We start from the raw sequence: 127,003 nt of genomic DNA, 5'->3' as shown, positions 1-127,003 counted from the left end.
CATTAGTACAATTCGGTCCCTAAGGATTCGACCTTACTTCCCATTTATTGTTATTTTTACTATTTTACAGGGAATAAGATATTTTTGGTGCTTTCAACGACGCATCAGTTGTGATGTATAAAGTAAAAAATACTTAATCAAAATTGTACCTTTTTGATTCGTCTAGAATGAGCATTTCGACCGAGTAGTCTTCTCTGCTATCCTCAAGCTCACGTCTGCTGAGTGTGGGCTCACTTTGAATCAAAGAAATTTTCACAAAAATTACAAGTGAGGTAATTTGCAACTTCTCTAAACTTTTTGGTCAAGTTGTAAATCAAAAAAATATCTTTGGAAATTTTCTGGAATAATCTCTTTAGAGAATTTTCTCTCTATAACTTTCTCTTCAACTCAAGTGTATGTAAATAATGACTCAATGCTCTCTTTATAGGGGGAGAGTTTAGAGAGTTCAACTATGATTGAACTTAATCACTTTAATATTAAATTATTATAATATTTATCTTGATAAATATTATATTAATTTAATATTATCTCTTATTAAAACAATATAATATTTATCTACAAGATAAACATTAAGTTAAATTTAATATTAGATAATCACTTTAATATTAAATTTATTAATTTAATATTAAACTATTAAAATAATATTATATTTGGAATAGTTAACCTGAAATCAAATTCTCTAGTAGAGTCTCAATAAGAGTGTAACTCTTCAACCACCGACAACCAACCGCCACCGGCCATTAGGGTGCTGCCGTTACAGCCACTGGCACTGTCATGTCCAGTGATGTAGGTACGACACCTTTATGGAACCCAGAACCATTTCGACAGCTGTCAGTTCGGTCCGGGTTAATGACGACCTAACTGGTCCGGTCTAGCCACCAGTTGGAACATGGCTTGGTTTCACATACTAGGCCCAGTTCGATCAGTTTTTGGGTCTTGGTCTCAATTTTGGGCTTCCAGGGCTAATTTACAATCTCAGGTCCAATTTTCAAGTTCAATTACCCATTGGGCCAATTGTCTGATTTGAAAATTAACTTCCAAAAATATCATATTAATTTTAATTGATTTGATTAATTTAATTTTACTTGATCAAAATTAATTTTTCTAAAAATTACTTAGATTTTCTAAATTAAATTTTCAAGAAAATTCATTAATCAAATTCTCTAGTTGAACAATTATTACGACCACCTAATTTAATTCCACATCAAATAAATCAACTCAATTAAATTATTCTCAAAGTCGTAAAATTTTCTTCTGATTCAAGTGCAGTTTAATCAAGCTTTTGTTGAACTAGTGGAGGGACCAATCGGACATATAAAATTAGGCTATAGTGATTGCAATTATGTCCAGAAGCATCGTTCTGATAATTCGCAATTACTTAATCATGGAGTTAGTCCATAATGAGTATCATGATTGAAAACTCTTTATTGTATACTCTTTACGAAAGCATTTCATCCAACTGCTTTGTCCAATGACCTCGTCATGTGTGTGTTACCCTCATATGATTCCTTGATTCCTTTGAGTTAAATCCGTTCACTTAATACAATCCTATTTTATCTCATTGTCACCATTATGTCTTTTTAATGATTAATATGATCACTATCAACAAATGACTGTGATATATTACTAGTTCGAGAACTAACAATTCGTGGTCACGTTCTATATTTATCAATCCACACAATGTCAATGAGAGGATATCATTAACTCTTTAATTGAGCTATGAATTCCACTATTGCTAGTAAAGCCATGTCATACACAAGTCATGTACCTAACATGAGTTGCATAAACATGATTAGTGACTAACTCAGGATTTAGGTAAACCACGCCATGAACGTAACAAGTGAATTGATTCACAAACGAATTCAAAATTAATTCATCTTGGGTCCAGTTTAATATATCATTCTACCAATGAATACATCTAAGTCTCTACTCATAGAGTCAACTGCTCCGATAGCCAAGAATAGTCATCTCCCTAATTGGAATTATAGACGATATAATAATCCTTCTCAGTATTTGAAGCAAATGCTTACTTTGATTGTTTTACAAGATTACAGACTTATTTAGATTATCTACTAAAGTAAGTTGTCTTTCTCGTAATGTAAACATCCTCACAATGCCACTTATCTTTAGTTTGAACTTAGAAAATCAATGAGCTAATATTTGCTTATCACAATTTTGCTATGCATACAAAATACAAAAGACAGAAAATACAAAAGACATAATAGTGAAATGTGAAATTAAATTTATTTATTTATTTATCCATCGTTCAAATAAATAGAAAACAGTTACATGTTTACTACAATATAGGCACATTTCCCAATACAATTACCCAATCATGTTTCGAGAGACGATCAAGTTGATAAAATCAAAAATACCCCCAATAAAGAATATCAAGGAGAAAGTGAGAAAGGGCTTGTAAAATCTAACCATGAAATGGAATCTTCTACAGATATTTGATGGACATTGTTAAAATTGACGATCTACTAGCAAACCCTTTTCATCTTGAACATGAGCCAATGCTTCTTGATCTTATTAAATCACTCATTCAGGTCGCCATTCAACAAGGTAACCTTGATTTATCTTTTTCTCTTGATATTTTTTCTAATCCTTCAATTAATGAGTTAGAAACTAGCCCTTCATCTCTGTTTAGTGATTATGTGACCAACATTGCCAATCTTATTGCTAATCCTATTGTTGATGAAAACCTTGCTACTAAGGAAACATTTAAGGGTGTTGAAGAGAAGTCGTTCTAACAAGATTGACCACTGGTCCTAAAAATGATGCTGGTCCAGTCGGTTATAGAAAAACACGATCACTGCTCAACAAAAAGATTAAACAACTTCACTAAAGAGCTAAAGGAAAAGTTGTTATTGACAAAGGGAAAGCACTATTGTTCCCTTTTGCTCCCAAAAGAAGATGATCCAGTCTAGTCTCAAATTCTTCTTCTGAGATAGGATCTAATGATGATTTACCTGTAAAAAAGTTATATCTTAAAGGTGTGGCCCGTACCAAAAAGCCTAACATACCCTTTCTAACAACTTGTTTTCAATGGTTTTGGAACCTCGTTTTCTGACGATCTAGTCAATATTATTTATTAATATTTACAAGTCTAATTAACGTTATATTAAATTTTGGTTTGGTAATTTGGTTGATTAGGGTACAAGGACTAAATCGTAAAAATTATAAAATTTAATCACTATAGATTTTTATTAGTTAAAAGGCTTAAAAAGTGATTGTACAAGGGTTTAAGTGGAAGTTAACTACAATTGAAGTATGGTGGATGGATAATGCATGATTTATTAGTGAATATATGTTAAAACAATGTTAATATTATTATTTTAATTAAAATAAAATATATAAAAGTGAAACAAAAAGAATAATGGTTATTTTTCATTATCTTTTCACCCTCCTCCATCGTTAATCCACTGAAGAGAAAGACAAATCTTTTGGCCAAGCTTTTCTTCAAAATTGGTAAGTCATTTTTAATCTATTTCTTGTAATTTTTATGTTTTTAGAATCCCGAGAGCTTGATTTAGCTAACCCAGGGGCTATTTCGTAAATTTTTTTATTTTTTTTAATATTACCATTGATGATTTGTGGAATTTCTTGGTGGTATATTGTTGCATGTTAAGTTTAGATGTAAGTAGGACTAATTTGTAAAGTGATATTTGTTAGTTTTGAGTTTAGGGACTAAGATGAAATGAATTTTTTTATGAATATAGGTACTTGATAGTTGTTTAAGGATAAGATTGAAATTAGATTGAAAATCAGGGTTTAAATGTGTAAGTTATAATTGTTTCGATTTTAGGAACTAAATTAAATAAAATGCAAAATTTTAATGAAATTATGAAAAATGGAATTAAGTTTTCATATGCATAGTAATAGGGATTTTAATGTATTTGGAGCTGAAATTTTGAAATGAATTATTATATAAATCAAAAATTAAAAGAACCGGAAGATAAATGTAGAAAATGAAAACTTGCAGAATAGTCCTTGGCTTCATATTTGTTGTCATTTTTGGTTAGGTAAGTTCTTATAACATTTATTTTGATTTTTAGTTTTCATCTTGGTATGGTATGTATATTTTTGTAATTGAATTGTTATGTAATAATGATTTTGAGTATTGGAGAGACTAAATTGTAAAATAAGGTATAATTGATGACTGTGAATGAATATGAGAATGATATGATGATGTTCGAAGTACTAAAATGGCATGAATATGAATTGATGCCCATACGAGCTTAGTGAAAAACTAGGATACAAATGACATATCATTAGGGTGTATAAGGTATTCGGTGTTGGTCTTAGATGTTTTACCGATGACTAAGGTCTAGTATGTGTTGTGGATCCTTCACAGCTCGTGTGAGTAGCATCGAGTAAAGTTATCATCCCGACCGATAGCTCGTGTGAGTAGGCCCATATTCATAGCTCATGTGAGGACTTATATTCACAGCTCGTGTGAGCAACTCTATCTAGAGTATCCGTGGTTATTTCGCTATAGTTCTTCGAGCGATTGGAAATGGTAAAATGGTTTAATTATGAAAATATTTGTTACATGAATCAAATATGATTAGTATGTATATGATATAAAGGTATGGATTATATTCTATGTTTAAATTGTTATGGAACTAACCTTGTTGGATGGTGGATTTGCATAGGGTATCAAGGAATACCATGTTTCATACTTATATGTTTGTGTGTGTTCAATTCTTGAGTTATCTTAATGTCGGGTAAGTTGTGTTAATTTTTGTATGAACTTACTAAGCATTAAGTATGCTTACCTTTGTCATGTTTTCTTTCTTGTGGATTGTCAGAAACTGTACAACCGACTGGATCAAGTCGGAGCTCACACTATCCACCTAGCGACTCGATAGACTTTTAATCATTTTAGCTCGATTATAAGTGGAATGTCAATAGGTGTAAATGGATAGATGTACATGTGTGAGACTTAATGCTTTTAAGCTAGTTCTCTTGTTATGAATTTAGGCTAGTTAAGCCATGTAAACGTATGCGTTATGTAGCACTTTGAGTAGGTTCTAAATGATATGTTTTGATACTTTGAAGTGGTAAAAGTATGGTATATGAGCATGCTTTGGTGTGGTAGTACGAATAAGGTTTTCATTGTTTAAAATAAAATGAAGTTTGAATTGTATATGCTTGGTATGTTTGGTAAGTATTGAGAGGTTTGAATGATTCATTTTGGGATGTTGAATTGAAGTATTTTAATGCTACGCTTTGGTACCAAAATCATGTGTGATAGTTTGAAAAGTTTTGTTGTGAACTAGTGTCATTGAGGCATATTGGTTAGTTTATTAAGGCTATGGTTTAGAGTGTGTTTTGGCATGTTTTGAATAGGTGTAATATTGGTTAGTAGTGTTGGTGTAAGTTTTGGAGTGTTTGAATTGATAAGTTACATTTAAAGGAACATTTTTGTTGTACATGGTCTAGCACATAGTTCTGTATCTCCACACGGGCTGGTGACATGATCGTATGACCAGGTAAGTTATTTTATGGTCCACACAATTCTCAAATTTCACTCGGGTTGGCCACACATCCGTGTGAGTACTTTAGATATGATCACTTAGTTTTGCACACAACCTGTAACACCTTATACCCGACCTGATCCACAGGTTCGAGTACCGAATGTAAGAATCAAATCGAATAACTTAATAAGACTTTTAGACTGACTTGTTTGAATATTTTGAATCTGATGAATTATAAGATTTTACTTCAGTAAAAATAATCCTTCTCAATCTAACTTCACATTTCTTACAATTACATTACAGTAACAGAAATGGTAGTACATATATATAATTCAGGCTTCATCTTATATCACGAATATATCTTATTTAATCCTTGAGACGTAGCCTCTAGGAATTTTCCCCTTTATACACATGAATGACATCTACGTTCACCCTTTAAACTAGTGGTATCTGGTTTGGTCCTTCCCCTCGATTCCCAGGTTAAACCTTTTTTCTTACAAATAAGTAGCAATTTCTTAAGTTCAATTGAACTCAGTGAGATTCTATGAAAATAGTGCACATCACTCTTTCATAAACTTTTAGGAAATATTTTTTTTAATCAAAAATTTCCAACTCCTTGTCTATTCTTGGCCTTCAACAGATCTCATCGGCATGGTCATCGTCCAGTCACTTCTCATAGTTCGCTGTTGATGAACTTATTCCCTAACTTAGACAGAGACGCCCCTTTTCTTGACACGATTTCTTTATAGACTTGGCTTGGTTTAGCCTCATCCCAGATTCTTTTACACCTTAACCAAGCTACCTCACACTCTTGAAAACAGGTTCATTGCCTACCACTGGCTATATTTTACTAATATTCAACTAAATTTAAGAACCTTACCCTTACAGACTAGTCTAAGTCTTTTGGATGATCTCATTCCAATTTTAGGATAATTGGAATTAACATCTAGTTTCTATAAAACTGTATCCTACCACTTATTCTTAGTGGATTACCCGTCCCAAGTAGTCTTTGGCGGATTCCTTCTCTTGTTAGCTTTGTATGGTTTAACCAGTGTTAACTAGTTCTAGTCAACATTTTTCTTCTCTAGAGATTCCTAATTGACTCTAATAGTTAGACCATTCGAGTAATAACTACTTCTATATGGACCTCGCAGACTTATCTGTCTCTTGCTACATTTTTTCCACAGACCTCTTTAGATTATGTTTCGCTTGATCATCTATTATAACCCCTAATTTGGGTTTATTTGCGCAAGTCCTACGGCCTCATATCTACAGGTTCTCATATAACTTAACATAGTTAATCCTTGTTAAGAGGCTTACCTACAACTTCATGCTTTTCTATCCGTTTTTCATTATCTTTACATGTTTTAGAATCTTTGATTTGTCTCGTTTATGCATATTCTTTCATGTGAGTCGTACCTCGATCTCCATTAATGTGTCCTATCAACTTTCATGTACATCTTTTTGGCAGACTTTACCTGACGCCATAGTTGAGATATGGTTTTACTCAGTATAGACCCATGTTTAATTTCTTGGCGGACTATCCCATGTTTTATGTCTCCACAAACTCTATTAGTTGTCATAGCCGCGCTATGTTCTTACACCTTAAATCTCATATAAGGTGTTGTAACACCCGGATTTCTAATAACTTGAAAATTTAAAATGACTATGAGACTAAATTGAAAGACATCGCAAGCTAGCAGCCTATATTTGGAGAAATGGGAAAGCTAGAAACTGGATTGGACATGGTTAAAAATCAAATCTAGTTTGGTTAGAATGGAATCGGGCAATTCCTTAGTGGGAGACATAAAAATTAGCAATGGACTATTCTCATAAGGTTGGTGATAGCGTGGGAAGGGATATAAATAGCTGGAAAATTGCTCCCAAAGATGATTTTCTTCCTGACATTATTCCAATTTCTCCTGTTCTTTATCTTCTTCGGTAGCTCAAAGAAGGAGCAGTTATGGAAGGTTTTACATGGACCAAACTTCATGCGGATAGAGTAGGAAAAGTAGGGAAACCAGCAAGTGAGTAAGGTTCTTAACTTTTCTGTGTACGCAAGATAAAGTTATGGACATCAAAACCATTTTAAAAGTTTTACATGTTTCTGGAAAAATGAGTTTAGATTAAGATATCGAGTATAACCCGTGATTTTTTGTTGTAAGCTACTAACTAAAGAATGGAAGCTCTAGTGTTTGAAAGAAAGAATAAGCTATGGAAACGATAAGGATTCAGGCGAGTTCTAGACTCCAAACCTATCGTTAGGTTCTGTATGCCATGTTTGTATGAGCATGCATTGCATGTCTGTGGGATAAATCTTAAGGGGATAGATGAAGTTAGGATAGAAAAATGGGAGTGAATCAATCAATTACTGCCTCAGCCAAGCTCCGAGCCTTACGGAGAGAACACTACAGTGTTTGACCATCAAAGTTAAGTGGAATAAATGAGGTAATAGAAGCAGGATTCACGAAATGAAACAATAAAATGGTATTTATCGTGACGGTAGTATCGAATTATCCCTCGAAACAACATCGTGATAACGATATATGGTGTAAGACCATAGATAAAAGAGGCTATGAAAGTCTGGTATGAAGTACGTAGTGTAAAACCATGGATAAAAGATGCCATGGCAGTAGGGTATAAGGTATAAGATATATGATGTAAGACCATAGATGAAAGATGTTTTGGAAACCAAGGATGATGAGTAAGACTATGGATGAAAAACTCTATGGCATCCATAAAGATAAAGTCCACCAGGACAGTAAACACAAAATAGAGTAAGTTCGCTGGAATAGAAAACACAAAACAGAGTAAGTCCATCGAGATAGTAAACACGAGGTAAGTCTGCCAAGACAATAAATACAAGGTAAGTCTGAGAGAATGCAAAAAGCAACAAAGAAAGGTATAAGACTATAGTTCGGCTACGACAACCCTAGGTTTCACCATGGAATAGATGTAGAAGGTACACTAGGACCTTAAGTGGGGAGTATAAGCCTATGTACCAATCATGGGGATCCATGTAGGTGGAAGAAAAGTTGAAAGAAAACATAAGTAAGACAAGCGAATTATAAGGTATCTGCCAAAATGTTGAATGCGATAAGGGTAACGTGAAAGTCAACAAGGCACAAGTGAAAACCAGATAGGAATTAAAGAAAGATAAGCAGTGTAGGAGTTAGCCTAAGTATGAATGGTAAGCTTGTATACATGTATAGATGCCAACCTACTAGTCTAACAAGTAAGATCAACCCTCGAGTATGAAACGAGTGAAAACCTAAGTAAGGGCTGGTGTAAAAGGTGGATTACCAGAAGTAATCCCTACTGTAAACAATAAGGTAGGACGAAGATAGGTTCGCTAGAATGGTGAGTCATATTGTAGGTCAACACAATACAAAAACGTCAATGAGTCGATAGAAAGAGTCTGACAATGACTGATATAATCAAGTTTTCCAATTAAGGTATGCTCTAAGAATCCTTGGGTGGATAGTTGAAAAACTTTCATAAGGGCTCATGGTAGGAAGCTAGCAAATAGCCAGGTCAGACATAGGTTAATAAATACCCCATTTAAGAGGAAATAGGTAAGTAATGATAGATAAGAGATGAGGATAGGTGTCACTAATATGGCGAGGTACCTGGATTATGGTCACGTAGAGAGTTCGACTAGATGTGGTCTTATGGTGAACTAGGTAGCTCGAAGGATCGGGTGGAGTCCGCTACCCTGACAAGGTAGCTTAACATGATCGAACAAAGAGTATTTAGGTATATTTTATTTTACTCATGTTTCTCTTATGTGATAGGGTTAAAATTATAATACGGTGAAGGAACCCACTAAATTCAAAGAAAATCGAGGAAAAAAATTATCCGAATAGTTATTGAGCTACAGCAAATTTTACAAACTAGTCGAGGTAAGTTCGTATGGTTAAATTTTTAATATTATTTGTTAAATTGATGAATGGTATTATATATATTTATTCATATCTATTATTGAAAATAAAATATTATTGAAATTATGAAAATTGAATTGAAACGTTTAAAAAGGATGGAACGCCGGATTGAGTACAATCGTTTGGCAAAAGAGGAATTGACGGCAAATTACCTAAGTAAATCGAATTTTAGCATTTATTGCGGACTTCTATGATTGCTTTTCATTTAGCTCACATGAGCTTCAGTTAACTCATATGAGTTTCAGATTAACGCTTTTGGGTTTCAGTTTAGTTCTTTTGAGCTTCAGTTTAACCCTAATGGGTTTCAGTTCAACTCTTACGAGTTTCAGTTTAACCCACCTGGGTTTTTGTTCAACTCCTATAAGCTTCTGTTCAACTCTTATGGGCTTTCGTTAGGACTTATGTACTTTTGTTCAGCCCTCGAGCTTCCGTTTACGATGTACTCATATCCATAAGATGTTCATTAGTCTAACAAAGGTTGATAATTCGGTAAGTGATTTTTGATACTAATGGTTGATGATTCAATGATAGTGTTGATTCTGGTATGAAATAAGTGAATTCATAAACTGAAGTTGAGATTGGCAGGAAATGTATAGTGAATGTTTTATTTAAATGAGTTGTTTTTGTATGTTCGGTAAGATTTATGTTTAAAGCCAACGAACTTACCAAGCTTCACTAAGCTTACTTTAGTTGTTCAATGTTCTTTGTAGATTTTCAAGAAGTTTGGAGGATCGGATCAACACATCGGTTCACACTATCCAGATAACTCTGGTAGATTTTGTTATGCATCTTAAGGTTTATATAGCATGTAGATTTTGGTTTGTATTGGTTGTTTGATTGGCTTATATTGATATATGAGAATACTGTATGCAGGTTGATTGTGAAAAGGGTGAGAAAAGTGGCCTTTAAATAGTCTATTTTTGTCCACACGGGCAGAGACACTGATGTGTGTCTCAGCCGTGTATGACACACGGCCATGCACATGGGCATGTAGTCTAGTCGTGTGTCCCCTGCATCTTAAAATTTAGAAACAAAATGCTCAGAATTGAGCACACAGTCAGAGACACGGGCAGGTGTCTCAACCGTGTGAAGCACACGACCTAGCACACGTGTAACACCCCAAACCCAGCCTAGACGTTATGGCCAAATCTGGTGCGTCACATCAAACCATTTTTCAAATTTGATCTTCCCGGTGAAAATCTATTACTGAATCTAAATTTATTATTAAACCACAGTTCCCATCAAAACGTTTACCAATTTGTTTGCCTTTGGTATATTACCTTATTTAAAATCGCGGAAGCATTTTGAAAAATTTGATGTTGGAAGCTCGTATTCCTTAGAAAAATCATGCCATTTTGAAATCTCGAGTTTTCCTAGACTAGCAGTTTAGTATAAGAAATCACAATCCAAATTAAAACTTAAAACCCACCAATGGCCTTATTACATAAAAAAACCCAAAACGAAATCTAGTTACAATTAAAAGAAACAGAAATAGTAGTGTGGCCATCTCCGAGCCCCTCGCAGCTCCGATTCGTCTAAGGCTGAAAATTACCTGAAAGGTTAATAAACGGGGTGAGTTTACAAAAACTCAGTGTGCAATCCCAATAATAAACAAATAGTGAATAACACGGTATCAGTACAAACTGGGCCAAAGCCCTATTCAGTCTTGACATATACTGGGCCGAAGCCTTTCGTTTAACGGTTACTGGGCTAGAGCCTTTTCATAAATCATATCACTCGGCCGAAGCTTTTACTGTAAACGGTATGGCCCATAGGCCCATTTCAATATCACATGTAATACCAATGGATGTATGCAAGCCCATTTAGGGAGACTACTCAACCCACCATCTGCTACTATCCACCCGTACTAACCAAGCTCTCCATGTGGGGAATAACTCAACCCACTCAACCAAACTCTCCACTGGAAGCATAGCTGTTTTATCATATAACTGGAGGCCTAGCCTCTTTTAATAACTGGGGCAAAGCCCTTTTTGCACTTCCTCTATTTATATAAAACCCAACCCATGCATATAATGTGTATATCATAGCATATCATGTGCATATCATAACATATCATGTGCATATCATGTCCTATCATGTATAACAATATCTCATACATCATATTCATAATCACATCCGTCAACCACACAGTCCAAGTTAATCACTTGCCCACAAGGGCAAAACAATCATTTAACACCCTAGGGGCAAAATGGTAATTTTACCCCACAAGGTTATCTCGGTAATTCTACCCTACAGGGGTATTTCGATATTTCTACCCTACAGGGGTATTTCAGTAATTCTACCCTACAGAGGTATTTCAGTAACTTTACCCTACAAGGATATTTCAGTAATTCTACCCTACAAGGGTATTTTAGTAACTCTACCTTACAAGGGTATTTCAGTAATTCTACCCTACAGGGGTATTTTGGTAATTTTACAAACCAGGGGTATTTTAGTAATTTTGTAAACCAAAGGTATTTTGGTAATTTTACAAGTTGAGGGTATTTTGGTAATTTTACAAGTTGAGGGTATTTTAGTAATTTCACAAATTAGGGGTATTTTGGTATTTTCACAAACTAGGGGTATTTTGGTATTTTTACAAACTAGGGGTATTTTGGTAATTTTACTAATTAAGGGTAAAACGATAATTCTGTAAACCAGGGGTACTTTGGTAACTTGGTAAACTAAAATATTCTAAACAGGGATAACAATACGAATGGGCCTAAAGCCCATTCTTGGCCCAAATGGGCCCACACGCTCGTGTGGCCCTTTTAGCCCAAATCTAGCCACAGATATGAAATTCACCTAGCCTAGTCTAATATTTACTACACAATCAAACAACTTATCCAATTGGGCTCAGTAGGCCCATTGGGCCCATATGGCCCTTTCTACCAAGTAGCCATCCTACAATTTGGAGTAGTGAGAAATACACACCGATAGGAGACTGGAGTTAATCCGCTCCGAGCACTCTTAGCCGACGCCCAACCCAAACGAGCACGCCATAAAGCGAAAAGGATCGACCAAGAAAGGTACATTTACTCTCCTCATGGTTCTCTCTATTTAAAGCCACCATCCACTCTTATGTTAGCTTCCGATGTGGGATCCTCCATCATCGAGTTTAAATTCAACACCAACTCTTACCACCCCCTGTTAGCAAAATCAATGCTCTTTGATTGCCATGAGTTTCGAACCCTGGACCTCCTTGCCAACTCTATGACGCCACCTTCCTGCCTCTTATGTGGCGCTACTTTGCCACTAAACCACAAGGCTTTTGTGGCACAATTTCTCAACAATATTCTTAAGGCCTACCTACTACACCTGTGGTTTGATTCACCTTAAACCAAAATTTTTGCTAGAGTCTAGGTTTGAACCCAGGACTTCTCCAACACTTCTCAGCACACTTAACCACTAAAACAAGCCTTCATTAACGAAATTTACATGCGCAACAAAATATTATAAGCTGCCTTCAATAGCTCCCATGCTCAAGGCCCAAAACTTCTAGGCCCAAATTCAGGGTGTTACAACACGGGTGTATGGCTTTTCCGTGTGAAAACTGTACCTAATTTTAGGAAAATGAAATTGGCCACACGGTCTAGCACACGGGCGTGTGGTTAGCCGTATGACCCAAGTCAGGGAGTTACACGAGGAAAGACACGGCCTGGAGTATGGGCATGTCATGGGACCACACGGGCGTGTGACCCTTGTACCTAGAAAAAATTTTGAACTTTTAAGAAAAAAATTTAAGTTCCTAATTTAGTCCCGATTCGATTCTAATACTCATATTGGGCCTTAATGGTCCATTTAAGGGACGTTATAAATAATTTTGGTAAATATATAGTATTTGACATTAATTATCTATAAATGATTTGAAAATTCCAGTAAGGCTCTGTAATCCTGTTCCAGTGACGGATTCGGTTTAGGGTTATTACAGTTATCCTTAAGAAGAATGATCTTCTCCTATTTTTAAGTTTTATACAACCTTATGTAAAAAAAGGTTGTTCATGAATTCTATGGAAATCTTCTAAATTATGTTAGCAAGCCTAGTAGAAAACTATATCACAAGGCCTATGTTAGAGGGAAATGACATAATGTTGGTACATCTCAAATTAAAAAGCTCTTACTTCATTATTGCTCCTCTAATTTTAAGTTTAATAAGTCTTTTGACCCCATGGCCAAGACTATCACTAATGGCGTTCATCTCACTTGGCCACAGGCAACTAAACTTCAAGCATCCACCTTGGATTCTACCTATACTAGCCTCTTTTCCATTGCAACCATGAACCGGATTCTTAACAAACAAAGGAATATAACTACCAAAAAGATGGCAACATTTCTGAGAAAAATATGTGATATAATTCAGTTCAATTTGGGGGAGTTTATATTCTAATAAATCAAGCATACTGAGAGAATTTACCCCAAGAAATGTCTTCTTTCCTCTTCTCTAATTTTTTAGATTATTTATAAACAAAGCTCTAAGCTTGTCAATGCCACTGAAAAATTTGAGAAGATGCCCAAAAAATTGAAGTTCTTATACAAATGGATAGAAGGGAGCATACTAAGGCAAATCTAAGATTTGTGCTTGCAAATGAAGTTGGTCTTGGAACAATAGTGCTTGTGACAGTTGGCACTGAGACTAGCATTTCTGGGCATCTTTCAGCCTTTGAGCAAAGAATGCTATAAAACCCTGATGCTAAGATCACTTCTCAAGAAATAGCTATTCAACAACTTCAAGAAAATATGCGTCGAGTTAAAGCCTTGAAGAATAATTTGCTGGTCAAACAACTACAGTAGATCTTTGGCAAAGTTATTGATCAAAAAGGGGTGGAGCTTAGAGATCGGAGCTATTTTTGTTTTATTGTTTTCTACTATTGTTTTGGTTGTTTTTCTACAAACTTTATTACTATTATTATTTGGGGTTGCTTTTGATGGATTATAATTAATTTGGTGGTTATTTTGTGAACTATTGCTCAAATTAACTTACTATAATATAATTCTAAGTGTAACAACTCATTTTTCAGTGGTGTCAGAAACGATGGTTTGAGAACCCCATTTTTTATATTCAAGTTCATAAATATTAAATATTTATAATGTTAGTAAAAAGTTTAATTAAAGTTTGGTCTACTAATTTTGTTAATCGAATAGTTAATTAAGGTACAAGGACTAAATTATAAAAGTGGTAAAAATTAATCGCTATGGATTTGTAATTAATTGAAGACCAACTGAGCAATTGGACATTCATTATTATATCACACAGTGGTGGTGGACAACTATTATCCACCAAAATTAGTTAAGTGAGATGAGTGTTAGTTAATTAAATGTTAACTAGGTTAATTATAATAAATTATATTTTAATCTTAGTATAAATAATAAAACAAAAACATATACTTCATCCTCATCATCACAAATCAAAAAGAAGGAAATAGGTTTTGGAGCATTTCAACTTTCGATCAAAAATAGAATAGGTAATTTGAGTTTGTTTTTTGTAATATTTATGTTTTTGTGGTCCAGGGAGCTTGATTTAGCTAACTCATGTACCGATGTATAAAACTGTTGAAGTTTTCAAAAGTTTTTATTGATGAATACTTGATGAAGTTGGTGTTAATTTGTTAGATTTTAAGCTTCGAAATGAAAAAGGACTAGTTTATAAAGGTTAATTGTTAATTTTTAAGCATATAGACTAAATGCATAAATTTAAATATTGATGCTAAATTTCTATAATTATAGATAATAAAAGACTGTAGAAGGATGAAATTGAGATCGGTTTCGAAATAGAGGCTCAAATTTGAAAGATATTGCAATTTAAGTTTTAAGGAATAAAATGAAAAAGTTTAGGGAACATTTGAAAAATGAATTTGAATTGACATATGCATATAATAGGATGTTATAAGGTAATTAGGATTTATAAATTGAAATGAACTATCGTATAGATTGGGATTTGAATCAATCAGAGGATAATTAAAAAAAGGTAAAATTGTGAATTAGTCTCGATGTTTTGTTTGTTATTGTTTTTGTCAAGTAAATTTATATGAAACTTAACTTATTGTTTTTGTCAAGTAAATTTATATGAAACTTACTATGTTATTTGTGTTATGTTTGAATTATATTATAATGTCTATTAGGTTAGGGTAATTGTAATTTGATAATATTGGCATCTAAAGGATTAAATCGTAAAGTAAAAAAAAATATAGTTATTCTGAATATATACAGATACAATGTATTGAATGAATGTGAAATGGTTATAGTATTGAATGATATGTATATTATGATATTACAATATTTGAAATGGTACGAAAATAGCAACAGCGCCTATGTGAACTTAATAAACAATTAGGATACGAATGTTATACCATCAAGGTCCAACTGGAAAAAGTAAATGGTTCAATCTAAAAGAATGAAAAAGGGTGTTTGATCAAGGATTAATAAGATGGCTTGAGATCTAGCATATGTTACGGATTCTCTGAAACTAGTGTTAGCAGCATTGAACTAAGCTCGTATGAGCAACACTGGTCTGAAGCTAGTGTTAACAGCCCAATTATGACAACTCGTGTGTGCAAATTATTCTTATGTATCCAAGTTCATTTGCTACAGTTTTTTGGGTGAAACAAAAATGAAAACAGTAATTAAAAGCGAAAATGCAATGATTGATCGTGGATTGGAAATTTTGATATTTATAAATTGAGCATAGTTTAATAGTATATGTTATGATATGAAATGGATATATATATGATTTTGATATTATGGTTTGATATGCAAATGAACCAACATAGTGATTGTGTGATTGAATTGTACATGAAATTATAAGGTTTCCAAAAGATGTCATGTTGGTACCAATGTGTTTCAATTGCTAAATTATTATAAATGTCAAGGTAAGTTAAGTAAATTTCATATGGACTTACTAAGCATTCGTTATGCTTACCCATTACTTTTCCTTTTCCTTGCAGATCATCAATTTTGGTAGTTTTTGGACCGTTTTAGACTCAGTTTTGTGGCATGTACATAGGTGTTGCTTTATTAACTTAAAAATGTTAGTTTGGCTTGAAATTTTGGTTAATGCTTGATTTGAGAAAACTAATGTCAAGTTTTGTATATGTTTAATTTTGTAATTGTATGATTTTGTGTATGACATTTTGAATAACATAATTAAGCTTAATATGGTATGATTAAATGTTGTTTTGAATGGTTTAAAAACATGATTGTATAAGTAATGTTTGAATAAGTTGAATTGGTATTAAATGGTGCCAAATTGAGGCGTATTGGATTTATTGATTTTGGAAATGGTTAAATGATTGTTATTGAATGTATTTTGGTTGATTTCGTGTAAAAACAAAGGTGCAATTAGGCACCAAATGAGTTAATGTTGTTGATGGCTTGAATTAGGTATCAAAAGGCCTATTTTATGCCAAAAACATAATTCAAGTCGCGATGTCAAGCAATGTTCATCGCAACGAGACCTGGACTCTAGGCCACAACGTTACGAAGAACCCCATCGTCACAACAAGGCAAGTCAGTATGTCACATCGTGACGTGTCACGATGAGGAAACCCCTTACGGTGCAACATTGTTTTAAAATATTAAAATTGTTGTAAATTGGTCCTTGTTCAATTCTAGGCTAATTCTAGAGCATACATAGACTCATATAAGACCCAAGAAAGGTTGAATATGGTGATTATGAACTGAAATTGTTATTATGTTTAATTTGAGTTTTATTTGTTCGTAGTTGCTCCAGAAACGACTATAGCATCTTGTAACTCAAATCTAGCAATTGGATCGGGGAAGGGTGTTACACTAAGTACCTTGATTATTAATGCAATTATTTTTTCAAAAGCATTAATTGTTTATTTACTTGATTATATTAGTCTTTGAGACTGTTTGGTTAGGAGAGTTTCTTAGGGGGGACACATGTTTCATTTGTTGTATATGTTCTCCTATTATGGTTTTGTTTAAATGGGGAGATTGTTATGGTTGTTTTTGAGAAGTGCCCACTGGTGTCTGGCACTGCTCAGCTCAAAAACTTGTCATATTTTTTTGTGTTGGAAAAATTTGGTAACAAAATCCTCGAGCATTGATCTTTATTGATAATCTGAACGTGTGCAAGCCCATCTATGATATCCAAATATTTTATAGCAATATATCCTAAAAATTGGTTTAGATCGAACTAAGGAAATCGACTTCCCTACTTTGAAGAGATTGGTCGAATAGGGTAAACTTGAAAGCATATCTTGAAGATTTGAAGCCTTGTCCTAGACTCATTGAAGAAATTCTAGTGCTGATTATCTTGTTGTTTTTATTAGGAAAATTGATTATAATTGATATAGTATGTTACTAAGTCTCGATTCCTTATATATTGAGGAGACTTGTATAGGTGATATACAAATTAGAGAGCACTTATTCTTGTTCATTGAGGAAAATTTATTGTGGGTGCATTGAGTGCAAAATCAAGTGTACTACTTCATTTTTGTCTAAGTTTTTAGGGGAAAAACATAGAGGAGAGTTTGTCTAGCTCTTAGGTACAAAAAAGAGGTTCTAATCTAGTGCGTGTTAATAAAGGTAATCACTTCTTGTACAAGATGCCAAGATAGTGATTTATCACTTTGGACAAGGCCTGGTAGACGTAGGGAAACTAAACTGCGTAAACATTTTGAGTGTTCATTGTTTTCCTACTTTGCTCAAGGGGTGTTCAATCGGTTAACCGACCCGAACTACTATTAACCGAATTAATTGACCCTTTTAAACCCTTAACCGTTAACCAAACCAAAATTTTTGCAAAAAAAAATTAATCAAACTGAACTTTTTCGGTTAATTCGGTCAGTTAACCGAATTACCAAAATTTATATTTTTTTTTTGGTTAAAACAAGTATAAAATATATAAAAAAAATTAACCGAATTTAATATATGCTAAATGTATATAAAAAATATAAATTTTGGATTAATTTGGTTAATTAACTATTTTCAAATCGAATTAACCGTTAACCGAACTTCTAAAAAATTATTAGCCGACCCCAACAAAATTAATTTGGTTAATCGACCGATTAACCGAATTCGGTCGTTTAACCGAATTAATTCAGTTTTACTTGAAATTTGCACACCATGCTCTTAACAAGTGCCAATTCATCACCAACGCGTAAAGTAGTTGACAATGCTCTTAAGCATTGCTTGGTTTTGCTTGCAAATATCATTTCAGATCTATCAATTTTAAATTGGATCTGCCTCATATTCGAAATTTTTGAGGGCCTGCCAGCTCTATTTTTTTTATTTATAATCTTGGTAAATCTTATTATCAAAATAAATTCATTTTTATCTTTGCAATATTAAAGACAAAGTTTGAACTTTGTATCGTAAGTACCAAACAAAAAGTTTTAACTAATTTAACAATAAAGTCATTTAAGCAAAATCTTTTAATAGAATAAAATATTTAAAATGACAGTTTATAATACAATGAATAAAACTTGTAATTAGAAAAACAAAGAACATACTTGATATGTGTTTTTATTTTTCTTTGATAATTGAGGATTCCTCGCAACATAATGTTGTTGCCGCTAAACTTTATAATTCAATTTTCACCGTAAAGTTACCCATATATTGACGATAATGGAGTCTCGATTCGAGGAAGTGCTGACCAGATTGTAATCCAAACAATTCAATGATATTCCCAAATGCATTCTTTTAGTTAATCTTCTTAATTAACACTAGAAACAAGTATGGGGATTAGTTCTTGTTAAGAAAAACTCATGATATATTACATAATAAACTTTTCAAAAGAGGCCTGTTTTAAGGACTTAAGATTTTTCCCAATCAGTCAATTGCATACAACATCTGAATAAAAAGCTATGGTTCTCCTTTGACAGTTCTGTATGCTGAGTAACTCTATATCGAATACTTCGAATTGTTTCGAGCTGAAAAACGTTGAAGGTCCCACCTGCACAGGGAAGCATACTTTCCTATGAATCAAGATTAATCCAAATTGATTCAACCCAAAGCATAAAAGGGGATTTAAACACTGAAACACATTAATTATTACAGTTTTCTCAACAGAGTTTTTCGGTCAGTCTTTGTTCTTCCCACTTATAAAAGGGAATTTAAACTCTCAACAAGGACCTCACTTTATTCAGCTTAATGAACATATGATCCTAACATAATACAATAACCTATGTAGCTGACCCTGCATGCTAAGAAACGACTTCGTAGTTTTTTTCGTAAGCAATTGCTGTTTAATGTTCAGAAGCATAATACAGTAGGCAGAAGCATATTGAAGGAGTAATATCAGTACCCATCATGCTAAAATAAGCAGAAATAAGAAACAGGAATCACTAACCGGAGGTCCAAGCTCCGGAGGAATGATTATCCTTCTCTTCCCCCCTGGCCTCATGGCCCGAATTCCTTCCTCAAATCCTGCATGTATCATCTATTTCAATCATTTCTACGTGCACATTTGGTTGCACAATTTATTGTTTATATTTTGCAGGGGCAAACTGCCACTATCAGATAGTCATGAAGGTCAGATTTATAATCTATTCACCTGGAACCACTGCATTAGTTCCCATGCGGATTCTGGCAGGAGCACCTTGTAAATAGGTGCTATCAATGCGCCGACCGGACTCATTATAACCAATATAGTGAAAGGTGACCTGAAAACCATTTTATAGATGGCAGGCATAAATGGATATAGCAGTAATAAACGAGGTAGCCGCAATAGTAAAATGTGCTTGATTAAAGTAGCCTAGGTGCTACAGCCAGAAAAGATTTTAGAGAGAAGCCACTGTGGACTTGATCATGTTTTGCAGAAAGAAGAATGTTGAGACCAAAAGTATTCTATTTCTCTTAATGAAATGAGCCAAGATACGTGCCAAGATAACAAGGTACAGGTCGATAACAATCCCATCGTATGATGAAAATTTATTAAGGTATCCTAACACAAATAATGGAGAGGAAGAGATTGTTGAAAGACAATGAAAGAAAAAACCTGTTGACCAGCCTTTGGGCAATCACCTTTACCAACTTCATAATCCCGGTATATAAGCCCTGAATCACTCTTTCTGTAATCTTCTGAAGTTACAACCTTAACCTCAAAGCCTGAATCAAATGTTTAAAAACTAGAGGTGGTTAGAAATGATTTGCAAAACAAAAAAGAGAGAATAACAGATGCGGAAAGAATCTCAAACACCAGAAATGGATGAATATTTGAAGATGGAGTTCATCCTGCTAGATATTAAAAGTCAGTTTGACTTCCTATCGTTGCAACACAAACCTTCTCTGATGAAATTTGGGAAGTCTTTGGGAGCGTTGTTCTCTTTCTGTCTCTGTTTATTCTGTTCTAGCAAGCGTTTTTCATCATACGGGTTCTTACTCTTGGTCTTTCCAGAAGAAGGCAAGGTCGGAGACAAGCCTGATGAGACTAAAACGAAAAGAAGAAACCTACGGCTCAAGTTTTCCTTCCTATGCAATACGCATCCACTCTGCAGACTGGCTCTAAACAAAATGCTGAGGATAAGGACCTAAGCAATATTTAAAACATAGCAAAGAAAGAGATTATAAAGCTGCCTCACCCATTGTCTTTTAAGCTGTGACTCGAGCAGAAAATTGCAGTTTTCTTCCTTTGAGTGGAAACAATTCCTACCCTGGCATATGCTGAAATGTAATATGTCAAGAAGTACGAACAAGATATGCTAATATAAAAACAGTAAAGCATAGAAAACATCAGAGTTCATTGCTTGATTGAGAAAAGAAATTCTTGAAATATACAAGCATCTTTAGGCAAGAGTTGTCAAGATCCATTGTAGATAACAGTTCAAAGATCAAAATAAACTGAAAGGCACCACCATTCAATTAGCTATCAAGAAGATCACCCAATTATGCTCAAGTTTCTTCCAGATTGGAAAAGAGGGTTTCTGTGAAAGTGACTAGAGTCTGTTGGCAGTGTATCTGTCATCTCATCGCATGTCTGAATGGAGATTGGCTATCAAGGATTAATCTGCATGGAACGAAGCTTGCATATTGAGGAGCCTTTGGGCAGTTTACACACAAGGTGTCTACTTGGGTGGCACGGATACATTCTTATGTTTTAAAGGATAGAAGTATTCCACAGGTTTCGCCAACACAAAATGCTAGCTGGGGGGATAGCTATCATATCCCTTCTCATTAAGCATCAGAATGGAGAAATAGTTTGCAGGGGCTATTGGTAACACCTAATCGGTTGCTTTTACCTGGCAGGAGACCAGGCACAAACTAGACAAGGCTGCTTGTCACAAGTTAATTTGATTTCAGTTTCATATCCCCAGGCATGCCTTAGTTGCCATAATGGCTTTATTGGACTGTTTGCCATTCTAGCACTAATGCTTCTAAAGTTGTTAGATTCAGGCTTTATGGAATTAAGGAAAATTACTGGGGGGCCTTGATTAACAAGGTCACTAGTATCACTAGTAAATGAATAAATTCAATTATCGGAATCACTGCAGCACATAGTAAGCATATTCTAAATAAGTAAGAAATTCCTTCGAATAAACACAGTAATAATATGGACTGAGCAGTCATCTTTAAATTAGGAAAAGACTGACAAAGATTAATCAAATACAGTGTTGTTTCCAGGCACGTTGAGTGGTTAAGTTATTATTATCAACATAAATACATATATATATATATATATATATATACGTGCGTGTTCTTTCCAGAATCACCTCAAAGGTCAACTACTTTCCACTTAACTCGTCAACCCAAGTTCTTCTGAGTCCATTTGAAGGGGAGAAAGAACTAAGAAATTATTTAAAAGGTCAAATTAGAAAAACCCAGAAAAATGGAAAGCAAAAATCTTTTTCAAGAACAACATGAACAATTCCATCTTTCTCAGACATGTTTCTGTAGAGATAATGTAAATGTAAATGGATGTTAGGTACTTACAGAGAAACGATGGTTCAGACAGAAGAGGAGTTGAGAGAATCATGGGCATGGCTTGTTTTCCGGGCTAGACTCGAGTAGCCGTTTTGCCCATAGCAGTCATGTTATCCTCAGTTGTGACTAAAATGCCAAATTATCAAATCAACCCCTGCATTTTCTTAATATTTCTCTTATCACCCCAAAAGGTTTATTATATGTTCGATTTAGTGTGTTTTCTTGTTTTCATCCTTTTTCCACCATGAAATCGTTTTAACTTTTCAATCAACTGAATTTCCATCGTCATACCCACAAATTCTAATAATAAAAGGGTCTAAAATGGCTATTATAAAATATCTTATATATAATTAATAAAAAAAGCACAAAAGGGAGTTGTAAAAGATTAATAGCAGGAGAGCAAAAGAATCAACACAGATGCTAATAGCATAACATTAAATCTCAAGGAGCAACTCACATGATATAATAGTGTTGGGACCAATGTCTCGTACGTTTCAATAAGTCACAATTAACAAGCAAGTGAAATTCCATCCTGTCTGAGGTCTAGCAAACCAAATTTGGGTTTAATTTTATCGTTGGTCCCTTTAAATTGCTTTCCAGCATTGAATTGTGTATGCTATTTATAATTCTATTAGCAGGTACGCACTCATCAAGAAAAGATCACTATGTGACCACTGAAGCCTATCACATACTACTTCAATAAAGGAAATGTTAGAGTCGTACTACATTTGATGACAACCGGTGCATTAATGGCCTCGCCACTTGGTTGACTATATGTTTTCTATACTCTGAGATTATCGGTTACATAACATAACTAGATAAGAAACTCCCCACTTATAAATACCCCAAGACACAACAATAAAGAGATCCTCTCCTTCTTTAGCAACCCTAGCAACACACCTTAACATACAGTCGCCTCTTCCTCTCCTTATCTCCCTTTCTTTTCCCCTCCCCCTACTTCCTTACTCCAACTCTCCACCTATCACAGGTGAACCAACCTCCTTGTCACCACTACCATCTCCTCTTTGTTTTACCCTTGCTGATACTCAGTGTCAACAATTCTAAAATCATTGATGTAAGATTTGGAGAAAGACCTTGGAAAGTAATTCACACGAAAATGTCAAGAGTTGCTATTAGGAGACCAAAAAGAACCAGTTCACATGGAAGTGTTGAGAACTACTATTATGAGTTCTAAAGGAGCTAGGATAATCTAGAGATATTTAGGCAGAGTCTCAGTTGAATTTAGATTGTAAATAAGAGTTAAATACCGACATTTGATTCAAAGTATTTTTCCTAAAAACTTTTATGTTTTGAGTTCAGAAACACTTGTTTAGCAACCCTTTAAAAAAGCAATGTTAAATTCAAAAGCAATTTATTGGATTGCGAACTTCTGAGGTGAGCTAAAAAAAAAAAAAAAAACTTACGAAATTTTTTTATCGGATTTACCAATAATTCCAATATTTCTAAAACATTATCTATTTCTAAAATATTACCAACTTTGATCTTTTACCAAAATATCTAGGATATATCAATATTTCTAAGTACTAGAAATATTGATATATCCTAAAAATATTAGTACATCCTTGTATATTTTGTTAAAAGGAAATTTCTAAGCTGAAGCTGAAAAAACTTTTACTACTGCAGCTCCTGATAAAGTGCTCCAATTTGTTATTAACACTTTAAAAAAAGCAAAGAGACAACTTGTGACGGAGCGTTTTGCTCTGGCAGTTGATGAGGCATGTCCGAGACGTGGCAACAGTTTGATCTTTTGAAAACGTAATTTTCATTTGCTCTTTTCTGGATGCGGCTTGAAAAGAGACTTTTTTTGTTATTGTCCGTGAAAGGAAGAATTTAAAGGCTTTTCACAGCACACTGATGGCTTGAGACTATGAGGTGGCCGTGAATCCAATGGATCTAAGGGTTCTTTGGGTCTATCGGCAGCATGACTAATTTACAGCAGCAGCCTCCAAACAGTTGCAAGAGATAGCAATGGAATGAACCACTAAAAAGAATAATTATACTAAACACTTCACACAAAGGCTCGTACCTATATGTATATATATTATATGAATCCAAAACTATTGTGTTCAAAAGGAAGAGGGAATAGATAAATTTTGAAGCAAAAATATTGACAACCAAAGCAGTTATGATGAACCATTCCGACTTTCTAATCATGTTATGTCAATTTCGATGTTATGATCTTTCAACCTTCATCCACCACCGCTTCTAGTTTCAATAATTAGTAGAATACAAGCCTGCTCTATATGTGAAAAACAGCAAATTACAATCTGGCAAATCACTTGTTCATCCATGGAGAAACAAAAGCCACCCAATATTTAATGACTTTGCAATCTTAGCTACAAGGTCAGAAGGTGAAACAACATTGAGACAATACTAGCCTTCAACTGTTAATGATCCCAAAGATATTCAGTTGCACCTTCATTACATCTGCAAACTGAGAGATATATGTGTTAGCTTAGCGAAGAACCAGAAAACCTTTGGATATGTATCTAAACAAGCAGACACAAATTGCACAATCTTTAAAACTTTTACATCATAAGATTTTGTCATCAAAGGAACATCTAATAGTCAAACATAACGACGAATAAGATAATGTATCGATAGTACAGATAGTAAAGACCATAGATTATACCTATAATGAACATGATACCATGATAAGCAACTTCCTCAAATACAGACTCTACTTAAACACATGTTGAGATGAAATACTTGGTGTTTAATGGATTATCAGGCAATATTGTACCACTTTGGTGCTAAAAGCCTAAAACTCAGTTTTGAGCACTAATGTGCTCATTATACATGCCCAAGTTTCATAAGTGTGCATGGATACAGTAAACTAAATCTGTAAACAATGACATATAGAAACAGAGTTTTAATGATTATCATGTAAGAGTGTTTCTTTGTGTTAATTGTTAAATATATTCCCAACCAAATGACAAGATGGAAAGACAAATATAGTAGGAAAAATTACCCTGGTGGCTGAGTACCAGCTTGTTGAATCATCTGAGAATATATGCATTCATCAACCCTCTGCTTTGCTAAGGCAACCTAAGGGACATCCATAATTAAAACAAGATGAGAAACATGACAAACAAATCCAGCTGAGCAGAGCTTTTATTCTGGTTTTAACATGCAATCTTAGTATGTCAACAACCTCCGCATATCTCAACAAATCTTTGGGGTAAAAAATGCCAAATCTTCCAGCCTTTATAAAAAAAATTACCTGCTGAGAACTACCACTGAACTGAATATGCCTCACATTTTGCTCTCCTTTCCCGCCATAAACCTGCAACAGTAGAACTAATGTATTTAGAACTCAAGAAAGTCACTCCTAATTCGTAAACATGGATACTTGACCAAGAATAACTAAAGATTGAATCCACAGAGAAAGTTAGAACAAGCCATCTACCTACCTTTATGGTTGCTCCAGACTCGATTCTGATCCTTGAAATATTGGAGCCACATCTTCCAATCAATCCACCAATATATGTCTCCGAAACCACCATCTCGAAAGTTACATAATCAGCTGCAAGAGTGGTTGTCCTAAAGATGATGTGGTTATAAGAAAATATTAAAACTTGATAGCCACATAATGTAGCGGTTGAAAGCTAAAAATAAGTAACGTAAAATATTGAATAACCTGAAGTTGGGTCCACAAATGGCTGTGGAAGGGTTGGGCGAAGCAAGTTAAAATTATATGCTGGACTAATGGAAATCACTTGACGTGGTGGGTTTTCCCTGAACAAGGATCCAACAAAAGTTTTGAATATTTCATCTTCAAGCATGATAACTAGTTCATCGTATTTAGGAACTAAACTCAAGCAGAACTCAACTTATACCTGAGTTGATAACCAATCTCAGCCAGAGCCTTCAATACAGCAGGAACATCGCCTGATATCTGTTGCCAATAAGAATTCAATCATAAACCAGCCATCAGAACAAACAAACAGTATAGCAATATAAAGATAGGATTCAAATATTTTAAAAAATAAAATTTGCAAGCTTATCTCATTAAGCTTCAACCATGTAAAATCTAACCTGAACAACTCGATCAGATTCATGAGCCGATGCACACAATGGCAGCTGGTTTGGAGCAAGAATTGTGATTGAGGCTCCTGAGGAAGTCCTCAGTTTCTCAATGTTTTGACCGGACATCCCAATTAAGCCGCCTGCTTGCGACCCAGCAATCAAAAGTCTTATTGTATTTGCAGCAACATGTCCCGCACTGACAGCACCTACCTTTGCTGCCTCCGCACTACCATCATCTTCCTATTAAGAAATACAATCCAAGCAAAACATCCACAGTTCAAAAAACAACAATAAACCCGATGAAGAATTAACAATAAAACAAAAATTTGCGTGTAATTGTGTCTTGAAATTCATCATCTTTGTTTATCAGTTATCACCAAAGTTAAACTGGCAATAAAATAAATGACTGAGAGATTATAGAGAAAAAAAGGGTTACCTTTAGGATTAAGGTAGCTATTTGTTGAAGTGCATTTTCCGCATCAGAAACCATGTTCTCACAATCTTTAGAGCTTATAATGATGACACGTTCTTCATGTCGCTGACATTAACAAATACAAAAGTATGGGTAAAGGAATAATTAAATGAGAAAAGGAAATACAACAAAATTCATGATATTCCTAAACTTACGACGATTGCATCGGCAATCTTGATGGTGGCCTTGGTGTCTTCACGAATCTTTTGGATTCTATGACCTCCTTTGCCGATGACTTTACCGATCTGCCTCGAAGGAACAACGATTCGGAAAATGACGTCCTGGGCTTTGGCCTGTCGTTTGGGAGCCGATTCGCCTGTATCGTAGGCGGCCGTGGGGTCATCTTCGTCGCGACGGCGCTTGGCAGTGGATAAAAGGTCTTTTGGGGGAATAGGCTGGGATTGGACAGCGGTGAGAGGTTGAACATCGATTTGGGAGGCGGGTCGCATTGGGGGGTTTACAGGGAATTCACCAGGCTGAGCCATCGCCGTTGGTTCGGCAAAACCAGAGCAAGAAAATGGAAAAAGAGAAAAGAACGAATCCGTAAGAAGCTTGGAAGTCAAGGGCTTTAATCGTTTCAGAGTGTGGATTTACATATATACCCCGCTAAAAGGGCATTTGGAACTTCAGACTCGGATCACAACAAGTCACGAGCACCGAGCCACAACCCGCAACACAAATCTTTCACCTAATTTCACTCTCTTTCTTCTTCTTCTTCTTAAATAAAAATAAAAATAATGCATATATGACTTCTTTTTTGAAATCTAATATGTCTCATTCGTGTATATTATAGCTAGATTTTTACTTACATTTTGAAATTTTTGGCTTGTTGTCATAATTGGCTTTACGCCACGTGTCAATGGTTTAATATTGTTCATTTTTTTTTAATATTCTTGCTATTACTATTTAATAAAAGTGTTTGACGGCTAAATTAGCAAAAAAAAAAAATGTAAGATTAAAATGATTTATATATTTAATGGAATAGATCGATTTTGAAAAAAGAGTTGGACGTATTTTCACCCAACAATAATCTTTTCAATAGTCGAATTTTTATCTGTCATAAAAAAGCAGCTAGTTTTATTTTTATATAAACCCAAATCTTTTCCTCATTTTTTTCATTCAAATCTAATTTTTTCAAAATTTTTAAGTCTCTAAATATTTTAATTATAAAATTTAAATTTAAATTCTCTCAAGTTCGTCTTGATTTGATTCTGTTTTTCGATTTTTATTTGTGTTAACTTAATTTTGGGAATGATAAATACTCTTTTTCATTTCGATGACAACCACATCTTCGCATTCCAGTTGCAAAAGGTAAGAAAATATTTCTAACTTTTATAATTTTATTTAAGTTTATTATTAAGTTGTTAAAAAGATTTTTTTTTTATAATCAGGCCGAAGCTCGGATTTTAGAGACATATACACAATCTATTTTCGAGGCCATCACATATGATTGAACCCTATTTGGAAGATGTAAGATTCTTACACGTGCCTTGTATGTTCAAGGGTGTAAATTGGACCCCACACTTATCAAAGTATTGGTGGAAAGATAGAGACTCGAGTCACTCACTTTTCATTTTACATACGATGGGTGTACAATCACACTCGAGGATGTACAATTACAGCTTGATTTATCGGTGGATAGGCTAGTCGTTACGAGATTAGTGTTTGTTGACGATTGGAGTGGCATTTGAGAGCAACTGTTAGGTAAGGTGTCAAACAAGTTTTTCGGCAGTCGGTAAAGATGAAATGGTTGGAAGAAAATTTCCAAAATCTCCATGAGAGTTCGAGTCCCCTTGAAAGAGAACGACACACCCAAGCTTAAATCCTGAGGTTAATTGGAGGTGTTCTAATGCCTAATAAATCTCGAACTCTTGTACATTTAAGGTGTCTGCTACAACTCATCGACTTAAAAGAAGTGGATCTACTTAGTTTGGGGTCAGTTGTGTTAGCAACATTGTACCGAGAGATGTGTCTGGCGGCACAACCATAAAAAATTAAAATTGGTGGTTGTTTACTCTTTTTGCAGTCATGGGCATGGTTTAGACTACCATTTTTACGTCCCCAAGCTGACTATCATTATACTTTCTCACTCATAATAGAGTAAAATTAATTCTATAATATAATTATCATAATATTATTTAATTAGGCCGATTTTTGAAAAAAAAAATATTATTTGAATAGGGGGAACCATAGCCCGAGTTATGTGGGACTACTAGAAGAGCTCAAAGATATCCAGTTACTGTTAGGCCAACGATCGGAAGCCTAGATTAGTTTTTTAAAATTTTTAATTATATAATATTTATGTAAGGATTTCAAAATTAATATTAACTAAATAATAAACTTTATTATTTCATACTATAACTTGAACAAACACCATATTCTGATCTGAGAATTCAACAATGTATCTCATCCGAATTATTAGTCAATCTCGATATCAAGCATGTGAATGTGTCATTGATAGTTTACACCACGATGGTGTTGGAAAAAATATGGTTTGAAAACGGTTTTCTTGCACAATGAAAAAAAAACTTTTGAAACCGACTTGATTTGTGATATTTATAGCAATAAACTCTAGACCGAAATTGTAATTGTGTTTCGAATAAACGGATCATTGTCATTCTCTGTTAATAAACACTTTTGACTTTGACCGACTATTGACCAGTGTTGACATGATGTTGACCGGCATTGACTAATAATTGATCAGCATTGATCAATCATTGGTCGAGCATTAGTTCATGTTGACTGATTATTGAGTGCCTTGATCGACCATTGACCAACATTGACTGGCGACACGGCATTATTAGAACATGTTACATGTTTTTTTTTTAAATATTATATATACTATATTGGTTAAAAATATAAATAATCATATATTATATGTATAACTTTTAAAAAAGTTTAAAATAATTTTTTTATAGAATTCTAAAATATATAATTATTAATTTTAAAAATTCAAAATAATGCCAATTGAGTCTTAATTCAATTGGCATCGACATTGTTGCCAGTGCAGGAGAGTATGGGTTTAAGTGCGTTGAAACGTAATATCCTTTATTTAAGAGTTGAGGAGGGCTATAAGTAATTTTAAACATTGTATCAAAAAATAAAAATTAGGAATCAATAATATATATATATATATATATATATATAATTTTACAAAAGACACGTACAGTGTTCTAATAGTGCCACGTGGTCTGTCAATGATCAGTTAAGACTCGGTCAATGCCAGTCTACAGGTAATCAACAATCAGTCAAAGTTAAAATTATTTTTTAATATTTAAATATTTAATATTATATTTTTATATTTTTTTAAGTTTAAATTTAATGTTATTGTTTTAAATTAACCTAATTGTCACGTGACATTTTTCATTGGACAAAACATGCCACGTGGCTCTTTTCCATTGACCAAAGTTGCCTAATTTTTTAATAGTCGTTACAAAATGGACAAAAATAGAAGAAATTGATACTTTAGGTATCAAATTAGGACAAAAAAAATTTAAGTACCAAAGTAGAAAAATGAGTATACTTTAGGGACCAATTTGTGGATTAAGCCTATACTAAAAAAATAAAGGGATAAATCTCAAAATTGTACATGAACTTTGATTTAATGTGCAATTGTATACATGAACTTTAATTTGGTACAATTATACACTTGAAACTCTAATTGTTGTTCAAATATATATTTGAAACTTTAATTTTGATTTAATCATACACATTTAAAGAAATAAATACATCAATTTATTTTTATATTGGATAATATAATTATTTACGTATGCAATATATAATCATAAAATAATGTTATATCAATAATTGTGTTAATAATTTACAAGAATTAGATCAAATAAAAATTTATGTATAAAATTGCACAAAATCAAAGTTTATGCATACATTTGTACATTAAACTATAGTTCATGTATAGTTTTAGTATTTATCTCAAAAATAAAAAACATATTATAAAAATGTGAAATCAATGAGGCTCTGACCACGAATGAAGGCCAAGCTCAAGATATATTTGAGTGGACTTAATATTTTTCTCCAAACACAATTTTTTTTTTAAATTTTTTTCCGAATCTTTTATTTCGAACAAGCATTTTAACTTTAACAAATAACTTGCCAATTACCATATATGTTTTTATATATTAAAATTAATATATTTCCATATATTTTTTTGAGAAATGATTCCATATATATTTTTGAAGCCAAAATATATTATCATATACATGGAAAAGTATATGTAGAATATATTAAATTTGCAATAAATATTACCATATATATTTGACCCCATGTATTTAGTGCAAATTAAAGTTAATATGTTTCTATATATATTTTATGAAATCAAAATTTATATTACCGTATAAATTGATATGTTACCGTATATATCTATATTTTACCATACAAAATAATATTTTACCTTATATATCAATTGATTTGTTACCATATATTGATACGTATATATTAGGGTGCTTAATTGAATTTTAGGTAAATTATACTCAATTTTATTAAATTATTATTAAGTTTATATTTTGGTCATTTAATTTTAGAAAATTACAAAATGGTCATTGAGATATTCAAAAGTTTTCATTTAAGTCATTAAATTGTTAAAATAATTGTTGTATAGCCTTTTTTTATTCGCATCACCTGCACCAATCGAAAACTTTCATTCGGTAACTTTAGGTGTAGTTTACCATTGATTTTTTCAAAATATATTAAGAACTTATGATACCATTAAGCCTTTACTATATTATATTAATTTAATATAATATAATTTTTATTTTATAATTATCATTAATTAATCTAAATAATTAATTCATTTGAATATTCTATTCAAATGTTGACACAAAATTTTTTAAAACATACTTTTAACATTAAAAATATCATTTCAACGTAATGAGCATAGAGAGATTTAAAAAATCACTTCAACATTTTAAAATCAAATGGTTAACTTTATTACCTATTTAAACTAATTAATAATAAAATAAAAATAAAATGATTAATTTATGTCAAAATAAAATATAAATTTTAAAAATTTTAAATTTAAGTATAACAAAAAGAATTAATATACTATTTGGTACTTAAATTTGGCTTCAATATTCAATTTGATATCTTAAGAGGGATTAACTCCTCCGATAAAGGTCTTTAAAGTGTTATCCGTCAGGTAGCCAATGTAGCCCTCAACAATCAATTGTTTGTTATTGTGCCGAAGTTTTGTCCACAACCTTTGTGGAGATCCGTTGTATGATTCATAGAAGGGGGCGCCTGGATTGGTAGAGATACGGCCTGCAAGAGCTCCAAATAAAAGTGTTAGTAATGGAGAACGTGCGTGCGAAGATTCAAACCATCAATCAAGGCATATGTAGTATTTACCTTGCAACCATGGTACCACTTGGGATTTTGTCCTCAATCTCTGTGGAGAGTCGTGAACAGTTCATGGAGGAGGACGCCTCATTTAGTGGAAATATGATCAACAATAGCCCAATAGAGAAACTTTAGTGTTGTGCACAATTACAATCATGGTGAATGTGCGTGCTAGGATTCAAACCACCAACTAAGGCATATATAGCTTTTATGATGCGACATAGGGATAATACCTTTAGTTGTTGAGGACAACGTCGATTATTTAACTAACGACGCTTCGAAAACTTCTTTCAAAATTCGAAGGAGTCAATCCGCCTCAACAACTTTGAATTTAAAAAAAAAATCAATACATTTTAGGATAGAGGTCCACCATCGATTATAAATTTAAAATTAAATTATTATTTTTATTATAATAAACATTTTAGCTTATATTTAATTTTGAAATAAATAAATAAAATTTCAAACTACAAATATTAAAAGATGTTAATTAATCATGTTTCTTTTTAAATATGCTGATTAATCATTTTAAATTGATGAAGAAAGAGCAACATACCAAGATGTCATGTGGAGTTTTTTTAGGGTAAATTATTTAATTATAAAACAATTCATTCCAAGCACCCAAAAAAAAAGCATTCATATTACATAATTTGACTATTTTAGTTATTCTTGTTAAAATTACAAACGGCAAGTGACGTGTCAATTAAAAATTAAGATAATAATAAATTTAGCCCTCAATTTGTATATATTATATCAATTTAGTCAAAATTTAAAAAAATTAAAATTTATAAATAATCTCAATTTGATCCTAATTTTAAAAATTCAAGGCATAAATATGTTCAAAAAATATAATAATAAAATTAAATTTTATATTAATATTAATATCAAATTGTATTTGTGTTTGTTTTAAAATTTAAAGATTTAATTTCAATAGTAAAATTAAGGTGTCAAGAATTTTGAAATTATCAATGTGTGTAGATCTGTAACCAACTATGATTAGTTGGATTGTTAAGTTAATTATTTGTATTATTTTGAGGAACAAATTTATTTGATTATCAGACAAAATCTAAAAACATTGCTTAAAATAATACTGGTGGAATTTACAAAAATAAACTGAAATTTTCCTTTTTTTACATTTTAAAATAAGAATTAAAATGTTATATTTGCTGATTTTCGGAAAAGATTGTGGGTTGTGTCAAAATCTGTTCAAAGAATCTTAAAAGAGGACACGTGTGCTTCATGCAAAACATTATTATGCAAATATTGAGTAGGTACACCCGGGATTTTCTATGGTTTAGCTTCTATTTAAAAGCCCCTTTGGGTTTTTTTTTCTTCACCACCAACACCTTTTTCTTTTTTCTTTGGAAAATCTTTCAATTTTTGACGATTTTAAAAATAAAATATAAAGTATGGCAAGCAAATTAAAATTTACATTATTATTATTCAATATCTGGAATATTTATTGTTATTCACATGAGTGGTAAAGTTGAGTTATCTGACATTGAAAATTATATTTATGAATGCTGAGTAGGATGCTAAAAATAATAGTCCAAATAAAGCTAAAATTTAAAGCCAGATTCTCAATAAATAATCACAATAATTATCATTTGTGTAAACATGCCAAATATATTTATGATACCATCGAAGTTTGTAACCTTTTCTAACCATTTTGTTTTTTCTAAAATTTTCCAGATCTATTTTTATTATATTTTACATTCATTTCTCCTCATTTTAATTATATTAAATAATTTAAATATTATAATAATATTTTTTAAATAATATTTAAAGTGTTTTTAGCAAATTCAACATAAAATATAGTTTTACTTTAGGTATCAATGTAGAGGACTTTTTTTTAAGGTAAAATTTTTTTAAGATAAATTATAATTATAATTGTCACAACTTTTTATTCAAGTAATAACTCTTTTTAAAATTAATATATAATTATCTCAACTTCTATTTTATTATATTAATAATTTTAAATTAAATATTATAATTATTTTTAAATGTAGATTTAATAATTTAGTGAAAAATAAAAAAAAATTCTCCTCAGTTTTATATATAGAAATAAGGAGCTAATTATTTATATTCATACTCAGATATAATTTGTTGATTTAATAAAAATATAAATTCAGTTATTTATATTTGTGCCCGAATTTAACTTAATTTTTAAATTTTAATTAAAAAACTTTAATAAGCTGTCAATTTATTTAATATAAGCATCGAAATATTAGAATAACTTGATTTTACATTAACATAATTTAATTAAAATTCTTTTAATCAAATTTAAATAACTAGAAAATATAATTTTTTAAATCAAATTTAAATAACTAGAAAATATTGATTGTTGGAGTACTAGTTAATTTGATTACTAGAGAACGTGAATTGAGCGAAATTTTCATTTGAATTTTGAAAATATATCGTGTTTTTATTTTTATTTTTAAAATCGAGAAACATATGTGATGTGTGGGTAAGTTTAGTTTGGTTTAATTTGTTTGTATTAATTCTATTCGATTTAATTTAATTTGTGTCATTTTTATATTTATTTAGGGTCTTTAATTTTGGATTTATTTTATTAAAATAGACTTTATTTTATAACTTTTAGATATTATTTGATAAAATTTTAAAATATTTTAATTAAAAACCTAAGTAAATAAAAAATAATAAATGTAATTTTAAATAATAATTAAAATATGATACTGAGCATGATATAAAAATAAAATAGTAAATGGTATTTTAAGTTTAAATTTCATTATGTATATTTATTTTTATTTATATGTAAACGGTATAAATATATAATCAAAATAATATAATTTACTTTGTGAACAATAATATACTCACCCGATGGATCGGAAGAGATAATTTAAAGATTTAAAATGAAATATAATTAAAAATACAAATGTTAAGACACATTACATTTTTAACAGATATAAATGTTAAAAAAAAGCTCAAACAAATTAAAAAATATTAGCGTCTAAATTGTGGGCCAACGACAGAACAGACCACACTCGACTCAACCGGTTTCACACATAAAAGGTAATAAGAAAAACACTAAAGGATAAAACCGGAAAACCAAAAGAAAATAAATCTTTGTTTTCTTCCATTGTTTTGTTTGTAGTTGGAGAGTATCGTAACTGCCCTTTTTCTTCTTCCTTCTTCCTTCTCCTTTCTTCACAATAAAAGCCTCAAACAACACTCTTTCACTTTGTCCTCCATTTCTCTATTTCTCTCTCTTCTCTCAAATTTCCCTTTTTTCTTTTTGTAGCGTTTCATTTCTTCTCAGTCCGATAAAGGACGGAGAATTCCTTTTTTCTCTGTTTTATCAATCAATGGTCTTTCATTCAATCTCAGAAACGAGAAATAACTCGAACGAAACCGTAACCGAAACCGAAGGTGTGGTGATGGCTTCTTCTTCGACCTTGAAATCTCAGCCTCTTCATAACTTTCAATTACATGACCTCAAATGGGCCATGAACCACAGTAACAATCAACGCCTTCGAAAGCTCGCTGATTCCTCTCAGAAATCTCCTCAGCGCAGCGATACCGATACCGACTCCGACAATAACCGGAAGGGGAATACAGTGCGGGAACCTCCTTTCAATAACGGAGCTTCTTCTGGTTCTTCTCTTGATCATAAGACTGGAAAATCGGAGAAGAAAGTTATCAACGGTCCTGATTCTCTGGTTGATAGTGACAGCTTGGGGAAGAAAGTTGCTCCACCGGAAGGTAGATCGAAGATCTACATACGTTTGCGAACGAAGAATCAGAAACCTGTTGAGGAGGTCGTAGACGTAGGAGATCAGAACTTGAATGTGGAAGACGTTGAGGAGTTTGTTCCCAAGACGTGGAATCTGAGGCCTAGGAAGCCGATATCAAAGCCTCGGAATCAAAATGGAGGTGCGCCGAAGATGGTGACTTCGGCTCACGACAACAAAACTCAGAGGCCAGAGTCGAGTCGGTCTAGGAATGTAACCGAGTCCAAACCAGCTGAGAAGAAGGCAAAAAAACAGAAGTTCTCAATTTCGCTTACTAGGGAAGAAATTGATGAGGATATCTTTGCTATGACCGGTTCAAAGGCTTCTAGAAGGCCAAAAAAGCGAGCCAAGAATGTTCAGAAACAACTTGATGTAAGCTTTTGATTTGCTTCATTATCTTATCTTCTGAATTATGGATTTTCTTTTTCTTTTCTAAATTCGTATTCTTTTCTTTTCTATTTTTTGAATCCTGTACAGTGCGTGTTTCCTGGATTGTGGTTATCTTCCATAACGCCTGATAGCTACAGAGTCCCCGAGCCTCCTCTAAAGGTCTGATGGTTTGGCTATTCAAAATGTTTAATCTTTTTAATTACGTGCTTAACTGATTCCGGGTTAAGGTTTGATTTTTGTGATTGCAGGGTTAGATGGAGTGCTGCTAAAACCAGTGCTTCTGGAGGGTGGGGATAAGAGTGACTGCTAAACACCTTTTTTTGCAGTTGTAGATTGAGCTTGTAGAGATGAAAGGGTAACAAATGTATCTTGTTCTTTTGCCTCTTTGTCTAATCCAAGAAGAGGTTACTGGGATGGCTGGAGACAGTATATTATGAATCTTGTTATGAATAGCTACAGATTGTAAATATGACTTATCAGACTCATAATAGGGTTTTAACCTTTTGTCAGATTATGTAAAAGGAAACCGTTTTTTCCGGTAGATCGTTTAGATCCTTAGACTATCAGTACTTGTTAGCTGTTTATGGAACTGGTTAAATGTTAAAGCATTATAAGTGTTTACAGATCCAGAAAGTTCGGGATGAATACTTGTTTTTGATGTGCATGTGTTTCTTTCTCATTTTGTTCTTTCCAATATGCACCGCTCAGATTACTAGTTATCTGACAGTTGATTGATTGGAGAGACGTGTTAGTAATTATTGGATAGTAGTTATGAGCTTTGTTAGTCATTGATCGATTAAGTAGATATGACCACGTGTTGGTAATCAACCGATTAAGTAGATATGAACACGTGCTTGTAATCAACTGATTGTGTAGCTCCGAGCGCATGTTATTAAGTAACGGATTGAGTAGTTCCAAGCGCCTTTTAGAAATTAACGGTTAAGTACTGAGCACGTGTTAGCAATTAACATCACGTGGTAGTAATTGACGGATTAAGTAGTTATGAGCATGTGACCATGCTTGAGCTACTATCCTTGGACTATCAGTAGTTGTTATAGTTGCTCATGGAACTGGTTAAATGTTAAAGCATAATGACTGTTTACCGATCCGGAAAGTTCGGGATGCATGCTTTTGTTTGTCGTGCATGTGTCTCTTTCTCATTTTGTTCTTTCCATATGCACTGCTCAGATAAACTGTACTAGTTCACTGACAGTTGATTGATTGGTGAAACTTGTTAGTAATTATTGGAACTGGTTAAATGTTAAAGCATTATAAGTGTTTACAGATCCAGAAAGCTCGGGATGAATACTTGTTTTTGATGTGCACGTGTTTCTTTCTTATTTTGTTCTTTCCAATATGCACCGCTCAAAGTACTAGTTATCTGACAGTTGATTGATTGGAGAAACGTGTTAGTAATTATTGGATAGTAGTTATGAGCTTTGTTAGTCATTGATCGATTAAGTAGATATGACCACGTGTTGGTAATCAACCGATTAAGTAGATATGAACACGTGCTTGTAATCAACTGATTGTGTAGCTCTGAGCGCTGTTATTAAGTAACGGATTGAGTAGTTCCAAGCGCCTTTTAGAAATTAACGGTTAAGTACTGAGCATGTGTTAGCAATTAACATCACGTGGTAGTAATTGATGGATTAAGTAGTTATGAGCACGTGACCATGCTTGAGCTACCATCTTTGGACTATCAGTACTTGTTATAGTTGCTCATGGAACTGGTTAAACGTTAAAGCATAATAACTGTTTACTGATCCGGAAAGTTCGGGATGCATGCTTTTGGTTGTCGTGCATTTGTTTCTTTCTCATTTTGTTCTTTCCATATGCACTGCTCAGATAAACTGTACTAGTTCACTGACAGTTGATTGATTGGTGAAACTTGTTAGTAATTATTGGAACTGGTTAAACGTTAAAGCATTATAAGTGTTTACAGATCCAGAAAGCTCGGGATGAATACTTGTTTTTGATGTGCACGTGTTTCTTTCTCATTTTGTTCTTTCCAATATGCACCGCTCAGAGTACTAGTTATCTGACAGTTGATTGATTGGAGAAACGTGTTAGTAATTATTGGATAGTAGTTATGAGCTTTGTTAGTCATTGATCGATTAAGTAGATATGACCACGTGTTGGTAATCAACCGATTAAGTAGATATGAACATGTGCTTGTAATCAACTGATTGTGTAGCTCTGAGTGCTGTTATTAAGTAATGGATTGAGTAGTTCCAAGCGCCTTTTAGAAATTAATGGTTAAGTACAGAGCACGTGTTAGCAATTAACATCACGTGGTAGTAATTGATGGATTAAGTAGTTATGAGCAAGTGACAACGCTTGAGCTACTATCCTTGGACTATCACTACTTGTTATAGTTGCTCATGGAACTGGTTAAATGTTAAAGCATAATAACTGTTTACTGATCCGGAAAGTTCGGGATGCATGCTTTTGTTTGTCGTGCATGTGTTTCTTTCTCATTTTGTTCTTTCCATATGCACTGCTCAGATAAACTGTACTAGTTCACTGACAGTTGATTGATTGGTGAAACTTGTTAGTAATTATTGGAACTGGTTAAATGTTAAAGCATTATAAATGTTTACAGATCCTGAAAGCTCGGGATGAATAATTGTTTTTCATGTGCACGTGTTTTTTTCTCATTTTGTTCTTTCCAATATGCACCGCTCAGAGTACTAGTTATCTGACTGTTGATTGATTGGAGAAACGTGTTAGTAATTATTGGATAGTAGTTATGAGCTTTGTTAGTCATTGATCGATTAAGTAGATATGACCACGTGTTGGTAATCAAACGATTAAGTAGGTATGAACACGTGCTTGTAGTCAACTGATTATGTAGCTCTGAGCGCTGTTATTAAGTAACGGATTGAGTAGTTCCAAGCGCCTTTTAGAAATTAACGGTTAAGTACTGAGCACGTGTTAGCAATTAACATCACGTGGTAGTAATTGACGGATTAAGTAGTTATGAGCATGTGACCATGCTTGAGCTACTATCCTTGGACTATCAGTAGTTGTTATAGTTGCTCATGGAACTGGTTAAATGTTAAAGCATAATGACTGTTTACCGATCCGGAAAGTTCGGGATGCATGCTTTTGTTTGTCGTGCATGTGTCTCTTTCTCATTTTGTTCTTTCCATATGCACTGCTCAGATAAACTGTACTAGTTCACTGACAGTTGATTGATTGGTGAAACTTGTTAGTAATTATTGGAACTGGTTAAATGTTAAAGCATTATAAGTGTTTACAGATCCAGAAAGCTCGGGATGAATACTTGTTTTTGATGTGCACGTGTTTCTTTCTCATTTTGTTCTTTCCAATATGCACCGCTCAGAGTACTAGTTATCTGACAGTTGATTGATTGGAGAAACGTGTTAGTAACTATTGGATAGTAGTTATGAGCTTTGTTAGTCATTGATCGATTAAGTAGATATGACCACGTGTTGGTAATCAACCGATTAAGTAGATATGAGCATGTGCTTGTAATCAACTGATTGTGCAGCTCTGAGCGTTGTTATTAAGTAACGGATTGAGTAGTTCCAAGTGCCTTTTAGAAATTAACTGTTAAGTACTGAGCATGTGTTAGCAATTAACATCACGTGGTAGTAATTGATGGATTAAGTAGTTATGAGCACGTGACCACGCTTGAGCTACTATCCTTGGACTATCAGTACTTGTTATAGTTTCTCATGGAACTGGTTAAATGTTAAAGCATAATAACTGTTTACTGATCCGGAAAGTTCGGGATGCATGCTTTTGTTTGTCGTGCATGTGTTTCTTTCTCATTTTGTTCTTTCCATATGCACTGCTCAGATAAACTTTACTAGTTCACTGACAGTTGATTGATTGGTGAAACTTGTTAGTAATTATTGGAACTGGTTAAATGTTAAAGCATTATAAGTGTTTACAGATCCAGACAGCTCGGGATGAATACTTGTTTTTGATGTGCACGTGTTTCTTTCTCATTTTGTTTCTTTCCAATTTGCACCGCTCAGAGTACTAGTTATCTGACTGTTGATTGATTGGAGAAACGTGTTAGTAATTATTGGATAGTAGTTATGAGCTTTGTTAGTCATTGATCGATTAAGTAGATATGACCACATGTTGGTAATCAAACGATTAAGTAGGTATGAACACGTGCTTGTAGTCAACTGATTATGTAGCTCTGAGCGCTGTTATTAAGTAACGGATTGAGTAGTTCCAAGCACCTTTTAGAAATTAATGGTCAAGTACTGATCACGTGTTAGCAATTAACAGTTTGAGTAGTTCAGATCACGTGGTAGTAATTGATGGATTAAGTAGTTATGAGCACATGACCATGCTTGAGCTACTATCCTTGAACTATCAGTACTTGTTAGTTGCTCATGGAACTGGTTAAATGTTAGAGCATAATAACTGTTTACTGATCCAGAAAGTTCGGGATGCATACTCTTGTTTGTCGTGCATGTGTTTCTTTCTCATTTTGTTCTTTCCATATGCACCGCTCAGATAAACTGTACTAGTTCACTGACGATTGATTGGTGAAACGTGTTAGTAATTATTGGAGGGTAGTTTTGAGCTTCGTTAGTTATTGACCGATTAAGTAGATATGAACACGTGCTTCTAATCAACTGATTGTGTAGCTCTGAGCACATGTTAGTAATTAATGGATTGAGTAGTTCTGAGCAGTTTTTTGAAATTAATGATCGAGTATTGAGCACGTGTTAGCAATTAACAGTTTGAGTAGTTCCGATCATGTGATAGTAATTGATGGACTAAGTACTTATGAGCACGTGACCATGCTCAAGCTACTGTCTGTTATGTTAAGAATACAGATTGCTTGATGAGAGTATATGGAATCATATATGGTAGGAATCTATGGTTATGATTCATTTGCAACATTGGAATCTCCATTTCCTTCTTTCTTCTTAAATGTACTTTTGTTGAAGCAAAAACAGTTAGTTTACTGGCTTCAATTTATTGAGGAAACTGTGGTTATCTAGTAAAAGTAAGTAGTTCTGTTTGTTCTCTGGTTTTATCTCTAGATAGCGCTAGTGTTAAACACATGCTAGTGGCCATTGAAGGCAAGATGCGTGCCTGTGAAAAGTGAAAGTAGTTTTGCTTGTTCTTTCTGTTTTATCTTTAGTGCGAGTGAACACGTGTCAGTGGCCGTTTGTGCCAATGGATAGGCTGAAACGTTGACTATAATGCCCTTCTATCGGCTTGCATGCATTGTATCTTTATATTCTTACATGCTGTTGAAAGCAAACTTACATGATGGAAAAAGGTTAATTCACTGGCTTATGATTGGCTTGAGATGAAGTTCAATTGTTAAATGAACTATAAAAGAAAAAGTTCTTTTTCTTGTGCACCATTTTTGTTGAAGAGATTGTGAGCTAGATGTCTCACCCTTATTTCTTGATACAATTGATCGATCAGCATGACTTGCTTGTCATTGAAGCTTTGCATTGCGTGACTTAAAATATTTTATCACTGAGTTTAGCTCTTGCTTTGAAATTGCATTTCTGAAAAGTAAAAGTGATCCTATTATCACTATTGACCAGATCTTAGAAACATGTCAAGCTCAATTAGTTTACTTGTTTACCTCCCCTACTTGGAAGTTTTACTGTTTTTTCTCAGATGTGTGTTTCTGATCAGCTCAAGAAGGCACACCTTCTTGTCTGTATGGTAGCCCACAAGCCAAATAATCGGCCTGATGCTCTTGTGAAAATATTGGCATTCTTTAATTGCCTATTTGAGATGTGGGAAATTTGTTTGTGTGTAATTGCAAGATGTGAATGACTGCTTAGGCTTGGAATTTCATGGAAAATATTAGTGTCCGAGACTAAAGAGTTTGGTTAGACTTCTGTGATTGACCTCAATGCCTTACATGTGTATCTGGTGTTTATGTTTCCATCTAAAGAAAAAACTGCTTTTGGTCACCTCATGACAAGCTTCACTTTGGAAACTCTATGAATGCTAATCCTACTATAGCACACATATTAATTGGGCATATAATGAGGTTTTATTTTTATTATTTAAATTTATCTGATTTGCTGTGTGGTTGCCAGCTGTACCTGCTGTTAGTTCCTTCTCAAGCCAGCAAAACTTGCACGAGCACACGCGCGCATGCACACATATTCTAGCAGAGCATGGGCCTTAAATTTGTTAGGATGTGTTTTTTCTCAGATAAATGATGGTTTGGTTTGATCTGTTATTTTGATATTTCTACTGGAAATCTCTGGTGAACCATGACTTATACATGCATCTGGCTGGGAACATTGAATGCAAAGCTGTTTCAGGTTAGATGCTCAGCTCATATGAAAGGAAGATCATTAAGTGCTGTAGAATTCATGTTTTTTCTACTGTGTTTTAATTTCTTCAGTGTTCCATTGAAAAATGCTGAGTTGTGCTGTTTAAAGCTTGAGCCTAACTGAATGGCATTACCTCCATTGTTCTCACCTTCTTGAAAATTTTTCACGAGCACATGCGTTTTGATGACAACATGGCAGGTATCATGCTCGGTTCTGGTTCCTGCTTTCTATTTTGGTGGGTAAGATTTATATTGTGTTTATTCCACTTAGTGTCAAATTTTCAGTTTCCAGCAGATTATGTGTTGGCAGACTAACAGAAAGGGGTAATTGTTAGCATTGTAGATGTGGATCAAACACCAAACTGCTCCCTGCTGTTTGGTAGCATCCTGGCTGGTTCCCAGCAAAGGACCGACTATCTTGGACTACCTGGCATGCTTACTATATGTAGATGCGATCTGATGCAACTAACAGTGCTACATTCTGGTATATATCTGGTCTCTGTAGTGCAGTGAATACTTGGATGCCGCTGCTGCGGCTGCTTTTCTTTTAGGCAATGATGGGAAGAAGAGTGGGTAGTAAAATATGAAGCTTAGGTCATGTATTTCCCACTTGAAAAAGTGGTCCAGGTTTCAACTTTTTACTGCTGTATGTTGGTTGTAAATGAAAGAAATTTGTGGTGGGGAAAGTTGCCATTCCAAACGATGTTTGTAGTAAATGGTGGTCGGCACGGCAAGTATTGTTATCAATTATCATATATATAATATAATATATATTGTTTGTAATAGCTCGATTTTTAGTGGTGTTAGAAATAGTGATTCGAGGGGATTAAATTCGGCGAATAAACTCGTAAATTTTATTATTTAATATTTACTAGTCAAATATGGTTTAAATTTTTTTTTGAATTAATAATTTATGTCTTATAATGAATTATTAGGTTCGAGTGATAAAATCTTAATTCAAGTGATTTTAAAAATGAGGTATCGTGACATCATTTCTATAAACTGAGTTGTAAATATTTTTATAAATATTTATGGAGTGTCATTAAGGTAGTATTAAAGTTTTGTTGAAAATTTTAACGTTTAGACCGTTAATTAATTAAAAAGAATTAAATTGAAAAAGGTGTAAAACTTGTTAATTATAATAATAATATGACTAAATGGTTTGATTAATAAATAAGGAGAGACTTAAATGATAAATATGCCTAAATTAATGGATGAGGCGGCATATGAATAAAAATAATAAAATAAAAGAAATAATGGCAATATTGTAATTATATTGAAATTAAATAAGACAAATTGAAATTTAAAAGGTTCTAGGTTTTTCTTCTCCAATTTTCTGTTAAAAACACAAGGAGAGAGCTCAAGCATGTTTTTAATATTTTTGCCTTATATGAGTTCAATTTTGCTTTTTTTTATAATTTTTATGTTTTTGAGATTGTTGTAATTAACTCTAATTTAATCTTACTTTAGTTTTTGATTTTGTTAAAGATTTTGGATGTTTCTATTGATGAATCTATATGATTTTTTATGCTAAATGATAAATTTGAGATATTAGTTGTTATTTAAAAGTATTTTGTTAAGTGATTTTGATGAATTTTTGATTAAGAATTAATTTGTTAAGTTAGTAAAAATACAAGGATTTGTCATGAAATTATTGGCAAACGGGCTATAATGAATGCCATGAATATTCAGCTAGCATGGATTTGCAATAAAAATGGTTAATTTGCATGTTTTGGGCTCATGGATTAAATTGAATAAAAGTAAAATTTTAGGAGTAATTTTGTAAAAATATCAAAAGACTAAAATTGCATTAAATGAATTGTTTTATTGTCTAAATTAATATATTGAATGAAATTATTAATTTATATCAAGGTCGAGTGGAAAATCGAGGAAAATGAAAAAATTTTAAAATGTCCCTAAATCTTGGTATTTCTACAATTTATCCAGGTAAGTTCGTATGAACTGTATTCTGTATAATTTTGATTAAAGTGAATGTTAATTGGTGATTGGTAATATATATATGTGTGTGTTCTATTATTGGAATTGAATTATTGTTGGAAAAATATTATCGAATTTAATACTCAGTTTGGATTGAACGCGGGATTTGAGTACAATCGTGATTTGACGCATTGACGGCATTGGAGGAAGATATTGACAAATTACCCAAGTAAACCAGGGTTCAGCATTTATTGCAAACTCTCGTGTTTTACTTTCTATTTAGCTCTTATGAGCTTTTGTTTAACTCATACGAATTTTTGTTCAACACTTACGAGCTTCTGTTCAACTCTTATGAGTTTCTGTTTAGCTCTTACGAGCTTCTATTCAACTCTTATGAGTTTCTGTTAGGCTCTTACGAGCTTCTGTTCAACTCTTATGAGTTTCTGTTTAGCTCTTATGAGTTTCTGTTCAGCTTTCGAGTCGATGAACTCAAATCCTTAAGTTGTTCTTCGAATGGTAAAATATTGGTAGTTTTCTTGGATGATATATGTATATGAAGAAATGGTAAGAGAATGATATGTATCATGATATGTGTATATATATATATATATCAATATTTTGATATGTTGATACATGAAAATTATGTAAGTTGAGACGAGTAATAAACTCAAGTGTGACATATTGAGATTATAAGGTTAACGATGTTGAAATTATATGAAATATGTTCAAGTACGCTAACAAGTGTTGTTGTTTGATGCTTAGGCAAGTGCCAAGCTGTTGGTTGAATGACAATATGTTTAATTATAAGATGCATTGAAATGGTAAGTGCTCAAATGAAAATATACTTATACTCATGAAAGAGTGGTAAGTTTTAAGTTATACAATTTCTTATGAAATGACTTATCATGTGATTAATTTAAAAGGGCTGTGTTTGCATGCACTAGCTTGTTGCTATGGTGGTATGATATGCTTATGACTTGTGTGTTATGCATATGGAATAGGCGTGATAAGTAAAGAAATACAAATGAGAATAGAGAAATTTGGAAGAATATAAAATTGTTTAAAACTCCACTATACTTGGGATAATATATATAAGTGATGCTATGGATTTACTCATTTTGTGAGTTGTTGAATATGGTTTCTTGAATCGTGTGGTATCAGTAAATGTTTATTCTTGGTAAGTGTAAATTTCATAATGAATTTGATTGATATGATTAAAGTTTATACGAGTTTACTAAGCATTCATTGTTTACGTAGTTGTTTTCCTTTACTTTTTAGATTATTAGAAACTCGATTGGGTTGGAAGCTTGTAGGAGTTATATCACACTATCCATCGGTTCTATCGGTGCTTTCAAATGTTTTGATTTTGGTTATAATGGAATGTATAGGTATTTTGTTTAATGTGGTCTATATGTAATTTGTTCAGTTTAGCCACTTATTTTGGCTTGTTTTGGATGCCTAAGTTTGGCTTGTTGATATGTATAATGTTGATTGTAGGTTGACACAAAATTGGGTGAAAAATTTAGCTTGTAAAATGGCATATTTTCGTCCACATGGGTAGAGACACGGGCGTGTGTCTCAACCGTGTGTGACACACGACTAGATGACATGGCCGTGTGTCCCATGTCTCCTGAATTTGCACAAAACAGAATGCTCACATAGCCTAGCACACGGGCGTGTGGCTTGGCCGTGTGACTCAAGTCAGTATGCTCAAATTGTTCAGACGACTTAACACATGGGCGTGTGGCTTGGCCGTGTGACCCAAGTCAGAGAGCTCACAAGTTTGGACACAAGTTGGGACACGGTTGTGTGCCCCTATTTCGTAAGCCCACACGGCCTGAGACACGGGCTTGCGTCCCCTGCACCTCAGAAAAATTTTGATGTTTTCTGAAAAATTTTTTGAGTACCCGATCAAGTCCCGACTTGTTTCTAATGTATATTTTGAGCTTCGAGGGCTTTTATAAGGGACAATATAATTGATTTTGATTGGTTTCTGATATGAATGCTAGAAGACATGAAATGTCTGTTATTTGATTTGTAAATTTCGGAAATGCTCTGTAACTCTATTTCGGCAACAGATACGGGTTAGGGCGTTACATTATTGGCTTTGTTTCTAAGCATTGTTAGTTTTATCTTGTAGACATGTACCTAGTAGCAAATATCATCAATAACTGTGATTTAATTTTCATGTCAAACATAAACTTTGGATAAAAATAAGTGATAGTGGGCGGAGCAGATATGATCATATCATTTATAGAAGTGGCATGTTCCTTCCAAGCTCCAACCCAATTGAGGAAGCAGTAGTCTGGGTGTGGGAAAAGTTGCAGGAGGAGGAAGACAAGTGATAAAATGGCATCTATTTCATTATTCGTATTAATTGCTAAACTTTTTTAACTTTATTTTCAATCATATTCTAGTTGTTACGTTCAGTGCTCCATACTTCCGGCTTCCTCTTTTCACTAATGCATATATAAAAATGAAGCTTCAAATGAATCCGTTTTTGTATAAATAATTGAATTGAATTATTTACCGTCTTTTATCGTAACTTTGCCCTTTAGTGTATGCGACTCATTTTCAATAACTAAATTATTAGGAGAGTTGGACAGATTTTTGAAGAAAAAATCAATGGGAATTGTTTCTTATGGCAGTTGACTTCATCTAACATGTTCCACAGAGAATATACCAGAAACATAAGCTTCAAGTTGTAATGACTGGTATTGCCATTTTCTGACAGTAAATGTTTAGCCCGGTACAGCAAATTACGAGGCTGTGAATCTGGTAAGAATAAGACAAATCCATCAAATAATATCCGAAACATGGGGAGGGGCTGCACTGCTGGTATATTATTCACTGTAACTTGTATAGAATCAATCCATGCCATGCATCCACCATCACCAAGGGGTAAAGTTAAAATGAATAACAAAAACCTAACTCCATTCACAATTAGAAGGAGAATGGACAAACAATTCTCAATCAAATCTATAAAATCCCCAAACACTTTTTTTTTTTACCTCATTCCAGTAGAGGGCAACTAGAGGTGACTATGATTAAATGAGGGACACAAAAACAAAGCTCAACATCCAGAAAATTGTTCAATCCCATGTTAGTTTGTGGAAGACCTCATCTCAGCTGCCGGTAAATAAGACTCCAGCATTAGTTCTGCCCGTGAAGGGGAATTGATCTGAACTATCAAGTACGTATACTTCCATTTGTTGTCTGTTTTGTCTTTGAACATTTCTGCAAATACTTTCCCGGCTCCATGGGGTCCACGAATATAGAAATTAACCTGCTTTTTGTTTTTTATTTTTTTTATTTTATAATGGGATGCAATCACCAGATCAAAATTTGCATACGAGTGATCTAGGACGCTAAAAAATTGCAGTAATACAAAGTTGCTTATAAGCAGCTAACAAATACGAAAGACTCTTTTTTCGATAAACTACTAAAGATTAGAGAATGACCTCCACATGCTCTACACCATTTTCGTCCGTGTATATCCTGTTTGGAATACGTTGGCGGGCAGCACGATTTCTAGTTTCTTGACCATAGCCGGTAATAGGATGTCCAATTCTCACCCTAACCTGACAGAAACAAATGTAATCCCATGTGACATAGAATTACAATGACCACCCCTAATTGGTACTTCAAAATGCTTAGAGTCATATAAAACATGGCTGTCTGTTGAACCGTCTCAAGCCTCAGGGCACGAATTGATGCATCTAAGAAAAACAGAAACATGCACTATTGCTGCATCTAAGAAAAACAGAAACATACTTATAGTTTATGAAGCTAATATATGTCAAATTCATCCAAAATAGGGCCCCTAACATCTCATTTTGATGCTCATGCTTCAGAACAACTATTTTTCACAAACCTGGCTTTCGTTCTGAATTCTTTCTAGAGCTTGGTTGAATATCTTATACCTATAAAACCATAGTTTTGAATTAGGGTGCAAATAACAGAGGGAGAAACTTAGTAACCCAATCACCAACTAGGCATTTGACACTTACTCTTTTGGTTGAAATATCAACTCCTTGAAGACAGCATATCCTGCAGCAGCTGCAATCCCAAGCCCGACAAGGATGATCAGACTGTAGCTAGCTCCCTCCGTAAACGTCACAGGTTTGTCTGGGATATTATATGTAGGAGCATCAAATGGATCCTCAACATTAGATAATTCTTTTCTAGTCTGCCGAAGGGATAAAGACAACAACTCAGCCCAACAGATGTGAAGTATGAAGTAACCATAAAGGCCAGAGAACAAAAGATGCAGCAATTATATATTGATCAGCATAACATTTGATGAGTACAACTCAGATAATGGATTTACTTAATATAAAATAAACTTCAATATTTTGTTTAACCTTTATTGCTATGCAATAACCGAAGTATGATGAAGTAATGCAAGTCATTTCATGCTCAATTAGGAAAGAAGGATGATGATAAATCCTGCACACTTTTCAAAACATTCCCTTTAGCATCCTTTCAGCATTAAGGTATTGATAGCCTCACCATAGAAGTGGATAAAACATGCGTTTATTCACATATCAGAATAACAAACTAAGCAAGCAATATGAAAACTATATTTATCAATCATTTAAACTAATAGAGATGAGAACACAAAAGGCCAAAAATTGAAGTTAAGATCTAAACCTCAGATGTTTCTTTTGATTGCTTTGAGGTTCTTGATGCAAAGGATCTAGCAAAGCAAGTAGAGATGATCTTCGATCCATGATTTTCTATGTGAGGGACTGATGCTTGAAAGCGAACTATACAATCTCTACCACAGTGTCCTCTAAATGGAAGAGGAATGCCTGTTGGACATTATTGTCAAATAAAACATATGAGAAAAAAGAAGGTAATAGTTAATCTTATGCTAATCCAACTTGACATAAACCTTTTATGCACTCCACAAAGTAGGTCACTTATGCATGATGCACTATTCTATGCAACGAAATAATGAAAAGAAGGTTAGGCCAACATGGAATTTCAGCATTATGGATACCCAAATGGACAGTGATAATAACTGTAAAGTTCTGCTTTATCAGCATCACTAATACAAGAATCCCATAGGCCATAACTTTCAGAAAAATTAGATGAAACTGAGAAAGGGGGGGGGGGTTCCCTTCCAAAAAGAGTCCAAAATATCATTATAAAGGTATGACAAATTGGCTAAAACAGTAATAAATTAAACATAAATGTTGAAAGATAAACATATATGAGAAATAACTAACCAGTAGCTCCAAGTACACCCTGAAAAATGAAAGAAAAAGGCATTTAGTTTGCACTTTGCAGCTAATGTAGAGAGGAACACACACACACACACACAAACACATAAAGCACTTACTCTGCACCCAACAGAAATTTAGAGAAAAAAATGTTAATAGAATAAGAACTACTGCCTCACCTTTGACATATTATTGGCACCTGTCACATACTGTCTTGTAAAATTAGAATTCCCCACCGCTGAAAACTGCAGTAATCAGCAAGTCATCAGCAAATGGTTTAGCAACTGATACAGATTCATCATATCTAAGAAATACTCTTAAAAGATTATCAAAAAAATATAATGCAATCATATTAACCAAGTCATAAAAGCAGAAGAAGTTCCAATAAAGTTGATTGGGTCATAGACCCTTTTGTTTTACTAATAAGTACTCGCTACTATAGAACTTATGTTACTATATCCCTACATTTCATATAAAAACTCACCATAGCAAACGACTTTGTCAGCTAATATCACACATAAAAAGAGTCAATATATTCAGTAGGCAAGCAAAAAAGAAAGACCTCAAAAAAGCAAAATGAAAGAACAGTAACGTCCGTAAAGAAAAACTACCCATACAAAGCAAGGAATAGTGGGAATACACCATCGTACCCTTTTAGCAGCTGATGCAAAATCATCCAAATAAAGCTTAGATTCCACAAATGATCTGAAGGAACCACTCCATCTGCTCCTACTAGATATTATAGACCGCCTAATGTTCTGCATCTTCAACTATACAAGCTTAAACCTTTTCTTCTACAACTCTATGAAAAAACACTTTCTTTTTGAATTACCAATGAACAATAAATCAAAACAAGAAAAAACCCAAACCCCAACAAAACAAAATCAATTTAAAACGTATGAGCCAGTAAGGACAATACAGCGGGATGCAATTCGGGGAAAGGAGAAAACCCCAGCCGTTGAGGTTTTATTCTAGGAAAATGCCACCCAAGGCCGCCTGTGTTTTTACGAGCCCAATAGTCGCCACAAATAGATAAAAAAAACCTCCCTCAAGGCCCAGTATCAAGAAGGATATATGAACAAACATTGATAACATAGAGGGGTCGAAGAGTAATTATGAGAGATAAAAAGGGTTTTCTCTACTGCAAAATATAAAATATTAATCACGGCGCATAATAGGCATTTCATTCTCCTCCCTCTCTCCTTGCGTCTGTAGTCTGATTAAGAAGGACAGAGAGGAAACAAAGGGGCTTGTTTTAGCTGCCTTTGTCAGGTAACCATCCCTTGCCTTAATTTCTGTGCATATAATTATGTATCTACCATATTCCTATATAAAGCTTAACAGTATCTAAAAATATGGTTTGTCATGTTATTGTACTTTCAGTTGAGCAAAGTGACCTGCAAAAGCTGGAGCTTTTTAAGGTTTCTTTGGTTTCCTGGGAGTAATGATAGAGGTGGAATGAATTAATGGAAAGCTTTTGAGTGTTGGGGCATTAAAAATTTAAAACCTTTGCTCTTGAAGAGGCTAATTGAATGGCTTTTCTATTTTGATAGTAGAGAACCTCGGAGGATACTTATCGATATCGATACCTTTTCTGTGTGTGTGTATTTTATTCTATTGTGCCTCAAGTTCACTGAAATTTGGTTGAAGCCGCCTGAGTTAAGTCTTATTCTTGCTCCAGGTTTCTGTTTTCTTGTTTGCATTTTGGCTGTGACCTATGAATACGAACAACTTATATAAATAAGATGTGGTATTTTTGATGTTTTCTATTATTTGAATGGCTTTCTCGTGGGCGTTGGGGAAAAGGGGTTGTGGCAACTTGGGTTTATTATTTGATAAGTGGGGTTTTGCCCTAGTTTGCAAAACCTTTGCTGATAAGTAGTGTAATCAGTGGTTCTTCTAATGTAGATGGCTAGATGGGATGAGATTCTGTCTCTTCCGGTACAAAACCCACCAACCTTGGAGTTCTCTGCTCATGATATTGTATGGTCAAAGGTGGAAGGTTGGCGTGACAATATAGATAGAGTTGCTTTGATCCCTTTTGCTAGAGTGGATGACTTTGTTAGGGGTGAATCCTCTAACAAAGATTGTCCAACTAGATTTCATGTTGAAGCAAGAAGGCGGAGGTCGCCAAAGGCACCTTACAAGCCAAAGGTTGATGGTATTCTTGAATATATTCTGTAGGTTCTGCTTCTTTTCTTCCATGTTTTCCTTTTAGTTTTTTTTTTTTAATCTTTTGATAGCTTGTGCTCAATGGTCTTGCACCATGATCTGTTTGTTTAAATTTATACTGTTCTTGTAGGTATTGGTGTTCATTTGGTCCTGATGACCATAGGAAAGGGGGTCTTGTTCGTCCCAGCCGGAACACATACATTCCTAAGAAGACAAATGCTGGTCGACCTAATACAAAAAGAGGCTGCACCTGTCACTTTATTGTAAAACGCTTAATTGCTGAACCGTCAGTAGCACTGATAATATATAACCAGGATAAGCATGTAGATAAGAAAGGGTTGCCATGCCATGGACCACAGGACAAAAAGGCAGCAGGCACACGTGCTATGTTTGCACCGTACATCTCAGAGGATTTGCGCCTCCGTGTTTTATCTTTATTGCATGTTGGTGTGTCTGTGGAGACCATAATGCAGCGGCACAATGAATCTGTAGAGAAACAGGGTGGTCCATACAACCGTGATGACCTTTTGACCCACAGGTATGTTCGAAGACAGGAGAGGAGCATTAGACGTTCTACATACGAGTTGGATGCAGATGATGCAGTCAGTGTAAGCATGTGGGTTGAAAGCCACCAGAATTGTGTATTTTTTTACAAGGATTTCACTGATTCAGACCCTTTTATCTTGGGCATTCAAACTGAGTGGCAGTTGCAACAAATGATTCGATTTGGAAATCACAGTCTCATTGTCTCTGATTCAAGGTTTGCAACAAATAAACTTAAGGTTTGTCTCTTTTCCCTTTCTTTGCCTTTTCCCAACCACTTACCTCTTAAGTTGTATGACTCAATCCTCTAATTGTCACTGTCATTATCAGTCCATGACTTCTTCTAATGTCTTTGAATCTAACTGTTCTCTCTATGATTTATTTTCAGTATCCTATACATAGTGTCATTGTCTTCAATTCAGACAAGAAAGCAATCCCGGTAGCTTGGATAATAACCCCAAGATTTGCTAGTGTAGATGCTCATAGATGGATGAGGGCTCTATACAACAGGGTTCGCACTAAAGATCCTACTTGGAAGTTGGCTGGGTTTATTGTGGACGATCCTTCTATTGATGTTCATACAGTCAGGTTTGCTTTGAAGTCCTTTGTCTGAGCTGATTTTACATTACTATATTTAGAAGAATATTGTTCCATTGTCTATTGTGTTAGGTGAGGACTGACGAGCTTGAGCTCATATGATTTCTTCAATAGTCCTCTTTTAGTTATTAGATTTAGGACTTAGGACCCACTGATTTCTAGCACTAGAATAGCTACTCCCTTGCTAAATCCAGGCATCTGATGAGATGCCTTTTAATTCAAGATTGTATATTTTGTTCATCAGCTCCTTGCTTGGTTTTTTCTCCTATGTCTTCTCTAGCCTTGGAGTTCCTGTGCTGAATTCTAACAAATGTGGAACAAGCTGAGGGGTTTGATTTTTTCCATTTTCTTTTGATTTAAACTAGGAGGAACCTAGTTTAGCTTGATTAGGTGAGCTTCTTTAGTGGCATATTATAATGGTTATGCCATTCAAGCATGGAGAAGGGTACGATTTTTGCTCTATTTTATAGATAGATGGAATGTGCTCCATGTCACACTATCTTTCTTTGCATTGTATTCAGGGATGTTTTTGAGTGTACTGTATTGATATCCTTTTGGAGGGTCCGCCATGCATGGCATAAAAACTTAGTGAAGAGATGTTCAGAGACAGAGATGCGCGTTGAGATGTCAAGACAACTTGGGCAGACAGTTGATGATATTTGCAGAGGATGTGGAAATGTTGATTTGTTTGAGAAATTCATGGAAGATTTTGTTGATTGCTTGGATTTTATGGATTACTTCAAAGCAGTCTGGTATCCTAGAATAGGTTCGTTGCTGCATTTATCTTTTCTTTCTTATCTGGTTTACACCTGTTCCCGAATTCTTGTTTTAAATTATCAGTAGGGAGCCACCTCGTTGAACTATTTCTTCTGAATATAATGTTGCACTTTCAAATTTGTTTCCATTTTTTTTAGCCCATATCATCTCTCTATATTTTCCAGTCCATAAAACACAGATGCAGAGTATATAATTGTAATTGAAAACAGATTGTCAGATGGTTATTGTATTGAGTGAACAGAGATTTATATTTCACTAACAGATGAAGGCACTTTTTCCCGTTGTGAAAGCCTTTTAACTTGTGGGGAAAGAAATTATAACTTTCTCATTGTTTCAGGGACTTGGGTCTCTGCCCTTAAAACGCTTCCACTTGCAAGCCTGGAGACTTGTGCGGCAATGGAATTTTACCATAATCAACTGAAGCTCCGATTGTTGAATGAGAAGGATCCTGCTGTCTACCAACGTACTGATTGGCTGGTTGATAAGTTGGGTACAAAAGTGCATTCGTACTTTTGGCTGGATGAATATTCGGGGAAAGACGATTTTGCACGATATTGGAAGGATGAGTGGGTAAGTGGTTTAACATCTTGGAGGAAGGCATTGAAGATTCCTGATTCTGATGTGGCCAGTGAGAGGAGATTTGCAAAAGTGACCGATCAGCTTGATCGAGATACAGTTTATGTTGTTTGGAACCCTGGGTCTCAGTTTGGGATCTGTGATTGTTCCTGGGCAGAGATGGGCTACCTTTGTGAGCATGTCCTCAAGGTTATAAAGGTCTATCGTGAAAAAGGGTCTATTTCACCTTCTGTCAGCATATTTCAGTACAACAAGGCATTGATTGATATGCTACATTGCCCACCTCATGATTCTTTGATCCGTGATCATGCTGTTTCTTTAGCAATTTTTGTGCAGAAACAGTTAAATTCACTAGTTGGTCATGTTCAGGAACAAACTAAGGATGCTATTGAGCAAGAAAGTGCACCAGTATCTTCTGCTAAACAAAATAGAGGATTAGCTGATGAGGATCACTGTGTGAACAGGAACATATTGCCTAATCATAAATATGGTTACGTAGATTGCTCTGAGTCTCTGGCTGGTATTGCAAGTGATTTGGGCAGTGAATCGGTTGATCAGGGAGTTGGTATAAACGGTGAGACTGCTGGAGAAGGAATATTTGGTTCTGAGATGGATGTTGACCCACCCTCCAGTATTTGTCGACCTGAATTACCATCTCTTAATCGGGAAATTCTAACTGGTAATGCCTTTCCAGGGCATGGAGACAGTGCTTTTATTAACAAGGTCCCTAATATGGATGGTTATTCACTTCCCAAAGACGATGCTTTAAGAGATAACGAATGTGAAGAAGAAATATTTAACATAAATTGTCACAAAAGTGCAATGGCTGTTGAGCCACAACCAGATGAAGTTCCCCAAACAGAACAGCTTTCAAAGCCATGCACAGTGACAAATCAAGATCATTTGGGCAGAAAGTATATTGAACCTTCAGTGTCATCCCCATCCTTGTGCTGTACTTTGAAGCCACAAGTGCTTGATACTGCTGAACCCTCAGGTGTTCTGAATCTGGATATATCGGTGGTGTTAGAAAGTGAGAATGAGAACACAAGCAAGAATTGTTCTACTGATACATCAGAGGATCATGTTAATTTGGAAATTGTTGCTGATCTTGGTCATGAAGCAAAGGTAGTCGATAGCAGTATGGCTGAACTCTTGGAAACATCCCAAAATCATTTAACAACAACACCTAATGGTGATGGTCAACCATCTACTGAAGTTGCAGCTCGTGAAACAGATGATTCTGGTGACAAGGAACTTCTTAGCAACAAGGAACCTTCTACAACTAATTCTGAAAGTGTTGAAGATGGAAGATGTGATAGTAAGGAAATTCATGAATCGGTGACTAATGATCAAAATGGTGCTGTTGATATGGAAATTGTTTCATAAGAGGCTGCCATTGACTTTACAATCAGTGCTGGTTCTCACAAACAATAGAAAGATAGCTCATCAATTCCTTATTTCTTTCTTTGTACATGCTCAATAAATTTAATTGTAATTTTGTGATTCAGCCAGTTGCTTTAAATTATAGCATCAATCAGAATTTTTTTTTCATGGTACACAGTTTTCTTATGGCATGATAAAGTTAATCTTTTCTGTCAAATTGTTAGGCTCCAAAGTCCGGTTCATCAATGGAGGAATGAGTGTCAGTCTGGCTCACCATCCTACATTGAGAACCTGGAGACTATTAAAATGGAGTAAGTTCCAGATCTTCTGAATATGAAGTAGTGTGATATTATGCTGAGGCTCTACCACAAATTACTTTTTCCCTCAGATCCCACAACCCCAATTGTACCTCACCTTAATCTTAGAAAGCCAAGATCCTTCGGCTAATTTTGAGGATCCTTGCTTTTTCATTAGTGTTTGCACCAATGGGTGGTCTTGACAAGGGAGAATGTGTGGGGCAACTATCCTTGAACCAGCGAGAAGTAAGATGATTTGGTCTAAGAGTTGATTGCCCTGGAGACAAAGGAAAGAAGAAAAAAGAAATACTAGAAGGACAACTCAGGTTTTGATTCTCCTAAAATCAACAGGGAAACGGAATTTTTTTTTTCTCTTTGCAAGCATTGTGGAAAGAAAGGTCATCCACCATTCAAATGTTGGCAAAAGCCAGATCAATAGTGTGAGAAATGTCAAAAGATAAGACATCATCAAAAGATTTGCAAAAACAACTTTCAGCAAAAAGAAGTTTTATTGGTAGTTAATCAAGAAGAGGATGAGCAACTTTTTTGTTGCAACTTGTTTTGCAACTAGTAAATCTAGTGACAAATGACTTATTGACAGTGGTTACACAAACCATATAACATTTGATCGTGATTTTTTCGGGGAGTTAGATACTTCGATAATTTCCAAAGAACAAATTTATAATGGAGATTATGTTGCTGTTAAGGCGAAACACTGTGGCAATTAGATGCCCTTTAGGTACAAAGCTAATCAATAATGTGTTATTTCTACCTAATATAAATCAAAATTTGTAAAGTGTTGGTTAGTTGCTTGAAAAGGGCTTTAAAGTTATTTTTGGCATCGATCATTGCCAAATCAAGTATGCAGAAGGTAAGGATGTATTCAAAATAATGATGAAGGGAAAGAGATTTACTTTGGATTATTTAGAGCAGAAGCAAAAAGCCTGTGTTGTAGCTAAGATCAATGCAGAAGTGTAGCACAAAAGGTTTAGGCTTTTCAATCATGTTGCTGTAATAAACCTATGAAAGAAGGATTTGGTTCAGAGTCTGCCTTACCTTGAAGCTAATATACCAAATTGGAAAACTTGTCAATTTGGTAAGCTAGCAAGACTTCCATTCAAAAAAGCAACCTAGAAAGCTACCGAAAAACTAAAATTAATACACACAGACCAAGCCGGATCTCACATCACTCAAAGGGAGTAAGTATTACATAGTTTTTATTGACGACTATACTAGGATGTGCTTGATTTATTTCCTTAAATTTAAGTTAGATGTTGCTGGTATGTTCTGGAAATTTAAGCAATGGGTTGAAACTTGAAGTGGCTTTAAGATTCAAGCTTTAAAGTCTAATAATGACAAGAGGTACACATTTGATCAATTCAATTTGTTTTGGGAAGAAGTTGGGATTGAACACCAACTCACTTTTTCATATACTCCACAACAGAATAGAGTTAGTGAGAGGAAGAATCGTACCATAAAAAAGATGATTAGATGTTTATTATTTGAGAAGTGTAAAGAGTACTGGGCAGAAGTTGCACATCCTGCCGTCTTTCTACTCAACAGGCTTCCAACAAAAGTAGTGGAAAGAAAGGCACTATTTGAAGTCCGATATGTTTATAAACCTTCTTTAAAAAATCTCAAGGTGTTTGGATGTTTGTATGCCATAAATCAAAAGAGATAAGCTGGACAAAAAGATAGAAGTCAAAATCTTTGTGGGTTACAACACAGGTGCAAATAGGCCATCTTTGAGCCAACAAATTTTTGGGAAGCAGAAAAGGATCCTAAATAGATAGCTGCAATGAAGGAAGAAATCATCATGCTTGAGAAGAATCAAACTTGGAAACTTGTGAAAAGACCAGAAGATAGAAAATTCATTGAAGTGACGTGGATTTTTAAAACCAAGTTGAATGTGAATGACTTTACCAAACAAACACAAATCTCTGTTGTCAATTTTTTTGATACTTTTGCATCTGTTGCTAGATTAGAAACCTTGAGATTATTATTGGCTATAACTGCACAAAAGGTTTGGAAAGTGTTTTACATAGACGCTAAATCTGCATTCTTGAATGAATTTCTTGAGAAGAAGAACTATGTTGAGCAACTTGAAGGAATTTCAGTCTAAGGTTGTGAAGATGAAGTGTATTAACTCAAGAAATCTTTGTACGGACTAAAGCAGGTGCTTAGAGCCTAGTACATCAGGATTGATGGCATAAAAGAGATATGCAACATACTTTTGAGATGACAGACCTGGGAGTAATGGTTTATTTTCTTGGAATAGAAATCAAGCAAAAGCAAAATGAAATTTTCATCTGTCAAAAGAAATACGCAAGTGAGATTTTGAAAGAGTTCAGAATGGAAAACTGTAAAAAAACTACTCTAGCATGTCAGAAGGAAAAGTTGAGCAAGAATGATGAAGCTGAAAGAGTGGACGAGACTTTTTACAGAATGGTTGGCTCTCTCATGTATCTTATAACTACTAGACCTAACATTTTACATACTGTAAGTCTTTTATCTAGATTCACAAATTGTAAAACTAACACCCATTTTAGAGCAACTAAAAGGGTGATGAGATATGTTAAGGAACGCTGAATTTCAGAATCAAGGTCTATGCAAGTCAAAAAGTACATGCTGCAAGCATATTTTGACAGTGATTGGGCTGGTTCATCAAATGATATGAAGAACACTTTTGGTTATTATTTTAATCTTGGTTCAGGGGTATTTTCTTGGTGTTCCAAAAAGCAAGAAAGTGTGGTACAATTTACAACTGAAGTTGAGTTTATTGCAGCAACAACTGCCGCAAATCAAGCCTTATGACTTAGAAAAGTGTTACTTGATTTGAATTTATAGTAGGAAAGTGCACAAAAGTATTTCATTGGAAAACCTAGCATTTCAATATTAAATTATTCTTTCTTAGAGATGTGTAAAAGGAAGGTTCAATTGCATTAAAGTACTGAAGGAATGAGGAGTGTTGAAGACTTGCCTAAGCTATTGCAGTAAAAATAATTTAGCTATTTTTAGTCTTTTTCAGTTTGTTGTTAATTTTTAGAGATTTATTGATTATGAATTTTTTAGTTGCTTATTTTTAGCATTAGTTGTTGAATTTTTCTCTCTATATAAGCATTATTTTTTCAGTTCAATGAAACATACACTTTCCATAAAAAAAAAAATATTTCTACTTTATTCTTGCTTTTATTTTTTTTACAACAAGTTTTCTCAAAGACTCCAACAAGTAGGAATCATTCTACTGATACCAGTTTACCATCAGATGTAGATAATGTCAATATGAGAATTATTGCTAGTCTTGGTTATAAAGCAAAGGCGGTTAATGCTGTATGGCTAAACACTTAGAAACATTCCAAAGTCATTCAACAAAGATGCAGTACTCCAGAAGTATATGATCCTAGCGAGAATACAATTAAATCCGAGCTTAAAAAGTATTGAAGATGGAACATTTGGTAATAAGAAATTTACAAACAGGTGATTAATAATTAGAATGGAGATGTTGATATGGAAATTGTTTTGGAAGAGGAGACCATCTACTCTATAACCAGTGCTGGCTCTAGAAAACAATAGACACACATTTTCATCTTTCATGGATTCCTTATTTCTTTCTTTGTACATAATAAATTTAATTGTAATACTGTGATCCAACCAATTGCTTAAAATTATATAGAATCAATTAAAGTTTTCTTGATAAACTTAAATCTTTTTTTTTGTCAATTTTTAGGCTCTAGAGTTTAGTTCATCAATAGAGGAATGAGAGTCAGCCTTGCTCACCATCATGCATTGAAAATTTCTGTTTTTTAGTGTAATATTATGTTAAGGCTCAATCGAAATTTCTCCCTTAAAACTCCACAACCCTAATTATACCCACCTTCTCTTTAGAAAGCCAAGACGGTTAAATGAAAAAGTAAAAGGATGAAAAGAGAAAATGGAAGCGTAGAAAGATAAATAAAATTAAGAAAGAAAATAGAAAAGATGATTGTGTATGTAGGTTCAAAATTATGCATTTTCTTTCAAAAGTTTAATTTTTTTCCTCTCATTTTTCAACTCTACTAAGTAAAGAAAATTGTTTCTTTCTTTAATTTTTTCATTTTTCCTACTTTTCTTTCAATCTTTTCAATTTTATTTCTAATCTTCTTCCCACTCTACCAAACAAACCCTTTGACTGGGTTTGAGGATCCTTACATTTTCACTAGTGTTTTGCACCAGTGGATGACGGTTAACAAGAGAGTGAAAAATAGATGATTTGGTTCATGAAACTGACAACCCCATTGCTCCACATCTTTTGCTTGTTGACTTCAGTAAATCAAACACAATGAAGTTTTTGTCTTAAACCAGAAAGCAAATTTTTGTCCCTTGTATTTCGAATAAAAATCCTCAGTCTCTATTTGGCGTCACCTTGCCCACCAATAATTATATGCCACATAGCATAACTAAGTTAAAAAAAATAATCTCCTTTTTTTTTTTTGTTCTTTCTCCTCGTAGTTTCATTATGTTTCCATCTATCTATTTTTTTTTCCCTTCATATCTTTATTTTCTCTTCAAGTAGGAGCATTTTATTGAGCCTTTACAACAAATCCAATTGTGAAATCTATTGCATTTGATCTTGCCTTTTGTGCTTGAAATTTACCGATCTTAACGGGGAAGTTAATTCTTCTGTTGGGTTCGTTTTCTTGCCTTTAAAGCCTTGTAATAAGAGGAGGATAATGGAATCAAATTGGACTGTGTAAAATTGCTTTTTCTTTTGTGGATTTTGAAGCCTTTAGAGATGATGGAACTAAATCTTCGAAGCTTTGCTCCTTTGCTCCTTTGGGATTTTGATTTTGTTTTTTCTCCCTCTTTCTACTGTAATGATTAACTCTTACATTCTTCATTTTTCATTGCTATTTTTGTTTATAGCTCCATTTTCTTATCTTAGTGCATATCTCTGTTTTCATTGTCATAAGTTTCTCTTAAGCAAGATTTATGTTTTTTGGCATTGAATTTCGGTTTTCTTCAATTTGTTTATAGATTTCAGGGGTTATGTGAATTAGGGATTTATTTTATGAAATATGTAATTATGTTCAGAATTAATTTTGAGGCAAATATTTTATCAAATTAAACCAATTACAACTCTTTGAAAATAAAATAAAGATATGAGTGAGATACCAAGTAGAGCCACAGGAATTTGTTCATTGTATATCATTGTTATTTCTAAGTGTTTGAGGCTTACCTCTTCTTATTACCCTAATTATAAACACTTTTTGAGCAACAACATGCTAATTTGCGGGGCAGATTAAAGTACATATTCAAATTGAGACACCAACTTTAGCAAAATTGAATCAATATCATCATCCAAAGAAAAGAAAGGCATCGGTTCATTGTCATGCAAGGGAAGTAAAAAGACAAGATTTTATGAAAGAAGAATTGATTATTTGTTGAAACATTCTTTAATCAAAATAAGTAATCCCACTCCGGCCGCTTTTTGTAAGCACCAAAAAGTTTCCAGCAGTTGTTGACCCATTTTTGCATGTCATTATTCTTTTTAACTCTGCATAACCACAATATTCTACTTCAACCACTGTTGTGTGCTCCAAGAACCCAGATATCGAAACTCCAACTCCTTCGCCTACCATATGACACAAACAACAAATAGGACTCAAACATTTAGAAGCAATGAAATCACTATAATTATGTTTGGTATATAGAGGATGAAGCTTACCATGTGTGACTAATAGCAAGTTCTCAGAGGGGTATTTATCAGCCAATGCCTTAATAATTTGTTTATATCTACTTCTAGATTCATCCACCGTTTCTTCCCATTGTGGCATCTGTGAATTTTTTAGACAAAAGATGTTGAATTAGACATATCAAGTTGCATCCAACTATGCTGGAAAGACTAAAAAATGCATGAACATGAAACAAAAGCAATGCAATTGAAGAAGACCATAGACTAGAGAAAATATAACAAAAAAAAAAAAAAAAACTTTTTAGAGAGATAGAACAACCATCAGTCTTATTTTTTACTAGTATCAACACACGTATTTATACTCTAAGTACAATATACAACTAATTAATAACCTACTAGCAACTAATTATTCACTTCCTCCTTTTAAGTACTGGATAACTCTTCCAAAGAAAACACTCACAACTTTTTCTTTTGCCCAAAAAAGGTGGATGATACTAATGGCTTAGTTAAAATATTTGTAACCTGAAAACCTGCTAGCACATAATTCACTTGTAAAGTCTTACTATTCACTCTCTTTCACACAAAATGTATGTCTAGAACCACATGTTTGTTGCAAGCATGGTACACCAACTTAACACTCATTGCAATGGTGTTAGGGTTACCACAGCAGATAGTTAGAATACCTATAACTGAAACCCTGAGATCTTTAAGAACTGTGTGCACTTAAAGAACCTCAAAAGTAGTGTCAGCAATACTATGATACTCTGCTTCCATAGTAGACTAGAATATAGTCTTATGCTTTTTTGAACTCCAAGAAATAAAATTAGAACCTAAGAAAACATAGTATCTAGATGTTGAACCTCAATAATCAATGTTACTACTCCAATCAACATCAGAAAAGGCTAAAAGATGAGATACCTCCCCTGGTGCAATAAGCAAGCTATGACCAATGGTGCTCTTCAAAGACCTCAAAATACATTTTACTGCAACCAAATGTGTATCCAACGGTTAATGTGTAAACTGCACCGCATTATTCACATTAAAGGCAATATGTTGGTTTAGCAAAGAACTAATTGAAGTATAGAACAAAATATGAATAAAGGGATCATATAATTGATTAACAAAGCAACCTTTATATACAAGTCCCAAGTAACAACCTTAATAAGAAATAAATTCAAATTGCTACTAACAAGCTAACAACTCCTCCTCCTACTAACAAGCTAACAAATCCCCCTAAGACTTAGTCTTATTATTTTAAAAATAGCTGCAGCCTTGAGATACTAACATTCTCCTCTTAACTCAAGTGTTGCAGACACCAAATTTATTCTTAAGAAACTCAAAATGACTAACATGAAAAATATAGTAAAATATCCGTCATCTGATCTCTGAAAACCAGTTTCTTCAATATTCGCCTTCTATGAATTCCTTCTCGACTAGTGTAGCTCCAAGAGTTGCCTCTAATTGTTTCCTAGCATGCAATGCCATCTAAATCAAAATTCCATAATTCAAAATCATCACAAGTTGCTCTAGAAAAGTCATAATAGTGGCTAGAGTGCTTTCCCTTCTTACAAGATCTTATGTTGTGACTATACTTGCGATTGATACGATTTATAGTTTGATTAACCAATCTTCTCGCAACTAATAATTCCTTTTTCAATTTTGTATTTTGCATTGAAAGCTTAATCACCTCACCAACTAAATTCTTAAACTCAACAACATCTACAAATGTCAATTCTTTCACATATGAAGCTTCTTCAGTCGGCTTTTGATTTTGGAAACAGAACCCACTATTCTCTTCTAAGAGTTGCACATTACTCTTGATCTCCTGAGATAGATTCTTTTTCCGTGGCTCCTCAGCATGTTCTTCAGATATTTCATGTGCAAAAGATGATAGTTATCAGAGAGATATGTCACCTGATGCTCCAAGAGAGTTACTTTTGCATGCAAGTACTCCTCATTCTCAAAACACTTGATTTGCAGTTGTTCTTGCATGATAGGATTATCTTCCTGATACTTGGATGCCACTTGCTCCTCTTCAAATGGATTCAATGAGAATCTCTTCTTCTGCATCTTGATCCTAAACAATTCATTGCCACTAGAGTCAAGGATCAGACACATTCCCTCTTCGAACATCACATTGAATCTCTTGTCTACCAATTGACCCACACTCAACAAGTTTTGATCAATCTCAGGTACAAACAGAACATCTGAAATCAACTTAGTTCCAGCACAGCTCTCTATTGCTACTGTGCCTCTTCCCTTCACTTCTAGGTATTCTCCATTTCCTATCTTGACTTTCGACTTCAATGACCTGTCAAGGTCTTTAAACAACTTCTCATCATAAGTCATGTGATTGGTACAACGACTATCAATTAACCAACTGTCACATAAAATGCTTGATGAGAAGCAAGAGACGACAAACAAATAATCCTCTTCTTCTTCAACTGTATCATGTACTTCACCCTGCTGCTGATTTCTCGATTCCTTGCAAAACCTCTCAATGTGCCCCATCAAGTTACACCTTCTGCATTTCATATCTGGCCTTCTCTAACACCTAAAATGGGGATGATTCTGTTTTCCACAATACTTACATGAAGAATACTTATTATAATTTTCAGTACTATTACCTTTTGCAATAGTTTCTGAACCACTATTACAATCACTCTTCTTCCCATTCCACTTCCGTTCCTCTCCTTTTTCGCCTTGTTGCATCTTAGCCTTCAATGCTCTTTCTATACTTCTTTCTATGCTTCCTTCCTACCTCATTAGCCTCCTCTGCTCTTGTGCTTGTAAAGCACTAATCAACTCCACTACTCTCAATTGAGTCAAGTCTTTATGGTTCTTAAAAGAGGTAATTGTTGCTTCATATTTCTCAGGTACGGAGACAAGTATTTTCTGCACCAGTCTAGAATCAGAGATATTAGCTCCAAGAACTCTTACCTTGTTGGCAATATCTATCAGTTTGTCTGAGTATTCTTTGATTGACTCAGACTCCTTCATTTGTAGCCTCTCGAATTCTCTGATCAAGTTCAACACCTTCATGCTCTTGATCCTCTCATCTCCTTGATACTCAACTTTGAGGTAGTCCCATATTTCTTTCGCTGATCCAAAAGCCATAATTCTATTGAATATGGCTGGCGAAACCGAAGCATAAAGACAAGACCTTGCCTTAGCTTTCCTAGTAGTTCTCTCCTTGTGCATTTTGACCTGATTCATAGTTGGATTATTAGGAAGTAGAGTCACCTCATAGTCTTCCTCGATAGCTTTCCAATAATCACAACCCTCCATGTATGCTTGCATTCTTACGGCCCATGCTTGATAATTCTCTCCATCAAACATAGGTGGGGCTAAGATGGACAGGTTACTCGATCCCAATTCTATTTTCCTCAAAAAAAAAAAAAAACCTCACAAGTGTATCTCTCAAAATTTTTTTCTCAAAACTCTCACAAAAGTTTTCTCACAAGTCCCTCAAGAAAAATGACTCTCGATACCACTGTTGGTTTAGCAAAGAACTAATTGAAGTATAGAACAAAATATGAATGAAGGGATCATTCAAAGCAGCCCTTATATACAAGTCCCAAGTAACAACCTTAACAAGAAATAAATTGAAATTGTTACTAACAAGCTAACAACTCCTCCTCCTACTAACAAGCTAACAAATCCCCTTAAGACTTAGTCTTATTATTTTAAAAATAGCTGCAACCTTGAGATACTAACACAATATCAGGCCTAGTATGATAAATATACTGTAATGCCTCTACAATACTAGGAAAACCTTGTACATCATCAATAGCTCAGCCCACATGTTTAATATGTTTTATAAAAGTAGCCATCGGAATAGAACAAGATGTGGCACCATCCATCTTGGTTCGAAGTAATAGATCATGGATATACTTTTGTTGTGCGAGTAACAAACAACCATCATTCTTTTTCACTTCAGTTCCAGGGAAATGATTGAGTAGTTCCAAGCCTTTGAGAGAAAACTTGGCACTTAACTTGGTAATAACATCAACAACTTCGACAAAAGAACTCCCTATAACCGAAACATCATCAATATAAACCACAAGATAGGTCAAATAACCATCACCAAACTTAGAAAATAATGAAACATCAATTTTAGATTGACAAAATCCAAGCTCTAACAAGTCGTTACGCAATGTTAAAAACCAATTACGTGGAGCCTGCCACTACCCATAAATATCTTGTAGAAGCTTGCACGCTGATATAGAACCATGAGGTGCGAACAAATTAAATCTTGAAGGTTACCACATAAAAACTTCATCCTCTAGCTTTCCATTAAGGAAAATATTAATTAAATCAATTTAGTGCACTTCCCATTGATTGGTCATCGCCATAAAAATCAAGAAGTGTTAGGAAATTTATGTACTTAGTGTAGTAATTTTATCATATTTTAAATTACTGAAATAGTCAAATTGATTATTCATAGAAATAAAAAAACATCATTCATTTTTATGCTAGTATCACGGGGCTAGAACTTTATTCTGACAAACCGCGCAACCTTAGGTGATTTCTTGAGTTCAAATCTGCCTAATTCAACCTTAGTCTCAAAAAATGAAAATTCTCGTAGAAATCCTCTAAGGCACCACAAATAAAGTGAAAGCAAACTAAAAAAAAAAAAAAAAAAAACCACGAACAAACAGAAAAGCCACAGAAAAATAGTGTACACGAAGTATTTGAGTAAATACTCATCAAGGATTGAGATTTATGCCTATTTACAAAATGATAGTTCAGAGGGATTTAAACTATAAACATTTTTATCCCTTAGGATTTACAATAATTATGTTGGTAACTCTAATTTTAATTTTATTGGAGTGTTGCTTTGGGTTACCAAGGCTTGAAGTAGATGGGTTTCTTCATGTGTTTCACGAATGAGGCCGGTTCAAGTAGATTAAATGAGCCTCATTTGATCAGTTAATCTCTATGGGACGTTCCGTATGTATTTGTCATGAGTTTTGATCCATGGCCTGTGACATCCTCGCTCGCCCATTCTTGCGACGCCTTATTGTGTCTTCGGGATCATAGTGGTTTGACTTGTCTTGATGCCTCAGTTGATTCCCAAATAATCTTTCTATCGAGTAGTTTCTCTCCTTGAAATATTTACCTCAGCTTATGTCTCTGCTGCCCCCTAACTCAAACTGTTTTCTTATTTTATAATCTCGATTGTGAGAAGTCACCGCTCTTACTTGCCTCTATTGTGACTTGCCTCGATTGAGATCCTCTTGATCCACATAAAAAGACTTTAGCACACTCACATTTAATAGCGGGTTAACTTTAAGTATAGCTACTAACTCTGGTTTGTAAACCCCTCGGCTTACCTGCTTCAGAAATTTGAAAGTACTCCTGTGTCTTTGCCAAGCTAACGATAAATCATAATTTAAAACACTAGAAAAGTGTTTGAGATGTACCTCGCTCATAGCATTTACTCAATACGACTGCCCAATTTGCATAATTACTTTTCTCTCAAAATCTTATAGACAACTCACTTCTCTCATAGGTAGTAGCCCCATTGATAACTCAACAGACTTCATATAAGTTTTCTATCCCTATAGCATTTCCAATAGGGTCTTGATAACACTGTGACCTACTAACTCAATATTCCTACAACACGAAACATCCTTAACTAGCTGGATTGTCAACAATACATTGATTCCACCCCTTATGTCTCGACTCACCAATACAACACATTATTGTTGTCAGGTATCCGAGATACATATACAATCAACAAAAAGAACTAATAAAACATTAATATTATCAAGGACATTTAAGCCAAGAACGAAGTTGAAATCATCCAAGTGAATGACCTCAAAAGCTTGTCAATATTCCTACAACACAAAACATCTTTAACTAGCTGGATTGCCAACAATACATTGATTCCACCCCTTATGTCTTGACTCACCAATACAACACATTATTGTTTTCGGGAATCCAAGATACATATACAATCGAAAAAAAGAACTAATAAAGCATTAATATTATCAAGGAAATTCAAGCTAAGAACAAAGTCGAAATCATCCAAGTGAACGACCTCAAAACCTTTATTATCTTTTTATTAACCAACTTGTACCTCAATTCCTTGTGCTACTCCCACAATTCGGACCAACTTGATCCTCTTAGTCAGTTTACTAATTGAGAGACCAAGCTTACTCACAACTTTCTCTGATATGAACAAGCCTGATTCCTCCGTATCAATAAGAGCACTCTTTCTTTGACCTGTGATGTTGATGTCCATATACATCAATCCTTTCTGCTTGCAATCCCTCTTGACTTTCGCATAATTAAATATCATTAATCCTAGCTTTAAAGCCTCTCTCTAGCTCCATTCTATCTTCTTTAGTGACTGCGGATAACTTAGATCACTCTGGATAGTCTCGCATCCTATGCGAACCACAACATAGAAACACTTCACTGACTACTTTTCATTCTCTTTGACCCTCTTGGCTTCGACAAATAGAGTTAGGGGTTAGCAAATGTTCTATAGGGATATAAAAATATGGAAAAGAAGAAGAAGAAATATTCTGAAAAATAAAAACAAATTTTTAAGGCTGCTTGTGAAATAAAAAAAGTACCAGTATACCAAATACTAATAATTTAAACTAATGTTATATATAATGAAAGTATTTTGATTATTATCTCGGGTTGGGCCAAGTCTTTTTTTCCTAAACACAATTCGATCCAATTCATTGAAGAACTATACTAATCTTGACTCATCTCGAAACCAAATGAAAAAAAAAAACTATCTATCAAATTGGCTCATGTTTGAATTTTTTTTTACCAATCTCTAAAAGTAACACTGGAAAAATTAGAGTAAACTACACTATTAATCACTAAACTAAGAGTAAATTTTCATTTTGGCCACTTGATTAAAATAAATTACAATTTAGTCACTAAATTATTTGAAAAATTTCATTTAAGTCACTAAACTATTTAAAAGTTTTTATTTATATGATTAGATTGTTAAATTTTCTTTTAAATTCTACCAATGAGCTCCTAGCAACGATTTAACAATCAATATAATGGATTAACACCCATTGGTGAGTAGAATAATATATCTTATATCCAAATTGATCTTATGAACAGTTATGGAGATCAAAGAAAAATTATTTGAATTTTAATTCATAAATTCATAATGTCTAAAATTATTTTATGAAAAATTAAATTATAAAACTCAACTATAAAAGAGAAAAAAAAAGTGTTCATAATGCCTTCACCCTATTTTTTTTAATGATTTAACTTAAAACTTTTGAATAATATAATGATGAATGATGAAAATGAAAATACGTAGTTAGGAAAAATTACGATAAACCGGATCATGTCGACTTGCCGAGGAAAAAAAATGCAAACTACATTGACAAAATTCTTAAATTGTTAGGCAATGGATAAAGATGAAAATCCAACACGAATACTACCTTTCCGTAAACTCTTTCAAGACTAGGATCCAACGTCCCAATCGGGAACATATTCTCAAGCAGTGGAATATCGAAACCGAAGTTTCCATCTTTCGGCGCTACGTCAACCCTAATCGCTTCTTTGTTTAACATCTCACACAAACCACACTCAATAGAAACCTGTAAAAATTACAACAAAAAGCTTTGCAGAAACAAAAAAAAAAAAAAAAGAAGGAATCGTTTTTCTATGTAAATTGGTCTGACCTTGACTTTTGATGGGTCGAATTTTATGACGTCGGTTGATGACTTGGCATTGGCCTCGACATCGACGGCGCACAAGGCGGCGACGACCTCTGATGCGGTTTGGACGCAGCGGATAAAAGGGGAGACGAAGACTCGGTGGATCTGGAAGGGTAGGATGGTGCGAAAAGTTCGACCGGTTCGGAAAGCCCTAGCCATGCCGTTGTCTACAAGCGGAGGGTCCCACGGCCTCTCCGCCGTTTTTATCCACGTGGGATCGAAGTTATCCTTGCGGTCGCCGTGCCTCATTACGACGACGTTTTGGTAAAACGTTGTTGTCTCCGTCTCAGTCGAAGCCATGGAATGATTTAGAATTCTGCAATGAATGGCGTGGAGATTGGAATTTGCAAGGCAGAGCAAGCACCATTAGAACAATTGCCATCCTATATTTTTATTTCCTCAAAATAAAAATGCAGGTGTTGCAATGTTGGAGATGGGTGCATTGAAAATGTCCGTTTTTTTAGATCTTCAAATAAAATATTATTTCATATAAAATGAGAAATTTTCTCATGCTTAGTCTAGTTATTTTTTTTAAACGCAAATCCTATTTCATATTGAAATTATTAAATAATTTATAAAATTTTATTTAATTTGATGCATATCGATTTATAGATCGATCGATTATTTATTTTATAAACTCGATTTAACTAATTAAATTCGGTTTTTATAAATTTGATGTGTGAGATCAACTGAAAACTTAATTAAGTTTGGATTATTAAATTTCATTGTTGGTGTGAAAACAATGAAGGAAAAGAAAAACAAACCACATATATAATAACAAAATAAAAATGTCTGCCTCTAAAGAAGAGGATTCATATGGTTTTTTGTCTTCAAAATTTATGGAAAATCTTAAATGGTATGCAACAATGCCATTGTAAAACAGATGATAACCAAAGTACGAAAAACACAATTAAAGAAATCAAGAAGCCCCATTCCTCTTAAAAGCTTGAGCCTTTTGGGGGTCAAACATCTTGCACCAAAGCGTCTTCCCATCCAGCATGAACTTGATTTGCCTCTTTCCACACAGTGTCATCACTAATGGAATCCAACTTGTCTTGAATACAACCTTTCCAAACTGCGGTGTTGTTATATTGTTCCCTTCAGAATCCTTGTGCTGCGGCCAATGCACGTACACCCTCTCCACGCAATCCCCATAATGACTGCACCAAAAACAAATCATTTCGAAGTTATCGGTCTATAAAAATATGACTTTCAAATATCTTCCATATGAAAAAGATTTAACATAATCTAATAATATCCGTATAAGATACATACCATGTTGGATACAAATGGCTAAAGGCTTATTTATACTTACAGGGTAAAGAATCTGGAGATTTCTTGCTCGGTTACAGGGTGTCCATTGGAGAAGGTCATGAACAGGCACCGATCTTCCTCAGGAGCACCGTCGGTATGAGGAGACCACTCCTTAGCAGTAGGATCCAGTGGTTTGGTTTCAACCGGTTGGGTCATCCACGGCTGAGGATGATATATCATCCACCCACTGCCATCAGAAGACAAGGCCCAGTGTGGTGCATCCATGGGATGTTAGTTGGAGAAGAAACTCTGTATATCTGAAGGGTGTGAGGAAATCGAGAGAAACAGTGGGTATATATAGGGCAATGGCAATGGTTCAGGCACGTTGGCTTTAAAAGGTAAGATGTATCCGTGTAGGGTTTTTTCGTTTAGGGGCGCAACGGTTCCAAATCCTACCAACTTTGCTACATTTTCCACTGACATTTCATAACTTCATTTCTATGATTTTACTTATTTATTCGATATCGGCATTTAAATATGTACTTATCGCGGCGACTTCAATTTCTATATTTTTTTATGCTTCAACTTAATTTCTATAATTTTAATTCTTTGGTTCGGTATTTAAATATGTATGTATCAACTCTAAAGGAATATCTTCAATTAACTGAAACCTCTCATTCTCATCAAAAGCTATTTTAGTAATATAATCGGCTTTAAAATTCATTTTACAATATCTATATTCAAGCCTCTATTGACCAATATCCAATAAATTCTGTTAAATACGTCGGATAAATACTGAGAAAGATGTCTTTGAAAAGAATTCCTGAATAACTCGGATAGCTTCCTAACTATTAGATTTAATTAACACTCCGTCATATTTTCGACTTTTTAAAATTCTCAAGTCATCAAGAATACCTCATAGTTCAGCATTAAAAACTAAACACCGATATTTAAATATGCGGCAACTCAACTTTCATAATAAACTTCTTTATTTAGAGTTCTATTTAATATTTATATCATGTCATGTATTCTTGTTGAATTTTGGTAACATTTCATCAACTTAATTTCTATATTTTTACTTATTTAGTTTGGTATTTAAATACGTACATATCATAACGGCACAACTTTGATAATAAATTTTTTATTGGTCAAATTTTTCATTAATCATTGTATTATGTGTAAGTTGTGAATGTAGTCTAAATATTTTAATTTGGTCAAATTTAGTCTTTCTGTTTTTTAAATTTTAACCGTAATAATTAAATCCATCAAAGTTAAATTTTGCTATTAGTCTCATATTATGCATAAGTTATGAATTTTATTCTTATTCTTCAATTTGGCTATTTTTAGTTTTACGTATTTCAAAATTTGAAATTTTAATCCTGACTCAAATAATAATCTTTGAATGCATTAATTGGCTTTTTTTTATAAGTATTATGTGAAAATAATAAATTGACATAGTATTATACATATAATATATTTTTCGTATAAGATGATAGAAATAAAACTTAATGATTATGATTTAAATCAAGTTAGAAATTAAAAATTTGAAAATGAAAAGAAATTAAACCAAAATATGTCCACATTCATTATTTCGAGTTTTATTTAGAAACTGACATGTGGATTGATAAAATACAAAACACTATAACTTCATGTTTGAGAAATTAGCCTTTATTGGTATTATTCATTAGATAAATAAATTGGTAAGCTGAGAAATAGACAGATAAAATCCAAGTTGTCAAGAGCAATACATGGTAACAATGCATCATCCTCGCTAATGAAGAAATCTGGTCATAAAAGTGACAGCAATTTCACCTTCAACTACCATTTAAATTTTCATAAATAAATAAATAAATAAAAATAATTCATGATAAACGCTTGACTTGAGAAACCAGGTTAATTTCTGCTTCCACAATTAAGCTATCACACACGATATAGCCTTTGGATGGATCATGAAGAACCTTGAGCGTCATGAACTGTGGGTAACCCCAGTTAACACTTGTTGCACTGAACCAACGTTCAACTATAATTTCAACACAAACCCAACGTTACAGGTGAATTTTGAGTTCCGATTTGAAAATTTTGATTAAAAAAGTACCTGAAAATTCCATGTGATTATCGTTCATTTGGTTCCTTACTCGTAGCTTGTATTCTGCATAGACTTTCCGCTTAGGAGGAAGCTTATTAGCTTCAAGTAGCTCTAAAAACACTGATAGAGCTTTGCCTTTGAATTTCACATTTCCCTTTGGGTAAACTGTCAATTTCCTGTTTAATGTTCATGGGGTCAAGATTATACCATTGTATTATCAAATTTTTTTAGTGAGGGAAATAATTTGATTATACCATTTTGAATCCCCAATTGTATGAACAGAAGATTCGTAATACTTCCTGTCTAATTTGGAGAAGTGATCCATCTTGAGAATTATGGTGTTGTCTTCAGGTTGTTTAACCATGGAAAGGCATTCCCATTTACAATTGCGTGCCAATGGGAATACCTCTGCCCCAAATATGCAGCAATCACCAACAAGGTACCCATTGCATGTGTCGTTAAATGAGTCGAGGGAGATAAGTTGAGCGAAGCCCCATTCAGTTTTCATCCAGTGAAATCTCTTCACTGCTCCATCACCATCTACCAAGTTTACCAGACCACATTAGTGGCGAATTATGTACGTATATGATCATGAAAAAAATGTATAATAGAATGGAAACCTTCAATGGTTAAGTACTTGTCTCGAATCTGGTCAAGCACAAATAACCTGAAGCTGACATTGACTTCCCATGTTAGGGGTAAATTTTCTGTTTCCTCTATTACTAAGTAAAGGGAGATGAAGCCATTTCCATTGCTTTTATTGTCTCCGTTTGGGTACAATGACAATCTCCTAGGCAAGTTTTTAAACCAAGATACAAGATTTAATTCAATATTCTCAAACTACGACTTCTTTAATATATATATATATATATATATATATGTGCATACCATTTGTAACCCGAAGCTTCAAAAGCATCAGATTCATACTTTTCAACACCTGTTTTGGCCAACAAAGAGAAGGCTTCAACTTTAAATAAGAAATGAGCTGGTGGGAAATCTCTTGTTATTCTTCTGATTCCTACAAAACATACAAGAGAAAAAAAACAAGACTATTTCATTACTAATCAATATTATAAAAAGACAGTTTCAAGGAAGAAGAAAAATGAAATCAAACCAAGTTTCTTGGGATTATCCTCCATTAGCTGAGCTATTAACACTGTGAAGGTTTTTTTTTTTTTTTGTCGTTTCTTTTAAAAAAGTTCTTATTTTATATATGAATGGAAGATGAAGAAATTATATATTGTCCTACAATATATATGTATGAACATTTGCTTGACTTGTAAACTTTGAACACGTTTTAGGATCCCCCATGGTGGGGTTTCCAGGTTTACGTTAAATATGAATACTTGTCCTCAGAGACAGGCACTGGTTAGGGGGACACGTAATGTTGATACGAGGATTGTGTTTGATTCTTACATTATCTGCAAGAAAACCCATCTCAGAACTTTGCCTTCCAAACATGTTTTTTACCTCAACTCAACAATGAAGATTCTATTTGTATAGAAGCCTGAAATGAAATAAACAATTTTCAATAATTAGTGCTCCTGAGTTTATTTATTTATTTATTTACTGAAGGATTGAGCATTAAAAAAAAAAAAAAAGGTTACATATTCTTTTTGACATAAGCACACATTACTCTCAAAATGGAAAAAGGTAATAACTTTTATTGGAGTGCCAGATTCTTCCAAAAATATTCTTAGTTTCTTTTTTTCCTTTTTTGAGAAAAGAAAATTCTTAGTAATTAAGAATGAGTTTTTATGTGGAATATAAGAAATTCATGACTTCAAAATTAAACTTTTTCTTGACAGATTATTCTGAAACCCATTCAAGATGTAGAGGATTCTTTACCATATACAATCACTTTTTTTTAAAAAAATAGAAATTATTATAATTCTTTATATATTTTCTTTAAAAGATTATTATATATGATATTAATTTTTATCTAAGCCATATCGAAAGTACTTTATTAAAAAGATAAAAGAAATATCTTTTTATATCAACCCACACTAGCCATCACAAAAAAGTTAAAATACCAAGATGGCGCAAAACAATCTTATGTAACACAACACAGACAATTCCAAAAATGAAAAGTTCTCAAAATAACACAACATAATTTTTTTTTAACATTAATTTCAGTTTAGATTTTTATCATATCTACTCTTTTTGATATAATGTTTAGAATTACTCATAGCCTCTACTCAACTCTTAAATAGGAGGATAAAAGGTTTCAGCGCACTTGAACCCTTGTCCTCCTGTATTAGCAACAATGTCGATACCAATCGAGTTAAAACTCAATTGAGAAAAATACAAGAAACTTAAGAACACCAATTAAATGCACATCCAATTTAATGTTTTAAATATTTTAATAATTATAAATAAAAAATTATGAGTGATCTAAAAGTTATATCACTGAATTAATAACTAAAAATTATCACTATTTCAAGTGATGAATTATGCCTCTTAAATATTAAAAGTTATGTCAAATTAAAGTTTATTCATAATATATATGCTTATCTTAATAGGTGCCTATTAGATAGTAGAACTTTTATGAATAGGAGTTAAATTTCATTCGTAAGGCATAACCAAAAAACATGACGACAAAGTTTCCTTTTGTTATTCCACCATATTTTATATTCAGAAATTTTTATAAAAATTAATGTAGAAGTTTTTATTTATTTATAGAAATTAATATTCTTGTTATACATTGATCAATGCTTAGTGGATTGTTTTCGTTAGTGCAAATTTAAACTATCACTAGACTTCATTATATCTTTTGGGATTCATTTAGCAACTGCTCTTTTGCACACCCAGGTATACGATGGAACCTTAAAGAAATGGGCATTGTTACACGCCCTAAAGCCTTCACTAATTTCTCACAGGTTTATTTATTTAACCTCACATGGCACACTTCGCATGGCACAACAAGCATGGTATTATAAGGAAGGCTATTGACAATTGAGTCACATAAAAGTAAGTTACTTTGTTAAATTTTGATTTAAAAGAAATTTTTGTAGTAAGAAAATCTACATCAAATTTATTGCTTTACTCTTATTTCATGAATTGGATTTCAATTGTTATTTTTTTATTGAAGTATGACATGTAAAAAGTATGGGTTTCTCATGCATCAATTCTTTGATAAAAGATTACATGCTAGTTTATTATATGCATGATATTTTAACATGTGTAGTTATGATTGGTATAGAATTATATAATATATAACATATATAACAATCATGAAATGAAGAAAGAACAAAAATGGATGGAATGCAAATTTATAGATGGAAAAAGTTCTATTAATGGACAAAAACAATAATTTTTGTTTTAAATAGTGATGACATTGTTCAAACATTAGTCAAACAAACTTTCATCTAGTTGAAGCATAGTTAATTTTTCTAGTTAAGGTAAAATATTGGAAATGTAGCACCCAAAACCCGGCCCAGACGTTATGGCCGGATTCGGCATGCCACATCAAAAACGTAAAAAAAAAAATTTCCATTCTAAGTCCATAAAATCGTACTTGATGTTCAAAAGATTAATTCATTATAGGTTAAAGTGAATGGAAGTCATGCACCGGTAGGAAACCGGAAAGAGGTGGTGAGTCCATCGATCGCTTAAGTACCAAGCTCCTTCGGATCCAATCCTAGACATGCATACCGCCATTGCCACACCTTAACGTCATGGATATTTCTAGGAAACCGATTTTAGGAAAAGTGATTAATTTTGGAAAATACTTTCATTGCGGAAGCTTTGCTTGTTGTCGTGTTATTTTGAAATCAACTGTTGTTTTTGAAAACGCGCCTAAAGCTATCCAGCCAACAGTTAAAATAAGTAATACCTATCTTAGTAATACATATTAAAACCATCAAAAATAAATAAGCGGCCTTATTACATTTAAAAGCCCAAAACCTCAAACGTAATTAAAAGGATGTCCAGTTCACCGAAGAAAATCAAACTTTCGAATCTGTGGCACTCAAATTCCCTCACACTCCAAGCCCACTATGGTTGGGGATTTCTGCGTGGATGAAAATAAAAGGGTGAGTTTGGGGAAACTCGAGTGTAAAGAAAACCCATTCAAAGCCCAAGTCAGCTCAAGCCCATTGGGCCTAAGCCCATTCAGTAACAAAGATATTGGGCGAGCCCTTTTCAGATTATAATAAACGGGCCTTAGCCCTTATTCAGATAACGAGATGGCCCATAGGCCCATTTCAAAATACATGCAACATCAAGAAACATATGCAAGCCCATTTGGGAGACTACTCAACCCACCAACCACTACACTCCACCCGTACCAGCCATACACTCCATGTGGGATAGTGAACCCACCCAAATTAACACTCCACAGCTTCTTGATTGTTGTTCAATTATCAAAAATTGAGGCAAAGCCTCCAAGACGTGGACAAGCCACTTTCAGTACTTCCTCCATCAATATCCCAATCCCATGCATCGATAATAACAACATGGCATGCAAGAAATAACAACAATCAAACATGCATTTAAGTCAATTTAACCCTAGGGGTATTTCGGTAATTTATCTCCTAGGGATAAAACTGTTAATTTTTCACTTTTAAAGGTATTTCAGTAATTTATCTATTTTAGGGTTTTTCATGCATATTCCTACCTTTCACGTACTACAGAATCACGTACCGAGGGTTCTTACCGAATTGGGCCCGTTGGCCCATCATTCCAATTTTGGCCCATTAAGCCAAAAATATCGAGGGCACAGAAATCATGCACTTTGCAGTCCAAACATTGTAACTTACCAAAAACATTAATCGATTTACCTCACGAGCATTCGCACACTCGCAAATCTACAAAATACCGCTTTTCGGATTTCGCTTTTCGCTTTTGCCGATCTAGACTAAGAAAGAGGTGTTAGTTACACATCTGCTTTGCGACGATATCGACGAGATCCACACACGAACCGCCTACAATTGGATTACTAACACGTTAATCTAACTATTCAAATACGAACTACGTATTAATCCCTTACAATATTCGGCCAACCACACCTACAGATCATAGTAAGCTTATAAGAAATCAATAAGCAACTCATTAACAAATTTTTGTCAATGTTTACCACATAATCATAATTTCACTGCACGCTGTCTTCTTGAGCAACAGTAACTAAATCATTTATAACCGGAGCTACGAAACTCCAAATCAAGTTCCGTTAATTTTCCCTGAAAATAGACTCATATATCTTCTATCCATAAAATTTTCAGAATTTTTGGTTCATCCAATCAATACCAGAAATTTCTCAAAGTTTCCCATGTTTCACTGTTTGACTAATCTGACCACCCTTCATTACGAATCAAATTTCTCATTGTACAGAATTCGAAATATGTTCTTGTTTATTTCATTAGAAACTAGACTCAATAAGCTTTAATTACATAATTTATTCAGCTTCTAATTCTTCTCCCACAATTTATGGTGATTTTCCAAAGTCACATTACTGCTGCTGTCCCAAGCAGATTTATTACCAAATCACTCTTTCAAACACCTATCTTGCATGCATGTTATTTAAACATGTATATCACCAATCAATCATCACATATCTATGATTTTTACTTAAGCATAATCTCCATTTCATCATTTTAAAGCACAACATGTTAGTCGATTTTTCCCTTTAGCATCTAAGGCATATGCATGCTCATTTGTTTGGCTCAACTTCACATATCTTCCATTTTTCATCAAAAGAACATGAAACAACAACCATTTCCTTCATTTTAATTCATGACCAAATGCTCACAACACAACCAAAAATCAAAATATACTTCAAGAGTTAAGGTAGAATCAATAAGAACTCATGAACCTAAAGATAGAAGCAAGGTACCAAGAACTTACCTTCAATTTTCCTCCTCCTAATGACCAAATACTCAAGAGCTTTCTCCTCTCTTTTCTCTTCTCTAACTTTCAGCTATGATGAACAAAGATGGACAAAACTTTGTTCTTTTCACCCCTTTTTCTTTTAATAAAACTTCATATTTCATCCATTTAATTCTTTAATACAAAAGACATGAAATTCTTATCATGAAACATTTACCTAACCCATTATCATGAAACATTTACCTAACCCATTATCATGGAACATTTACCTAACCTATTATCATGGAACATTTACCTAACCTATTATCATGAAACATTTACCTAACCTATTATCAATTTGTATCAATTTGTACCATAAATTATGGATATCAAGTGTACATTTTGTCTACAACAACATGATGGTTAGCCACTTCATGTAAAATGGGAGGTTTGTCATGCAAATCCTCCTATTTTGCACTCCTATTTATTTGGCCACTTCAATTTAGCCTATAGCATTTTCAAATATTTTCACATAGGTCCTATTTCATAATTTCACCCCCTTTTTCTTATGGAACAAAAATTAACTAAAATTACCGGGTTCTATCTTAAGCTTGGGCCATCTAGAGGCCCACTAACATAATTAAACCTATGCCAACATTCACAGGATTCCCGAAAATTGGGGCGTTACAGGAAATCATTGACTTATATAATAAGATTACTATTATGATATGAAATTTTATAATGAAAATATGTAACATGTTAAAAACATTCAAACTTATATTCTCTAGTAGTTTGTATAGAACTCTGTTTATATGGTAAAGTTTTTCACTTTCTAGCAATCGAAACTATTACAAGATATTGTTGAATATCAACACCAACTTATTGGAAGATATATTTTGTCATTGTTTATGTTGTAAAAAGTTTACCTTTTGTGAGTAGTCTTTAGAAATTAAGTACTTTGTTAGTAAGGGAATGAAGCCCACATCACTTACGTGCAAACAACAAAAGGATTATGAGTTTATATAAAAACCCATATCCCGCATTTCTTAGAAAATAAAGGTAATGGGACCTTGGGATTTTATAAAAATCTATATTGTAAGTATTATTTGCACCAAAACCAAATATTAAGTTTTCTATTTGGTTTCTTTAAATTCCTCAGTTATTTTCTTATTTTGGAGTGTTGGGAGGTGTAGCTAAATATCAGTTTAGTGGTTCTTTGGTTGCAGCATTGTTGATCTTTTGCATCAGAAAAGAAAATTTCATAGCTTCTTAAAGATTATCCTTGACTGCATAGTTGTTGGAAGGAAGTGTGGTAGTGTGAAATTGTATGTCTAAGAAAGGTTTTGGCTAAGGAAAGACTTGGTACTTAAGAGTGTCCATTGTGACCCACCTCTCTTTTCTTAGTAACCTACCTAGTGCATTGTTCATAAACTACTTTCACTATGTTAACATTCAATTGCAAGAATCATTTGTCGACGCGATGACAAACATACAAGTTGTCAGCAAAATGAAGAAGCTTAAAATAAAAACTATAATACATGGTCAACTTGCATAATGTCTTATATACAAGGACAAGACCTATGGGAGGTTGTCAACAGTAATAAAGTGACACAATTGGAAGCCAAGGATGCAAGTGGCACACTAAGAAAATAGAAAATAAAAGTCAATAAGGAAGCTTGAGATACACTCGCCAACCTGATTTATAAAATGAATGATATGAAGCTCTAACTTCTAGAAAGTGAATTATTGTCAGTAACACAATAAAATATGTCAATAACAAAATATATGTCAATAACATAATATTTTCACAAAGTAAAAACGTTATGTCATGAGATTTCTGAGTTGGATCTTGAAGCTCCAATTGATGATACTAGAATGAAACGGATCATCATCCACGGGTTGAAACTAGAATATAGGAATTTTGTTATTGTTATACAAGGAAGACAAAATTAACCTTCCTTTTCGAATTTGAAAATTTGTTAGCTAGTCAAGAAGTATTAGCCAAAAAAATAAAAGTCTTGCTAAAGAATGAAGAAGAGGCACTTTATGCTAGTAAGGGCGAAAGGAAATTCAAGCAGTATGACAATGTCGAGTCCAAGAGAAATGATGAAAAGTCAAAAGGTCATTAAGGTGAAATGAGCATTCGTGCAGGGGGATGCTTGAACAACCACGACAACAATAAAAATTTTGAAGGAAAGTGTTATAATTGTGGGAAAGGGGCCACATAACAAGATCGCGTTGGTTGAAGAAAAAATCCTTTAAAGAGAAATGTTGTTACTTCCATTAGTGAAGAAGATTGAGATCTAGAGGCATTATTTGCTATAAAAAAGTAATGCATGGTAAAGAGCCAAGGTGCTGCAACAAGAGGCAAAAAAGGCATTTCAAGAGGAAATTCAAATGATGTGGTGTCGTCTATGAAGAATAGGCTTACAAAGGTACAAAAGTCCATGGTGAATGTCCTTGATCAAGTGGAGGACATCTAGGGTCACATGGATGGGCTAGAGATGGGTAGCAGAGGGTCTTGTGAAAAGCATAAGGAAGAGCTAAAGAGGGAGCTCTAAGGGGCCCTTAATGCAATGATAAGCGATTTGGCCCATAAGAACAAAGACCTTATAGCCTAGGTAGAGGCTATGTGCAGCGAAATCATAAAGCTTAAAAGGGACCTCACGAGACTTAAAACCATGAAAGGCGTGCTTGGTACCTCGAATCATTGTTAGGACATTCTGAAGTCTAAAGGCTTCAAGGGTTAGAGAGATGCCAAGGATATGGACAATTTCTTGTGGGGCATGTGTAACACCTTATACCCAAATCAATCATCGGGTTTCGGTACCCAGTATCACCATTAACCCGGCTTACTTAAGAAGGCTTCTATTCAATTACTCACAACCTTAGTTAATATTAAATTATACATCCATTTCTACTATACAGCCTTTACTCAATTCCATAGATGATATCTGATTTCAAAACTTAAATTTTGATTATATCATGTACTAAGTTTTTGCAACCTTTCATCCTTATTAGGCGTGAAAAAATATTACAATAAATACTGAGGCTTAAAACTTTAATATGGATATACTTAATACATCCCCAAGGCATGGCCTCTAAGGGTGCCCCTCTATATATGCATGAAACAACTACCACCATTCGTAAGGACTTGGCGATGTCTGGCTTGATCCCTCTACACGAACCTCGATTCATCCATAGGCCCTGCAACAAGGTAGTACAATCGTAAGTCTAGATGAACTTAGTGAGATTCTATACAATAGTGTATTATTAAGACTCTATGTTGGTAGGGAATAAGAATAAAAGCACAGAGTTTAAACTCCCTTCATATCACTAAGTGCTCCACAGATTTTCTGGCGTAACTGATGCCTTGTATTCTCTAAGTTAACCATTGGCGGACACATCCAACGATTTAAACGTAGGGGTATTCTTCCAAATAATATTTTCTTCTGGGATTTTTCCCTGTCTAACATCTCAGTTGTAACGCCCTGAATAATTTATTTTTGTTTCTATAAAATTTAACACAAAATCTATCCGCTTCAGTGGTTAAGTATTCTGGGTGTGTGAATGAGGTCTTGGGTTCAAGTCTTATCTTTGCTAAATTTTGTGGTTTTTGGAATCAAGCCCTATATTTGTTCAGTGAGCTTATATTAAATCATCTGTATATTTATATCAGAATGAGCCTACTGGTTCGAGTGGTAAGGAAGTTTGTGTGGTGGAGGTCATGTGTTCGAATCCCTGTATGAATGAGGGTATTATTTTTACTCGGTTTTGTGAAAAAGTTTTCATGGAATTTGAATTCTGAGTAGTGGGTAGTTATGATAGTGGATGTAGTGGGATTTGGGTAAATAACTCAGTTTTTCCCCAAAATCTCTCCATTTTGAATCTGACGTTTTCTTCTTCCCCTTTCTATGTTTTTTTCCTCTCCTCATTTTTTCTTTTCTTCTCCTCATTTGGGCATAATTATCTCCTGTTTTTGGTGTTCAATTCAAGGTGGTTGTATGTTGGTAAGTAAGGGTTAATGTTTTACTCGATTTGAGAGTTGTTCTTTAAATCCGTGTTTCGTATTCTCGAATCTATTCGTGGACTTAAAATTGTGTTTTGACAGCAACGAATTGTGAAGAAGGGGACTTATCTCTCGTGGAATCGTAGTTGGAGTCATTCGAGGATTTGGGTAAGCGTTGAATACTCGAATGTTGCCTTTGTTTATTTCGAGGAAGTTCAGTATTATATCAATTTAAGTGTTTAATTCGGGGTTTAATTGGTCAATTTTAGGTACTGGCGGTCTTAGAAGTGTTTTGGCATTGAATTCGTACTAGGTGTGTACCCAAAATGTAGAAAAACGAGTTTTGAAAAAAGCCAAAAAATTATTCTGTCGATGCCACACGAGCATGTGGTCACCCGTGTGGTTGGCCATATACGAGACACGACCGTGTGATCGATGTAGGCATGGTCGTGCACAAGACACTATCGTGTAATGGCTCAAGTGTAGGGGCGAGGCTAGAAAAATTTTTTAGGGGGGCCGGATGAAATTTTAATTTTTTATAGTTTATATCTTTATAATTTGTAAAGGATTCAATCGAATTTTTATAATTTTAGGGGGGTTAAAGTGTAATTTTACCTTTATTAATTTAAAATTTTAAAAAAAATTTAATGGCCTAAAATGAAATTTTTCATTTTTGGGGGGGCCGGGGCTCATGCTAGCCCCCTTGGCTTCGCCTGTGCTCAAGTGTAGTCATATGGGCGACACGGGCCAAGTCGAGTTGGGCGTGTGGCCCACACGGACATGTGGGTTCTTGAGCTAGGTCGTGTGGGCCACACGGGCGTGTTAATATGAAATTTTCCCTAGGGTCACACGGGTCGTTCCGATCGACTGTGGGGCTGGTAAGGACTAACCAAACCCTAAAACTATGGATCTGATGGTTTGATATTCTATTCTGAGTATTTAAATGTTATGCATGTTTGATTATTTTGTTATCTGCATATAAGTATGTTGAGCATGTTTATTCTGAATTTTTGTATATGTTTTCTGTATCTGTTTTGAGGTGGGATTTGTATATAAGGAGGAATTATTCTGCTCGGCGTTAAACGCCTATATTCTAGTAGCTTAGCTGCAAATATATTTTAATATGTGTCTTAATGGCACAACGTGCTGTGTAGGGATGGGTGGGTGTTTTAACCTTACATGGTGTGATGGGATGGTCCGAGTTGGTGTATAGAGGATGGGGGTAGGATTTTGTATATCTGAATTTAAATCTGAATTTGTATCTAACTATGTACATAATTCTGTATGTTTGCATGCTTAATTCTATTGGGTTACACACTGAGTTTACAAAAACTCACATCTGTTGTCTGTTCTGTACAGGTAATCCACAGACTTAAGCGAATCGGTGTGGCGGAGACTCAGCGGTGACCACTCGCTCGTAAACTATTTAAAGTCATTAATTTATGGTTTATTTACGATTTTGGTTTTATTCTGAGAGTTTGTAATTTTGGGACTCTTCAGACTTTATGATTTTCAACTGTTGAATTTTGGTTTTGTTGTTTTTTTTTTCTGCATGCTTGATAAAACTATTTCATGAAATTGATGGTTATCACACAAAAAAAGTTTTCCTAAGAGCACGAGTCGGATTTATAAAATGTATCGGTTTGTTAAACTTCTGCTGAAAAATAAGTTTTGGTAAATAAATTAATTAATCAACGTTTTCGAAAATAGAAATAAAGTACATGAGTACAATAACTGAAATAATTTAACATAAGTAAACCCATTTTTTGTGACATCTCCAAATTAGGCCATAACGTCTAGGCTGGGTTTGGGGTGTTTAGGGTTTAGGGTTTTAGTAAAGTTATACAAATTAACGACTTCTAATGGTAGACTAGAAGATGTCTTATTACCAATGCAAATTCTTACTAAACTTTGTAAAGACTCATTATATTACCCGAAAATTTTCTTCTTATAACTTAACCTGTACTTAAAACCTGACTTCTAAGGCAAATCCATTTATTAATATTCTCGTTTGTTGATTTGAATAAGAGGCTTGGGGGATACATAAACTTCCTATTCCTTGCAAACTTGTACCTGTAAGACAGTGTCATAAGATTTTCCCTCTTCAGAACCTTTTAGTAAGACACTTCCAATAGTAGGTAGTTTCCAAAGGATTATCTCCTTCTTCGATCCCCCTTTGTGAACTTCCATAATTGATAGTCCAAAATGTTGGATCTACTGTCTTAAGTTTAATGTTTTCGTCAATATACACTTGTAATTTTTTGAACAGATTGGTTAATAAAACAAATTCATTGATTATATTAATATACTTTGTATAACCGTCTTCACATTACTCTCTAACTCACGGATCGTACAAAGTGTTAGCATTGTTTCAAACACATACAGAAGTACTGAATTAAAACTTTGAAAAGAAGAACAATTTCGAATAATCTCTCTTTCTTACACATACACAGCTAAATGAACAAATTGATAAGTAAAGAGTTTTAGTTTTCACCAATCTAAGGATTTTCATCAATCATCAACCTTTTCTCTTCAACCAATGTGAGATATTTATAAAGAACTTATTAGAGTTCTAATTATTTGGAATTACTAATAAAATAAATAGTCCTATGTTGAACATACCTTATGTTGGATCTAGTACCTTAAGTGTATTATATTCATTTTGTATCCTTGTATTTTTGAACAAATTGGTTTAATAAAAATATTTATTAATTAAATCAATACCATTTTTATATTGTCCTTGATGTTTTTGCATGCAAAGCAATGAAAGAAAATATTGGATCACTAGTTATCTAACATTTAACTAATACTAAATGATGTTATGTGGTTGGATCGTAATATAGAAAGACAATATGTATTGTTAGATAAATTTAAACATGTCCTTAGTCTAATTGGAAATGAGTAAACCAATTCAAAGAATAATATATAGTTTATCAAGTCCAATTGGGAAGATGTTTTGTCTTGAGTATCAAAGCGAATTACTCCCAAAAGATAGAGACATAAATGTGACTAACTGGACTGATAGTACATCAGACATGGGCCAAGTAGGATAGATCTTAGATCCATGTTTATAGATTTATTCACTTGTGACGTTCATAGTGTGGTATACATTAATCCTGAGTGGATGCTAAATTATATATAGGTGACTTGTATACTTTAATGTAAGTAAAAGTCTAAGTTCAAATAGATAAGGAACCAAAAGCTAGTGTGTTGAGTATATGACTTCTGCAATATGTAGCATCATTCACAATTGTGGAATTCCTAGCTCAACTAATGGGTAAATGATATCTTCTCATTGGCATTACATGATAAATGAAAAGTAAACATGGTCATAGTTCGTTTGTCTTTGTGGTAAATGACTTGACTACTATTTGATAGTAATTGACTTTTCATAAGGAAGATATAATGGTTATCATAAGATAAAATAGGATAATATTAGGAGAACAAATTTATCCCTAAAAGATTAAGGATATCCAATGAAGGTAACACACTTATGACAAGGTCATTGGATGAACATTTATTAAGTAGCTTTTGTAATGGTATGTATTAGGGAGAACTTAGTCACGATACTATAGTGGAATGACTTTGTGACTAAATAAGTTTATAATAAATAGGGGAAAAGTTGAAATTTAATTATAAATTATTTGATCTTAATTATATATGTCCAATCAGTCCCTCTGTTAGCTTGTTGAAACCAGAAATGAATTGTATGTAGAAACAAATGAACAAAAATGAATGGAAATGATGAAGTTAGAGAAATGAGTTGTATTCACAAATGAATGTTTTTTTCTCACTAAGTATAGAAATGACTTGAGAATTAATTTAATATTTTCAATTATTATTTAATTAATTATAATTAAATAAATGAAATGAAATTAATTAATCATTATGAATTTGTTGAATAAGGAAATTAAATATATTTTCTCATAAATTATTTTATAGTAAAGTTTTATAACTTTAATGGTCTTAGAATTGGGTTAAGAAAAATATTTAATTGAAAACTAATTTAGTTGATTAAATTAATAGGATGGATAATATTTATTTTGGGAAATAGAAAATCAAGTATTGGGTTTGATTAAATTATAAAGTGTTGGGTTAAAAATTCAAGAAGCATATATAATTAGACTCAAGACATGGTAGGTCCAAATCCTCTTATACAAGATGACGGCAACCCTAGTAGTTTTTATGGGTTTGCGTCCACCCTTACTCCAGTTGGAGTAGGAGTGTGTTTTTTGTTAAATAAATATTATTAATGTAAGTCTTATTCAACCAAAATTCTCTTCTCTTTTCCTATAAATAGATGACACTGGTAGAGGTTCTAACATAAGTTTCATATATCATTATTCTGCAAGAAAGCTGTGGAAGTTTATTTTCTTAAAATAAATTCTATTTTCTGTGGATTACGATTACTATCGCTCTCTATTAAGAGAATTACTTTCCCACTGAAAGCAACAATTTAGTTTCTTGTTCTATAGTTTCTTCGTGTTGCTCGAGCCCATACTCGACGTTATTCATGGTATGAGGATAGTAGAGAAGGCCAATCGATTATAAGCTAGGATCGACTCGAATTCGTCTCGCAAAAAGCACATGTACTTTTCGTTAAAAGTTTATTACTATAAATATCACAAACTAGCTCGGTTTTTAAAATTTCAAACTTCCTCTATTACAATAAACTGTTTTCTTAATTGAATTTTTCCAACACCTTATAGGTGGCAAACATCCTATAAGGACTTCTTGTTGCGCCACAATTGCTTCAACGACAAGCATTCCACATATTTGTCGACCCACCTAATTGACCCCAATTGAGCCACTTTAAGGGCCGGATATCTATTTTAGGCTCTTAATTAATTTTAGTAAATAAACCAAAATTAATTACCTAATTAAATAATTTACACAAGTCTTATTTTAATCATATTAAAGTCAAGACAATCGTATTAAAATGCATGTGTAACTTTAAGTAATTACTTTTATTCCATTCCAAACAATTAGATAAAATGAAATAGGACATATATAATTAGGGCTTAAATAATTTTAAAAAAGTCCCGACTCTTCTTCTATTAATCACAAGTTATCTAGTCACTAAGCCATTCCACTGAAGCACTGTGACTAATTTCCTTATTATATACCATTATGAAAGCTATTAATTTCAAGCTTTAGTCTAATGACCTCATCATTTTTGTGTTAACCTCATAGGATTTCCTTGATCCCTTTAGGTTAAATCCATTCACCTAATTCGATCAATTTTATCTCACGCGGTCACAATTATATCTTCTGCAATGAAAACGATCATTACTCGTACTAGTAATGCTAAAATCTTTTATCCAAGACAAATGACCTTGGTCAAGTTTCATTTTCATAATATATATAATGTCAAAGAGAGGATATCATTTACTCTTATTAAAGCTATAATTCTATTGTAAGTAATGTTATGCCATGCACAAATCATGAACTTAACGTACCAAATTTTGGCCCACTGTCATGAGAGCTCAAGTTTTCAATACATCAAAACACATAAGTTATACACACATGATCTATCACTTATTCAAAATTTAGGTAAGCCACACTATGAACATCACAAGTGAATAAATCCATAAACGAATCTAGGATAAATTGAACTTGGGTCCAATCCAATGTATTGTTAATCTAAACAATCACATCTATGTCTTTATTTCTAAGAATCAATCCGACTCTGATAGCTTAGAAAAACTGTCTCTCCAATTGGACTCATAAACGACATAATAGTCTCCTATTTATTTAAATCATTTGCTCAATCTAATTCTATGGACTGTCAGTAATTTAGATTAACTACTAGTATAAATTGCCTTCTCACATTATAATTCGTTTATATAATGTAACTTAATATTAGTTAAACGTTATATAACCAATGAACCAATATTTGCTTATACATTTAGTTTTTCATGCAAAAGCAATTAAAGGACAATCTAGCATATAAATAAATAGCATTTGTTTATTTCCATGAATAATCTATTATACTATTTCAGTAACCTATCAAACATGATAAAATTACTACACTAAGGGCTCAAAATTTTTAACATCCTTAAGGTTCATTTACAGTAATTCTTTTGCGCATCAACATATATAGTGGGGGCAAATAGAACCTTAAAAAAATAGTTACACGCTAAAGCCTTCATTAATTTCTCATAAGTTATTTATATAAACTCATGCTCCAGCCATGGAGGTTGTTGCTTTTGGAATCTTTTATAACCACTTAACATAACCTACTTTATGAGATCTCTAGCTGTTGAGATTTGTCCCCTGGGTGTAGCTAATTTTGTCATTATCTACTTGTACTTTTTTGAATTGATTGAATAAATAAAAATTACCACATGTTTATTTCATATTCTTTATATGATTGTCCTCAATGATTTTTTGTATGTAAAGAAACATGGATAAGAAAATATTGACTTGGTGATTATCTAAGGTCTAAATAATATTAAGTTATATTATATGGTCAAGAATTATAATGCGAGAAGACAACTTATATTAGTAGGTAATCTAAATTGCCCATAGTCCATGAATTAGATTGAGAAAATAACTCATGTTAGGAATATTAAGTCGCTAATAGGCCCAACTGAAGGTAGATTGACTTCTAGAAATAGAAGTATAGATTGGATAATACCTTAATTTAATTTATCCAGATTTGTTTATGGATTTATTCATTTGTGACGTTCATAGTGTGTCTTATCTAAATCCTGAGTAAGTGAATGCCCCAATGTATAACTCGTGTGCCTTGATATATTGAAAACTTGTGCTCTCAAGACAGTGGAACATGGTCATGGGTTATTTGTCTGGGATAAATGATTTTATTATTACTAGTTTAAGTAATGATTATTTTCGTTAGGGAAGATACAATGGTGACCATGAGATAAAATGGAACGAATTATGTGATGGAATTTAACCTGAAGGGATCAAAGATCTCTTCTGAAGGAAAAACACATATGACAAGGTCATTAGATAAAAGCTTAATTTAGTTGCTTTCATAATGATATATAATGAGAAGTTTAGCCAAGGTACTTTTAGTAAATTGACTCCATGATTGGATAAACTTTTATAGATGAAGAGTCAAAGCTTAATTATAAATTATTTTAGCTCTAATTATATATGTCCAACTAGCCTCTCTACTAGCTCAAAAACTTTGAATGGATTGCATAATAAGAACTTTGATTAAAATGAAAAAATGACAAAAGAGAAATATATTGCATAAATTACTTTCCACTTCTTTATAAGATAGAAGATGAATTAAGATTAATTTAATTTCTTTAAATCATTATGTAATTAGATGAATAAATTAAATAATTAAGTTCAAAGTGAAAATTAAATTATGTAGTTATAGAAGTTTAATTATATTCGAGATAGTTTAGTAAATTTGAACATAAATTCTAATATGATAATGTCGTCATGATTTTAACAAAATTAGAATTAGGTTATTTAAATTATTTAATTAAACTTAATTACATTATTAATTTTAGAGGAATATTTAATTATTTAGTTAAGTAAATAAATGAGCTTGATTTTTAAGCGCATTAATAGAAGTAACGTTGGGAAATTGGATCGGATTTGGATCAACCCAATAAGTCCATTAAGGCATATGTGTTGTGGCATGCAAAAAGTATCCTCCCTTGGGTGTGGTCGTTCGATGTTCTAGTAAGTCGTACTTAAGTTCAAGCTTTTCTAATTTAATTAATTAAGAACTTCAAATGAAAATTAAACTTTTTACATATTTTTCTCTATATAATTCTCATGCTAGTAAAAGCTTATTTGAGTAATTTTCTCTTGCACTTAAATAAATTAGAAATTATAGTTGCAATCATCGAACAATTATAATTTAAATCCAAAAATTGATTTTCAACTTCGACAATACAAGGGATTTGCACAAGGGGTTCTTCATGGGAGTATCGGTTAGAAATATGCAAGTTCTAGAATAGTGGAGAAAATCAAGGTTAAAGATATTAAACTTTGGTTCAAATTGATTGAAATGTTCAAATACTTTCTCGAACGCCCTTTACGTACGAAATTTTCTAAACAATTTTAGAATTTTTTAAAATTTCACTATGTCAATTTTGACATAATTTCTGAACATTTTCCAATATAATGACACATTCATTACGTGAGTAAAATTTTTCCATGTAAAATATATTTATATAAAGTTTATATATAAATAATAAAACTAAGGCTTTGAGGATGTTTTAGGCTTAAGTTTCTCAATTTGGGAATTTATTTTAGGTTTATAGATTTTATAAAATATACACAGAAAGATTAAAATATCCTCACGATAATATTTATTATTTTTAAGTATAGAAGTTGTTTTAGTCACTTCCCAACTCAGTTGATAATTTATTTACATATGATATCAACTCAATAAGAGAAATTTAATATAGAAGATAATGATATAATATATGTTTAAAAATATTAAAAATAACTTTTATATATATATATTTTTAGGGTTAATGCACTATTTGGGCAGAAATTTGGAAATGCTTCACTTGAATTTTTTTTGTCTAAATTTATTCTGAAATTGACAATTATTCTCATATTGAGCCATAGAATTTTTTTCTAAATTAGTCTTTCAACTTGACAACTGTTTACAAATTGGGACTTGAAATTTTTTTTGTCTAAGATATTTTCTTGAAAAAAGGTTAGACTTAAAAGAGATTTAAACCCTAATGTGGGAACAATTGTTAAGTTTAGAAGTTAACATAGATAAAAAAATATTACAACCCAATGTGAGAACTATTGTTAAGTTTAGACCCAAATTAACCCTATTTTTTATTTTAATTATTCAGTCATAGCTTACATATTGCATACTTAATCATGCACTAAATTCTCCGGCTATGCTTTGGAATTGATTGTTAGCTTACCTCATCCATGAAATCAGAGAGCTATAGTCCTTTTCATACCATTAATGTTCCCTATGCCTGGCAAACTCGCATACCATATATTATCACATTTATAGTATTACAAATTATATTTCAAACCATGATCACGACTGATACTTGACAGCTGAATCAGCTTAAATCATGAAAGATACATATAAGAATAATAGGTAATTTGTATGTTTAATCATATCAATCTACGAAATCACACTTTGATTAAATGGCAACTTAAAAGGCTGAAGAGCTAACTCAGTGTCTCCCATCATGGAGAAGTAGTAACTTAGGAACTCTTTGTATCGAAAAGCTCTGTATAATGGAGGCTGTGCTGCATTGGTCAGAGATTTTGCTGGTTCTATAATGCTGTCTTCCGAGGAACTGATGAATAATCCGACAGTTGTTCGAGCAACCTTGGAGTTGGTCACTGCTCGATGTTCGGCACTTTTCAGCTTGTTGTTGCTCACAATCTATATCAAAGCCAAATCAACAAATTAATCTACATTCACAAATGATGCCATGGTGCAACCATATTAATGCCAGGCCATGCTCATGCATGCTATTAGTATGTACCCGCAATTGGTGGCCTATGTTAACCACAAGAGCATTAGGCAGAGGCTGAACACCAATCCATTGTCCATCTTTGAAGACTTGAAGTCCAAAGGTATGTCCTTGAAGTAGGATGGTAATGAGATTAGGGTCACAATGCTTAGGTAACCCCAAGGTCAAGCTTGGATCTGGACATGGTGGGTAATGGTTAGCCACCAATAGCATAGCTTCACTTAGATCCTCCTTGAAGTACCCAGATTCAAGCCCTAAGCCCTCAGTAAGCAACTCCAGGATTGTTAAACCCAGTTTTTTTCCTTCAACTGAGAATGTCCTTATAACATCCCTGTTAACCAACGGGATTAAGATTTAATTGTTGATCATCATCAGGCCTTATTTAATTAAATTTACCTGTATCGAGTTGGCTTTTGAGGCCAAAGTTTAATGCAGTCGTCTAAAGGATGACAATGGTGCTTCAGAATGTCACGCCAAAAGTGATACTTTTCAGTACCATAGTTAATATTGCTTGTGTAAAGCCTGCAGACTTTATTTGGATCCTCCGAGTAGAGGCTTGCCTTTTCCTCCATTGGCATCTTAAAGAACTCCTCCACCACATTCATTGTGTCATTCAATACTTTCTCTGAAACTCCATGGTTAACAACCTGTTTCAATGCAACAAAAAATGAAAAACAGCTATGACTGCATTATATATATATATATATATATATATATATATTTATAATTACGTCCAAACCTGAAAAAACCCGAACTCTTGGCTAGCCCTGAGAACATTTAGAATGGTATTACTTCGATTAATCAAAGCTTCCCCGAGGCTAACAACGGGAATGGTGTCACCACTGGGAATGCTGAGCTTGCCGGGCCTTGTTTCTGGTGGACAAATATAAGACTCGGGCAAAGGTCGATGGTTGTACCAGTTTGAAACAAGCCGCTCCATTTTTTAATTCTATCTTAGTGAATTTTATGCTATGAAGAGAGGTATTTATAACTCTCTGAATAATGCATATATATATATGATGAAGAGAAATAGATGAGTGAACCATCGTAATCAGGGAGAACACATATATGGTAATATTCAAAACATTATTGAACTGCAAAAGTCTTCTAAGCTCAAATAAAGTTCAACAAAAAAAAAGGAAGATGGAATCTGATTCTGCAATAGCTGGATGACAAATCCTCAACACATTTCACCGGTGGTATTAATGATACATGTATATTTATATAACCCATGATTATGACTGACACTTGATAGTTGAACACGTCATCAGCCGAATGATTTTCATTTTCAAAGGGAATGTGATCTACTGCCATAATTAATCCACTAGAATGGAAGCTTGGCTGATGCAGGGCCAAGAGACTTGCATATGGTTTTTTTTTTTTTTCGAGATGTGATTGATTCAGTGTATGGAGGACTGGTATTGAATGATATGCTTGAACATGAAAAATGTGCTTAAAGAAATATATGGAATTTGAATGAAATTTTAGAATGATCAAAATATGCTTGAGATTGTTTATACATTATCACAAGGCTAAAAATGGCTCATTGGAGCATGTAACCTTCTAAAATTTGAGTTAGAGACATTCTAGAATCTAATCTCATGATGAATCTTATATACAACAAAGAATACAGAGTTTCCTTTAATAAAACCCTATTCCAACAACGGAAACTCATTTGTATTCTGTTCGTTTCGATCAATCAAAGCTCAGGAGCCTCAAATTTACTGTGAGAGCTTCAGGAGGTCTACTATATACATCATCAAAATGAAGATTTATATCCCCTACGGTTTCAAGATCGTCCTCCATGTGTGTTGTCCGGGATAACCTCTGAGAATCCCTCCAATCAAGGGATTGATCTTGCTCTTCCACACTTCTCTCAGACATGTTATCATACCGCTGAGCTGAAGAATAACGGTTGAAATCAGGAGGCTCGAGAAAGCTTGTTTGGGGCTGTATACCTTGTGGACCACTTCTGGCCCACCAATGGCTCCTTGCCTGGTGGGGTAGTTCATTTGTATCATGATGCTGAAGTACACTCTCGTGGAAGAAAGAAGATGATGTTGAAGCATCAAGATGTGACTGCAACCGTGACCGACCATCATAATGGTATGGCTGCCAGTATTCTTCATCTCTTGCTTCATCATGTGTCATGTTGGTTGGCATCCAGTAATCTTCATGCTGTAGCTCACCTGGTTCAGATGGCCTTGTTGTAGCAGCGTCTCTCTGAGTTCGAGAGGTATAATACCAATCCAGAAGATATGGGTGATTCTTCTGTTCAGCGTCAATTAGCAATAAAGAACCCAAATCGCGGGAAGTGTCGGGAATATTCTGCTGCATTTCCCTTGGAAAAAGTCCGTTTCTATCTACATGACCTCTCAGAGGGCTTGCTCGCCACAATCTACCCAAAGAATCTGCATGTCTGGTTCCCTGCGTTTGCAACTTTTGCTCTCTGAAAGTTCTAATATTCGACAGGAACTGCTTGCCTTGAGAATCTGGTTCCCATGAAGGATAGCTACTTTTGAAACTGAAATCAGAATAGAATTATTCAAGATGGAACTATTATAGAAGGAAAAAGTAGAAGGGATATCCAGCACAATAAAAAGACAGAAGAAACACCATACCCTTAAAGCAGAAATGGAATTATTAGAGTCGGGATATTATGTCTCATCATTTGCATTTTAAAATGAAAATCAAAACTTGTTGTCAGCTTTATATTAACAAAGAAAATTAGGATAAGAGTTTACGTGATCCTGTTTCAGGTTTCTCAAACTCTATTCACAGCAAAATGTTATGTGCAGGGTTTAGGATAGAGGAAGTATATAAATCCAATTAATCTTTGCTATTGATCGTACCTCAAGAACGATTTTTCCATTTTCCCTTGGGAACTCCTCTGGGCGCGAGGTGCATTGCTTGGAGAGCCATAATTGCCATTCCCGTGGTTTTGGAAATCAAAGGCACTAAAACTACAAAAATGAAAACGGGACAATCAAACACATCATTTCGTAAATTAAAAGAAAATGAACAGTGTACCTGCAAACATGACCAACACCTTCAATATCCACAGTAAAATCTGCAATGAACTGTAAAATGTCATCCACCCGCTGCAAAATCAACACAAAACATTTTAGTTGAAAAGCTAAGATCTATGACAATAGAAATAACTTACCCAAAAAAAGATGAAAAAGAAAAGAACCTTTGGAACAACAAATAGAAGCAAGAATGGAGTGAGGAAAATTGAGGCCATCTCCTCTAGCAACATCATTCCAGTGTACTGCATCAGAAAATTTAAAAAAATAAAATAAAATCTAAAAAAAAAGAATCAAAATCATTTATGAATGCAACTTGAAGATTATAGGTAAAACAAAAAAAAACAAAAAAAAGGAACTAAGGGGGATTACCTGAAATAGAGTTTCAAACTCTTTCCGGACTGTTTCAGTGTTTTCTTTGCCACGCCATCTCTTTGGCATGTAATGTGTATGTTGAACCACCATAGACATTGCTCCTTCTGGATCAAGGACCAGAAGTTCATCTGTAACAGCAGCCCGGCTTATAGCTGTTATGGTTCCAAAAACAGCAGCATACCAAAACAAATTCCGGCCAAATATCTACACATTTGGGAAAAGAAGTAAAAAGAAAAAAACAAAATTGAAATATAGAAGAGTTGAAAAGAAATAGAAGACTCTGAAACGGTTGAAATTCAAAAATATTACATGGCCCTCCAGCAAAGACTCTTCTAGAAAGGCAATGATGATCAAGATAGCAGCAAAACCACCAGATACAAATGAGATAAACTTTGCTATGATAGAAATAATTGGTGAGGGGAATCGCTTTAAGTACTCAGAAGCATGCATAACACTGCTATTAATCCGATGCTTGAATAAATGGTCAACCTGTAAGACAAAGACAACGGTATATGTACAAATACAGACTACAGTATGTGAAAACAAGAGAATCTATAAGTATAAATATCCATCTCAAGAAACAATTGTGCCATCTTGTTTTTCACAGTATGTTCTTAACAACTTTTCTTTATTATGATAAATTTTTTTTCGCAGAAAATATAAGTAACTTCAAACAATTGACTAACACTTATGATGACTACATAAAAGTAATAACACAAGCTTGTGAAGATAGATAGTGGATAAATCCTTCTCGACTTGACAGCACCAAAGAAAAAAACAAAAGACTTAGCTAACAAATAAAGCGGAGATAAGGAGGCATGAAATACCTCATTGAATTCCCTAAACAGCCACTTTGACAAATTTGACCATCTGCGGGATGATGCTGTGCTTGGATGATTATAGAATTGTTCAGCATGCCTTAGGAAGAGATAAACCAGCATGAATATAACAAGAAATGGAGAGAGAAGCAGCATAGCAAACCCGACAACCATGAGTCTTTTCTTCAATGTCCTAGGATTAGAAATGAAGTCCCTTCTAACACAAAAGTTTCTGCATCCCAAAATGAAGTTGGCAATAAACCCCAAAATTTAGTTGTTTTTCTTTTTCTGCAAATAATAATAATAGCAAGTTGCATTTGAAACTCAAAGTACTTCATAAAATATTTTCTCCCTAATCATACAACAGTCGTCGGAATATTAAAAGTGTAAAACCTATTAAGAATTTTGAAATATTCCAAATAGTTGCAAGTCAAGAAGGTGCAAAAAAGCAGCAATGGGAAACAAAAAAAAAAAAAAGCAATAAAATAGTAATTTATGCAACTCTTTCCAGTTACATCATGAATTGACCATTAAAGACCAACTCAAGCAGGACTACCAAAAGTTAATACTTCACGAGAAAAATGAAAAAAACTTAAAGCTACAGCACCAAAGTCAGCCGGCAGGTAACATAACTATGTTAGAGATGCTGCAAAGGAAAACACATTGCGTCTTGATTACAAGAATGTATGTTTCAAAGAACCCATCAATTTTTCCCAGCGCTATCTAAAACATCCCCAGAAAATGTACTTTATTATACCCCTCTTCATACAATAAGAATTATATAATATTCTTGAAATTGAAATATTATGCTTTAAAAAAATGATGAACTAAATAATTTTATCATTAGTCTGAAAGTGGAAAGTTCCGAAACTTGCTTCTATTGACTGTTTTGCAAAATTTACAAGTTGTAATCATATCCATAACAGTGATTATCAAAGAAAGTAACATACATACAACTGAAAGTCAAATGTTATGTAAAATTAAACATACCGGTCAAACATGCTCTGCAGTATACACCAATTTAAGGTCCATTCAAGTGTCTTTGTTAGTATCAGACAATGCTGTGTTCTATAAGGGCCGGATTTGACAGTTGGACCGGCACCTGGGACCCAGGCTGATATAGGAAAAGCAAGCACTCCTTTATTAAGCATTCCAATCAAGTAGTTCTCCTTCCGCATCAATCGCATAACCACATCATGAGCAGAAAGATCCTTGACCACGCACAGTTGTTGTGAACTTTGTAACTGGACAACCTTTTCAAGGATTGTTGCCCATGGCATGGTCTGAATCTCATTATCCGTAACATGGAGACTGCAAAATAAAATACAAACAATGATAATAAAATCATTAACTGTTTATAAGATACTGCCACCGTAACTGCTTTATCTCAATGCAAAATTAAAGCTTACAAAGCATCCTTTAACTTATCAGGATGAACTTACCTGTTATAATAGAAATGGCGTATGCCAAGGGTATCCTTTAATTGAGCAAAAAACCTCAAAAAACAGAACATCCAATAGATGGAAAATAGCCCCAAATATCCAACAATAATAGCTTTTGAAAGTGTCAAAGGGGTTAATGGATGCTGGTGAAGAGCTTCCTTAGCAAGATCACATGGCTTAATTCCAGACTCAAATGCATCCATCCCACACTTTGCGTTGCGGAGACCATTCCAATCAACAAATAACAGGAAGAACCCTGAGAAACATATGGTAAAGCCCACACTCAGAAGTTCAACCATCCATTTTATAATTATGCACCAAAGCCCTTTCTCGCAGTAGTAGCTATACAGACGTTCGAAGAATAAGTCCAAATCAACAATTGGTTCTGCATTCAGAGTCTCACCATTCAGAAGCCCCGAAGGGCTCTCACTACCTGGACTTGGTAATACTCTTCCATAGTCAGACAACTCAATCACAGAAGGTACATCACCTAGTAAGCCTGTTGTCAAAGACGATTCACCACCCCATCTCCACTTAAATATGCCAAGTGCATTTGCAGCCTTTTGTCCCCTGAACATCATTTGTAAAGCTTGATGGCAGAGAAAAAGTGCCAGTCCATTCCCCAAAGTGAGTAAATGTTTTGGCAAGGTTCTGCCCATAAGAAGAAAATTAGACAAATTCCCTTTTGATGGTGAATGTATGCACATGCTTGCAGGAACAGAAAGATGCAGAAGTTGAACCAAAAAAGAAACTAAACTACAGTAAGGACTGCACAAAACTTGACATCAAATGAAAGAAAGTCCAAATACCTGCTAATCGTAACTTGAAACAAAACCAAAACCTTTTCTTAAATGAACCAGCAGGCAACAAGTACAACAATTTGGACCTAAAAACTTAAATTGCAGATTCTTCATCAGAAAATAGCAGCAACTTTATGCAAAATCATAATGTACAAACCATAAAAGATTAATAAATGAATAAATACATTGAAAAATAAAACATGAAAGGAGATAAATTTTGAGCGGATAAGTGAGGTGCCCATTCATAGTTCAACTGAAAGTACTCTGCTTAGCAGCAAAATATGGGAAGGTGAATCTTGGCGAATTTTAAGTCAATCAAGGACTCCAATATCAATTCAAATCAAAACAAACTATTTAAAACCATACGTTAACCCGAATACTATCCACACTCCAAAAATAGAATAAAAATAAAAGTAGCTGAAACAAATAACATGTCAAGATCATCCATTTATTACAATAAACGAGGGAAAAGAAGTTTCTGAATTTACCTCCGAACCACCAACGAGCAGCTCCAATATCACTCAAAGAATGAAAAAATAGCCAAAAAGGGCGAATTTTGCCGATACCCACTAAGAATAACAGCGAAAAAAACGACGCAAAACCCCAACAACAAGTAGATTAAGTGCCCAAAGCTTTGGTTGAACAGCAGAAAAGAAAAAGGAAGGACTTTTGATATTATTTTGGTAATGGCAGAACTTTTTTCTCTAATGAAATACTTCACCTCTAAGATATTTTCTAATTATCCATGCTAATTATGAAAAATACCAAAAAAATAAAATAAAATATTTTTATGTTTCAAAAGTAATTTCCTAAGACCAAATGTATATTTTTATATTAAAAAATTGCCCATACTTACTAATAATATATAGCTTCTCTTATTATAATGGTGGATATGAAATTCAAGTTCTAAATTTTATTCGGTTCGTTACGGAATTGTAATTTAAAGGGGACCGGTGAAAGAGCAGATGTCAGGTGCCGACCAAAAACCCAGACCAGATGTCAAATGATTCACAGCACCAACGGCCTTCCCCCAACAAATTTGGAACGAACTTAAGTTTTGTTGGGCCTCGGGTTCTTCACTCTTTTGTTGGGCTCTTTATATTATCATTCTGTTGGGAGGGTATATGGGCTGGTTTTTAACCAAGCTTCAAAGTTTCCCAATCTATAATTAAATGTAGGTTTGGAGGCTATTTTACCAAACTGAGTTAAAAAAATTTTGATATTTATAAAAATAATTTAAGTTTAAAAACAATCACCAAAATAATCTAAATGAACAGTAAAATAGGGTTTTGGGCACTCAATGGCCTGCACCACCTAGTATTTTGGCTCTATGATTGCCTGATGATTGTTGTGTCAAGCTTTAAAAAATTGATTTTTTTACTTTGGAAACCCAATGGCCGGCACTAGGTTTTTTTTTAAATCGTATCATACTAGTATACAAAAATACCAATATTTTAAAAAAAAAATTTGGTTCTGACCTTGTAATGGCCGGCACCACACTAGAAAAATTTTTTTTTTTTGGTTCTGGCCTTCTAATAGCCAACACCAGGGATTTTTTTCATGTCCCAATGCAATTTTTTTTTTTACTTTTCTACACTGATAGCCGACACCAGAGACTTTTTTTGTGTCCCAATACAATTTTTTTTTACTTTTCTACACTGATGGCCGACACCAAACCAGTAATTTTTTTTTGTTCTAGCCTTCTAATGGCCGGCACCACACTAATAAAAAAAATTTTTGGTTCTAGCCTTCTAATGGCTGGCACTACACTAGTAAAAAAAAAAAAATTGTTTCTCGCATTCTAATGGCCAGCACCACACTAGTAAAAAAAATTTTTGATTTTGTCCTTCTAATAGCCGGCACCACACTAGTAAATTTTTTTTTTTGTTCTGGCTTTCTAATGGTTGGCACCACACTAGTAAAAACAAAATTTGGTTCTAGCCTTCTAATGGTTGGTACTACACTAGTAAAAAAATTTTTTTAAAAATTACTAGTCTGGTGTCGGGCGTTAGCAGGTCAAAACCATTTTTTTTTACTAGTGTGGAGCCATTAGAATGCTAGAACCAAAAAGAATTTTTTAAAAAAAATTTATTGGTTTGGTGTCAGCAATCAATGTAGAAAAGTAAAAAAAAAATTCAATAGGACACGAAAAAAGTCCCTGGGGCTGGCCATTAGAAGGCCAGAACCAAAAAAAAAATTTACTAGTGTGGTGCCGGCCATTACAAGACCAGAACCAATTTTTTTTAAATATTGGTATTTTTGTATACCAGTATGATACGATTTAAAAAAAATACCATAGTCCCTGCTGCTGGCCATTAGAAGGCCAAAAAAAAAAATTACTAGTGTGGTGTCGGCCATTACAAGGCCAGATCCAAATTTATTTTTTTTTAAATACTAGTATTTTTGTATACTCGTATGATACGATTTAAAAAAAATATCCTGATGCTGGCCATTGGATTCCCAAAGTAAAAAAAATCAATTTTTTAAAGCCTGACACAATTATCAGGCAATCATGGGGCCAAAATACTAGGTGATGCCGGCCATTAGGTGCCCAAAATCCCATTCTATTATTCATTTCAGGTCATTTTGGTGATTGTTTTTGAACTTGGGTCATTTTTGTAAATATCAAAATTTTTTGGATCAATTTGGTAAAATAGTCGGGTTTAGATAGACAATACGTTTACTTACAGTTGTATAAAAACAATGGTAGCGATGAGATTAGATACTATAGCAACACTGTAACATAAGACAAAAAGTAAACTAAGCGCATTGCATTGCACCGCACCCAATCACTCATCTAAACTCACCCTAAAATAAAGTTTACAATCCCCAGAAGTTTCTAAGATAGAAAAAATTATTAGGGTATATTTCAAGCTTGTCGGCTCATTTAGTCTCTTAAGATTAGGGCTCCCCTCATCATCCACACACTTAATTTAGGGCTCACCTCATCATGTTGATTCATTCATTAGTCTCTTACGATTAAAGTTCACTTCACTAGGATCACTCGTCAATTTGGTCTCTTAATTAGACTAGAGCCTGCTAGCTTCCTTTGTCTCTTACTATTAGAGCTCACCTTGTCAAGCTTACCAACTCCAATCACTTCTTTGATCCTTAGGCTACTTTTATGAAGTTCACCTCCCTCTTTCACCTTTTCAAACTTTCCACATCTGACTTAAAAAAAGGTATAGCCTTTCTTTGGATTGGGAGGGGCAATTGTTAAACCAATACCCCACTAGTATTGCCCAATTCAAGGGTTTATTAACATGAGATCTTGCCCACTTAAGGAACCACGCCTATTCAACTTAAGATCTGTTAAATGCCTCCTTTGTAATGCCCATCGCATCCCAAACATCATAGCTCCCTACCACCACCCAACTACTACACAACCTTTCTCACTAGTCACATCATAGCAGGAGTCTATAACCCTATTTACTATTGTTCGCTAAAACTCACAAACATCGTCTCCAATATCCTTCTCCTATTAAAGGATCCCACTCCTACAGTCCTACCAAAAGATATTACCATTGGTTCTCACAAGATAACTTCCCTTTGCTACTCTTAGCACTTGAAATATGGTATAAACCGCACTTAACGTCCAACCCCAAAGTATAGCAACATATTTAATTTTAAATTTTTGGTTAATATATGTTGTTAGTTCTTTACTTTGACAAAATTTTTTATTTAGTCCATGTGCTTAAAAAGTAAAAAAATAAGTTCTCTTACTTTTTTTATTTAAAATCCCAATCCAATCATTATATATAAATATTTTCCATCAAAATTTATTAATTAGGCTACCTTTACGTAACATGACATATAATTGACAAAAATAAACATGTTACTTTTACAAATTTAAGTAAAACCTACTAATGATAATAATGGTTGGACTAGAATTTTAAATTAAAAAATAATATGATTGAATTTTTAATTTTTAAAATATAAGAATTAAATCTCAATTTTATAAAAGTAGAAAAATTAAAAGCATATTATAACCTAAATTTTATGTATTTTTATAATACATAGATGCACTATTAAATAAAACGAATCTCATAATATAAATGGAAAAAGGGGAAAAAAGTCAAAGAAGTGAATGATTTGTAATCAAAGAAGATGTAAAGGGAATCAGATAGTGGACTTGTGCAATTTTGATGTCTATAGTGTGAACTGTAAAACAGAAATATGTGCAAAGTGCATTGGATTGGCTGGCCTATGTAACACTTTTAAAAGGTTCCCCCACTAGACTATTAGGTCAATGCTTGACTTTCACCTAGCTCTATTTCCCATCAATTTCTTAACTTCACTACGGTCAAATTTTATTATTGTCGTTAAACCAACGGCAGTTTTGAGAAAGGACAACAGATGATGCTAGGGTTGTTCAATCTATCTGATGGCACATATCTGCCGGAACACATTCACTCATTCACCTTTTGTTTAATTTAGTTCTTGCTATGGAATGAATGATCCCCTTTGGGACTTGATTTCCTTTTTGTTATGTGCACAAATATGAAAAAAAAAAAAACACAGCAAAACTGAGTCATTATTTTGTCATGTCATTTGTAGGACAAAAAAAAGGAAGGAAAAGCTTATGGGTTAGTTGAGAAACAATTGTCTTAATTAGTACTATTGTGAATGAAAGGACACTATAGTTACTTTCCTATCCCTTACTACAACTTGTTGGTTTCTTGATGTGGAAAGTTTCTTATAACTTTTAGGGTTTTTTCTTTAATAATCTCGTCTAATTTTGAGTTTAGATCTTATTTAGTATTGTTATTAGTACAATTTTTGATGCTTTTCATCGTAAAAGTAATTTTTTTTACATAATATTTAGAATTACTCATAATCTTTTTAAACTTATAAATAGGAGAATAATACGTTTTAGCATACTAAAATTCATGTTATTCTACATTAATAATAATATGTATGCCAATTAAATTAAGATCTAATCTGCATTAAATAGGTAAAATACTTATGAGTTTTGTTGTTATGATTTACCAAACTTTCCGACCAATTGAAAAGGTAAAGATGAAATGAAAGGGAAATGGTAGTATTGCACTAAGATATTAGTTTTAAGTTGGAAGTGTACTTTCACACGGAATTAAAGCACGTAATCTTACCCAAAATTACAAGTGGTCTTCATGCATCCTCTACCTTCCATGGTGGTAGGTAGGAAATCAATACCTTTTTTCAGCAAAAAAATATTCTGAAAATCATAAACATCTTTGATTTTTGGCTACCACTATAACTCTATATCACATTCTACTGATAAGCGATCAAAAGGGTTCCCTTTTGCTTTTTGGACCTTTTTTTTACTTTCCTTCCCTTAAAAAAGCTTATGCTTTTCCTCTCTCTAATTTTCACACATTTTAAATATAATTCCTTTATTTCTTATTTAATAATTAAATTTTAATTGATAATATTGTTAAAAGATTTTTACCAAAATAAAGAGCAAAAGGTGATGGTGCGAGGTAATCTACTCATGGATTAGGTTATTCGTCCAAATCTGAAAATCTGTTCAAAAATAAAGAATTTAGCTAAAATAAGATGTTAGAAAAATTAGTTTGGATAAAATTTAAAGCTTATTTTTATATGGGTTAGTCCTTGAGCAAACTTTGTTGGCCTATGTTGTAAAAAATAATTATAACTATTATATATATTAAATAATTATTATTTATATTTATATTAACTCACCGATCTAATAATAATTAATTCCTATTAAGCCAATTTCACATTCTACTAACTTCACAATTAAAAATGTGTTTAGTTACTAAAATGAATGTTGACGTCATCTAATATAATAATAAATTTAACCTTCAATGTTTATTTTTTTGTTAAATTAATTCTAATTTTAAAAATTTAACAAATTTAACTCACATTATTTATACATTATATCAATCTAAACATGATTCTAAAAGTTAAAAATATATAAATAAAAATACATAAATTTTAAAAATTATAGAATTTTATAAAAATATATTTAGAAATTATTAAAATTTAATATATTTTAACACCTTCCTTTTCTTCATTTTCTTTATTTGTTCTCCTTTTCTCACATTATTATTTCCCCTTTTTTTTTTCATTTTTCTTCGTTTATTTAACTAATTAACCTTAACTTTTTTTTAACATTTATCCTATCTTTTTCTCTCCCGTCTCTCTTCTTCTTCTTCTCCTTCTTTAGCCCTAACCGCCACCGTCCGATCTCGTCTCTGAATGGCGTCATCGGGCTACTCTTTTTCTTCTCTCTTCAAAACTACGATCAGATTGTCTTGGTAAACACTAGAAAACCACAAACCTCCAAGTCGAAATCTGGATCTCCCTTGACCCGATCTCCTCCGTCAGTCATCGAATTGAACTCCAAACTGGACTGGGGCCTCCTCGTTCCTCCCTCTTCATTACCACCGTTCGGTCTCATGAAACCCATCGGAAATGACCATTTATGGAGTACTGTAATTGTAGGCTGTATAGCCTTTAACCATAGAAATTTTTGTCTTTCTTAATCCAAAAATGAACATTAAAGTATCATAAATTTAATTAGAGGTCTAGTACATCACAACATCATTTCAGAATATGTTTTTGCTTTTAATATTCTGATCAAATTTCTTGAGTTTCTTCTATTTTTGGTCAGAATTTGTATGGGTTTTGTGTATTTTTGAATTTCCCAAATAAACTAAGGAAAAGACGACACACCATTAGCCCTTGTCGTTTTCCTTGTATAGCCTAACTATCATCTCACTGGAGAGAGAGCTCAACCCAGCATTCTTTGAAATAAGTTCAAGAAATCTAAGACTTGAAATTGAATCATATTTAAATATATGTAACATTATTGGCGTTTGTGTATGAGAATGTGCAAATATATTTATTATTTTTGAGTTTTCTATAATCGTAATTAAAAGTTAAATTTATTAGATTTTTTAAAAGTGAGATTAAATTAATAAAATATATAAATATGAAAGATTAAATTTATTATTATATGTAATTAAATATATTTTAACGATGATATAACTAGAATGTAAAATTAATTTAACAAAAAATAAATTATATATTGAAATGGATTTTCAATTCTCACACTATATTTACTGAATCCTACTGGCCACTAGAAATCATATTTAATGACTCAGGTGACTAACGAGTCATTCCCCTAGATTACATGTTAGTAAAAAGCTAGGCTACAATATCTACTTAGGATCATTATGGTTTCCCAACCCCTCACCCAATAATTAAAATGAATATATATATATATATATTAGAAATTATAAAAGGCAACCTTGGAATCTAGCTATCTTTGCAAATAATAAACTTTAAATTTTAATTAATTCTTACACCTTTTTTCTTATGTGATATGGTCAAGCATTGTGTTCTTTTGTGGAGGGGTTGGGGTTGGGGTTGGGGTTGGGGTTAATTATTCATCCATAAACTAGGGTGTTTTACAATTTACAATTACAAATATAAATATAGACATACATGTTTAAATAATTATAATTAGAATAAAATACAACTTAAAATATAATTTACATATAGTATTTATATATGGTGTGATTAGAGATAACTAAACTCGAACCATTTAATATATTCTAAATCGATTAGCCTCAAATGAAATGGGTTTTTTTAAAGTAGATGTGAGGCGGGATGAATTTTTTTGGACCATGGGTATAAAGCGATTATGGTAATTGATTGTTCTGCTCCACCTAGCTTGCTATATGATATTACTATTTTACCTTTATATAACCATTAAAAGGATAAAAATGTTTTACTTTTATATTTAATCTTTTTCGAATAAATATGTTTAAATTAAGGTAGGGCAATGAAGAATTTATCCAATATTCGTAGATGTAATAGTGGTATTTAAGATTAAACACTCATTGTATAATGGGCGGATAGTGGGGTGAAGTATGCCAACTATCAAGCGGTGGTGAATTTGGCAACATCCATCCCCATTTTGCTCATTTCCCTTAAATGGTTGAAGCAAAGTAAAAAAATTGAATAGTGGGATCAAATTTTGAAAGATTAAAAGGTCTAGAAAATTCATATAAACTAATGCATATATTAACTGTTAAAAAATATGAAATTAGCCATTGAGTGTTAGGGATGTGCCCACTTCCCTAGCACTAGAGTTGTTTAGTGACAATTTGCATATTTGATTGATTGGCAATTTATTGAACAGTTTAAATGGGCTATGTTGAAGATTTAAAGGACATCTAGCTCAATCACGAATATCATATTGCTTGAGAAACTCGTATTGAAGATTGGATCAAAACAAGTCACCCAAGTCGATCCCTTAACTATGGACATTTGGATTAGATTGGAACTCTATTTGATTGGCTGCCAAGAGTCTATATTTGCATTACGTACTATTATTATATTATAAGCAATTTATTATATTACTGTTTTAATGGGATTGTTATAGATTTTTTATGTTAGCAAGTCTCAAACATAATCTATTTAAGGGAGAGACTTGTATAGGTTATGGTATAGAGAGTTTTTAGCACTTATCTTGTTCAAATAACAAACTTTTCTTAAAGTACAAATTGTTTGTATTGTCATTTTACTTATTGAGCTCATAGGGGTGAAAGTATTGGTCTTCGAGGTTCAAAAGTGAGGAAAATTGTCACATGGTGTGTGATAGGTTTGTTTCACTTGTTGTAACTGTTGAAGAGAGTTAATTTTTCTAACTGAACTAGGCTCTGTAGATATAAGAAAACTGAACTATGTGAACAATTCTTGTGTATTTTTATTTTGGTTATTGTTTCTCAATTTGGTGCCAAAGAAAGTGTCTACTTCACTGTCACTCTTTCTAAACACTAAATCAAATCACTAGCAATAGTTCAAGAGTTTCATTAACACTCAATAAAACCAATGTATAATGGGGTAGTATTTGATACACTTATAACATTCTTTTTTAACTCCACGAGCAAGAGTTAAAAATTTTTCACATGTCACATTTCTTTTATATATTTCTTTTTTAATATTTTATTATACCCTATGGCTAAACTCAACATGCCTATCTTAACCTTTTGTTGAATTACTTTGTATCTCATTTTAATTATATACTCTCTTTTTTTTCTTGTTCTTTCTCTATTTTACAAGTTAACTTTCTTTTAAGAGTTAATATTGAATTTAAGTTATAAAGTCGGTTTGGTGTATTACTTAAAATTAAACATTGATTATAATTAGATTGTTTGATAAAATATAATATAATATTAAATGAAATAAAATAAAAAATAATTAAATTTATTCTCTATTAAGTAATAAGTAAGTCCCTTATCTACTTATCTTTTTCACTTTTTTTTGAAATAAATACTACGTAGTAAATTTCATTGTGGGTTATTAAAGGTGTTTAAAAATTAAGTTGTTAAAAATATTAGTTGCCGTTAATAGAAGTTCTTTAATACTTTATCATATAAGGTTTAAGATATAAGTTAGTTGACTATATTTGGGTTAATATACTATTTGGTACTTAAGTTTGGTTTTAATGTTCATTTTGACACTTGAATTTTTTTAACTTGATACTTGAGTTTTTTTATCCTAAATAAATACCTAAGTTTGATTCCAATATTCAATTTAATACTTGAGCTTTTTTTTCCAATTAAGTACCTATATATATATATATATATATATATTTTATTAGAGCACACAAATCATTCATTAGAGCATATAATATTGTTTAATTTAAATACTAAAATAAAATTAAAAAAATCAAATATGAAAACTAAATTCAAACATGAAATTGGCAACCGGAAATAAATATGATTTCCATCTAAAATCAATAGTTATTAAATAAATATTAGTTAAAAGCTTTAATTGGGAAAAGTAAATATAATTGATGGCCTAATATTTTGATGATGATATTGATAAGTAAAAGATTTGACCCAAACCAAAATGCAACAACGGAGGAAATTTGCTTAAAAGGTATTTTTAATTCAAAATTTTATGATTGTAGTTTATGAAAATTGAGGAGTTAAATTATTAGAGTAAGATTAATAAGGTCTATTTCTAGTGGATGGATAGAAAAAAGATTAGTTGTGGTTTGAAAGGTGAGATGGCACAGGAATTTCTACTCCAAAACATTCTTCAATGCTTATTCACTCGATAACTACAAATATATAGTATCCTTGTTAAGAAGTATTTTGAGGATCAAACCCAGATTTCTACTACTCACTAATTCAATAAGTTACAAATATAAAGACAATAAAGTAAAAATCAAGTTGAAGTTAATAAATAGTAAAATGAATGAAAATGCAATAAACAAAATAATTAAAGGCTACTTCAATTCACTAATGTAATGGTTAAAGATCACCTTCACTTAGTCGAAATTAATAACCTATATCAAGTTAAATCGAATCGTAAAAGGTTTCCTAATATTCTGTCATTCACCAAAGATAATCACAAACAATTATTAGCCACTATCTCCTCAAAGCAACCTATTATTAGGGGTGAGTAAAATCTAATTCGATTCGAAAATTTCTATAAAAAATTTAAATTTTGAATTAAATAGTTTGAGTTATTTGAGTTAATTGAGTTATTCGGATAAACTCAAATAAAAAATCAAGTTTTTCGATTCAACTTGAATATGAATTACACAATTCAAGTTATCCGAAAATCCAAATAAGAAAAGACAAAACTACATCGTTTTGATAAATGTACCTAAACATTACATGTACTTAGTGTTTGAGTTATGAAACCTAAACATGTATTTAGTGTAATCGAAAATGAGCAAACCTGTAACACCCTTTGCTTGACCTAATCGTCGGGTTTGAGTTATGGATTGCTACATTTGTTGCCAGAGCAACTATGATCAAATAAACAGTAAATAATCATTTATACATGTGTTTAAACATTATTCACATTCATTTGCATTAAACAATCATTTTTGGGTCTTATACGAGCTTATGAAAGCTTTTTTGTCAACTTGAACATTAAATAGGACCAAATTGCAAAGATTTTAAAATATATGGATCGACGCCGCGACTTTGGTTCTCGTCACGATGTAGTCATCACAGTATATCACATTACGACGATAAGACTAAACTCTTCACGACGTCACTATTGTAATGGCAACATTGCGACATCAAAAGTTCGAGTCGCAACGTAGCCTCTGCTTTTGGCAAACTGAACATTTTGGTACCTATTTCAATGTTTTCAACCAGTCCTTTCAATATATACACCAAGTACCAACTTCACTTGATTTAAAACATACAAAAAAACATGTCAAGCAAGCTCAACATCTATGTTCAACTTCTCATCAAGTCATTCACTACCTCAATTAAACTTAAACATTTCAATGTCATTAGATTTTGACATCCAAACCATTCAAACACCAACTTTTACCTATACCAACTCATATTGAAATATGCCATTTCTATAACACCCTCATATTCGACCCGGTCATCGGGTCAAAATATCAAATATTATATTTTTTTGCCGAAGCAATGACAATTCAATTCATTTTATCATTACATTCAAGTTATTAGGATCATTATACATATCCAAAATAATTCAAACTAATGTATAAATTTTATACGAGCTTCTAACAACTCTTTTAATAGTCTAAGATTGAACAGGGACTAAGTTGTGAAACTTATAAAGTTTCAGGCTAACTTTGCAACGTTAGGGGTTCCACATTGTGATGTCACTTACTGTCTTATATCATTGTCACGTCACTTACTGTCTTATGCCGTCGCGATGTGATAATTTCAATGCCGTGGCGTGCACTCTATTTTCATAAAATTTTCATTATTTCAGTTTTCATCACCTAAAACCCTATTCAAACATCATATTTTAGCCAATTCAATTAACATACCACTCCTATAAGTTCAATTCCAAACTCAAGATTCACATAATTCATCATAAACTCATTTAATTAAGGTTAAGATTATAAAATAAACAAAGAGTTTCAAGTGCTACCAATAGGTTCACCAAAAGACTTATATTCACAACTAGACTTTACCTATATACATGCCATAGCTAGTACCAAAATATCCAAACCATACTTTCTTCCAAGCTTGTGATGTGATGAGTTGATATGACGTCGATTCTCTACTCTAGCACTTCAAGTCTAACCTTTACCTATGCGTTAGAAAATAACACGTTAAGCTTGTGACAACTTAATTAGTACTACAAGAATTAAACTTTATATTTAAAGTATAATTAATGTTAGGATATGTATAATTTCATAAAGCCAATACTAATAAATAAGTATCAATTCACAAGGCTTAAATCATTTATCAGATTCATTGAAAATCTTTTCGTATGATGTTTCATTGGTATAGCCCATTGTAGACTAAATAGAACATATAAGATATACGAACAATCATAGTATTGCATCGAAGTGTCACATTTCGGTTGCACCGAAGTGTCACTTTCATTTTCACACATAGGATTTTCTAGTGGCATGCCATTCATATCTTACTAGTTCTCATATTGTCTAAATGAGCTTTTAATACATTTACTATACTTTGTAATTCAACCACTCTTTCACTTCTCACACATTCATTAATTCTTTACACTTCATTCATTGTCCAATTCATCAGAAATTCAATTCTCTTAAAAATTTTGTATAATTTACTATTTAGACCTTTTTACTATTATTTTAGTATATCAAATCAATTCATCACATAATTAGAATTCAAACTATATTTATCCCTACTTTTTTGCACATAATACTAACATATTTTAATTAATTTACCTATTTTAACATAATTTATACTTAGATTAAAATTAAATAAAGTAAAATTCTTGAAGTACTTACAACCAAGGCTTGGATGAAATCTTTTCTTCTTTCTTCACTATTTGGCTACTTCATTACCTTTTTTTTCCAACTAATCCTTCACTTTTCTACTCTTTTTCTTCATTTTCATATCAAAACATATAACATTTACTTGTTAAAATCATAATCAAATAACATACCTATGCTATTTAAATGAAACTAACATGAATTTCATGAAGAAACTTATCATTCTTACCTTAAGCACTTGTAACTAAACCCTAGTTCTTATTTTCTCTATCCTCTAAGACAATTATTGATACTCTTTTCATGAAACTAAGGTGAATACTAGGCTTATCTATTGATTTCACTAAGGATTCATAAAAGAAATTGGAGAAATTAAGCTTAAAGGCTTAAAAATGGTGGAAATGACCTATTTGTAATAAAAACAAAAGTTGAAAGGGTGGAGAAATGGAGGTGGCGTGAGATGTAGGAGAAAGATGAATGATTTCCTCTAATAAAAATATTTAATTAATTTAATAATTAAAATTAAAATTATCAAAATGACCCACCAATCATATTGTTACACATTTTAGTCCTTAATCATTACATTTTCCATAATTATCTTGTTTGAGTAATTACCATTTAATCCTCCAACTTTCTCTATAATACCATCCATGAATCATACTTTATTTTGGTAAAATTTCACTTCTAGTCCTTCCTCCTTTTTCCTCCAATTCAATGCAATCATGTCAAATTTCTAATTTTCTTACTTTTACCCTAATACTTTTATTCTCTTACAATTAAGTCAATATCCCGAATTTATTTCTCTTATTTCAATAGTATTTTTAATTTTTTATCGACTTTAACTACTTACCATACTAACACTCAAAAATTCCTATTTTATCTATTTCTAAAATTCTCAAGTATACCTAAACTGACTTAATTGAGCTTACCTAATAGTGATCGAATGCTTAAAGCTCTAAGTTGTTTTTCCTCTTTTCTTTTCTTTGAATAATTCGGGTATGAAGGATAAATGAGATGACAATTCTCTTTCTTTCCACTTAATTTTTGTTTTATACCATGATTTAAACTTGATTTATTTAATTAATCTTTCTTAATTAAAATTCTAATCATGTTTTAATGCCTAAGCCACCATCATCTACTAACACTTCATTAAAAATGGTTTAATTACCATTTTGGGCATTTGGTAATTGTAATTTAAGTCCCTAAGCCTTTGGTCAATTAAAAATCTATAGCAATTAAACTTTTACAATTTAGTCCCTATACCTAAATTAACTATTAATTTGAAAAAATTACTAAACCAAACTTAAATATATTTTTATACCAACTCCGTAAATATACTTGATTTGCGGAAATAGGGTTCAGAAACTACCTTTTTTTGACAACATTAAAAATTGGGCTGTTACAACTCCCCCTAGAGAATTTCGTCCTTGAAATTTACCTGAGAAAAGATAAGGATATTGAGATTTCATAGTTTCCTCTAACTCCCAAATAACCTCTTTTTTACCATGACAATGCCATATTACTTTCACTAATTCTAGATATTTATTTCTCAATTCTTTTACTTCCAGAGTTAAGATCTTAAGTGGTTATTCACTATATGTCAAATCAGGTTGCAACTCAATTTCATAGAGAGTTAACACATGAGAGGGATATCTTCTTAGCATTGAAACATGAAAAACATTGTGAATTATCCAGTTCCAAAGGTAGACCAAGCCGGTAAGCTACATGCCTACTTCTCTCGAGAATTTTATACAGTCTAATAAACCTCAAACAAAGCTTCCCTTTTCCTTCCAAAACGCGGAACCTTTTTTCAAGGTAAAAATTTTAGAAAGACTTTATTGTTGTTTCAATATTTTTTCTTTTCAAGTCAGCATAGGAATTTTGTCGATTAGAAGCATCTTTCAAATAATCTTGAATAACCCAAACTTTCTCTTCTGTCTCACGCATCAAATATGTTACCACTTTCTTTCACTTAACTCTAACCAGCAAAGAGGAGTTCGGCATTTATGGTTATACAAAGCTTTGTAAGGTGCCATTTTGATGCTCGACTTATAACTATTATTGTAAGCAAACTCACTAACAGTAAGAGTCTTTCCCAGTTGCCTTCAAATTCAATCACACAATAACATAACATATCCTTGAGTACTTGAATCACTCACTCTAATTGTCCATCAATATAAGGGTGAAACATCGTACTAAAATTTTATTTAGTGCCTAGAGCTTCATGTAGTTTACTCCAAAATTTGGAGCTAAATCTCACAATCTCAGAGATAAAAATTTTAGCCAATTTCTCAAGTGAATAGTCTATTATCATAGGAATGAAATGAGCCAATTTTGTCAGCTTATCCACTATCAGTCAAACTACATATTTCTTTCTCTATGTTAATGATAATCCTAATACAAAGTCCATAATGATTCGCTTCCATTTCCACTCAGGAATCATTAGAGGTTGTAATAAACCTGACGAAACCTGATGTTCTGCTTTAACATGTTGACATACCTAACATTTTGCTATGTATTCAATGATCTCTCTTTTCATTCCCGACCACCAATAGAACGATTTCAAGTCATTATACATTTTATTGCCTCCATGATACATCGTATAAGTACTATTGTAAGATTTGTGTAGAATGTCTTTATTTTTTCAATTCTGAATGTATTGATACGCATAAACAGTTCTGAAAGTACAAACTCCTGTTATCACCTATATTGAATTCATTGGTTTGGTTTTTTTCAACAAGTTTTTGTAATATGTTTTCATAATTAATTATTCCGGACTTTTGAGATTGTAATATGTTTTTGGGTTGTCTTTTGGTTTTTGTTTAGCTTATCAGTTTTTGCTATTTTCAATTGTTAAACTGCAAAATTGCACGGGTTAACAAATTGGATTCCAGTTTTCAAAAATAAAACTCTGAAATTTTTTTAATGCAAAGTAAGTAACTCTTAAGTGTTTTTCTGTAAACAACTAAATAGTTTTTAACAAATGTTAGCATTAACTGGAAAAGATTTATCCAAAATTGGTACTTTCGAAACCAACGAAATTGAATTAAAATTCTAGGATTGAAATAAGTATTTTTGGACTTAAGTTTTTTTGAACGTTTGTGAGAGTCCCACCAAGTTTTATGCTTTTGAAACACACAACCAAGTTTGATTAAATCAAAAGTTCTAAAACAAACTAATGTAATTCCTCTATATTCAGTCATAACATCTAGGCCAAGTTTGGCATGTTACAAATCTTTTTATGCAAATGAAATGAGGACAATGGAACCCTTAAAATATATGTACATTGACATATATGGCCTTATGAACGTCAAAGAAAGAGGTGTGAGCATTATGTAACCTTTATTAATGATAATTTTAGATGTGGGTATGTGTACCTAATGCACTGTAAAAGTGAAACATTTGATAAATTCAAAGAGTTTACCCATGAAGGCACTTCAATTTAATCGAGGTGGGAATATTTACCAGATGAATTATTAGGGTATCTCATAAAGAATGGGATTATATCCCAATTAACTGTGTCGAACACTCCACAATAGAATGACGTGGTAGAGAGAAGAAATCAAACTTTCTTAGACATGATTCATTCGATGTTAAGTTATTTGAAGCTATCAGTATCCTTTTAAGGATATGCATTACAAACGACTTGCTATATTCTGAATGACGCACCAACTAAGGCACCATCTAAAAACTCCATACAAATTGTGACACGATAGGAAGCCAAATCTAAAATCATTTAAGGATTTAGGAATGTCCATACCATGTATTGGATAAAGATGCAAGGAAGTTGGATTCACGGATGAAATTATGCATGTTTGTGGGATATCCAAAAGGAACAAAGGGTGGGTTGTTTTATAACCCGAAAGATCAAACTGTGATAGTGTCAACTAATGCTACTTCCCTTAAGGAAAGTTATATAAATAACTGCAAACCTCAAAGTAAAAAACTAATTGAGAAATTTTTAGGAAATATACAAAGCCTTATAGAAACAGTCCTAGAACCGACTCCTAATAGTAGATCTAAAAATGATAAACAACATAGGGTGCTTCGTCGCAGTAGGAGGGTCTCTCGCAGGCCTGAGTTTTTCGAATCTGGCGAAAGTACTTTAAACACTGAATTTGCCGAACAAGAAGATAATGACACACTCTTATCTGATAAAGTGATGTAGAGTGCTGATTCCAAGCTTTGGGAAATAGCTATGAAAGCCGAGATGGATTCTATGAATTCCAACTCAATATGGGTACTTGTAGACTTACCAGAAGGGATAAAACCCACAGGGTGTAAACAAGAAGAAAAGAAATGAAGATGGAAAAGTGGAAACTTACAAGGCCAAACTTGTAGCAAAACGTTATATTCAAAAAAAGAAGGTACGGATTCTGAAGAAACTTCCTCTCCTATGGCTAAGCTCAAGTCAGTCTGCATACTGTTGTCCATTACGGCAGCTCTACATTACGAGATTTGGAAAATGGATGTCAAGACAACATTCTTAAATGGCTATATTTAAGAGAGCATCTATATGATGCAACCCACCAAATATATAACTAAAGGAAACAAGAGTAAAGTTTACAAATTGCTTAGATCCATATATGGACTTAAGCGAGCATCTCGCTCATGGAATTCAATATTTGATCAAGCAATCAAAACTTTTGGATTTGAGCAAAACTTAGATGAACATTGTGTTCATAAACATATTAAGGATAGAAAGGTGGTCTTTCTCGTTCTATATTTTGATGACATTCTACTCATTGGAAATGATGTAGGGACATTTTTATCAGTTAAATTGTGGTTAACTCAAAAGTTTACTATAAAGGACTTGGGAGAAGTTAATTTTGTTATAGGCATTCGGAGCCTAAGGGATCGAAAGAACAAAATGATAGCATTATCATAAGCTTCATGCATAGACAAGATATTAGAACGTTATGTAATGACCGATTCTATAACACCCTCTACCCAACCCAATTGCCAAGTCCGGGTATTAGATACTACACTAACCAAATGACTTGACACAATTACTATTTTTTGTTTAATTACATACTTAAACAACTAACATTTGAAACTCAATTGAAATTACAACTCGTATTAAGCTAGTAATATAATTTTATAACTTTATATCCAACAATAGTTTACAATTTTGGTCAAAAACTTGTTATCACATATAAACAACTTAAACCTTGAGGCGAAGCCTCTACGGGTACCCCTTTATACACATGAGCAGCAATCGCACTTCACAAAATACCAAGGGGAACCTGGCTTGGTCCTTCTAGATTTTTGAGTCTTTAACTAACCTGCACTTAAGCAGAAACTTTATAAGTTCAAAAGAACTTAGTGAAATTCGCATATAGAATTTCAAATATTTAAGACTTCTAGCTCAAGATTAACTCCCTGTTAATCACATTCCTTAATTCTGATTGGCAACACTTGGCGACTACTCAAGTAATTGCTGCAATTAAGTCTTTACTAGATTTCAATGTCCTCACTGCTTGGGAGTATTAGATCTTACCACACAACACTATTGTACTCTCCCAATCAGTTTATTTCCCTAAGAGATTTCTTTGGTTATGCAGTGAATACCTTTGGTAACCCTGCCAATTATTCATGGTTACGTCTGATCTCCACTTTCCAATATCCTTTGGTTGACTTTACTGGCCATCCGGCCTTGGGCATACTTTTTCCTCCTAAAATACCTTTACTTGTCTAGTCAATCTTTTGACTGACTCGTTGTTAGCTTACCAGTATGTGATTGTGTTCTACTGCAACCTAATCCATGCCTGTTTAAACTGTGTAAAATTCACAACTTCCCTGGCAGGCTAGTATTTATGTATACTATGCCCCATTGTCATACTCAAACTATGCTCTTATATGTTAGACCTCTTTTGAGGTGTCGTTCTGTAAGACCTTATCGTCATCACGATGTCAGCCCATAGAGTTTACTGACTGTCGTCGCTATGATGCTCTATGGAACGTAAATATCATCGTCATGGAGTGGTCCCGAAAGACTTGTTTCACATTTCACCTTGATGCTCGAACACCGAAGTGTTCCCTCTACAAGGCCTGGAGCTTCGCGCATTGCGATTTGCTCCTAGTAATCCCAGATAGTGAAATCTTAATGGAATTCCAGTTTCTCGATTCCTTTGCCCATTTCTCCATTACACTTTTCCTAACCTCAATGCTCAAACACCATAGTGTCCCCTCCGCAAAGCCCGTAGCTTCGCACATCACGGTGCATTCAGCAACACTATATGGTGACATTTAACAGAATCACGCTTTCCCAAGTCCTAACTTCATCTAACCCATTGATAATTTCCCTTTTACACCATGGATACAATAATCATGCATACCACACAAATTATCATTATATGCTTCATGCCAAATAACCATTCCACAACTATCTACTATTAAACGATTTGCAAATAATTGGCAAGTTCATACAACATCATTTATCAACCATAAGGCAGGGTGCAAAAACACACTTTGTTTCCTTGTCCTTGATAGTTTAGCTTTTCCAACACTAGAGCTTCCTTCGTTCTTGCAACTAAGCATGTAAACCATTCATCGGTTAATCTAATAGTAGTCAATCCTAAAAACCCAATACCTTAAATTATTTAGAAGCTTTGAGAGTCTTACTCTACTCCTTTCTTCAGTCCATAAATAGAGAGATAAGGAAGTTTATCAGTTCCTCAATTTCTCCATCACCAAACTTTAATTCACACCCTTGTTGCGACATGTAAAACTTTCTTCATCTGCATCCATTTCTTCAAAACAATTGAAGAAAATGATGCTATGGGAAGGAGAAGATTTATAAACAGAATTGAGAAAATTCTATCTCCATTCACGTCCATATATATACTTCTTAAGCACTGTCCTGACCGGCCCATCCACCATCCATTCTTAATCATTTTGTCTCCCACTTTTGAACCAATCGGTTTCAATTTAACTGAACTGGAATTGAAATATGACTATTCATAATTCAAGCACTAAAATTTTCTAATTTCCCAATGGAGTCCAACAATTTACTAGTCTTTTTAAATTTAATCCTAGCTTTCCCCAATTCTGAGTCAATTAGGGTAACTGAGTCCATAGTGTAAATAAGTGTCAAGCAGAGTTACACTACTAACTTCACTATAAAGAGTCGAATATGAGGTATGAAAAAAGCTATGGCATTATAATAGTGCAAATATAGCTAAACTCCAAAGAAACCACGCGAGGATAAAACACATTGATAGAAAGTATCATAAGGGAGGTAGTGGTAGACGAATTTGTGGATGAAGTCAAAAGTCACATCAGAGTACAACCTTTTGGACCCGTGTACTAAGATTCTACTAATTGAGGGTTTTGAGAAACATGTGGAGAGCATGGGAATGTGGAATATGACTCATCTAATTCACTAGGGCAAGTGAGAAACTGTTGGATCAGGTGCCCTAAGTGTAGTATATTCGTTTGTACACTTATAAATTTTTCGAACAGATTAGTTAATAAAATTATTCATGAATTACATTAATACCCTTTGTATATTGTCCTCACGTTAATACCCTTTTACTTTAATTTTTTAGAAATTGATCCTTATACTTTACAAAATTTGAATAATTAATCTAATTGAATTACACTATTAAACTTTACCTTTAAATCATTGACATGAAAATCATTCATAAATTTATATGTAAGTAATTAGAAAAAAAATAATTCAGTGCAGACAGTTTTAAATTCTAGCAAATAAATTGAATTATTAGAATTTTAAGAAATTCCAACAATTTCAAACTAAGTTATGAAAATGCAATCAAAGTAAGAGAATGGAATTAAAAATTAAATATATTATTATTATTTTGTTATACTTTTAATAAATATAAAAAATCCCCATGCAGAGCAGGGCAATTATTCTAGTTGTTGTCAAAAGACAACATTTTATTTATTTATTTGGTTCTTAGAATGCCATGCATATAAAAATGATATAGAAATAAATCATGATTACGCCTGTTAATACAGTGGGTAATATCTTTTAGCCTAAAGCAACAATGTTTAGTGATTTTTCTTCTTTTGTTAATTTGTATTTTTGTTCATCATATTTAGTAAATTTTGGACTGACTCTCTTATTTAATTTCAGAAATAATTTCTTTTTTTTTAAAAAGAAAATGATTAGAAATCAATTGCAAGCAATAATCACTAAAGATGGGCATTGCCAAAACATATGATGGCATTCCAAAATGATGTTTAGTTGGTGTGGTGCATCAAGTTAAAAACACATGAACATGTCATTTTTAAATATAATTTACTATGTGATTTTTTTTCTAAAACTCTTTCAATCTTAAATCTTTGTAAAGATGATATTAGGAGTTAAAAGAAGAGCATTTGACAAAAATAATAAAGTTAAAAATTAATTGACTTTTTTTTAAATTTCATTTCACCCTGAATTTTATAGTGGTAATTTTAGAAATAATATTTGATATAGTTTTATTGTAAAATAATATTCTTTATTCAAAGTGTTAAATATAATTAAAATATATTAATTTATTTAACAATATGTATATTATAATAATAAATTTTAAATTATAACTAAATTATTTTGACATATTTAATCAATATAATTGTTTTTATATAAACTAGAAAGCTTAATTCTACCCATAACTTCTCCCCAACTTTTAAATTGAAGAAAAAAATACATTTAAGAGCACTTAAATTGACTTTCTCTTTGTTACAACAATAGCAATAGTGTCAATTGAGTTAAGGCTCAATCGACATATACAATATAATTTTATTTCATATAATTATTGCAAAGCAACATTATATTATAAATAATATTTCTAAATTTCAATGAGGCCTTGGTATTATTGGAAAAACTGAGGTCATAAGTCTTTAAGTATTTAGGTTCAAGTCTTATCGTACACAATTGTTAAGAGTGGGACTCCAATTTTACCATATACTATTGTCATTTGTGGGTTTTAATAATGAATAAGTTTTTGCTCGGATTATTTTGGTTCTTAGTACGTTTGTCCTTAGTTTGATTTATTTTGTAGTTGCTTGAAAATATATTTATAATTATACTATAATTATATTGTATTTATATCTTAACTTGTATGAAATGATGGTTAAAGTTATTTTCAGATACGCATTTAACATAGGTTTAAATTGTATTACCTCACCTAAAATTATATAAAAAAATATAGGGTAAATTACAAAAATAGTCACTTTTGTTTGTCCCAGATTACATTTTAGTCACTTATATTTAAAATGTTACGTTTTAGTCACTTATGTTATCGTTTTGTTACGAAGTGGTCACTCGACCGTTAAACTCCATTACCTCCCTAACGTTAGTCCTACGTGGTAGTCTAAATAGGTTTTAAATGCCAACTTGGATGTCCTACAGGCTAGTCCAAACTATATTTATTTAATTAAAAATTTATTTTCATCCCAGCAAATAAAATCCATGTAACAAAATGATATAATTTGGACTGCCATGTAGGACATCCAAGTTGGCATTTAAAATCCATTTGGACTACCACGTAGGACCGCCGTTAGAGAGGTAACAAAGCTTAACGGTTGAGTGACTGCTTTGTAACAAAACGATAATGTAAGTGACTAAAATGTAACATTTCAAACATAAGTGATTAAAATTAATCTGAGGTAAACAAAACTGACTATTTTTATAATTTACCCAAAAAATATAATGTATTTATATTTATAAATTGTCAAAATAATATTTTAAATTCCATTCGTTCCCATTTGTTGATTTCATCAATCTTAAAACTTTATTTTAATTTAATTTTCGATTTTTTAAAAATTACGTATTTATTTGTTTCAAAATCCATAATTACCCTTAATAATCAAAACAATAAAATAATATAAAGCAAAATCTATGGTTCTTTAAATTCTCAATTGTCAAAACCCTTAAGAAAGTCCTACAAAGAATTGAAAACTTACGATATGAATAAGGTTTGTTATTAGTGTAATAATAGAAAGGAAAATTTTATTTAATACATATGCATTAAAATAATTTGTATAAATTTAAACTCGAAAGTAAAAATAAATAAATTTCTTTTGTAAAAGATAAAACTTCTCCAAAAATTCAAATAATATTAAATATAAAAATATTTTTAGTGGTAAAAGGAGAAATGTTGAAGGAGTTGATTTAAAAGATGTAAGGAGAAAAAAGGGGCATGAAAATGAAAAGATAAGATTGCAAATTTCTCCATTGTGAAATCATTTTGTTGGCCACAAAATAACATTTGGTTGGGAAGTGTACTCAATTACCCCCCATATTTTCATAAATACATTCCACATTTTATATTTTCTTCCTTTTATTTTTAAATAATTAAATTATTATTTGAAGGAAGGTTTATGTGATGATGACATAAAGCAGTTAATTCGTAAGTATAATGATAAGATTACATTTTTAATTTTTAAAATTTTTTATTAATTTTTGACTTTACTTTTGTCTTAATACATAACACGTTGAGTGTTTATTTTTAAACCTTGATATATTATTGTTTTAAAAATAATTAAATATAAAATAATAAAAATTATGAAAAATACTTTTAATTTTTCAATTTTAAAAATATAATTTACATATATTTCATTAATCTTTTCTAAACTTTATCATAATATTTTACAGTATAAACTCATCCTGGGTCATTTTTTGTGCAACTAATTATAAATTTTTAAATATTCACCAACTTATGGGTTTATTTCTTTTTTGGTCATATTTTTAAATTGGTCACCTTATAACCGAGATATTTTTGTCCATTTCCATTAATTTCCGTCAAAGGTCTAATGGGAGGAATTTAAAATTTGTATAATTAAAAATTTAGCCCTTAATTTTTATATATTATATTGATTTAGTCATATTTCTAAAATAACTCTCAAAATTTACAAATAATCTCAATTTGATCCTAGCTCTAAAAAATTAAAGAAATATATAAAAACACGTAAATTTTTTAAAATATAATAATAAATTTAAATTTTATATTAATATTAAATAAAATAAATAACCCTCCCCTCCCCTAAATCAATCAACAAAGCCAAAGCACGTGTATATAATATATATATATATATATATACACATTCTATAAGACACTCCGATGTTCTTGAATTTGCAGTCCGATCAAGGGAAATGGTTTTGGCAATGTTGTGCTGGAAATGTGCTGCAAATTTGAACACAAAGGGAGAAATATAGATGAAAAAGAAAAGAGAATGGTGTAGTGAAAAGGGGGGAGACTTGAGTGGGATGGTGGGGAAAGAGAGAGGGAACAATATAATTATTTTATTTAATATTAATATAAAATTTAAACTTATTATTTTATATTTTAAAATATTTATATGTATTTATATATTATTATTTTTGTCAACAATCATTTGTATATTTTAAAAATATTTATGTATTTATATATATATATTTTAAATTTTTAGAATTAGGATAAATCGAGACTAGTGTAAAATTTGAAGGTTAGTTTTTAAAATTATAGCTAAATCAATATAATATGTAAAAGTTGATAGCTAAATTTATTATTATACCGATTTTTATCACCCTCTTGTTGGATATCTATCGACAATTAAGGAAATAGACAAAAAAATCTCAATTGATAAGGTAACCAATTTAAAAAAATCATAATTAAATGACTCAAAAGAAATAAACTCATAATTAAGTGACAAATTTAAAAAAAATTCTAGGTGAAAGAAAAAAACCTATAATTGGATCACCTCTAGTCTAGTTTTCCATATATATATATATATATATATATATTCTATTCACAACACATCCAAAGAAGCCAAACTATAATAATAAATAACATAAAGAAAAAGGTAAAATTGTTATAAAACCATCATTATCTCCAAAATCTTATTTTCGAGGAAGATGTGATGTTGAGATTATCCCTATATTATTAAATCTGGCTCAGGTAATATTTGGAATCCAAATCATTTTAGAATCTTACATTACCACCATAGTTTGAATTAAACACACCCTCAATGATCTTTTAAATAAGATATACTGCACCTAGGATCATTAAACTATTAATAAATTTACAATTTGATCATTCAATTTTAAAAAATTTTAAAATGATTACTAAACTATTCAAAAGTTTCTATTTAAGTCTCTAGCCTATTAAAATCGTTATTTTATAGCTTTCTTTGTTCCCACAACCTATGCCAATCGAAAGCTCTCCTTTCCTTTTTTCTTCTACAGTTTATTTTTTTTATGAAATAACTTTGAATATCATGAATTTGTGAACCAAAATTAAAACAACTTTTTTCTTCAATCTCCAAAATTGACCATCAGGTCGACTTTGACTAGGATATATTCTACTTGTCAATGGGTAAATGATTCACCTATCAATAGTTGAATGTCGCTTGGAACTAGCTAGCTGGACTTAAAAAAAAAAATTTAATGACTTAGTGACTTAAATAAAGACTTTCAAATAGTTCAGTGACTTAAATGAAAATTTTTCAATTATTTAGTGACCATTTTTTAACTTTTTAAAGTTAAATATTTAAAACATAAATTTACTAATAGTTCAATAACCTTGGGTGCAATTTACCCTTTAAATAAACAACTTTATTAACCTAGTGGAAGTCACTAAAATGCGCCTACTGCGTAGACTAATAAAAGGAGCTCCAATGACGCGCAGGATATTATAAAGCTACGCCGCGCCCAGTTTCGTCAAAAAAGTTGCTGATTTATTTAAAACGAAAAAAAAAAAAAAAAAAAGAAAGAAAAAGGCAAGCTGACCCAATAAAAATGGCGACAAATGTATCAGAGACCTTGAGTTCGATTTTTGTTGAAAGCTGCAATCGAAGAGTTCTTTAAGCTTTGATCATCTCTTTTTTTTTTTTTTCTCTTCTTTGTTGTTTTTTTTGCTTCTACTAGTTCAATTCCCTGCTGAATCTCGCGCTAATTTTCTTTCTTTGTGTCGCAATTTTATTTTTGAAAAAAACCGGATAAAATTGATCTTCAACGAGTTCCTCAATCCATGTCGTCTGATATAAGTTAGATCTTTCTGCAATATCTTTGTCGCTCTCTATAGTTTCTCATTTTCTCTATTCGACGACTGGAAAAAAAGCTTCTCATCCTTTAGCCAAAAAAAAAAAAAGAAGATGGTCAAATGCAGCAGCTTAAACGGAGTTAATTGCAATGAGAGTGTCATGATTGATCTCACAAGTTTGATCTTGTAATCGGCTTCTGCGGCGAAAGTTATATTAGTCTGTTTCTTTTTTTCTTTTCCTTCTTGGTTAGAGAGGGAATGGGAACGGATAGTCTGTTGTTGGCAACGGTGAGACCGTCGATTAAACCGCGAGCGGGATTGAGGAGAAAACAGGCTGGAAGAGGTTCTTACAGAGGAAGCTAGGGGCTTTGCTGCAAACAAAGAAAAAAACTTAGGTTGTGGGGGGTTGGTTTTGATTGAAAATTTGCTGTTTTTTAGGTTGAGTGAGGGGCGCTTTTGAACAGAATAAAAAAAAGTTGAATCCTTTGTTGAGGGGAAATAGAGATGGCTAGCAGTACAAGTGGATGTCGGTTGCAGCAGCTATTGAGAAGTCTCTGCCTCAATACTGAGTGGAAGTACGCCGTCTTTTGGAAGCTTAAGCATCGTGCTCGAATGTCAGTACAATTCCTCTTTCATTTTTTTTTCTTTTTCGTTCTTTGTTTTAAGTTGATCATCATATTTGTTTAATTGATTATTTTGCAGTATTTCTTTTTCTTAGCATAGATTGCAAAAAAAAAAAAAAGTATGAACATGTTGTCACGCTCCTTGGGGTCAGCTAATTTGGAGTTTCTGTGCATCTGCATCTAATTATTTGGAGTTTTCTTTATATAAGATGAATTGAGGTTTTGGTTATTTTTAGTTCGCTGTAAGTTGACTTGTTCTTAAGTCGGATTGGAATGGCTTTGACCCCGGAAATTGGCATAGGATATAATTCGCACATGCTTGTTTTCTTCCATTTACCCCTCTATTTCTAGTATTTAATTCAAGTTGCCAACGTTGTAGAAGTTCCTGAAATTAGCACACTTGCTTTTTAGCTTTTAATTCCCTTTTTTATTGAGAAAGAAAGAAAAAAAAAGGGCCAATACCATTTGATTAGTTCAGGGATGGATTCTCTTTTTTCCCCCCTATGATGTTAACATCCAAAATGTCATACTGAGATCATCAGGGGAGATAAATTAATAGTTAATCTGTTTTACCTCCTATCGTGTGGGATATTCCATTGGCCTATGGTGAAAATACAATTATGTGTTTGTTTGAGTGTTATTCTTAGTATTGCGTTATTGCAGGGTGCTGACTTGGGAGGATGCATACTATGACAACCTTGACCAACTTGATCCTCTGGCAAATCATTGTTTCCATGATACAATAGAAAGCTTGCACTCTGGACGCTATTCACATGACACCCTTGGTTTATCTGTGGCAAAAATGTCCTATCATGTATATTCTCTAGGGGAAGGGTATGGTTCCATCCACTGATAAGTGATAACTAAGTTTTTTGTTCAGTTTTTGGCATTTTTAATGCAATAGTTAAAAAAAGGATACCCGGATGCATCAGGTCAAAGATAGGGTTTTGTGCCCTTTAAATCCTTGTGCACCATTTTTCTTAAGTGTGCGTTGAGCAAACAATCTCAGTTAGTACATGTAGCTTATGCAACAACTCTAGTTAGTACTCATCCTTTTTTTTACAGGATTGTCGGGCAAGTGGCAGCTTCTGGAAATCATCAATGGATATTTGCAGATAAGCATGTTAACAGCTACTGCTTATTGTTTGAGGTGATGAACTTTACCAAGTAATGATAGCAAACATACTGTTTCATAGTTGATTTTGATATTTTGTTTCATTGCTCTCATACTCTTTTCTGCCTTAATTGGGTTTGAATTTCAGCTATGTGATGGTTGGCAAAGTCAATTTGCATCAGGGATCAGGGTATGTATGCATTTTCCTCCACTTAAAAATATTTGCATTGCAATGTAATTATTTTGATGATTACCTTGGTTCAACACATGGGTGTCAACAACTGGTTAGGTTTCTCGGTAAAAGGTCAAAATCTTTGTGGGAGAGCTTATAATTTAGTGAAGGGATTTTACTCCACTTCAATTTTACAATTACTTGAGCTTGTTTATTTGACCTTAATTTATAGAGAATATAAGATTTAACTCTCTTAATTTGTCTATTGAGAGTTTAGAAGTAAATGCACTTCAAAATGTAGTAAAAAAATCGTCTTTTATCTAGAATTTAGTCTCCTTCTTATATATATATGGTTACTCTGTTAATAGAAGTATTTGCATTTTTCCTTGTAGACCGTTGTTGTTATTCCTGTTGGTCCACATGGAGTTGTGCAACTTGGCTCCTTGAATAAAGTAAGATGACTTCCAATTATGTTGATGTATTTCTACTTTATCAATGCTCATCTGCGTATCAACTTTGAGGGTCTGGGATGGATATCTTTAACATTCTGAGATTTTTGTTTTGTACAAATGTATCTTGCTGGCTTGAAAGATGTTATTACTTTTGAGTCAGTGTCGATGAAGTATTTAGATTTTGAATATGTAGTATTTTTGTGTTGGTTGATCCTTGTAATTTTCATACACTTTTTGCATTATTTCTATTACTGGTCTATTTTCTTGTTCTTAGAATTCTCAACTCTATACTTTATTTTTGTTTATTTTAAATGGAATACAGCAAACATTATGGTAAGAGACATTCATGACTTAATTTGTTGAAGTCATTTTTTAC

The 127,003-nt window shown here is 33.0% G+C and overlaps 11 protein-coding genes and 2 long non-coding RNA genes across 23 annotated transcripts in view; 5 read left to right on the top strand and 8 right to left on the bottom strand.

Annotated features, from left to right (window-relative positions):
• Window positions 1-19,045: 19,045 nt before the first annotated feature.
• LOC108461831 (peptidyl-prolyl cis-trans isomerase FKBP20-2, chloroplastic) lies at window positions 19,046-22,461 on the bottom strand. 2 transcript variants are annotated; one of them, XM_017761783.2, is made up of 7 exons: window positions 22,316-22,461; window positions 20,968-21,049; window positions 20,670-20,890; window positions 20,385-20,494; window positions 19,941-20,049; window positions 19,737-19,813; window positions 19,046-19,340 (listed from the first exon to the last, which is right to left on the bottom strand). In XM_017761783.2, the coding sequence occupies exons 1-7, from the start codon at window positions 22,362-22,364 to the stop codon at window positions 19,221-19,223; spliced, it is 768 nt and encodes a 255-aa protein (XP_017617272.1). In that variant the 5' UTR covers window positions 22,365-22,461; the 3' UTR covers window positions 19,046-19,220. The 2 variants fall into 2 exon arrangements, with proteins under 2 accessions (XP_017617272.1, XP_017617273.1); XM_017761784.2 differs by having other exon boundaries at window positions 20,670-20,884.
• A 1,989-nt stretch (window positions 22,462-24,450) lies between these two features.
• On the bottom strand, window positions 24,451-27,542 carry LOC108461823 (uncharacterized). Its single transcript, XM_017761773.2, has 9 exons — window positions 26,984-27,542; window positions 26,793-26,894; window positions 26,366-26,596; window positions 26,167-26,225; window positions 25,968-26,065; window positions 25,741-25,853; window positions 25,551-25,613; window positions 25,299-25,375; window positions 24,451-24,761 (listed from the first exon to the last, which is right to left on the bottom strand). Exons 1-9 carry the CDS (start codon window positions 27,311-27,313, stop codon window positions 24,749-24,751), a joined length of 1,086 nt encoding a protein of 361 aa, XP_017617262.1. The 5' UTR covers window positions 27,314-27,542; the 3' UTR covers window positions 24,451-24,748.
• A 7,717-nt stretch (window positions 27,543-35,259) lies between these two features.
• Window positions 35,260-36,964, top strand: LOC108461412 (uncharacterized). Its single transcript, XM_017761259.2, has 3 exons — window positions 35,260-36,301; window positions 36,407-36,478; window positions 36,568-36,964. The coding sequence occupies exons 1-3, from the start codon at window positions 35,504-35,506 to the stop codon at window positions 36,571-36,573; spliced, it is 876 nt and encodes a 291-aa protein (XP_017616748.1). The 5' UTR covers window positions 35,260-35,503; the 3' UTR covers window positions 36,574-36,964.
• A 5,661-nt stretch (window positions 36,965-42,625) lies between these two features.
• On the top strand, window positions 42,626-43,536 carry LOC128279381 (uncharacterized). Its single transcript, XR_008269436.1, has 2 exons — window positions 42,626-42,825; window positions 42,912-43,536. It is a non-coding gene; the product is annotated as an uncharacterized LOC128279381 (long non-coding RNA).
• Window positions 43,537-47,367: 3,831 nt separating this feature from the next.
• On the bottom strand, window positions 47,368-50,584 carry LOC108463944 (probable mitochondrial import inner membrane translocase subunit TIM21). Of its 2 annotated transcripts, none has more exons than XM_053031942.1 (8): window positions 50,443-50,584; window positions 49,972-50,037; window positions 49,799-49,817; window positions 49,218-49,378; window positions 48,575-48,753; window positions 48,439-48,487; window positions 48,026-48,145; window positions 47,368-47,853 (listed from the first exon to the last, which is right to left on the bottom strand). In XM_053031942.1, the coding sequence occupies exons 1-8, from the start codon at window positions 50,554-50,556 to the stop codon at window positions 47,668-47,670; spliced, it is 894 nt and encodes a 297-aa protein (XP_052887902.1). In that variant the 5' UTR covers window positions 50,557-50,584; the 3' UTR covers window positions 47,368-47,667. The 2 variants fall into 2 exon arrangements, with proteins under 2 accessions (XP_052887902.1, XP_017619452.1); XM_017763963.2 differs by having other exon boundaries at window positions 47,368-47,850.
• A 282-nt stretch (window positions 50,585-50,866) lies between these two features.
• On the top strand, window positions 50,867-56,013 carry LOC108463943 (uncharacterized). 4 transcript variants are annotated; one of them, XM_053031938.1, is made up of 6 exons: window positions 50,867-51,064; window positions 51,701-51,972; window positions 52,095-52,746; window positions 52,896-53,095; window positions 53,626-53,870; window positions 54,219-56,013. In XM_053031938.1, exons 2-6 carry the CDS (start codon window positions 51,701-51,703, stop codon window positions 55,841-55,843), a joined length of 2,994 nt encoding a protein of 997 aa, XP_052887898.1. In that variant the 5' UTR covers window positions 50,867-51,064; the 3' UTR covers window positions 55,844-56,013. The 4 variants fall into 4 exon arrangements, with proteins under 4 accessions (XP_052887898.1, XP_052887901.1, XP_052887899.1 ...); XM_053031939.1 differs by having other exon boundaries at window positions 50,959-51,064; window positions 51,176-51,972; XM_053031941.1 differs by lacking the exon at window positions 51,701-51,972.
• A 5,432-nt stretch (window positions 56,014-61,445) lies between these two features.
• Window positions 61,446-70,050, bottom strand: LOC108469390 (uncharacterized). The gene is made up of 4 exons (XM_053031634.1): window positions 69,478-70,050; window positions 69,235-69,393; window positions 61,841-61,949; window positions 61,446-61,747 (listed from the first exon to the last, which is right to left on the bottom strand). The coding sequence occupies exons 1-4, from the start codon at window positions 69,811-69,813 to the stop codon at window positions 61,569-61,571; spliced, it is 783 nt and encodes a 260-aa protein (XP_052887594.1). The 5' UTR covers window positions 69,814-70,050; the 3' UTR covers window positions 61,446-61,568.
• A 218-nt stretch (window positions 70,051-70,268) lies between these two features.
• LOC108468650 (uncharacterized) lies at window positions 70,269-71,148 on the bottom strand. Its single transcript, XM_017769525.2, has 2 exons — window positions 70,829-71,148; window positions 70,269-70,673 (listed from the first exon to the last, which is right to left on the bottom strand). The coding sequence occupies exons 1-2, from the start codon at window positions 71,050-71,052 to the stop codon at window positions 70,433-70,435; spliced, it is 465 nt and encodes a 154-aa protein (XP_017625014.1). The 5' UTR covers window positions 71,053-71,148; the 3' UTR covers window positions 70,269-70,432.
• Window positions 71,149-72,419: 1,271 nt separating this feature from the next.
• On the bottom strand, window positions 72,420-74,159 carry LOC108468648 (MATH domain and coiled-coil domain-containing protein At3g58360-like). The gene is made up of 6 exons (XM_017769524.2): window positions 73,968-74,159; window positions 73,742-73,871; window positions 73,474-73,643; window positions 73,108-73,393; window positions 72,863-73,029; window positions 72,420-72,787 (listed from the first exon to the last, which is right to left on the bottom strand). The coding sequence occupies exons 1-6, from the start codon at window positions 73,990-73,992 to the stop codon at window positions 72,630-72,632; spliced, it is 936 nt and encodes a 311-aa protein (XP_017625013.1). The 5' UTR covers window positions 73,993-74,159; the 3' UTR covers window positions 72,420-72,629.
• On the top strand, window positions 72,690-73,528 carry LOC128279453 (uncharacterized). The gene is made up of 2 exons (XR_008269641.1): window positions 72,690-72,818; window positions 73,205-73,528. It is a non-coding gene; the product is annotated as an uncharacterized LOC128279453 (long non-coding RNA).
• Window positions 74,160-91,576: 17,417 nt separating the features above from the next.
• Window positions 91,577-93,111, bottom strand: LOC108469267 (protein DOWNY MILDEW RESISTANCE 6-like). The gene is made up of 4 exons (XM_017770159.2): window positions 92,856-93,111; window positions 92,513-92,763; window positions 92,129-92,447; window positions 91,577-92,025 (listed from the first exon to the last, which is right to left on the bottom strand). The coding sequence occupies exons 1-4, from the start codon at window positions 93,054-93,056 to the stop codon at window positions 91,759-91,761; spliced, it is 1,038 nt and encodes a 345-aa protein (XP_017625648.1). The 5' UTR covers window positions 93,057-93,111; the 3' UTR covers window positions 91,577-91,758.
• Window positions 93,112-93,587: 476 nt separating this feature from the next.
• Window positions 93,588-99,582, bottom strand: LOC108467573 (autophagy-related protein 9-like). The gene is made up of 10 exons (XM_017768248.2): window positions 99,066-99,582; window positions 97,778-98,428; window positions 97,326-97,646; window positions 96,345-96,567; window positions 95,827-96,006; window positions 95,515-95,721; window positions 95,310-95,387; window positions 95,147-95,217; window positions 94,969-95,079; window positions 93,588-94,640 (listed from the first exon to the last, which is right to left on the bottom strand). The coding sequence occupies exons 2-10, from the start codon at window positions 98,356-98,358 to the stop codon at window positions 93,812-93,814; spliced, it is 2,601 nt and encodes an 866-aa protein (XP_017623737.1). The 5' UTR covers window positions 98,359-98,428; window positions 99,066-99,582; the 3' UTR covers window positions 93,588-93,811.
• A 24,315-nt stretch (window positions 99,583-123,897) lies between these two features.
• LOC108469777 (transcription factor bHLH155-like) overlaps window positions 123,898-127,003 on the top strand; it is a 7,120-nt gene continuing 4,014 nt past the window's right edge. For all 6 annotated transcript variants that reach the window (XM_053018390.1, XM_017770814.2, XM_053018389.1 and 3 more), the window contains exons 1-5: window positions 123,898-124,880; window positions 125,553-125,723; window positions 125,955-126,039; window positions 126,152-126,193; window positions 126,568-126,627. In XM_053018390.1, the coding sequence (XP_052874350.1) occupies window positions 124,771-124,880; window positions 125,553-125,723; window positions 125,955-126,039; window positions 126,152-126,193; window positions 126,568-126,627 (468 nt within the window). In that variant the 5' untranslated portion in view covers window positions 123,898-124,770. The remainder of the gene's footprint in view (window positions 124,881-125,552; window positions 125,724-125,954; window positions 126,040-126,151; window positions 126,194-126,567; window positions 126,628-127,003) is intronic.

Source organism: Gossypium arboreum, chromosome 8 (assembly GCF_025698485.1).
Source record: "Gossypium arboreum isolate Shixiya-1 chromosome 8, ASM2569848v2, whole genome shotgun sequence".
NCBI classification, from domain to species: Eukaryota; Viridiplantae; Streptophyta; class Magnoliopsida; order Malvales; family Malvaceae; genus Gossypium; species Gossypium arboreum.
This window is presented reverse-complemented; position numbering and strand designations above follow the sequence as displayed.

Excerpts from the sequence above, each read along its gene's own strand:
- LOC108461823 (XM_017761773.2), bottom strand. The coding sequence starts at position 27,313 with ATGGCTCAGCCTGGTGAATTCCCTGTAAACCCCCCAATGCGACCCGCC. Across the intron at positions 26,597-26,792 it reads TAGCTACCTTAATCCTAAAG|GAAGATGATGGTAGTGCGGA; the intron begins GTAACCCTTTTT and ends ATTTCTTAATAG. Across the intron at positions 26,066-26,166 it reads GAGATTGGTTATCAACTCAG|GGAAAACCCACCACGTCAAG; the intron begins GTATAAGTTGAG and ends ATCCTTGTTCAG.
- LOC108461831 (XM_017761783.2), bottom strand. The coding sequence starts at position 22,364 with ATGCCCATGATTCTCTCAACTCCTCTTCTGTCTGAACCATCGTTTCTC. Across the intron at positions 21,050-22,315 it reads GTCTGAACCATCGTTTCTCT|CATATGCCAGGGTAGGAATT; the intron begins GTAAGTACCTAA and ends ATTACATTTCAG. Across the intron at positions 19,814-19,940 it reads AACTAATGCAGTGGTTCCAG|GATTTGAGGAAGGAATTCGG; the intron begins GTGAATAGATTA and ends TGATACATGCAG.
- LOC108463943 (XM_053031938.1), top strand. The coding sequence starts at position 51,701 with ATGGCTAGATGGGATGAGATTCTGTCTCTTCCGGTACAAAACCCACCA. Across the intron at positions 52,747-52,895 it reads TTGCAACAAATAAACTTAAG|TATCCTATACATAGTGTCAT; the intron begins GTTTGTCTCTTT and ends ATTTATTTTCAG. Across the intron at positions 53,096-53,625 it reads ATTGATGTTCATACAGTCAG|GGATGTTTTTGAGTGTACTG; the intron begins GTTTGCTTTGAA and ends CATTGTATTCAG.
- LOC108461412 (XM_017761259.2), top strand. The coding sequence starts at position 35,504 with ATGGTCTTTCATTCAATCTCAGAAACGAGAAATAACTCGAACGAAACC. Across the intron at positions 36,302-36,406 it reads ATGTTCAGAAACAACTTGAT|TGCGTGTTTCCTGGATTGTG; the intron begins GTAAGCTTTTGA and ends AATCCTGTACAG.
- LOC108468650 (XM_017769525.2), bottom strand. The coding sequence starts at position 71,052 with ATGGATGCACCACACTGGGCCTTGTCTTCTGATGGCAGTGGGTGGATG. Across the intron at positions 70,674-70,828 it reads ATCTCCAGATTCTTTACCCT|TCATTATGGGGATTGCGTGG; the intron begins GTAAGTATAAAT and ends TTTTTGGTGCAG.
- LOC108469267 (XM_017770159.2), bottom strand. The coding sequence starts at position 93,056 with ATGGAGCGGCTTGTTTCAAACTGGTACAACCATCGACCTTTGCCCGAG. Across the intron at positions 92,448-92,512 it reads CAAAAGCCAACTCGATACAG|GGATGTTATAAGGACATTCT; the intron begins GTAAATTTAATT and ends GTTGGTTAACAG. Across the intron at positions 92,026-92,128 it reads ACATAGGCCACCAATTGCGG|ATTGTGAGCAACAACAAGCT; the intron begins GTACATACTAAT and ends GCTTTGATATAG.
- LOC108467573 (XM_017768248.2), bottom strand. The coding sequence starts at position 98,358 with ATGATGTTCAGGGGACAAAAGGCTGCAAATGCACTTGGCATATTTAAG. Across the intron at positions 95,218-95,309 it reads TTCTATTTGTTGTTCCAAAG|CGGGTGGATGACATTTTACA; the intron begins GTTCTTTTCTTT and ends TTGATTTTGCAG. Across the intron at positions 95,080-95,146 it reads GGTGTTGGTCATGTTTGCAG|TTTTAGTGCCTTTGATTTCC; the intron begins GTACACTGTTCA and ends TCATTTTTGTAG.
- LOC108469390 (XM_053031634.1), bottom strand. The coding sequence starts at position 69,813 with ATGGCTTCGACTGAGACGGAGACAACAACGTTTTACCAAAACGTCGTC. Across the intron at positions 61,950-69,234 it reads TTGAAAGAGTTTACGGAAAG|ATGCCACAATGGGAAGAAAC; the intron begins GTAGTATTCGTG and ends AAAAATTCACAG. Across the intron at positions 61,748-61,840 it reads CTTGCTATTAGTCACACATG|GCGAAGGAGTTGGAGTTTCG; the intron begins GTAAGCTTCATC and ends GTCATATGGTAG.
- LOC108463944 (XM_053031942.1), bottom strand. The coding sequence starts at position 50,556 with ATGCAGAACATTAGGCGGTCTATAATATCTAGTAGGAGCAGATGGAGT. Across the intron at positions 50,038-50,442 it reads TTGCATCAGCTGCTAAAAGG|TTTTCAGCGGTGGGGAATTC; the intron begins GTACGATGGTGT and ends TGATTACTGCAG. Across the intron at positions 48,146-48,438 it reads GAATTCAGAACGAAAGCCAG|GTTAGGGTGAGAATTGGACA; the intron begins GTTTGTGAAAAA and ends TGTTTCTGTCAG.
- LOC108468648 (XM_017769524.2), bottom strand. The coding sequence starts at position 73,992 with ATGGAGGATAATCCCAAGAAACTTG. Across the intron at positions 73,644-73,741 it reads GAAGCTTCGGGTTACAAATG|GAGATTGTCATTGTACCCAA; the intron begins GTATGCACATAT and ends AAACTTGCCTAG. Across the intron at positions 72,788-72,862 it reads TAATCACATGGAATTTTCAG|TTGAACGTTGGTTCAGTGCA; the intron begins GTACTTTTTTAA and ends TTGAAATTATAG.